The sequence below is a fragment of the Eschrichtius robustus genome, chromosome 8 (genome assembly GCF_028021215.1).
Source record: "Eschrichtius robustus isolate mEscRob2 chromosome 8, mEscRob2.pri, whole genome shotgun sequence".
Taxonomy (NCBI): domain Eukaryota; kingdom Metazoa; phylum Chordata; class Mammalia; order Artiodactyla; family Eschrichtiidae; genus Eschrichtius; species Eschrichtius robustus.
The window spans coordinates 6,442,954-6,587,132 of record NC_090831.1 but is presented as its reverse complement, the minus strand read 5'-3'; the positions used below and the strand labels follow the sequence as shown (position 1 = coordinate 6,587,132).

Below are 144,179 nucleotides of genomic sequence, written 5' to 3'. Positions count from 1 at the left end.
ATCCTCAAAATATTTGCAATAGACCTTGAAATCTACCTTATTTTACTTAAATACTGAAACCCAAGAGGCCTGAAGTTATCAGTAAACAAGAAAAGAAATTCCATCTTGTGACTGGAAGCAAGGTCCTGATTCACATTTGATGACTCACTCAAAGAATGTGCTGCATTCCCATCCACCCATCAGACGTATATAAAACGAACAGCATGCTTATGTTTGGATCTCTCTCAGAATTTATCATGTTGAGCCTCTATCTGCCCTGTTCGCTGAAGAAAGCCATGTGGTGTGGGGAATGTGGGTGAAGCAATGAACTCAGAATCGAAAAGGTCTGGTGCTTGGCCTGTAAAGAGGAAGCTGAAAGATCTTGGTGAATAACCTCACCTCACTGGCCCTCAATTATTTCACCCAGAAAACAAGCTAGTTATGCTAGATGGCCTCTAGGAGTGGGGCCATCCTTTAGGTTGACTAGCTTTTGTAAAGAATGACATTGATGAATCCACGATGTGGTCCCAACAGAAAAGCGGTCTTCTTACCATCAGCACCTCAGTCAGCTCTGTCAAAAGTGTACGCACTCTGCTCTGAAGTGAGCTGGGGGAAAGGGAGTGACAGGCTTGTAATGGAACTACTGCAAAAACAGCCTGGAGTACAGGTCCCAACAACACAGGATTAATAACTATGTCCTTATATAGAAAGGAAAGGGTTTGTTTGTTTGTCTGACACTGCCTTAATGGAATCTCTGTTTTCCTTTTGTATTAAAGATGGGCGAAACAAGCCTCAAAGATAAACCCAGAATAAATTTACTTCAAGAGTACATTTAAATACATTCAACTTGAAAGAAGAAAGAAGAAGGATTTGTCTCACTAGATATTGACACAGCATTAAAACACAGCAGAACTGGCAAAAGAACAGACAAATAGACCAAGGCGATTTAACAGAGACCTGGGAGAAAGGCATTTGTATAAATGGGAACTTAATATACCATAAATCAAATGGGGAAGAATGGGCTGTTTCATAGATTCTATTGGGAAAACTGGCTCACTCTATGGAGAAAAACAAAACTGAATCATTCCTTGACACCAGGTGAATTAAAGACCCAAGTGCCAAAGGTAAAATTACAAAGTCAATAGAGAAAAATATAAAAGGATATTCTTTCAACTAGGGACAGGAAAATTCTCCTCGAACAAAATCTTAAAAGGCAGGCTCAAAGGCAAACATACTGCTGATGTTTTGACAGACAAATTAAAGATATTCATTCCATGAAATGTAACTATGGGTAATTGAAACATGACAGAATTAGAAAAGTATTTATGATATCTAAAAGTGACATGCAACTTCTGGTTTCTAGTCCAACATATAAAGACGTTGGAAGTCAGAACTCCCATTCTCAGAACAAGAAAAAGAACTTAAATAAAAATCAACTTTTCTCAGATCTATCAGAGAACTGACCTCAGGGCAAACTAGCATGCCCCAAACTAGAGAGACAGCTGGGCAGATACAGAGAATCACAGCTTACTGGGAGCAAGGCTGCTGTTGGAAAGAGCAGCTGGAAGATGGGAGCTTAAGTCTGGGCCAGCTTGCAAGATAAGAACTCCTGGAGACCCAGCTTTAATTTTACCTCCAGAAGCCCTACCAGGTTCTCAGGGTAAAGATAGGAGAAAAAACCCTCATGCTTCTCCGGGGGAGAGGAGACGTTACCATTTTGAAACACACCCAGGGCATTCCATTCTCCTTAACAAAGACCTGCCCTCAAGAAAAACTATTTTGACAGAGTCTAAGCAACTTGGGTTTTACCACAGCCTAACCAAGGGGGACTGCAGGGGAGGGAAATACCCAACTCCAGCCTTCTCCAGGCTTCCACATCAGGATGGAATATACCCAATTCTACCTCTTTCTAGCCTTCCTGGCTTACTTAAGGTCTTAAGGGTGGGGCGGTGGCAGGAAGCTGAGAGTCACTTGTGGAGGTCACAGCCCAGGAGCACAGACTCACAAAAAGACTGAGATGGGATAATAGAATTCTAGAATCCTCTCCCCCCTCCACACCACCACACCAGGCGGCCACATCAGTAGCTCTCCTCTGTAATAATGGGAGCTTACAACTGAACTAGCTGCGAGGCTCAGCCTCTAGAAGGAGTATCTAGGAAGACACAAAGAATACAGGTGAGCAGCTTTTTTGCTAAAAATTCTCAGAGAAGATTTAAGTTTCTGACCTCTACAAACATTAAACACAGCCTACCTCCTACCCAGATAAATATAAAACCTTATATTATATATAAATATAAAGTCCTGTTAACCTCAGTTCTTTTACCCAGCTATTTTCATGTCCAGCTTTCAACAAAAAATTACACAGCTTGATAAAAGGAAAAAATACAATCCAAAGAGGCAAAGAAAGAATTCCAGACTCAGATATGGCAGGGATAGGGATTTTGGAATAATCAGACTGAGAATTTAAAATAACTATGATTAACATGCTAAGAACGCTGATGGGAAAATGGTCCACATACAAGAATAGGTGAGCAATGTAATTAGAGAACATGTAAACTTTTAGAAAGAATTAAAAGGAAATATGAGAATTAGAAACTCTGAAGCAAAAATAAAGACTGCCTTTCATGGGCTCACCAGCAGCCAGACACATCTGAGGAAAGAATCAGTGCAATAGAAACTTCCCAGGGGACTTCCCTGGTGGCGCAGTGGTTAAGAATCTGCCTGCCAATGCAGGGGACATGGGTTCAAGCCCTGGTCTGGGAAGATCCAACATGCCGTGGAGCAACTAAGCCTGTGTGCCGTAACTACTGAGCCTGCGTGCCACAACTACTGAGCCTGTGCTCTAGAGCCTGCGAGCCACAACTACTGAGCCTGCGTGCCACAACTACTGAAGCCCGTGTGCCTAGAGCCTGTGCTCCACAACAAAGAGAAGCCATCTCAATGAGAAGCCCGTGCACCGCAACAAAGAGTAGCCCCCGCTCGCCACAACTAGAGAAAGCCCGTGCGCAGCAACGAAGATCTAACACAGCCAAAAAAATAAAAATAAATGAAGTAATTAATTAAGAAAAAAAAAAGAAACTTCCCAAATGGGAAAACAGAGAGAGAGAGAAAAAAAAAACCACACAACAGAATATCCAAGGACTGTGGGATAATTATAAAAGGTGTAAAGGTGATACACAATTGCTATCTAGAATGCAAAAGAAAATACTGCCAATCAGTAAAAACAGCAATAATAATAAAACATTAATCTCTATTTTCAAGAAACCAGTAAATTCTAGAAACTAGAAAGAGAAGAGGAAAACAAAGACAAGCTAGGATATGAAGAGATGCTTAAACTCATTCAAAATCATTAAAACAGAAGTTAAAAAAAAAAAAGAGGTATCACTTAATACTCCTAGATTGGCAAAAATTAGAATGCTGCATAATGCCAAGTGTTGGCAGAGATGTGAGGGTTTGGGGGCGTCCATGCACAAGTGAATGGAGGGTAGACTGGTACCCACCTCGGGGCCATCTGCTACGTCAGGTGAAGAATGTGTACGGTATGTATACTATGCCTCTACCTATACATTCTAAAGAAATTACTGCAAAGGATACAGGGGAGGGGTGTGCAGAGTTCATTGTGATAGTGAAACAAGAAGGAAGAGGGCAGGGCACAACCTTTAAAAGAACGACGTAGCCTTGGATATGACATAAACTGGCTAGAACCAACTAGGTCCAAGATGGCAGAAAATTCAACTTCTAGTGGACCTTGAGCCTTATTATACACTCATTGTAATGGATTAACATACGCTAAATAACACACCCACAGGCGCCCTGACAGTTACGAGGCTGACCATAACAGGCCAAAAAGTGTGCGGTGGCCCAATTCCTGGAAGTCCCTGCCTCTTCCCCGAAATAGTTGAAATAATCCTCCCACTCATTAGCCTATGAAATTACCAAGCCCATAAAAACTAACCACACCATATTTCGGGGCCTCTTGCCTTCTGAGATGGACCACATTCTGTCTCTGGAGTGTGTATCTCTCTAAATAAATCCACTTCTTACCTATCGCTTGTCTCTCACTGAATTCTTTCTGTGCATAAAGAGCCTGAACTTCAATAGGTCCTCAGACCAGGTGTGTGATTTTAATTAAAAGACAGTGGGTTCAGGTCCTAATCTGAGTTTTGGCTGGGTTCGAGTCCCGGCCCATGAATTGAAGTCCCAATCTGAGTTGTGGGGTTTCAATAGTAGGAAGTAGGAGTCAACCTGGATGACATCACCAAAAAATAGACGGGAAAATTGCTGTCTATACCATGCAGAGTCACGTGTGAAACACAGTGAAACATAGTACGGTACTGCTTACCTCAAAAATCACGAGCCCTCGAAAATACATGTCTTGAAAGAATATGAACAAATGAAAATGTATATGTTAAATAAATTAGAATGGTTGATCATGGGGAAAGTGGGAGCTGGCAAGTGGCAGTGGAGGATGGAGATAAAAGAAAATTCAAAAGACACAAGAGAAGAGGACATTCAAGGATCAATGATGGTAATGTGGACTAAGATGAACTCTCATCCCTCTGCATCTGTGTTAAGGAGAAAAAAAAGCTAACAAAAAGTTCATGATCGGGACTTCCCTGGTGGTGGTTAAGAATCTGCCTGCCAATGCAGGGGATACGGGTTCGAGCCCTGGTCCGGGAAAATCCCACATGCCGCAACTAAGCCCGTGCGCCACAACTACTGAGCCTGCGCTCTAGAGCCCACAATCCACAGCTACTGAGCCCGCGAGCCACAACTACTGAAGCCCACGTGCCTAGAGCCCGTGCTCAGCAACAAGAGAAGCCACTGCAATGAGAAGCCCGTGCACCACAAGGAAGAGTAGCCCCTGCTTGACACAACTAGAGAAAGCCTGTGCGCAGCAACGAAGACCCAATGCAGACAAAAATAAATAAATACAATTTATTAAAAAAAAAAGTTCATGATCAAGGCCATTGAGCATATGGAAAGACTGTGCAAGTGACGGGGTCCCCGTGGTCTGGAAGGGAGCTCGGCCGGCTATGTGTGGCAATTCATCCCCCACACCTACCTTTTTCTTAATGGGCCAAACTTACTCACAGTGGCTATTTAGGGAAAAGGAAAAGATTAACATTCTCTAAGATTCAGCTATTAAAGCGATTTACTTCAGTGCTATCCAAACTCCAAACATATATTTCCAAGAACCTACTGCCTGTTGTCACATGGATGTCCTGAAGGAACTTCTGATTCAAAAATCAAACACTTTCTCAGCTCTCCTGAAGCCGCTCTACCCCTGTGCATTGGGGGTGTGCCGCTACCATTGACCCACAACTCTTCCCACTGACCGCAATCTCCCGCTGCAGGTCACTGAAATCCACCCCTCCTGTACCCTCACTGTCCCTCACTGTCACTGAGTTAGTCGTCAGAGACTCCTCTCTGGATAATTACAACGCATCCCTGTAGGCTTCCTTCCCACACTGTATAAACCAGATCTGCTCATTTCTGCTCCCTGGTTAAAAGCCCTCACTGGGACTCCACTGCCTATGGGTTAGGAGACTCGATGACAGGATTCTATCCCACCTCCGTCAGTGCATCAGTCAGATACAGGCTGGGGTGCTAGGTTCTGCTGTGCTCACAAATCTTAACGGGTGATAGAAACGAAGGTTTATTTCTCACTCACGCTACGTGTCCCTCAAGAGACAGCTGCTGCTCTGATTCATGTCATCTTCATTCTGGAATGCAGGCTGATGGGGCCGCCTCTCGGGATCCTTTCTGGTCAGAGAAAATAGAGAGCAGGGCAAACACACCACGGCCAGCCAGGCTACTGAAGCCTCCCCCAGAAGTGCCCCGAGCTATTCCTGTTCACATTCCATGTGGTCAAGTCTGGCATTAGTGAGATAGGGAGGTACACCCAATGCTCCAGGGAGGGACTGCAGATATTTGAGATAAACAATAAGAGCCCATCACACATAGGTGATTTCCTTTGGATTGGAATCTCTGCCTGGTGCACACCTAGACATTCTTTAAGGCATATCTTAACTTTTACTTCCTCTGCATTTATATCTCTGACTTTGCAGGTAGAGTTTATTGTTCCTGTAGCATTTGGGACATGCCTCTACACTCACACTTTCATCTTCTGTGGTAATTGCATATTTCCATGTTTGTCTTCTCATTAGATTTTGAACTCTGTAAATGTAAGGATACAGTCTTTACCATTCTGGTGTTTGGAGCATGTGTACTTTTTTGTGTGCTGAGTGTGGCACTTGGTGCTTAGTTGCTTGATAATTGATTGCTGAATTCATATTTATTGACCATTGTGGTGGCCATGAGACTGTATCTGACAGACCAACTACAGAGCATGTAACTGACCCAAGGGCTTTAGCTGCCATGCTCTGAAATTTACTGCTGAGTTTATACAGATGCATACCTCCCATGCACTCCTCCCAGCCCATGACTCAGTGCAGGCCGGTTCCTGGGAGATGCTGGACCCCTCTACTGGCCAACGTTGTCTCTAGGACTCCCCCGCAGCCTGACAAAACATACAAGTACAGCACAGCATTCTGGGACGCTTCCACCCCTCCCCCCTTCTCCTTCACTTTGAGTAAGACTTGCCGTCATGTCTGCCCACACTCCCAGCCGCCCCGCCCCCTCCCCACGTTCTCTCACAGGTGTTTCCCCATCATAACATTCTTGCACGTTTCATCCCTTCTTGGCATCTGCTTCTTAGAGGACTTAGACTAACATAAGAAACTTTCATTGTTATAATCACTAGCGGCAGAATATGATCAAACTTCTTTGCGAGCTCTAAAGAGAGAATTGCAACAGTTAAGAAAATCAGGAAATTGCTTCCTGGCAGAGGTGGATGTGAATCAGGCTTTGTAAGTGGGTTTGCCTGTGGTGTTGGGGCGGGAGGTGCGTGGGAGGAGGAGGAAGAGGGGTGGGAAAGGGAGTCCTCCCCAGGGGCATCCCTTCTCATCCCTGCACAACGTGGTGAGTTTGCTTTTTAAATCTCCAGACTCAGGTTTCTTTTAAATATTGGGGAAAGATTCTTCCAGCACACATTAACTTCTTTTCTTTTCTCTATTTTCCTTTGAGTTATTTATTCTGTTTCTTTTGTGCGGCTTCCTCCTCTGGGGAGGCTGATTATTCACAATTTGGCTTTGTGACTCTCTCTAATACCTTGGTCAGCACTTTCATTCCTTCCCTCCACGTCCTGGGATCGCTTCTCAGATGCCTTCCCCATGTCAACAGTAGGACGGTCTGCAGTATCAGATTTGCTGTTCTCTCTCCAACAAACATTTCAGTTTGGCTCTCTTGTGATTTTAGTTTCCATGTAGTCTCTTCTTGCCTCAGCTCAAGTTTCTGTTTTTTTTCAAGAGTATGGAGCAAATATATTTTAAAATATTCTTCTGTTTCCTGCAGCAAATCTATTTCAGGGAAAGTTTTCCATTCAAGTCCTGAGGCATTGTTCCCCCTCTCTAATGTAGCAGATCTGTCCTTATTGGCTCGCTTTGTGTTGTCCTGCCTTCCTGAGAACGGGGTCTGTAGCTCTGGACCTTGGCTGGATGCAGACAGGAGTCTGTGAAAATCCCCAGGATGAAGTTCTCTTGTTCACAGACGGTAGTGCGGGAAGCCATCTGGGAAGAGACGTGTGAGAAGTCACGTGATGAAATGGGTCCAGCACCATGGGTTAGGAAGGAGGTGTATCCGGTTATGAGCCTCTGGGGCAGAAAGCAGATGGAGGAGCAACAGCAAGTGGGCAGCGGAGCCTGGAGAGTTCTCCGGAGCCAAAGAGTTTGTCAGCAGTGACTTTTCAAGGAGCGCTGGCAGCCCTGGCAGGGGCAGGAAGGAAGCTATTAGAAATACCAGTCTTGTCTAGACATGCATGTTGATTATTTAGGTTTATTTATCCGAGAATGAAGAGAAACTCTTCCAGACCTTTTTTTTTTTTTTTTTTTTAACAGTCGTCATACACTGAGTCTCCTTAGCGCCCTCAGAGAGTACTTGGATGTAGCTGAGACCCTGGCAAGTACTAACCGCGTGTCTAAGGGTCCCTTAAGGCATGCAATCAGGTGCACTCAGGTCTAAGGGAGGGAGGGCACTGCAGTTGGGCTGTGGTCCAGAGAGACACAGAGGCAGGGGAACGTTATCCAGGCCGTGTCCAGGCTTTGGAACTCCACCACGAGCCTAACCTCCGCCCTCCGCCCCCAGCTACACAAAGGCAAGGGCGAGCTTGGCAGAATTGCACGGCACCCTCTTCCCCACTGGCCTCCCGCCCCCTCCGCCTCCTCTGTTAGTTCAGCTCCAATAATGTCCACGTGGGTCTCTCTTTAGACCCACTGTCTAGTTCTCAGATTGCTTCAGCTCGGTTCTGCTCTTCAAGAATTTTCCTACATTTATACTGATGGCAGGGTTTTTATGACAGTAGTTTGCGGAGACAGGAAGAAGCCCCAAGGCGCGCGGACTGGGCTGTGGTTGCCTGCTTCCCAGGGCGGGAGCTGGGGTCGGAGGGACGGGCTTGGTCAGGGCTCCTCCTTCTTCCGAAGCGCGCTGCTTTGGCTCACGGAGCAGAGCATATGTTATCCATTAATTGTGTTTTTAAATCTGGTCCCAGTGATGATTTATTTAGTAAAATGGCCTCCGATTTTTGGTATATGTTGACTATTCTCCTTAATTTTCAATACTGATGCAGACCTTTTCCTATTTGTGTTCATGAATATTTTAATGGAAATTGAGTGACACCTTTTACTTCTGTTTCTTAGGTTTTGTTTTTTTTTTTAATGACAACTAAGAAACAAATCTACTGCTTTTGAATTTGGTTTCTCTGAATGTATTTTTTCAAAGAACTCTCAGTGCTTTGTACAATTATATTAGCAATTATTTGAAGGCAAGGGTTGAATCCTGGGCAGCTGACGACTAGCGGAAAGACTTCTCTTTATATTAGGCGACCTAATTATAATCTTTGTTATAAGACTCTTAACTCTTAGTTTTCTCAAGTAAAGGGTGAAAGGTATGGGATAAAGGGTTTAAATTTCATCTTTTAAGTTTCTCTATCAGACTGGCTGTCAAAGCAACCAAAAGTTAGATAATATATTTGAAAGAAAATTATGTACTATTCTATTTTTGTTATACCTCAAGAAGAAAAAGACCAGAGTCCTGTGTACTGATTCTCTTAGTGTGTTCCAGGGAAACTGGGAGAGTCAGGGAACCCTCTGAATCCCCTTCAGAGGGTCCACAAGGTGAGAATAACTTTCATAATAGCACTACGATGTTGCTGGTCTTTTTCTCTCTCATTTTCTCATGAGTGTGTGACGGAGGTTTTCAAAGTCTGCATGATGTGTGATATCACAACAGATTAGCGCAAAAGCATATGAAAGAATCCAGCTCTCTTCTATGAAGCAAGACATTAAAGAGACTTGCAAAATTGTGAAACACTACTCACTAAATTTTGTTGTTAAAAATATAGCTTTTAAAAATAAAAATGTTTTTTATTTTAATGTGTAGTTGATTTATTATTGATATTTTTAATGAATTAAGTTTATAAAGTTATGTTTTTATTTTAAATACCAAAAATACTGATAGATATGACCCACATTAAGTATAGGTTCCTTGGAGTCCTCAATAATTTTTAAGAGTGAGAAGGAGTCTTAAGACCAAAAAATTTGAGGACCACTGACCAAAGCGTCAGTCTTAGTATTAAATAGCAGATACTTATGCAGCCTCCACCCCTGAGGTTCTAAAAGACCAAAGGCCAATTCATTCCCATGTTTTAAAAATTAATGTTCATCAGACATCATTTTTCAAAACTAGTTGTTTATAATAACTAAGGGAGGGGGGATGCCTTGTCTTTCAGATAGTTCTCAGGCTCTCTGCATGTTTTTTAAAAATTGTGTTTGCTTCCACAAATAGTTGTTATTTATCGAGCAGTTATTTTATATTGAACACTTCACATGTGCGAACTCATTTAATCGTCATGACAACGATCATGAAGCAGGCACCACAGCTTTCACGATTTTATATGTGAGAGAACTGAGGATTAGATGCCAAAGTGCCTTGTCCAAGGTCACTGGGCTGGGAAATGGTGCAATAGGGCTTCTAACTAAGGCCTAGTGGACTTCAGAGCCAGGGCCCATTTCTACCATTGTATCTTAACCTCCTTTAAAGCCAAAAATGCTGATTCTGAATGCCAGTTCATTATCTATGATCATCATTCGCCTTTAGATCAATGCCTTGTGCAGATATTGATTAAATTGAATGTTCATGTTCAATCATAGAAGCGTGGTTTGGCTATTGGCATTAAAGCATTCATTCACCCACTTGTTCCTTCAATAAACATCTACTGAGTGCCTTGCTTAGAGCTGACATTCTAATCAGGTGATGTAGATGATAAACAGTGAACAAGAAATGATAAAATAGATAAATTATGTAGGATGTTGGAGGATCTAAATTCTATGGAAATAACGTGGCAGGCTGAAGGGGCTTTTACGTGTGAGGGCAGAGGTGGTGAGGTGGCGCTGGCATGTTTTAACGACAACGAGAAGCTAGTGGGTTGGATTGGAGTAAGCAAGGAGGAGGGTGGGAGGACATAAAGAAAGAGATGTCACAGGGAACCAGATGACCTGCAGTTAGTTCTCTGAGTGAGATAACAGTAGGGTTTTGAGAAAGGGAATTTACACTTTCTAAAGGGAATTACTTGTTCTAAGGCTCATTCTGGCTTCCAAGTTGAGAATAACACAGGGATAGAAATCTGGGAGACAGTCTGGGGGCTATTGCTGAAGTCCAGGTGGTGTGGGCCAAGATTCAGGTTCAGAGCCAGGGGTTTGATTTTTAGAAGTGGTGAGAAGTGGCTGCATACTGGATATGTATTAAAGGTAGAGCCATGGCACCAAGTTTCACCAAGGGATAATTGCAGGTATCACAGAGTAATTGATTATGACTAAATCATTCTTGCTTTATGTCACCCACCCTAAAATAAAAGAGAAATGTCTCCTTTCCACTTGCATTGTCTTACTTTCAGAAGTGCTCTACTTGGAATCATTTAAAAGTAGCTAGTCTGAAAGCAATAGGAACTGGTAAATAGCTTTCAATGAGTCATCACTACATTATTCATGGATTAAAATGAATGTGTGGCTTAGGACACAACTGAGCTAGATAGTAAATGACTACATACATGTGATTGCCAACTGATCTAGGAAACACTTCAGTCTGATAAAGCACTTTTCCTAGGACTTTAAATTGAGGTGTCAGCAATTCTTACATCTACTCAAATCCAAGTGAAATTGTTAGCCCTGTCTAGAGGAATGTCTATTGCTCAATGTCAAAGGCAGTAAATACATAATTTAATTGTTCATCTTTGCTCTGAATGTTTTTAAAGGAGAGCTCCATGTATATTTGAATTAATTAATGAGCATCTCACTTGAAGAGAGGACCTAGAGTATGAAAAGTAATATTGAGAATTCCAGGAATTAAACCACTAGGATTTGAATCCTTATACCATTACTAGTTGTGACCTTCAGCAAATTACTTAACCTCTGTCTCGATTTCTTCTTCTGAGAAAGGGAGGTGCCACTACTACTACTACTACTACTACTACTACTACTACTACTACCACTACTACTACTACTACTACTAACCATGCCCTCACTAAGGTCAAGCGAGTTTGTCCCTGTACAGTATTGGTGTAGAGCATGGTAACAGTAAATGCTCAATAAGTGCTATTGTTATTATAAGGTCACACTGGAAGTTTCAAGGAAAGCATGCTCGTTAATGCACAATGTAACATTAATGCAGTAATGAGTCAATTACTTCTTCCTTCAGTTACTATTAGTGCCCTAAGCTGAAAGGACTTATGGCCAAGCCACCCAGCCACATTTTGGTAGTTACAATTCATTTATTAATATCTGAAAAATTTCCCTATCACCGAGACTATTTTACACATATATTACAGAAAAAGTACTATTGCAGTCGTAACTCTAGTGAGTGTCAAAGCAAGTATTTCTTCCATAGGGGGAAAAACCCTTTAGGGAACCTAGTTAATAGAAAAAAAATACAAGAAATTTGCAGAGGCCCATAATTTCCTACGTCATTCTTTTCTACCTAGTTCCACATTTGCCTTCCCTTTGAAAATACTCTTTCCTCAAACCTTGTCAGGTCAAAGTAATATTTCTAAAGAAAACAAATCTTTACAAAGCAAATACTGACCCTTCTTCATATTAGAATTAGTTGTAAATTTTTAAAAGTTTTTTTTCTGGTTGCATAAATATTGTTCACCCCAAACCGCAGAGAAAACTCTTAATGAGACCACACGTTTACATATGGTTGAAAATTTTAAATTCCCTGGAAATTCCGGAGTATATATATATAAAACTGTGTTTCTGCTGTAAATATCTAGATATAACATAACAGACATTGACATGTTTATATATAAGATGTCATTATATATCCAGCAATATTATTGAAATTATTCTTGAATAATAAAAAAAGGAAAATAGCTAAACAAAAACAAAAATGATGCTTATGAATGATTAATACGCTTATATGGGGCCAAAGAAAATTGCAGCACAGTAAAATCGTGATCAGGAAAGAAAACACACCCGTCCTAGGAGACCCGCTGTAACGCAGAACATCACGGTGGAGATCTTCTTTTAATTACTGGTGGTGCCGTGAGCCAAAAGATTCCAAGTTTGTTTGAACAAAGCCACAGAGGAACTGCTGTTGGGAATTAATTTCAGGCCCTTCAAAAGCCAGGAATTCTGTCTCACGCAGGGTGTGGGATTCTGAAGGCATATTTTGTAGTGTGGGAATGGCTGTACACCGAGAAAGGAAATGGGAGTAAGTAAAGTGCTGTTGCCTGTCCCGTGCACGGACGACAACTCAGCACCCTCTGCTCTTACACGTCAGTCACACACAGCATCCTGTTCTTTATCTACCTGGCTCTCTTAGATGATTAGCCCGCCTCACCAAATGGATTTGAGTTTTAAAATGCAGGAAGTCTTAAGTCAACTCGGTGGCAGCAACCAGACTTTTATGTCATCCCAGCCTTGCAGGCAGCCTGGGTTCCTCATTCATCTTGTTGCAGCCAAGCTCCTCTCATTGTGAAAGACCAGCAATTTGAGAGAGGGACGCGCAAACAGTATTGCTTTTGCTAGATGGTTATCCTTTGAAAAAGTCAGTCTCATTTCCAAGAATAGCCATTTCCCTCTTCCTGCAGGGAAGCCTGAGACCCTCCTGGCGCCCTTTAAGTTTTGGCAGACATCCTGGTTTGCTTTGAGTCCCCAGTACACTTAGGAAATGGAGAAAAGAGAGTTGAAAGTGTTTCTGTTAAGGCTTCAGCAGACAAAAGCCAAAGACTCCCAAGACCTTGCCCTGCAGCCCTCCGGTGGGTGTGACGTGCAAATCTCAGTGTGAATGATTGATTTGCAACAGTTATAATTTGAAATCCTGAAAACGCATAGCATGTGTATGACAGATAAAAAACTATTTTAAAATGGAGTGAAAACTAATTGAGATATTCTAAATGATCATGCATTAGTATATTAGTGACTTTATTTTTTTCCTCTATAGAAATTCTTAGACATTGCAAGTATCTAGAAGAGAATTCATGGTGTTTCCCCCAAACCAACGTCCTTTTCATGTGGAGTATCATGAAGGATTAATGCCCAAGGAATATTCTTTGGGAAACACTGTTATCAGAATGCATAACCTTAAACACAAATGAATACCAATGCAGAAACGCGCCTCTAAGTTAATCTTTCAAGAAATTAGATATCTCCAGGAGAAACAGTCAAAGCAAGACATATAACAAAGCATTGGGTTAACTGTGTAAAAAAACTCACTTAAAATATCTCTTTCCCTTATGATTCTTTAGAGAACTTAATCCACATGTCTGCCAATTTTATGTTAAATCCTTCCTCTAAAATCACAAACTTTGTATCTTTTTATCCTGAGCTAAGGTGAAAAGTAAAATATTATTGGATGATGGAAGATTGCGCTTCTCAAGGTGTCTCCACCACACTAAATCCATTAAAATGCTAAGTAAAACATTTGAAGGCACATCTTCAATGATAACATAAAGGCACAAAATAGAAATATCAACATGAAGAAGCAAAATCAAGAATACAGAAAACGCCATCGTGGACCAGGCTCCTCTTCCCGTCACCTCGCGTCTATACAGATGTTCTTAAATTTATTCTTGTTATCTCTTGGAGTATGAATTTATAAACTTGAAGTACTAATGATTTTTATTTTGTTTTCCCCACTTTTGTTTTATTTCAGTTGTTTCAATGAACATGCATTTTGTGTAATTGTATGTAGATTGTATTTCTAAGCATCATCATATAAAATGTATATCGTGACAAGTTTATATATCTCAGTTAGATACCATATAATATACCAAAAGGTAAATAGTAGCTCTCTGTGTGGTGGGGATATGATTGCATTTAAAAAAATATTTTTGTCATTTTTTTCATATTTTATACATTTGTTTATATTAAATTTTTAACAGGAAAACATATTTTAACTTTTAAATATATCACAATCATTGTGTGGATGGGCTGTGAAGCCCAGATCACTGGGGTTTGAATCTTGGCTTCTCCACTTCCTTCCTGTGTGATCCTGGGTAAGTTACTTAACCCTTCTGTATCTCAGTTTTAACATCTGTAAAATGAGGGAAAATAATAGAATCTACTTCTATAGGCTGGTGTTTGCGATAGATGAATCAATGTGTTGAAAGTATCCAGAACATGGTCTGTAGTATGAAAATGTTAACTATGACAGAATTATTATTATTATTATTTAAAAAATTTTATTGAAGTATAGTTGATATACAATATTATATGTTATAGTGATTCACAATTTTTAAAGGTTACACTCCATTTATAGTTATTATAAAATATTGGCTATATTCCCTGTGTTGTACAATACATCCTTGTAGCTTATTTTATACATAATAGTTTGTACTATATTGCCCCTCCCCGCTTCTTCTCCCCAGTGGTAACCACTAGTTTGTTCTCTGTGTCTGTGAGTCTGCTTCTTTTTTGTCATATTCACTAGTTCGTTGTTTTTTTTTGTTGTTGTTGTATTTTTTAGATTCCACATATAAGTGATATCATACACTATTTGTCTTTCTCTGTCTGACTTATTTCACTTAGCATAATACCCTCCAAGGTTATCCATGCTGTTGCAAATGGCAACATTTTATTCTTTTTTATGGCTGAGTAGTATTCCATTGTATATATATACCACATCTTCTTTATCCATTCATCTGTTGAGGGACAGTCAGGTGGCTTCCATATCTTAGCAATTATGAATAATGCTGATATGAACATTGGGGCGCATGTATCTTTTTGAGTTAGTGCCTTTGTTTCTTTTGGATATATACACAGGAGTGGAATTGCTGGGTCATATGGTAGTGCTATTTTTATTTTTTTGAGAAACCACCACACTTTTTTCCACAGTGGCTGCACCAATTTACATTCCCACCAATAATGTACAAGTGTTCCCTTTTCTCCACATTCTTGCCAACATTTGTTATTTGTTGTCTTTTTGCTGATAGCCATTCTGACAGGGTGAGGGGATATCTCATTATGGTTTCGATTTCCATTTCCCTGATGATTAGCAATGTTGAGCATCTTTTCATGTGCCAGTTGGTCATATGCATGTCCTCTTTGGAAAAATGTCTACTCAGGTCTTCTACCCATTTTTTGATCAGGTTGTTTGTTTCTTTAATGTTGAGTTGTATGAGATGTTTATATATGTTGGATATTAACCCTTTATCAGAGATGTCATTTGCAAATATTTTCTCCCATTCTGTAGGTTGTCTTTTCATTTTGTTGATGGTTTCCTTTGCTGTGCAAAAGTTTTTAGGTTTTATTAGGTCCCATCTGGTTTTTTTTTTGTTTGTTTTTATCTCCTTTACTTTAAGAGACAGATCCAAAAAATTATTGCTACAAATATTGCTATTTGTCAGAAAGTGTGCAGCCTATGTTTTTCTCTAGGAGCTTTATGGTTTCTGGTCTTACATTTAGGTCTTTAATCCATTTTGAGTTTGAGGATTAGAGAATGTTCTAGTTTCACTCTTTTACTAGAATGTAGCTGTCCAGTTTTCCCAGCATCACTTATTGAAGAGACTGCCTTTTCTCCATTTTATATTCTTGCCTCCTGTGTTGTAGATTAATTGACCGTAAGTGTGTGGGTTTGTTTCTGGGATCTCTCTTCTGTTCTACTGATCTATGTGTCTGTCTTTGTGCCATACTATACTGTCTTGATTACTGTAGCTTTGTAATATAGTCTGAAGCCAGGCAGCATGATTCCTCCATCTCTGTTCTTCTTTCTCAAGATTGTTTTGGCTATTCAGGATCTTTTGTGTTTCCAAACAAATTTTAAAATTATTTGCTCTAGTTCTGAGAAAAATGCTATTGGTATTTTGATAGGGATTGCATTGAATCTGTAGTTATAAGTTATAAGGAATCTGCAGTTACATATAATATCAAATTTTAGAGTTACCACAATTTCAAGCTCATGAAGCACTTGGAAAATTCCTTGCTTCACCTCTTAATTTAGAAATTACTTCCTGCAGAAAACTGTCCAGACTCCCTGAGTTTGGATCAGGTATCCCCTCTTCCCTGTGGTCCTACAGCTTCCTGATGGGGCACAAATCAGTTCATTGCAGTTGCCTACTCGATGGCCTGTGACACCCTGTGACTGTAAGGTCCAAGAGCCCTGGTCATGATTCTTGGTCCCCACTTGGTTGCACCTGGCATTGTGTACATAATAAACATTTGTTAAATAAAGGGATGCCTTTAACTTCACCTTTAGAAATGAGTTTTCTGTCTCTGCCCTAGTAGTTCTTAAACACTCCCTCACTGCAGCACCTTTCTGTTAACTGGTGGGTCTAGAGCTGTGGTTTCCCAATGGGGTCCCTGCCTGCAGTCTCAGCAGCACCTGTGAACATGTTAGGAACACAGATGCACAGACTGCACCACACACGGACTGAATCAAAGCCTCCGTGGGTGGGACCTGACAAGCTGCATTCTAAGAAGCTCCTCAGGTGACTGTGACCCACCTGAGGCCCCAAGGAGTCTGATTCAGCAGGTCTGCTTGGGTCCTGACTGAGCCCAGCTAACAGGGGTGGACCACTGTGCCACCAGAGGGAAGCAAAGGGCAGCAGAGCAGAGGCGGACCGAGTGGGAAAGGGGAACACCCAGCAGGCTCTGGCCAAGGATGTCCCCGGCCAAGTGCAGATCAGATTCCAGAGGGAGGTGATCCCCAGGGTGGAGCCTGGATTACTCAGATGCCAGGTCAAGCTGGGGACACAGAGTGTGGGTGGATCAGTGGAGGCAGAGGGGGAGGAGTTGAAGAGGAGACCAAATTATACATAGATGTCAGCTAATCAGGCAAAGCACAGTCATGAGTGAAGGATGCATTTGGGACCCAAGCCAGACCTGCTACAGCTTTCTCTTCAGGGATCACCTTATGAGGCTCCTAAGACCAGCTGTAGGACCTGTATTTCTTTCTATCTTTTTTTTTTTCTTAAGTTTGAATCATTTCCAACATTTTATTCTTAGAACTTTCTTTTTTAAAAAAATTAAGTTATTTTTCCTTATTAGTCATCCATTTTACACACATCAGTGTATACATGTCAATCCCAATCTCCCAATTCACCACACTACAACCCCCACCCCTTGCCACTTTCCCCTCTTGGTGTCCATACGTTTTTTCTCTACTTCTGTGTCTCAATTTCTGCTCTGCAAACTGGTTCATCTGTACCATTTTCTAGGTTCCACATATATGCGTTAATATACGATATTCGGTTTTCTCTTTCTGACTTACTTCACTCTGTATGACAGTCTCTAGATGCATCCACGTCTCTACAAATGACCCAATTTCATTCCTTTCTATGGCTGAGTAATATTCCATTGTATATATGTACCACATCTTCTTTATCCATTCATCTGTTGATGGACATTTAGGTTGCTTCCATGACCTGGCTATTGTAAATAGTGCTGCAATGAACATTGGGGTGCATGTGTCTTTTTGAATTATGGTTTTCTCAGGGTATATGCTCAGTAGTGGGATTGCTGGGTCATATGGTAATTCTATTTTTAGTTCTTTAAGGAACCTCCATACTGTTCTCCATAGTGGCTGTATCAATTTACATTCCCACCAACAGTGCAAGAGGGTTCCCTTTTCTCCACACCCTCTCCAGCATTTGTTGTTTATAGATTTTCTGATGATGCCCATTCTAACTGGTGTGAGGTGATACCTCATTGTAGTTTTTTTTTTTTTAAACATCTTTATTGAAGTATAATTGCTTTACAATGGTGTGTTAGTTTCTGCTTTATAACAAAGTGAATCAGTTATACATATACATATGTTCCCATATCTCATTGTAGTTTTGATTTGCATTTCTCTAATAATTAGTGATGATGAGCAGCTTTTCATGTGCTTCTTGGCCATCTGTATGTCTTCTTTGGAGAAATGTCTATTTAGGTCTTCTGCCCATTTTTGGATTGGGTTGTTTGTTTCTTTAATATTGAACTGAATGAGCTGTTTATATATTTTGGAGATTAATCCTTTGTCCATTGATTCATTTGCAAATATTTTCTCCCATTCTGCGGGTTGTCTTTTCGTCTTGTTTATGGTTTCCTTTGCTGTGCAAAAGCTTTTAAGTTTAATTAGGCCCCATTTGTTTATTTTTGTTTTTATTTCCATTACTCTAGGAGGTGGATCAAAAAAGACCTTGCTGTGATTTATGTCAAAGAGTGTCCTGCCTATGTTTTCCTCTAAGAGTTTTATAGTGTCCGGTCTTACATTTAGGTCTCTAATCCATTTTGAGTTTATTTCTGTGTATGGTGTTAGGGAGTGTTCTAATTTCATTCTTTTACATGTAGCTGTCCAGTCTTCCCAGCACCGCTTATTGAAGAGACTGTCTTTTCTCCATTGTATATCCTTGCCTCCTTTCTCATAGATTAGTTGACCATTGTTGTGTGGGTTTATCTCTGGGCTTTCTATCCTGTTCCATTGATCTATATTTCTGGTTTTGTGCCAGTACCATATTGTCTTGATGACTGTAGCTTTGTAGTATAGTCTGAAGTCAGGGAGTCTGATTCCTCCAGCTCCGTTTTTTTCCCTCAAGACTGCTTTGGCTATTCGGGGTCTTTTGCGTCTCCATACAAATTTTAAGTTTTTTGTTCTAATTCTGTAAAAAATGCCATTGGTAATTTGATAGGGATTGCATTGAACCTGTAGATTGCTTTGGCTAGTATAGTCATTTTCACAATGTTGATTCTTCCAATCCAAGAACATGGTATATCTCTCCATCTGTTTGTATCATCTTTAATTAATTTCATCAGTGTCTTATAGGTTTCTGCATACAGGTCTTTTGTCCCCCTAGGTAGGTTTACTCCTAGGTATTTTATTCTTTTTGTTGCAGTGGTAAATGGGAGTATTTCCTTAATTTCTCTTTCAGATTTTTCATCATTAGTGTATAGGGATGCAAAAGATTTCTGTGCATTAATTTTGTATCCTGCAACTTTACCAAATTCATTGATTAGCTCTAGTAGTTTTCTGGTGGCATCTTTAGGATTTTCTATGTATAGTATCATGTCATCTGTAAACAGTGACAGTTTTACTTCTTCTTTTCCAATTTGTATTCCTTTTATTTCTTTTTCTTCTCTGATTGCCATGGCCAGGACTTCCAAAACTATGTTGAATAATAGTGGTGAGAGTGGACATCCTTGTCTTGTTCCTGATCTTAGAGGAAATACTTTCAGTTTTTCACTGTTGAGAAAGATGTTTGCTGTGGGTTTGTCATATACGGCCTTTATTATGTTGAGGTAGGTTCCCTCTATGCCCACTTTCTGGAGAGTTTTTAACATAAATGGGTGTTGAATTTTGTCAAAAGCTTTTTCTGCATCTATTGAGATGATCATATGGTTTTTCTCCCTGAATTTGTTAATATGGTGTATCACATTGATTGATTTGCGTTTATTGAAGAATCCTTGCATTCCTGGGATAAATCCCACTTGATCATGGTGTATGATCCTTTTAATATGTTGTTGGATTCTGTTTGCTAGTATTTTGTTGAGGAGTTTTGCATCTATATTCATCAGTGATATTGGTCTGTAATTTTGTTTTTTTGTAGTATCTTTCTCTGGTTTCGGTATCAGGGTGATGGTGGCCTCATAGAATGAGTTTGGGAGTTTTCCTTCCTCTGCAATTTTTTGGAAGAGTTTAAGAAGGATGGGTGTTAGCTCTTCTCTAAATGTTTGATAGAATTCATCTGTGAAGCCATCTGGTCCTGGACTTTTGTTTGTTGGAAGATTTTTAATCACAGTTTCGATTTCATTACTTGTGATTGGTCTATTCATATTTTCTATTTCTTCCTGGTTCAGTCTTGGAAGATTATACCTTTCTAAGAATTTGTCCATTTCTTCCAGGTTGTCCATTTTATTGGCATAGAGTTACTTGTAGTAGTCTCTTAGGATGCTTTGTATTTCTGCCATGTCTGTTGTAACTTCTCCATTTTCATTTCTAATTTTATTGATTTGAGTTCTCTGCCTCTTTTTCTTGAAGAGTCTGGCTAATGGTTTATCAATTTTGTTTATTTTCTCAAAGAACCCGCTTTTAGTTTTATTGATCTTTGCTATTGTTTTCTTTGTTTCTATTTCATTTATTTCTGCTCTGATCTTTATGATTTCTTTCCTTCTACTAACATTGGGTTTTGTTTGTTCTTCTTTCTCTAGTTTCTTTAGCTGTAACGTTAGATTGTTTATTTGAGATTTTTCTTGTTTCTTGAGGTAGGCTTGTATAGCTATAAACTTCCCTCTTAGAACTGCTTTTGCTGCATCCCATAGGTTTTGGATCGTCGTGTTTTCATTGTCATTTGTCTCTAGGTATTTTTTGAATTCCTCTTTGATTTCTTCAGTGATAACGTATTGTTTAGCGTCCGTGTGTTTGTGTTTTTTACGTTTTTTTCCCTGTAATTGATTTCTAATCTCATAGCGTTGTGGCCAGAAAAGATGCTTGATATGATTTCAATTTTCTTAAATTTACTGAGGCTTGATTTGTGACCCAAGATGTGATCTATCCTGGAGAATGTTCCGTGTGCACTTGAGAAGAAAGTGTAATCTGCTGTTTTTCGATAGAATGTCCTACAAATATCAATTCAATCTACCTGGTCTATTGTGCCATTTAAAGCTTGTGTTTCCTTACTAATTTTCTGTTTGGATGATCTGTCCTTTGGTGTAAGTGAGGTGTTAAAGTCCCCCACTATTATTGTGTTACTGTCGATTTCCTCTTTTAGAGCTGTTAACAGTTGCCTTATGTATTGAGGTGCTCCTCTTTTGGGTGGATATATATTTATAATTGTTATATATTCTTCTTGGATTGATCCCTTGATCATTGCAAAGTGTCCTTCCTTGTCTCTTGTAACATTCTTTATTTTAAAGTCTATTTTATCTGATATGAGTACTGCTACTCCAGCTTTCTTTTGATTTCCATTTGCATGGAATATCTTTTTCCATCCCCTTACTTTCAGTCTGTATGTGTCCCTAGGTCTGAAGTGGGTCTCTTGTAGACAGCATATATATGGGTCTTGTTTTTGTATCCATTCAGCAGGCCTGTGTCTTTTGGCTGGAGAATTTTATCCATTCACATTTCAGGTAATTATCGATATGTATGTTCCTATTACAATTTTCTTAATTGTTTTGGGTTTGTTTTTGTAGGTCCTTTTCTTCTCTTGTGTTTCCCACTTAGAGAAATTCCTTAAGCATTTGTTGTAGAGCTGGTTTGGTGGTGCTGAATTCTCTTAGCTTTTGCTTGTCTGTAAAGCTTTTGATTTCTCCATCGAATCTGAATGAGATCCTTGTTGGGTAGAGTAATCTTTGTTGTAGGTTCTTCCTTTTCATCACTTTAAGTATATCATGCCACTCCCTTCTGGCTTGTAGAGTTTCTGCTGAGTAATCAGCTGTTAACCTTACGGGAGTTCCCTTGTATATTATTTGTCGTTTTTCCCTTGCTGTTTTCAATAATTTTTCTTTGTCTTTAATTTTTGCCAGTTTGATTACTATGTGTCTCAGCGTGTTTTTCCCTGGGTTTATCCTGTATGGGACTCTCTGTGCTTCCTGGACTTGGGTGGCTATTTCCTTTCCCATGTTAGAGAAGTTTTCGACTATAATCTCCGCAAATATTTTCTTGGATCATTTCTCTCTCTCTTCTCCTTCTGGGACCCCTATAATGTGAATGTTGCTGCATTTGGTGTTGTCCCAGAGGTCTCTTAGGCTGTCTTCATTTCTTTTCATTCTTTTTTCTTTATTCTGTTCTGCAGCAGTGAATTCCACCATTCTGTCTTTCAGGTCACTTATCCATTCTTCTGCCTCAGTTATTCTGCTATTGATTCCTTCTAGTGTGGTTTTCATTTCAGTTATTGTATTGTTCATCTCTGTTTGTTTGTTCTTTAATTCTTCTGGGTCTTTGTTAAGCATTTCTTGCATCTCCTCTATCTTTGCCTCGATTCTTTTTCTGAGGCCCTGGATCATCTTCACTATCATTATTCTGAAATCTTTTTCTGGAAGATTGCCTATCTCCATTTCCTTTAGTTGTTTTTCTGCGGTTTTATCTTGTTCCTTCATCTGGTACATAGCCCTCTGCCTTTTCATCTTGTGTATCTTTCTGTGAATGTGGTTTTTGTTCCACAGGCTGCAGGATTGTAGTTCTTCTTGCTTCTGCTGTCTGCCTTTCAGTGGATGAGGCTCAGGACCTGTATTTCTAATTCTTAAGTTTACAGGTAATATTGGGACAGAGTTTTGCCATAATGTTCTGCCCCTGATCTCTGTCACTGGGTCCTTTATTTGTCCCTTAGTTTTTCAGCACTAAGAATTGTAAAGCTTGTGGAGAATAAAGAGTACTGGTAATTTGAAATTCTGCATTCTGTACTTTAACAAGTCACCTCTCAAAGTTAAGGTACTACTGCTTTTATTACTGCTGTGCTTTTAAAAAAAAATCAATTTATTTATTTATTTATTTATTTATTTATTTATTTATTTATTTATTTATTTATGGCTGTGTTGGGTCTTCGTTGCTGTGCGCAGGCTTTCTCTAGTTACGGTGAGCAGGGGCTACTCTTCGTTGCAGTGCACGGGCTTCTCATCGTGGTGGCTTCTCTTGTTGTGGAGCACGGGCTCTAGGTGTGTGGGCTTCAGTAGTTGTGGTGCACAGGCTTAGTTGCTCCGCGGCATGTGGGATCTACCCGGATCAGGGATCAAACCCATGTTTCCTGCATTGGCAGGTGGATTCTTAATCACTGCACCACCAGAGAAGTCCTGCTGTGCTTATAATATGATATCATGGATGTGAAAATCCTTTGCAAACTGCACACTATCCAGATGTAGTCTACTATTGTTTACTAGGGCTTCAGTGACTAGATATTGTGTACCTATGCCCCCACGATCAGATGATCAGTCTTCTAAAAGATTCATTTGTTTTGTGAAAGGCAGTGTGGTTATTAGATTGGGCCTGGCCTTTGGACTATGATAGGCTGGTTTAAGCCTAGGCCAGTTAATTACTTTCTACGTGACCCTGGGATGGTCATTTACTCTTGTTGGACTCTAGAATAAAACTGAGATAATAAAATCCATCACTAGGATTAAATGGTATCATGTACATGGTAGGTCTGGCACATGACAGGCACACAACTACATCACTTTTTCTTTTAAAGACAAGACAACTTAGGCCAAAAAGGGTTCAAAACAGTGGACAAGGTGATAAAGTTAAAATATTGCCATTCCTCTGTTCAGAATCCTCTGGTGACTTCCCATCTTAGAGTAAAAGCCAAATCCTTGAAAAGGCCCTTTAAACTATGTCCTTACAGAATCCGGCCCCTGTTACCCCTGCCCTCCTGCTTCTTTCTCCTCACTTAGATGCTGCAGCTACGCTGGCCTCTCAACCTTCCTCAAATGGCACATCAGGGGAAGGCCTTCCCTGTCACCTCACTGAAAATTCCAACCCTCCCCCTGCTGTCTACCCCTCCTTCTTGTTTTAATTTTCTCTTTGAACTTCTAATTATCTAATATGAAATTTATTTTTCTTATTCATTTTCCTTATTTTCCTGCTCCCTCATTAGAAGGTCCAGGAGGTTAGGAATTTTGTCTCTTTTGCTCACTGTTCTATATCAGGGGCCCACAGTGCTGCTTGGCATGTGGTAGGCACTTATTTTGTTGAATGAAAGAATGAAATACAGTTCTTATGACTCAAGACTAGAACTCTGCTGATTGTAATAATAACTAAGATGTATGTAGCTCTTTGCATTGACAAGTGTTTTACATGCATTATCTTGCTTTATCCAAGGGCAGATGTTCAATGGTTTTTGTACAATTTTGGACTAATTTGGCCTGCAAGTTTTTCCAAGATACTTTCTGGTGATGCATGACATTACAGTGGTCTTTTTGATGGGAGAAACATGTTTGAATTTCAGGGATAATTTGCAATGGCTGCTGTGTCTCACTTTGTACTGTAGAGCAGGGTGGGATGCTGACCGAGGACAGGCCCCCAGAACTGATTTGGGAATTGGCATTCACTTGGGGGCGGGTTCAGTTAGCCCTATTTCAAATCCTTAACTCTGTCGTAACTTCCACGTAACACCCAGGACACACTGAAGAGTGCGGTAGCTCAGAAGCACCCTCACCTAAGATCCTTCTTATAAGTCATGAAACTCTACTCCATACCAAACGTTGAATTGGTGGTTGGAAACTTCAACTCCAGCTTGGCCTGGATGCCTAATCCATTTGGTCAGGATCTGTGACACCCACCACATGCATGGAAGGGAAGGCAGTGCAGGGCAGTTCTGCAGAGAAGCACCGTCTTTGGGAAACAAGGGTGGACGAGCTTCCTTCAAGTGGTAAAAAATAAGTATATATTGTTTTTACTTTGAAGCATAGAGATTTATTTCAGTGGAAAATCCCCAAATATTTGGCTGGCTTTAATCTTTAGCATTATACAAAGGCAAAGAAACAACTAAAGCGAGACAGACCTCATCACTCTGAACCTGCTGGCACGTAGATTATTAGAAACTCAAAATTCATCATGTGCTTGAAAGAACTTCCCAACCCAAGGCAGGTTGGGAAGTCAGCTGCCCCCAGTGAACAGGTGTGAGTCTGGGCGTGTCAACCCTGTGAGCCACTGGGGTTTCATCAGTGAACAAAAGAGGTGAAGATCCTTACCCTCACAGAAGCTGGGTTCGAGCTCTAGAAATTCTGTGACTTTTAAAAAATATTTTTAGGCAAAGAGTCCTGCTTAGTGCTTTGTGCAAGTTTCATTCAACACCTATTTTTGAGGACTTACTTTGTGCCAGACAAGGTGTTAGATGCTGGGTACTGGAGCTTGCCTCTTGGAGCTTCTAGTCTAGTAGAGAGGCAACCAAAGAGATCTCACCAGTGCGATGTAAACGTCTGTAACTTCCATCTGTGCTAAACGTTATGAAGAATTGCCGCGTGGCATTATGAGACTGTATGATGAAAGGATTTGACTTAGAGAGGGGAGGAGGTGGGAATTGAAATAGGATGTGAAGGAGGAGGAGGTGATACGCAGGAGCAGAGATGAGGGCAGATGCAGAGGTGTGGATGCAGAGCCTCTGTGTCTGAGGGCAGCATGGCGAGCCTGCGGACGGAGAGAAAGTCCCCTGAGTGGAGCACACAGAGGAGGCAGGAGCCGGGGCAGACGTGGGGCTGAGGGGAGGAGCTCTGAATTTCATCCAAACCTCGGCGTGGGAGCAGGCTGGGTGAAGTGGATAACTAGATTTGGGTTCTGAAATGACTAAAGGGCGTATAGGTAAATCAGTTATGAGACTCTGCCTGCTATTAAAACATTGTCTTTTGCCTCCAAGCCCACCTGTCTACACCTTGCTTTTGTGACTTTTGGGGACATGTGCAAACTTTCTCCTTTGCCAGTTGGTCCTCCTAGGTTCTGCCACTGGGGGTCCTAGAAGGGGACTTGGGAAGCAGGAGGGGGCAGAAGGGACCCACTGCTGTGGCTCACAGGTGACACCCTGGTGATGACATGGCACCCAGGAAGCAGTGGTTGGTGTCGAGTTTCATCTTCTTCCAGCCTTCCCTGAAGCAGCCTCACTTGTGTCCCCCAGAAATCCCAGCCCCGCAGGGAGCCAGCCGTGTTAAAGTGGCCTCAACCACAAGGGGCCACACTGGCGAGGCTGACAGGCCATGAGTCTGACCTGGGGTCTCAGCTTTAGCTGCTGCCTGAGTCCTGGGGAGCTTTGGAAAATCCCAGTGCCCGGACCACCTGGGGCCCAGAACTGGACTCGGGTGTGAGAACCCCTGCAGCCCCAGGATCCCTCTGCAGCCCAGGCTGAGACCCTCCCTGGGGGTTGCTGGGTCAGGATCCAGGTCAGCCGCCCCTCGGGCCATGGTGAAAGGCACTGCCGGGAGTTTCCCTGGCCGTGTTCTCACACCTGTCAGAATGGCCATCATCAAAAATCTACAAACAACAAATGCTGGAGAGGGTGTGGAGAAAAGGGAACCTTCTTGCACTGTTGGTGGGAATATAAATTGATACAGCCACTGTGGAGAACAGTATAGAGGTTCCTCAAAAAACTAAAAATAGAACTAACATACGACCCAGCAATCCCACTACTGGGCATATACCCTGAGAAAACCATAATTCAAAAAGAGTCATGTACCACAATGTTCATTGCAGCTCTATTTACAATAGCCAGGACATGGAAGCAACCTAAGTGTCCATCGACAGATGAATGGATAAAGAAGATGTGGCACATATATACAATGGAATATTACTCAACCATAAAAGGAAACGAAACTGAGTTATTTGTAGTGAGGTGGATGGACCTAGAGACTGTCATACAGAGTGAAGCAAGTCAGAAAGAGAAAACCAAATACCGTATGCTAACACATATATATGGAATCTAAAAAAAAAAAAAAAGGTCTGAAGAACCTAGGGGCAGGACAGGAATAAAGACGCAGTCATAGATAATTGACTTGAGGACATGGGGAGAGGGAAGGGTAAGCTGAGATGAAGTGAGAGAGTGGCATGGACATATATACACTACCAAATGTAAAATAGATAGCTAGTGGGAAGCAGCCGCATAGCACAGGGAGATCAGCTCGGTGCTTTGTGACCACCTAGAGGGGTGGGATAGGGAGGGTGGGAGGGAGGGAGGCTCAAGAGGGAAGAGATATGGGAACATATGTATATGTATAACTGATTCACTTTGTTATATAGCAGAAACTAACACACCCTTGTAAAGCAAGTGTACTCCAACAAAGACGTTAAAAAAGAAAAAAAAAAAAGAATGATACAACAGGATCATTATATTTGAAAAAATGGTCCTGGCTGTCTTGTGGATTATCATTTGTGTGAAGATTCACGGTTTGCCAAGCATTTTCACATCCATTTTCTACGTGGTCCTTACTCCTGGTCCTCGTCCTTCCCTCCGAGGCATTGGGAAACGGAGTGAGAGTGTGGCTGATGCAGCAAAGCTCGCGGGGGTGCACCTGAACCCCGTCTTTTGATCAGAGCGCTACACCTCCGGATGCTCTTGTGTTGATCATTACTTTCTTGCACACACTTAAGTTTTTTCTTTGCATTGAAATTTTAGTTATTTAAGTGAATGGACAGAAAATGCAGATCAAATGTCTGCTGCCTCCGTGTTAAATACTAGATCGATACTTGGGTGTAAGATGTATTCTTCCTACTCAATGTCCCTGTTGTCTAGCTGAGGGAGCAGATGTATTCCCAAACGTAATTAACAATGTGAGGCTAAAACAAAGAGCATTAAGGAAGTTACTAAAGGTTTTTGAGAGTAACTGTAAGAAGTGAGGGCTTGAGGTCAGCTCTGTAAGATGGGCAGACACAGACAGGCGATGACTTGGAACACATCTGGGGAGATACAAATTCAGTAGCCACACCGTGGGATGGAGTGGAAGGGACTCTGGCCTCCCCATCCCCGTACTGCATAATCATAACAACCGTAAGTTACCCTCTACCATGCCTCGAAGCCCCAACAAGTGAAGCTACAACCTAAATAAAACCAATGTGCTATCTTTTCAACTGTTGCTTCAGAATAACTCCTCTGAGAGCAGCCCTCAGCCCTTACAATCGGATGGCTGTCCCAGAGTTCCCCCTTTTAGGAAATTTGGAACTGCTATTGAACAGGCGGGAATACTCAAAAACAGAGGCACCGAGGCTGGAATTTGAAACATGCATTTGGAAGATGGTGAGGCTGATGATGCTAGTAAACTCGGTCAAGAGACTTAAACTTTCAGAGGAACGTGGGCAGGGCTGTGCTTTAGAAGGATTAGGGTTACAGCAGGGAAAGTTTGGGGTGTGAGAGAGACTGAAATCCCTTGAAGGTGTAAAAGTTTTCTAGAAGAATCTGGGTAGTTACAATATGAGCAAGGGTGGGAAAGAAAGTACAGATCAGAGAGGCCTGTTATGGTCATGTAGGGAAGGCCCACCAGTTACCTGTGCTACCACGGCACTCAGTTTTTCTTTAAGAAACAGTCACGTTAACCGCGTTCTACAGTGGCAACAGCACGAACAGACCCATTTTTATAAGGATTTTCTTTTAGACTTTAAAGGATCATTTTGCCCGGTAATGGGATCCTTTAGAACATCTCTTAAGCAGGATGATGGTAGAAACAATTCAGTTTGCTTCAGGAGAACTGTGAATTCATTGTTCAGATTATAACTGTTTCTAAGTTTTGAGCTTCTTGCCAAGATTTAAGACCAAATCCTGCCTTTGAATTCAATGATAGACTGCTACTTGTTTTTCAAGGACCAAGACTGACAGAACCCTCAACCAAACACTATTAGTTTTTTTTTTTTTTTTAATAAACATACAGTGTGCTTTTCTTTTATTTTAAAACTGTGCATCTTCATGCACATCCTGACCTTCATCCTGATATGAAGAGAAATGTGTAGTTTCGGGGGGTGTGATGTGAGGGGAGGGGATGTAGCAGTGGAGACTGTTGGGGGGATATACCCTAGAGAGAAGCTTGAACATGCTGGCTTTTTGGCAACTAGCTGTGCTACCATCACCCAGAGAGTTTAAAAATAGAAATTCAGAGACCCTGGCTTGGTAGGTCCTGGATGGATTCTCGGAATCTGTACTCATAAAAGCTTTGTGGGCAGTTCTGGTGGGCAGACCTTCTAGAGGGGGGCTACCCAGCCACCCAGAGTCCCATGGTGACAATACCTTGCCAAAGAAGCCATCCCAAAGGCTTTTTGAGTTTGTTGGTCAAGAAACTCTCCTTTCCTATGTTTCTTTAGGTTTGTTGAAACCATTTATTAGTCTAGAATCAAACCTGGCTTTCTGCCTAGGCAAAATTCTGCTTTTTATTCATGTATTTATTCATTCAGCAAATGTTTATTTAGCGAGGTAGTTTTTTAAAGATACAATGGCAAGTCAGACACACTGATCATGTCTTTCATGGAGTTTGTATTCTAGTGGGAGAAGATAATCAGAAAGATAGAGAGAGATGAGAGAGAAAACAAATGGCCCTAAAGGAGATATATGGCTCAAGGAGAATTTATTTTCAAAGGAAACGTTCACAGAAGCATGTGTTAGTGCAGTATCCCAGCTGGGGGCAGCCCCGCTCTCACCATATGAGCCTATAGGGATGTAGGGAGAGCATGATTACTTGAATCCAGAAAGAAACAGGGTTCTGTACAGTTGGCCATTTTCAAAAGAACAGGGCCCTTAGGTAGAGGGACACAGCCAGATACAAACTGGGAGGCATATTCTCGGTGCATACATCTGACAAAGGATATGTATCTAGAATATATGAAGAATTCATACAAATAAATAAGAGGAAGACAAATAACCTAATAAAAATGGGCAAAATGTGTAGCTAATAAATACATGAAAAGATGCTCAACATCATTACTCACCATATAAATGCAAATTAAAATCACTATTTGCCAACTAGAATGGCTAAAATTAAAAGAAAAATCTGACAATGACAACTGATAGTGAGGATGGGGAGCAAAGGGAACCTCCCACTGGGCTGCTGGGAACGCAAAAATGGCACAACTACTTTGGAAAGTAGTTTGTCAGCTTCTTATAAAGTTAAACATATATTTACCAAAAGACTCAGCAAAAGTATTTACCACCCACACCCCCAAAACGAAAACTATGCCCACATAAAGACTTAACTTGAATGTTCATGGTAACTTTATTTATAATAGCCCCAAACTGAACACAACCCAAATGTCCACCAATAGGTGGGTAAATAAATAAATACCAGCAATAAAAATGAAAAAAAAACCCTATCAATACATGCAATTCCACGGATGAATTTCAAAAATAGTTTGCTGAGTAAAAGAAGTCAGACATAAGAAAAGCCTTTGGTCCACAGGACAGGATCAAGCCTTGAAGGGAGATTACGTGGACAGAGAAGAGAGTGAGCCCGATATTAGGTCCAGAGTCTAGAGTCCCCCAGTGCTTTCAAACCAAGGAGAAAAGGATCCAAAAAAGGAGGCTGAGAGGGAGCAGCCAGAGGGCTAGGAGGAGACCAGGAGGGAGGGCGTTGTGAGGAGGAGGCAATGTCATCTGTCTGCACTGCTGCTGAGCCAGCAGGGAAACGGGACAGTACCAAGTGGGGTGCACTGGTGACCTGGCAAGAGCTGCTGCCCTGGGGACCAGGGCAGAGGAGGAAGTGGAAAACGCCATTTCTCTCGGATGCGAGCAAGGCATTTGCTTTGAAGTACTGCAGAAAATGGAGCAGACGGTGATACGGAATCAAGGGCGGTGAACTTCTTTGTTATTTGCTATGTTTTGTTTGTTTGTTCATTCTAGGATTGGAGGATACCATTCTGTAGATTGGGATGAGGTGGTAAAGAGAGAGAGAAAAAGAAGGAGAGAGAACAATTGCAGAAGAAAATGGAATGAATTGCAACAATTTGAGGTTATTGAAAAATACTTATTTTTCCCTTTGATTTATTGATTGCCAACCATTTACTTGTAAATAAAAGTTATCGCACCAGGAATCCCTTCATCGCTCATCTACCAGGAAACTGGAATCCCAGGTCCTCCTGGGGTATTCATTCTATAAACACCACTTTGATTTTACTTGTTGGGACAGTCATAGTTTATATTCTGGCATACTCATTCTGGTATATATGGTATATACATATATTACATATATGACTATTATATGAGGATCAGACACCAAATAACACATCCTCACAAAATTAAAATTAAAATGTCCTCAACTGGAAAGACCATGACATTCTAGGTCACTACAATGTCTTATTATTCTATAAGAGACTGAATATTGCATGAGGAAACATCAAACTGTCATCAAACTATTTACTTGAGAACAGGTAAGAGAGCAAGAGAGTCAGAAAATTAATTAAATGTGAGGGCTCTTATAGAAGTAACAAGGAACAGAGAAGAATATTACCAGAGAAGTAAGCAGAGAATGCCTTTCTCAAGGCAATGGGGAGATAACCACACAAAGATAAGATGTATTAGAACTAGGAGACAGTCATACTCATGTGTACAACAATATTAGCAATTACCACTTGTATAATATTTTATGCAATGATCAAAATGCAACAAAATTGGAAATTAATAATTAAACATTTAAAATAGGAAAAGCAAGCAAAAACAAATTTAAATGACAAACTAGAAAAAACATATGGTCCACAACGGGATAATAAACTTATAAAAGCTATAATAAATAAACAAAAAGAAATGGAACCAACAGTTTTTAACGAATAAAAAAGTGAAGTTATTCATTAAAAAAGAAATACAAATAGGCATCAAAGTACAAAAAAAAATGGTAGTAGAAACATTATAAAATGAAAAATAAAATGGACAGCTGTTTAAATAATCTTCATTGAGGACATGAATAGAGGGAAAAAGCATTCTTGTCTCTCACTAATGAGACTATAATTTTGTGTGACTTTTTTGTAGGACTAGTTGCTAACATGAATCAAAAGCTTTAGAATAAAGGGAAAAAGCATTCTTGTCTCTCACTAAGGAGAGTATAATTTTGTGTGACTTTTTTGTAGGACTAGTTGCTAATATGAATCAAAAGCTTTAGAATGCCCTTAAAAATTGACCCAATAATTCAACTTACAGAATTTTCCTGGACAAATAATCAGAGAAATCCATAATGATTTTATGTACAGGGTATCTGCTACAGGAAAAAAGGGAGTAAATACTCCAAACATTCAATAAAATGGTGTCAGTTACATAAATTATCTTGTATTAATACAGTGCAACTCTACAGGTCACTGTGGTAAAATATTCATGTTTATTATGAAGTGGAAGAAGGTATTTCATAAAGCATTATTTACAATATTACCTTAGTTTAATGTATTCTGCCTATGCTTAGAATAAAAATAAAAAGGATATACAACTAAAGGTTAATAATTGTTATCTCTGAATCGTGGAATAAAGTTATTTTTAGTTAATTGTGCTTTTCATATTTTTCTCTAATGTGTGGCAATCACATAAAATGCTATTTTAAAAATAAATCAATTTGTATATCTATTTTTAAAATCAATCTCTCAAATAACTATTGAGTTAAGGAGGAAAAAGAAACACACAAGAATATACATTTAGAAAATAACAAGAAAATCACATACTTTAGCCTAAATTGTACCATAATCATAATTCCAAATAAAGAGGAGAAAATAAATAAAACAATCAAGAAAAGAGTGGCAACGAAGAAGTTCTCTTAAGAGAACAGGCATAATGAACCTAAACTAGAAATAATTAAAAATATATAATTAAGAAAAAGCTATGTTATTTTATTTTTTAAATTTATTTTTATACATTTTTAAAGGTTACGTTCCATTTACTGTCATTACAAAATATTGGCTCTATTCTCCATGTTGCACAACACATCCTTGAGCCTGTCTTACACCCAAAAGTTTGTACCTCCCACTCCCCCACCCATATAGTGTCCCTCCTCCCCCTGCTGGTAACCACTAGTTTGTCCTCTGTACCTGTGAGTTTGCTTCTTTTTTTATTATATTCACTAGTTTGTTGTATTTTTTAGGTTCCACATATAAGTGATATCATATAGTATTTGTCTTTCTCTGTCTGACTTATTTCACTACGCATAATGCCCTCCAAATCCATCCATGTTGCTGCAAATGGCAAAATTTTTTTTATGGCTGAATAATATTCCATTGTGTGTGTGTGTGTGTGTGTGTGTGTGTATATGTATACACACACACACATATTTATACCACATCTTCTTTACCTGTTCATCTGTTGATGGACACTTAGGTTGTTTCCATGTCTTGGCTCTTGTAAATAACACTGTTATGAACACTGAGGTGCATGTATCTTTCTGAATTAGCGTTTTTGCTTTTTCCAGATGTATACCCAGGAGTGCAATTGCAGGGTCATATGGTAGTTTTATTTTTAGTTTTTTGAGAAACCTCCAATACTGGTTTCCACAGAGGACGCACCAAGAAAAAAATATTTTAGAAGATAACTGAAATAGATAAATTCGAGACAAATTTATTCAGTGAAAAAGAAAAAAGTATATAAATAAGAATTTTTAAATTTATAAATTATAAAACAATATACATAAAATTGAAATTTTCCTGTGTATGTTTGTGTATACACACGAAGATTTGAAAGGAAAAAACACCAAAATGTTAAAAGTTGTGTGATGGTTTTTATTGTATTATTTATATTTTAGTATGTTTCCCAAATCCTTTACAATGAGCAAGTATTAAAATAATAAAAAGAATAACATTATAAAATATTTAAAAATAAAATTATAAGTAAATACTACACAATTATAATGAATTTAAATGTTTAAAAGAAATGGAAAATAAAGTTGATTAAAATGTAAAGTATTATATATTAAGAATTATAGATAAACAGACACCAATTTCTTCACAGTATTTTTTCTCTGAGTAGTGAAATTACGGATAATTTAAGATGTCTTCCCTTTGCTTGACTTGAATTTTTTTAATCGTATACAAACGCATACATCACTTTTTAACAAAGGGAAATGTACCTTAAGATACTGACACAGCAAGAGGGAAGAGTAAATAATTTCATTTCTTCAAAAAACAACCACTGTCAATAATGTCAAAATTTTGTCCATTTCCACAAAAGCTACATTTGTATGTGTACAGCTAGGATTGATGGTGGAGGCTCTCAAACTTGCAAGAAATAAATGAACCCAAGCCCATATAAAAAGTCCCCCAGCACAGAAAAAGTTACAATTGCATGCAGTTCAGTTTTAGCAAGTAAATGTTGCAGATATATCAGTTTACAACCTCAGCCATTGCAGAAATGTAAATTTTCTTTGTTTTTGTTTTCCTTTTCCAATTCAGGAGGGCAGAATTTTAACCTAAAATTTCACCAGGATTGTGTCTAAATTCTAGGGAGTTTACCAACTGCCACAGTGTCACTCATTCATTCATTCATCTGTGCACATTCTGCTGCATTCCAGGCATCTGCTGGCGTGTCCATCCCCCCATCTGACCCGTGATACAGGCAGCTGATTGCGTGTGGGGTCGTTTGTCTTCCCCATCTTCATGAACTCTTGGGTTCGGTGGCTGTCTGCCACTCCACGCTGCTCCTACGTGCTTGGGAATTATTCCTTTCTTCTGCGGGTCTCACTGTCTCCCCAGGAACCCCTGAGTGTCTCAGCTCCACAAATCAGGCGGGGCTTCTGTCACCCGCCTGCAGCATGGTCTGGGGAGCAGCATGCCGCCTCACTCTTGCTGAGATCTAATGGTATGTTCATTCTCACAGTTTCCCTTCTAACGTTATACCCTTCCCCAAGTCAGGGAATAATCTTGGTAGAGAAGGCTTGGGTTAATAATTTCCTTACCATCTCATAAGAACACTCCTTCTAAAATAATCCCGTTTTTCTCTTCTTAGCTATCACATGCCTTTCCTTAGAGTACAGATGTCCTGGATGCACAAATGTGGGAGATGGCCCAGGGAAATGCTGAGAGAACATTTCATATTTCAATAGTTTTGATACAAAAGATGTAACCAAGATAGCCCGCATAGAACACTGGAGTGGACACCACTTAGAGAGGCTGACCCGCTCCAAGTCTGCCTGCTCTGAACACTGTCCAACAGTCATGTCTGTGTTAAGTGACCCTACCCCCATGCCACAGTCAAACAGGGCCATCGGATTTCGTGCCAGGAATGTGTAATTTGGGGCTGAGAATCTGGAGACTTACACAGCAGATGTTGCTGTCCCCATGCTGCCTTGGACCCCTGCTGCCAGGACCTCAGTGCTTCCTTGTTCCCTTTCCTCAAGCCTTGGTTATTGAGCTCTTTCCTTGCTTCTGCGAGATATTCCAGTATCTTTCCAATAAATTCTCCTTTTCTCAGGCCAGTATCATTTTCTATTACTTGCCATGTAAACAGTATTAATAAAAAATCATAGAACCACCTCGCATCTGAATACAGAATAAAACATCTTAAATGAAATATTTAAGGACATAACTCAACCAGGTATTAATTGAATTGGGAATTTGGAGTTAACTTGTCAATTTATTGAGAGGATTTATTCTCTACTAAAGTCCCATGGGGAGATGTATGGCCATGAACACACACAAGAGAAAAATCAGCAACATTACTTAGAAAATGGAGATTATCATACGCCAAAGTTAGAAGAATTTTAATAACTGCATCATCAATGAGGATATATAGAAAAATACATTTTGGAGTTATATACTGGACTCTGTGAACCGATATAATGCAGAGGGTGGCAAAGCTGGTAGGGAAAAATGTTAGTATTTCGCTGCAGGCCCAAATATCCAGGATTCACTGAACAGAAAACTAAGCAGGCACCCCCTACTGCTCAGAGCAGCCCCCAGAGTTGGCCATAATCATGACTTCTTCCACCCACGCCGGCCCCATTGGCTTAGATCTGCCGAAGGCAATACGACTGCCATATGCAAGAAGACGGGTTGGCACAGAATGGGGTGTGGTATATTCCCGCCCAAGGATGCCCTTAGGGCCAGCCTTCCGCTTCCAACCCCTGTCAAAGAACTACAGGCTGCCTTGAAATCAGTAGCAGGGTTAGGGACCCTGGCAAAGTGGGGACTGGCCAAGACCCCACTGCACTGCAGCCTACCCAGCCGGGGAGACACACAGCCAGGGGGAGGCACACCGACCTCCTCCTCCCGGTCCCCTTCAGAGGGAAAGAGGCTAAAGCAGCAGTGCAAACGCTATGCCCACACTGTCTGAGACTCGGGACTGAGACTCCTTTACAACTTATTTCTAAACCGGGTCACCTTGCAAGTGAAAGGGGGCACTCGTATTAATTACGGGAACAAGCGGTGTAGCCCGGCACACCGGGATAGGTGGTCCGCTACTGAGACTGCGCCTGATGGATCCCCTCAGTTCGAAGTCCGTAACAGAAATAAGCCAGTCTGGACCCATTGAAAAGAAGCCGGGAACCAAAGGAAAGGGAAGGGTTACCAACGATGATCCCATCTAGGAGAATGCATCTCCGAGGAGGAGGGACATTCTGGGACATACCCGCCTGGAGTCCCCCAAAAAGATGCAGGGAAACGTGCACACAGAGCACCCCCGCCCCGCTGAAGGCAGACAGGAGAGCGGAGCTGGACGTTTGGGCCCCTCTGGCAGGAAGAGCTGCCTCCTGCTCGACATCAGAGCCGAAAGTGGATACTGTGTTGTCAGCACCATTTACTGGCTATGAACACTGCTACGCATTCCCTGGCAACGGAGTTTCAGGGTGCGAGCTTTCCAATTTCATATCCATTATTCTGTGGTTTACACACGCGCTGGAATCGGTAACGTTTAGGGCCGTGGACACATGTACAGAAACCAGAGCCAGGCTGCAAGAAAGCTCTATTCAGCTGCCCCCTGAAGGCTCCGTGCTTAGCAGGGGTCACAGACCGACTTCTGCCTGCCACACAGGAAGAAACAAATCTTCTCCCTACACGAAGTTCTCTGATAAAAATGATCCATAAACAAAACAGAAAGAGTATGTTCTTAAGATAATTAAGGTGACGATGACATTTCAAAAATGACTGAATCAAGATATCGCTTAAGAAAGGAATACTGGCTTTGCTATTTTTCTGTAAGTCATTCTCATTCAAGGAGCTCTGCTTTAGAATCCCACAATAGATATTCAAGATGGCATATAGTTGGTCATAACCATAATAGAAATAATTACAATTTTATATAGATATATAAAGTAGACACATAGCACTTATTCTGTGACAAATACTGAATTAAGTACTCTACTTTCGGAGCCTCACACTCAACAATGGCTGTGATTAAGAGTATCTCCATCTTAAAAATGAGTGGACACAAAGCTACCTTCCCGAGTTCACATGGTTAGAGAACGAGAGCTGGCTGGAATCCATGGCCGGCCAATTTGAAGGCCATGGTGTTAATCATCATGGCCAAGTGCCAGAAGAGTTCTCAGCTCAGACAAGCATCTAAACAGAAGCTCTAGCCCGCAATCTGAAGAATGCCCACACCCCCCACACACATTGAACACGCAAGTCTGCTGGGAGAAATCTTGTGGTCTGTGCGGTAGGCACCGCAGGGCACTGTGAAGACGACCACTCATTGGGACAGAACTCCAAAAGCAGTGTGCGGTGTAAGTTAATGAATTAGAACTCCATTGACAATCATTGACCCAGCACGTGTCCATTGCTACAACAAACTAGTGAATATAATAAAAAAAGAAGCAGACTCACACGTGACCCAGCACGTGTCCATTGCTAACTCCATTTACAATAACTGACCCAGCACGTGTCCATTGTATACCGAGAAAGATCATTTCATAGTTTTATCTTTTCATAAATACGTGCTTTTTCTAAGAGCCTACGTCTCATGTTAAAATATTTTGAAGCAGCTGCCAAGCAGTAGGTTCAATACATCTCTAATTTAAAGGGAGGGTAGGACTTTCTCTGTATCCAGTGTAAGTAAACAAAGTACAATTTTCCAATTCTGCACAGAAAATGACTTTTCCCTGCTTCCATGGACCAAGTAGACAATTGATAAACACACCACTTACAGCCACTTTGTGTCTTAGCAGGAGCCGAGATTTAAACTCCAGTGCAGGGAATGCACACGTGCTCTCATTCCGGCCCTGGAAGACAGGAAAGGTACACCAGTCTGAGTGCACTGTTCATCCCCAGCAACGTGTTTACGCAGAGAACTGTACGGAATGACAGAGGTCACTCAGCCGTTTGGCCTCTTCCTTTCTTTGGTAATGGGAGGCAGCAGGGGCCCAGGTTCTCACGAGCAGCAGCGGCGGGGCAATCCTCACTGGGGTTGGACAGACTAGAAGCAGATGTGGCACCAGCCCCCCCACGCAGTCCTGCGCGCTGCTCTCAGCGCATGTGCAGTGGGGGTTTCCTGAGCTAAGACGGCAGTGAGTCAAACAGGCATCTTTATTTCAACACGTTAAACAAAAGTGCAGGACTTGACGGGGTAGCTGAGAGTCAAGGTCACTCACTTTCGAAAATGCGTCTTTTTGAAGGTGAATTCAAACATCTGGAAATACTTTTAAAAAATAAATCACTTCTGAACTGAAGCACTAAACGGCGATTTTTTTTGGCAAGGGGTGTATCAGGGTTACTGAGAAATGAACTCCTGGCAAACGACGAGCTTAATGCTCCCCTCATGAGATCAGCACATAATTCACTATATTCTTAGAATGATTTTGCTTGAACTGTTTCAAGAGTTCTGCCTGGCAGGAAATGAGTTTAGGTTGAAGTGGAGACACAGGCCCTGCAGCTTCTCAGAGCAGACATGTCAATCGGTACTCATATGTGTATCTGCGTGGAGTCACGAAGCTTTACAGGAAATTGTTTTCACATACGTGGTTACGAGTCTTATTCCCACAGACCCACAGAGTCCAAATCTGTGAAAAACCATGTTTGACGAGAGTAGAGAAACTCTACAAAGAGAAACAGGAAAACACTAAAATGGAATTAAACGCAAACTTTTTTTATCTGAAAGAAAATAGAATAATTGTGTCAAGACCTCACAGGATGGAAACCTCTTTGCAGCAAAAAAAAAAAAAAAAAAAAAAAAAGCTTCCTGTTTCGAACCTTCATTATGTTTCTTGTACTTCATTACGTTTCTGTATATATAGTCAATTCTGCAGTCATAATAGAAGGCACGATTTCTGCATGTGTGTACAAAGAGGAAAAAACAATGAGAAATCATAAACATAATTATAATTACACTAACAGTGATAAAAATGAAATATATTAACCTCAGTACACCAGTGAAAAGGTACGAATGAACAAATGAACCAGGGCCCTGTAAGAGGTACTGAAACACATTTTATTAGGTTTATTTGTTTGTCTTTCGTTTTGTGTATATATATTATTTTATTAATAGCTCTTTAGAAGACCTGAGGGAACCCTTTAGACTAACGTGTATTCTGGGACTTCCTCTGATCAACAAGAATTATAGGCGTTTTCCTGTCTGTGTAGGAGCATTTCTCCAGGGATTCATGCTGTTGTTTTGGTAGCCTCACTTTGAATTGGTAAGAGAATATTTAAGATGGATAAGAACTCATTTTTTTAGGAAGAAGGAAACATTTCCCCAAACTTGGAAATCGCCATTGGGCATGTGTAAAGAAGTGAAATAATCTTTTACCACATGTGTATACCTGTAAGAGACAAAAATCACAGTCTGTTCTTAGCAAAAGGCAGCAGGTGGGACCCCTCCATCACCTCTGAAGAAACACCTCACGCTCCAAATCATGTGTCCTCCATGGTACCATATTCAACAGTAAGAACATTAATTGGTATCAACCATAGACACGGTAATCTAACTTTACAGAACACTGTATACTAATTTGTGTCCTTAAGAACATCTTTATTCTAAAATTCAGATATTATAGCAAGGATGTGAATGGGTTTGCTCCTCAGAATGGCTGGAATTTGAGATTTCACCCATAAGTTCAGAGAATGTTTGTCAAGCGGTGATTTAACTCCATGAAGTTTCCTCATCTACCCCTGGCCTTTCAGCAAAGACCACTAAAACTGAGTCAAAAATCTATTTTAAGACATAAGAGAAAATATGAGTTTGATATAGTCTTTTTCATTAAAATCTGAGTGTGTTATCTAATTTTATAGCTCTCAAACTTCAGTGTGCATCAGAATTACCTGGAAGGTTTGGTAAAACACAGGTTGCTGGGCCCCCTCTTAGAAGTTCTGATTCAGTGGCTATGGAGCGGAGCCCGAAAATCTGCATTTCTAACAAATTCCCAGGGCATCCTGAAGGGGCTTATCTGGGGACCAGGCTGTGAGAACCTGAGCTAACTTAATCCTTTTTTTTTAGCCTCTCTGAAAGGTAATGGAATAGTAAGTACATATCAGTGATCACAATGTTATCTGTTTCATTTGGGTTGACTGAGTTCTTCTCTGTCGAGTTAACAGCTAATTCCTTGAAAATCTTCATCCATAGAAATATTAGCTAGCACTTATCGAATGCTGAGACAAAGGATATCAAAGTTACTCGAATTGAGTATTAAATTTAGCCAAGGCAAAAGAGATACCACAATACATTTATAATGCTCATTGCAAGGTTAAAAACGTCTTGAAGGGAAAAAGCATTTTCCTGGCCATATTCTTTAGAAAACCACTGCCATGTAAGTTTCGTGTTCAACAAATATTTGAGTGCCTATTTTTTCTTTTCTTTTTTTTTTTTTTGAGTGCCTATTTGTACCAAGTGCCATTGTGGGTGAAGAAGGCCCAGGTCAATGTACAAAACAGGTGAAACTCCAGTCCCCTTGGATTTTTGTAAAGGGCAAGAGATGACAAACAAACAATAAAATATAAAGAATGTCAGATGAGGATTAGTGCCATGGAGAAAAGTCACAAGAGAAGTGAAGGCACAGGTGAGGGTATTAGTTTCCAGGATGGTCGACACGTTGTTAGCAAGGAGGTGACATGTGAACAAGATCGTGAGGATGTGAGGGAGCGAAACAAGTCACATCTAGAGGAACAACGTTTAGGACAGAGGAAGCAGCAACGGCAGACGCCTGAGGTAAGTACTGCAACATGAGGTATTTTCACTTGATGACCCTTCATGACTAGGTACATGGCAAATCCTTACAGGCAGTGAAGAGTAAAACTCCCTGTAAGGATTTGAATGGTACCGAGGTCACAGGAGTGAGGCGGCTGGAAAAGCCAGGCAGAGAAGGGAGACAAGTGAGCATGGCGAGTGATACCGAGCTAGTCCCTGGGGCTCCGTCCCGCTGGCGACCCATCCGCTCAGAGCCTGTCTCCCTAGACCAGCGCTGGGCCTTCGCCCCCTGACCCCTGTCCCCGGGGGTTGGGGACCCTCCACGTCTGGGTTCTGTGAATAGACCTCCTCAGCTTCAGAGAGACACTGGTGTCAACAGGAGGTGGGACCGTGATGCAGGTGTCCACCTCCAAAGGGAAGAGACATTTGGAATTTCTGGTCCTTGAGATTTTCAGCTAACAAACAAACAAACAGACAAACAAACGACAGACAACGTGAATGCAGAGTTGACAGTGTATTAGGACAATTCAGGAACATGGACAATCAGCCCATTACAGCTAAGTCAAAGGGTCATAAGGACACTCACAGGCAAGGCCATTTTATTTTTACGCAAAGAAATTTGGAGTTTGTTTAAAAACCAAGAATGCTTTGTTGAAGTCAAGCTTCTATGTTGCTGAACGTAGAAGAAGCAATTTCACTTGAGAAGTTTTCCAAGAATCTCAGTAGGCTGTTAGTGTTGGATAGCATTATATTTTCTCCAACATCTCAGTACAAGACCCTTAAAAATATATACCTAAAGTACTGGTCTGTGCCGCCGTGTTGGACGAGTTAGCTGCTGTTTTAGGTTAGAAGACCCGACCCCGGGGCTCTGTCCTCACCCCTCTTCTGGTCTCTGTCTATAGTCACACGGTTGGTGACGTCTCTCCTGTGGGGCCACATGACAAAGCCTGCCATGACCTTGAGATCTGTGTGCTGACTGCCTATTTGACAGCTCCATGTGGACGTCTAATGATCAGTATCCCCAAAACTGAGACTCTGAACACCCCTCCCCAAGCCCACCCCACCCACAGCCTTCCCAGTCTCGGATGCTGGCAAGCCCATCCGTTGCATGGTCCGGGGACCCCTCTCGTTCTATCACAGCCCACATCCAACCCACCAGCAAGGCCTGCTGGCCCTGCTTCCAATACACCCATAATCTGCTCCCTTCTCAACACCCCTACAACTGCCAGGCCTACCCACAACCTTCAAAGAGAGGCTCACAAACATATTTCTCAATAATTTAAAGGTATAAAGCAAGCCATTAAACTTAAGAAGTCTTCTTTCTTGAGAAATACATCTTCCAAAGGATGTGGAGGCCCAGAGTTTATAGAAGTCCGAGACTCCTTGGATCTCTGTGATAGAATGCCATCAGCTGAGGGTGGCAGGGGCAGCCCCAGTCCTGACCAGCTCCCCTTCCCACCCTGGCCCCGCGTGTACACGCGTGCACACACGCGGACACAGGTGGACATACACAGGCTCCACCCACACGCGGTCCCAACAGCTGCCCTGGCCACTAGCAGGCTCCTGGCATGCACGCCGCCTGCGTGCCCTTCCTGTGTTATGGTTGCTATGGAAAAGTTTGTTTCTTTCATCTTATTTCACGTGTTCGGTTTGCTATACTTTATTTCTCTTTTCCTCCTCTTTTCAATCTTCTTTGAATAGATCAAAAGTTCTCTGCTATCCCTGAAAGTTACACATTCTTATCTTATTCTTCTTACATTTACATCTGAATTTTTCAGAGTTTTGCTTATGCTTTTATTACCCTATCACTGTTTCAAGGTTATGATTATGTCTTTTCTCGGGATAGCTGAAGAACCTCAGCATTCTCTCATGTGGTGGGTAAGAATCCAGGGATTTGGGTTTGGGGTGATAGATTTGTGTTTCTAGTCTTTGGAATGTGTGCGTGTGTGTGTACCAAGTATTCTACGCTGTGGGGTGTGAGCACCCCAAGTTCCATGCCAGCCTATAAGCCCACGGAAGATTTTGTCAGTGCATAGGATGGGGTGCTGTCCAGCTTTGCCTGGGCCCCAGCTCTCTGTACCCAGGGAGCAGCTCCTGCAAGAGGCCTGCTGCAGGTGGAGTGAGGGTCTGCAGGGGACACAGGAAAAGCTCAAGTCCACTCCCTGCAGGACCTCTGCCTCTTCTACTCAGGGACCCCTTCTCTTCCCAAATTGGGATCCAATCACTTCTATCTCCCACCTTATTTTATTGGCTTATTTTAGGAAAAGAGCAACGCTCTGAATTTATGAAGTGTTGTCTCTCTCTCCTGGGATCTCCAGAGTTGGGTTGTAGGGAAACAGGTGGCTATATTACTTTCATATCTCTCCCACACGAACACTTTATAAGACAAATGTATGTGACCCACAGGGTACTGGGGGTGAAACCATTAAGTAGCAATACCTTCAAACTACTCTGTCAGTGAGGGAGAATTTAAGGTCACTATCCAAGAAGTATTACTACAATCTTGTCTTGAGAAATCTATTTCAAAGTCAGACATACTCAAAAGACATTAAAACGTCCACCCGCACCCCATCAGTTTGATGGAGAAGATGCAGGAAGGGGCGCCCTTAGATGACAGACTGGACCTCAGCACAGCAAAACACAGATCCACTCGACCAGCAAATACATGGACTCATTTTGCAGGAATACAAAGCCTTCCTGGAGGTATTATTGATAAGGGTATTGATAAGGGCTACCCTAAATGGATCTCTGGGGAAGTATGTAGATATGCAAAGACTAAGGACTTTCTACAGATACTTCCCAAATGTTTCACTTTTCCTCACTAAGTCAAGAGTTAAAACAAGCAAACCTCCCAGGTCATACATCTGTCTGGACTGGCAAGATCCTCCCACCTCTTGGAATCCTAACCTGGGAGGTCCAAGCAGCCCATCTTCAAGAAGGTTGTCTTCACAAAGCCATTCAGCCCGGGTGTGTCATGCACCCTAACGCAGGGCCCAGCAGCGAGCATTTTGATTAAAGTGCAGAATTCCATGCAGCATCGAAACGAATGGTGTTGAGATGAACAAAGTAGCTCTTTATTGTGGACGCTGGAGGAAGGTGTGGGCTCGTCTCTGCCCATTATGAGAGTGCAGAAAAAGAATACAGGAAGCATAAAGTCTGCTGCATAAATGAGAAAGCCTGTTTCTGTTGTGATTTGCTGTGATATTCAAATCACAGAGAGGAGTCTGTCGGAAGCGCTCCCAGCTGAGACTGGTTTGTCTCAGGAGCGACCGTGTGTGTTGGGAGGCCCTCAGCTGGACACCGTGAGTGGGCATCTCGGGTGGGACACCACGCCCAGGGTCATGGAGTCCCCTCACACTGGCTCCCAAGCACCAACTGGTAAATACACAGGAATTCTGTGACTGGCTTGTTAAACCGTTTGTAGCTTGACATTGGCCATGATTGGAATATTTACACCACAGAAATCAGCAAATGCTATAAATCAGAGCTTCTTTTTTTTTTTTTTTACTTCCAAAAGCCCATGTTTTCACGTGAACCAGTATCTTAGCAATAACGCCACGACATTTCTCCCTTAGAAAGAAATGAGCTGCAATGAATTTAAGTGAACAGTAAGAAGAGCTTAGATATGGAAAGACAGCTTGCCTTTCGTCCTGCTGCTTCAAGAACTAAAAGTACACAGTTTGATATATTTTGTACTTACTGTACAAGATTAGATTCATTGACATATTGTAGTGAATGCTACTAATTGCACATTACTAAAGTCCACGATGTTTTATGATGAAACAGATCTACCCATTATCATATTTTCAATAGCATATTTTCATTCGATGATTCTCAACCACTTATTTAAAAAATGCTCATTTACACTACAGCAACAAACTCCAGGAGAAGAAATGTAAAAGTTAGAGAATTATTATGGGATAACCACATTTTTCAGGGAGGTAAAAGAAAGGGAATAAATACATCAAGCTCATCACCTTCAGTTTATCCAGCACACAGCAAAATGCCATGAGAATTTTGGAAAGGTGCCTGGTAATGTTTTCAAGTCTACAGATCTGAGGATTCAGATCTTATATTGAACTGAATTACGAAATTGGATTATAATTGGATTATGAAAGATCCTGCATATTTTTATAGATTATTTCAAAATTATGGTAATAATTTTCAGCATAAGTATTCACCAGCCAACGTTTGGTTCCCTATTACTTCAGAAAAACTTTCCATGAGTCCTGATGTGTTTTCAAAGTCCATGCAGTGGAGAAGGAGCTGAAAGGCAGCAGACCCGAAAGCTGCTGATCTGAGTTAGCAGAGAAAGTTAGAAAGGCCTCCAGCGGCCTTGCAGGAAGCGCTCGTCACCTTCCTAGCAGCTCAGACTGAGCGAGGGGCAGGAGGCACCAAGCCAATAGAGCAGAAGTACAGGCTAGTAATTAGGGAAAGAACAAGGGAGTAACTCCCCAGTTAGCAGTTTCCCAGCTGAGATGTGAGTCACTGAAAGACAGAAACCCGCTCCTCTGACTCAGCTACAGCATTTTAAGGCCACAGCACTCACGCTACTGAATGCAAGTTGGATTTAACACGGAGAGTAAATTTGGACACAAAAGCACATATAGGAGTTTTTCCCACTTATCATTTCACAAATTACCCTGGTCAGATAGACCTGGGCATCAAAAAGCCGACACTCAGAGAAAAGGTGCAGTCAAAATCATAAGGGAGTGAATAAAATAGATTTACTGACTTTGTAACATCAGGAATGGTCCTAGACCCAGATAAAGATGTAGAATAATTATCTGAGCAAGAAAGGTGCACACCTTAGACTGAGTGAAGGGCATCAGGACTCCAGTTACAATCCAATGGCAGCTGCAAGAATTAGGTTAAGTATTCAAGTAATTTTATTCCTGGCATAAATCTTTACATACCGAGTAATGTCTGAAAGAACGTTCCAAATTTATTCTAGAAAAAAAAAAGGAGTTTTGTTTAGGTGCAAGGAAAGTTGCAGTGGGGGACCGGAGAGAAAAGAGCAAGCACAAATGTAAAAGAGATGTTCAGAAACGCCTTCACGCTTCCACCGCGTCCTGCGTGGACTGTCTGCTGATGAGGAAACTTAGTTTGATCTCAGCAGTTTTCTAATTCATATAAACTATTCCCAGTGTGCTAAGGCCACAGCACCCCATGACGGAGGCAAGTGATAGAGTTTATATTTAGTGCCAGACCTGCTGTGGGTTTTCTCTCTCTGCTTTGTACATTTTCTGGGATATTTTAAAGGTAAGTTAGAAAGAACAAATAACACGCTGTTTCCTGCTCCAGATTACTCCCATGAAGTCCACTACAAATTTTATTCCTTAAGAAATAATACCAAAATACAGTGTGTGTGTGTGTGTGTGTGTGTGTGTGTGTGTGAAAAAAACAATGTAAACAATGTTTGATAGGATAATGAGATTAGAGATGGTCTTTTAAATTTTTCATTGTTATGCTAATACAATACCTTTATAAAACCTAAAAATCTTGAAACAACATATTTTTAAAAAATTGTGGTAAAATACACAAAACAGAAAGTTTATCATTTCAACCATTTTAAAGTGGACAGTTCAGTGATATTATGTCAACAAATTTTTAAAACTTTCAGATGGCACCTGAATAAAATATGTGTTGTCCATTGGTGATTTTAATATATCTGGTATATAACTAAAGTCACCACAAAACTTTTTCTGGGAAATTGGCAGATCATAAACATAAAAAATTTATTTTGCTTTATATTAAACCTTATTGTTTTACTGTTTCAAAATTCAAATTTACTCACAAGAAGGAGTCAGTTTCATATTAGATTTGGTTTAACAAAAAAAAAAAAAAAAAAGAAATAATACCTGACTCAAAAGGGCTTGGAAGTGTATTTATCTTCTGCACACAGTGTGACAGAGCAAATAACACTGAAGTTGAGTCACAGTTTCAAGTGAGAAACTCTTAAGTCACACCACCCTAAGCTTCAAATGGTGTTAGGTTTACATACAGGAAGTTGAAGGGAGAATGGGGTTCTGCAGACGTTTTTTGATCATTTCTGTTCCAAGAGGAAACATATTTTTCTATGTCCTGATTGCAAACAACTGGGCTGAAAACTCAAAATGTACCATCCTCGTCTGTCATAGAGATAAGATATCACCTGAGATGACGAGAAAGTGTCAATATTTCATCAACTCAACAAACTACTGTGGAGCATCTGTTTTGTGACTGTCACCCTGCCAGGTGCTAGAGTTACATAAAGAAAAGAAACATATTTACTCCTCCCAGGGACTTAGAGACTGCTGAAGAGACACCTGAAAGAATTATTACAATATAGTCTGTGTTACTCCAGTACAGCCTGGAGAGTGCAGCGCTCAAGGTGTGCACATAATGATGAGGTGTGTGTGTACTTACATGACGTACCTTGTGTCCATATGCAGGAAGCCTATCTTGCTCAACTGCAGAGAAGTCTAGGAGCCAAGGAATGAGACAAGAATAAAATCAATGATTTGATTACTATTAACTGTGTCAATTCGGAGGGAAAATAATAGGAGAGGTTTTTAAAATTTCATAAGTCCATATACAAAAAGCATCCTGGGAATATAGAGGGAACCCCACATGGTCTACAGAAGTTCTGGGGAGAATGTTCTGGAGAAATGATATTTCCATTAAGACTTAAAGTGGGAGTTTGCCAGAGAACTGAGGGGGAAAATGGTCACAGGGGCAAGATAAAAAAAATGTAAAGTGGTTTGAAATGGTCTGGCAAGTTGGGGATGACAAGCAGTCCTGCTGCTAGATCACAAAATGCAAGGCCTTGCCCAACAGCAGATGGCAGCCTCTGAATGAGACAGGACCTGGAAGCCAACCAGGCCAGGGACCAATCCCACCTACGAGTCCATCCACAGTAGTCAGCCCAGCCACAACAGAAGGGCCAACCCAACCCACATAGCGTTGCCCCTGTAGAGCAAATAGCTCTGGTGACCAGAGGGGAATGTGCTGCTGGGCCCCAAAGGACATCTCCTATATAAGGCCACTTCTCCAAGGTCAGAAAACATAACTGACCTACACAATATAAACTAATAAACACAGAGAATTAAGCAAAATGAGGCTACAAAGGAATATGTTCCAAATGAAGGAATAAGATAAAACCCCAGAAGAGCTAAGTGAAATGGAGATAAACAATCTACCCCCCAAAAAGTTCAAGGTAATGACCATGAAGATGTTCAGTGAACTTGGGAGAAGAATGGATAAACACAGTGAGAAGTTTAACAATGAGTTAGAAAATATAAAGAAGAGCCAAACTGAGCGAAAGATACAATTACTGAAATAGAAAATATGCTAGAAGGAATTAACAGTACATTAGATGATACAGAGGAACAGATGAGCAAACTGGAAGACAGAGTGGTGGAAATCACACAAGCCAAACAGGAAAAAGAAAAAAAAGGATTAAAACAAAACTAAGGACAGTTTAAGAGACTTCTTGGACAACATCCAGCATACTAACATTCACATTATAGGGGTCCCAGAAGGAGAAGAGAGAGAAAAAAGGGCAGAGAGCATATTTTAACACCTAATAGCTGAAAATGTCCTGAACTGGGAAAGGAAACAGACATCCAGGTTCAGAAAGCACGGAGAGTCCCAAACAGGATCAATCCAAAGAGGACCACCCAAGACATATTGTAATTAAAATGACAAAAATTAAAGATAGAGAGAAAATATTAAAAGCAACAAGGGAAAAGTGACTAGTTACATGCAAGGGAACTCCCATAAGACTGTCAGCTGGCTATCCCTATCAAAACACCAATGGCATTTTTCACAGAACTAGAACAAATAATTTTAAAATTTGTATGAAAACACAGAAGACTTTGAATAGCCAAAACAATCTTGAGAAAGAAGAACAAAGCTGGAAGTGCCATGCTCCCTGATTTCAAACTATACTACAAAGCTATAGTAATCAAAACAGTATGATTCTGGCACAAAAAAACCAGACAAATAGATCAGTGGAACAGAATGGAGAGTATAGAAATGAACCCACACTTTTATGGCCAATTAATCTATGACAAAGGAGGCACGAATACACAACACAGAAAAGAAAGTCTCTTCGATAAATGATGTTGGAAAAACTGGACAGCTGCATGCAAAAGAATCAAACTGGACTGCTTACTCACACTGCACACAAAAATAAACTCAAAATATATTAAAGACTTAAATGGAAGGCCTGAAACCATAAAACTCCTAGAAGAAAGCATAGGCAGTATACTCTTTGACGTCAGCCTTAGCAATATGTTTTTGGAATATCTCCCCTCAGGCAAACAAAAACAAAAAGAAACAAGACTACATCAAACTAAAAAGCTTTTGCACAGAAGAGGAAACTATCAACAAAAGAAGGCCACTACTGAATGGGAGGATGACATATCTGTTAAGGGATTAACATCAAAACTATGCAAAGAACTCATACAACTCACCTTCAGAAAAAAAACAAAACAAAACAAAACCTGATTAATAAATGGGCAGAGGACCTGAAGGGACATTCTTCCAAACAAGATATACAGATGGCCAATAGACACAAAGAAAGATGTATAACATCACTAATCATTAGGGAAAAGAAAATCAAAACCACAATGAGGTATTACCTCATACCTCAGAATGGCTATTATCAAAAAGACAACAAATAAAAAGTGTTGGCAAGGATGGGGAAAAAAGGGAACTCTCATGCACTGTTGGTGGGAATGTAAATTGGTGCCTCTACTCTGGAAAACAGTATGGAAGTTCCTCAAAAAATTAAAAATAAAACTACCATACAATCTATCAATTCCACTTCTGGGTATTTTTCCAAAGAAAAGGAAACACTAACTGGAAAATATATATGCACCCCTATGTTCATTGCAGCATTACTCACAAGGTACAGAAGTAACCTAAGTGCCCATCAATAGAGGAATGGATAAAGAAGATGTGAGATATATATATATATATATATATATATATATATACACACACACACACACATATATATATATGTATATATATAATGGACTATTATTCAGCCATAAAAAAGAATGAAATCTTGCCATTTACAACAACATGGATGAACCTACAGGGTATTATATTAAGTGAAATAATAAGTCAGAGAAAGACAAATACATATGGTTGCACTTATATGTGGAATCTAAAAAACAAAACATATGAACAAACATAAAACAGAAAGTCATCAAAATGAGAAAAAACAGGTGGTTTCTAGAGGGGAGGGAAGTAGCTAAGGGCAGAGCCTTTACTGTAGGGACTGTATTATCTGATCTTAAAGAAAATGTGAAAATATGCACAGATGTAGATACACAAAGTTAGGGGACAGACATTTGAAAGTAATCATGCCTCTTGTTCTCAACTTCCTTTAAGAGGTAGGATGGAAAGTAACCTGCTAAGGTTGATAAGCGCTGTTGAGAAGGAGACTTAAGGAGAATAAATGCAAAGGAAAAGTTCCTGAAGGAAATTAAGTGCTACTCCAGTGAACACGTGACTCATAAGAAAGCAAAACAGCCTTACTGCTGATGTGGAGAAAGTTTTAGTGGTCTGGATATAAGAAAAAAACCAGCCACAACATTCCCTTAATCCAAAGGCTAATCCAGAGTGAGGCCCCAACTCTCTCTTTGATTCTATGAAGGCTGAGAGAGGTGAGGAAGCTGCAGAAGAAAAGAAGAAAAGTTGGAAGCTAGCAGAGTTTGGTTCATGAAGTTTAAGGAGAGAAGCCAACTCCATAACATAAAAGTGCAAGATAAAGCAGCAAGTGCTGATGTAGAAGCTGCAGCAGGTAATCCAGAAGATCTAGCTAAGATAATTCATGAAGGTGGCTACACTAAACAACAAATTTCCACTGTAGACAAACAGCCTCATATTGAAAGAAGATGCCATCTAGGACGTTCATAGCTAGAGAGGAGAAGTCAATGTCTGGCTTCAAAGCTACAAAGGACAGGCCAACTGTCTTGTTAGGGGCTAATGCAGTTGGTGACTTTAAGTTGAAGCCAATGATCCTTTACCATTCCTAAAATCCTAGGACCCTTAAGGATTATGTACTCTGCCTGTGCTCCATAAATGGAACAACAAAGGCTGGATGACAGCACACCTGTTTACAACAAGGTTTACTGAATATTTTAAACCCACTGTTGAGACCTACTGCTCAGAAAAAAAGATTCTTTTCAAAATATTGCTGCATTGACAATGAACTTGGTCACCCAAGAGCTCTGATGGAGATGTATAATGAGATTAGTTTTGTTTTCATGCCTGCTAACACAACATCCATTCTGTAGCCTATGGATCAAGGATTAATTTCGACCTTCAAGTCTTATTAGTTAAGAAACGCACTTTGTTAGGCTATAGCTGCCATAGACAGTGAGTCTTCTGACGGACCTGGACAAAGTCAACTGAAAACCTCTGGAGAGGGTTTACCATTCTAGAGGCCATGAAGAACATTAGTGATTCATGAGAAGAGGTCAAAATATCAACATTAACAGGAGTTTGGAATAAGTTGATTCCAACCCTCATGGATGATTTTGAGGGGCTCAAGACCTCAGTGGAGGAAGTAACTGCAGATGTGGTGGAAACAGCAAGAGGAATAGAATTAGAAGTGGAGCCTGAAGGAATGGTGACTGAATTGCTGCCATCTCATGATAAAACATTAATGGATGAGGAGTTGCTTCTTACGTACGAACAAAGAGAGTGGTTTCTTGAGATGGAATCTACTCCTGGTGAAATGCTGTGAAGATTGTTGACATGATAACAAAGGATTTAGAATATTGCATAAACTCAGTTGATAAATCAGTGGCAGGGTTTGAGAGAATTGGCTCCAATTTTGAAAGAAGTTCTACTGTTAATAAAACGCTCTCAAACAGCATTGCATGCTACAGAGAAATTGTTCATGAAAGGAAGAGTCAATCGATGCAGCAAACTTCATTGTTGTCTTGTCTTAAGAAACGGCCACGGCCACCCCAGCCTTCAGCATCCACTACTCTGATCAGTCAGCAGCCACCAACACCAAGGCAAGACCCTCCACCAGCACAAAGATTATGATTCGCTGAAGGCTCAGATGATGGTCAGCATTTTTAAGCAATAAAGTACTTTTTAATTAAGATATGTTCATCGTTTTTTTAAGCATAATGTTATTTCACACTTAATAGACTACAGTATAGCATAAAAATAACTTTAATATACACTAGGACTTGCCTTATTGCAATACTCACTCTATTGCAGTGGTCTGGAACCGAACTCACAATATCTCTGAGGTATGTCTGTACTCAGTCACTCAGATTTGGAATAGAGAGGACAGATTAGAGCATGGATACATGACTAAATTCTACCAGGCAGGTGTTGAGTGAAGACAGGAGTGGGAACCAAGAGTGCTGTTGGATCTAGTGTGAATGAAGGAGGAGGGACCAGGCCAAGCCTATGAGCCTTGGAAAACAGAGATTTAAGGTATCTCTAGGAAGCTGAAGCCCTGGAAACTGAAGGAATAAAACCTAGTATTTCAGAGGTTGACTAGTTCATAGTGATAAGTTACAGTGTGTGGCCATGAAAGTAAAGAAAAAAGGGGATAATGGTTATTGGAGTTGAGAATTAGTCAAAAGAAAACGCTTATTTTCTTCATTCTTCTGCTCACATGAGAAGGGCGAGAACTCCTCCTTCACCCCCCCGGTAGGGAGCAGGAGTAGGTGAACATTTTGGTCCCTTTCCCTTTTCCTTACTCGCTGCTCTCTTTGGGAGGAGGAATCTTATTTGATCACTGAGCTCAGTGGAAGCTAGGTTCACTGGTCCATGTTTCCAGGGGCAGCCTTGCTGTCTTGTGATGTGGGTGACACTGGCCCATGTTCTCTGCTTCGTGCTCCCTCGTGCTAGGTGACAGCGCCTGCGCTTGGGTGAATGGTCAAGACTGTGCTCATGCCAGGGTCTGCACTTGTGGGGGAAGACAGAAGCCACAATTTAACCTCAGTTCCAAACTGCACTCTCCACCCGCCGCCCCACCCCAAGCCTTAGTCATAACAGAACAAACATATCTTGACTCCTTATTGTTTAGAAACTCCTGCTGGGAAGGGAATGAATGACTTATGTTCCCTAAGTTTTAGTAAGGAGGTCAAGGCATTTTGAGGCTAGGATCTGGATAGGTTATCCATCTGAGTGGTGGTGGGTACTGATAACCCGGAACGATGTCAGGACTTTGGGAGGAAAAAAAAGACTTGGAGCCAGATACCAAATTTGCTATAAATGCAGCAGAATTACTAGACATTTGATAAATGGTAGAAATGAGGTAGGGCAAATATGTTGGTTATGAGGGGCAAGACCCTCAAAGGAGCAAAAGTATCTATGAGAATGGGCAGTAAATGACCTTAAGGTGACACTGGGGATAAAAAGGAATGCTGACCTCACCTTTTGGCTCTGAGTATGGGAGAATGAGCAGTCTCCAATCGCGTTGGCTGCTAGGGACTCTTCATCCTCGGGAGAGAGGCAGGTTTCAGTGAAGGCCAGAGGGTGTCAGTTCTGCACAGAGTTTCATGATGCAGAAGAGTTTGTTTACCACATTTGTGGTTCCAGAGGGAAGAGTGAAAAATTCAGAATTATAAATTCTTTCCATTTTTATATTCTTGAGAGCAGAGGGTGTGAATTTTTACTGTATTCCCACTGCTGAATAGAGTACCAGACATATAGTAGGCACTAGTGAATATCTGCAGGATGAATGAGTGAATGAGTGAGCCTATGAACGAAGAGTTATAAGGTGATCAGACTACAAATAGAGGAGGTGACTACAGGTTTACACTAAGAAAGGAGACCAGAAATGTGAAGCATGGTCGGGATTAATTTGGCTCAATGTATTAAGCAGAACTGAATTAGAACTGCCTTGGTGGGAGTAAGGAGAGGCCCATGGAAAGTGACTTTCTCTGCAGGTGCTGAGCACAGGCTCAGCTCTGGGGTGTCTGAAGGTTCCAAGCTCCCTTGAAAGTAAGAGAAATCCCAGGGCTCCAGCCTCTGTTCTAGGAGTCACACTGGGGAAGGGCTGGCCAGTAAACAAAGGCCTAAAGCAAAGGGGAATCACAGACCACATCCCAGACAAAGGGAGGCTGTGTATGTAGCCATGTAGAGCATCAAGCCCAAAGAAGTTGAAACAGGAATTTTAAGTAAAGGAAGGCAAAAGTGGAATCAGTGGTTTGAGGAGCCAGGAGCGTTTCCCTTCACCAGCACCCCTTTTTTACAGGTCAAGAGGAAGTGGGACTGCTGGTCCCCAGATCACTGCTTTCCCAGGAGACTGAGTCCTGGTCAGGCATTTCATTGTTGGGGTCCACAACCCCCAGAATACAATACAATACTCCCCACTCCACTGACACTACGGTAAGGATGTGTTGCAGGAAAGGAGGAGGGTCACTAAAGTTAGACAAGCCCCCGGCTGTGAGAGTCTCCTACCTGGAAGAGCCCCCAGGAGTTGCCCTGCTGATGTGAGAGGTGGTATGTCAATTCCTGGAGAAGAGCCAGAAGGCACGTCTAGGTCCAGAGGCCGGTCAGCACGATGCCTGTGCTGTTCCTTTCCAGGTGGGTCGTACGAGGGAGGCCACACTCACTGGACTGGGATGGGTGGTGCTAGAGCTTGGGGCTTTTGTTTGAGCAGGAGAGCGGGAGCCAGAGCTGGAAGGGAGGGAGCGTTCCAGGTAGAGGGATTGGAGAGCTGTGTTTGAGTTATGATGTGGTAAGAGAGATGGAGAAACGGCAGAACAGGAGCCCTTTAGGTGACCGAGTGGTAAATCCCACTGGAGTTGGGGCAAGAGACACTAAGTGACCTTGAAGAGAAGGAAAACGAATGTGCGGTTAGGAAATAGGTATCCAGGGGCAGAAGGTCTTGCTGGCACATGGTTCAGAAAAGACTGAAGAAGTGGATAAGAAGTAGGTGAAACAGCTCAGTAGGCCAAGCACTCGCCTTGGGAAAGGATTCCACCACTGCTGCTTTCAGGAAGAGGCGTGGTTATACAAGGTGAGTGGACTGAAGATAAAACGCGAGTAGCTATTTCACAGGAAATTGTAGAAAATCCAGGGCAAAAGCTGGTCCCTTGAAATTAATCAAGGGGTTCTAAATTAAAATTCTGCCTTGGAATAATGGAAAACAACATATGGAAGCAACGTTGTTTGAAAAAAAAATGGGTGTAAAAACAGAAAATAAGACTGAACGTTATGATCCGTCTTCAACCCCTTGAATCTTTTTGGTCAACGGTGTTTATGTATGAGGTGGAACCGGGCAGAGGCATGATAGAATGTGTTAGGATTAGAAGAACCCTCTTGCCTCCATAGCGGTATACTTTTTAATGGGCTGAGTTCATTGAAAATATTTCCTTCCTTCTTATTTGAATTCCACCCCTCCAACTTAGGCAGTTTTTCCACAGTTGATTCATAGCTAAAAACTTTTTTTTTTTTTTTTCATTTTCACCAAGAACTTTGTTGAACAACTTATTTTACCCTTTTGTTCCACTACCTTCTGCCATTTTTCAGGCAACTTCATAATTCCATCTTCCCAAAACTTTTTACCTTTTTTGAGCAAAGAACTGGTCCAGGTCATAGCTAAAAACTTTTATCTATGATTGCTTTTTCTTTTACTTGGGGTTATCTCCCAAGCACTAAGTTGCCTGATACACAAACAACAATTCCATTCTATTTGCCCACCAAAAATGTTCTGAAAAAGTGGTGAATGTGAGCAACCAGACAGAACCTAATTAAGAATATAAAATGTCTTCTAGCCACTTATCCTATAATATTGTGATGTAATTCAAGCCATTTCTTGTTTTATGAGCTATGGTTATACAACATGTAACAGTCTACCCCTCCTACGACAGAAATTCAAGATCATTTCTTTGAGGTCAGCGACTCCTCTTGCTTTTTGGTTCTTAAATCGAAGGCTGAGTAAAGTTCAGAGCTGCCGTCATAAGGGAAGAAAGTAAACCAAGTTCAGAGTTCAGTGACTGAGGAAATAGTCCAGATTCTACCGAGTTCAGATTCCTTTCCACAGCCTTCCAACCTAAGGTGCTGACTTCTGCCCTTGTACGTGAGAAAAAGGCCTGGGCTTGGGATAACTTCTCCTCTGGAAACATCCCCCCAACACCTTGTGCTAATTCAGGAATTCATCGAAGGGTGGACATTTCGTAAATGCGAATGCCTGGCCAGTAAGTCTAAACCTGCAGTTACCACCTCAACGTGAACAAATCGATTAGAAATATGAGCGCTCTTTCTTCCTAACAACTGTTTGAGATCCATGGGCTCAGGGAGAGGAGACCCGGGCAGGGCAGTAACCGTCCTGCGTGGCTGAGAGGAGGCTTCCGTCGTGGAGGGCAGCGCCCACGCCGGGGGCGGGGGGCGAAGAGGAAGTGATGGGGAAGCAGGACAGGAGCGCAGGGTGCTGGGGAGGAGGTGCCGTCCGAATGCTTTCCTGTAATTTGCAATCCTGCTCTGAGGGCCCCGTTGGCCACATGGCATAGTACAGGTGTGACTTAATATGGGAATTTGTCATTTTTCTATTGGTGTAGTCCTACAATCCATTGTTTTTAAAGAAGTGATTTTGCACCGATGTGAGAACAAAGCTGAATTATCGGGAGCTAAAATCGCATTGAACACTTTAGTGTGCAGTGGCCTCAGAGGCCTGCCTGCCTGCCTTGCGAAGTGTTCTCGAGCTCCCCCCCCCATGAACCCCTGACTTTACGTGGGACGAGGCACGCTGCACATCAGCCTTCTTCCCGCTGGCAAGAGGACCCTGGGCAAAAATTCAAACTACTGGAATATTTTCTCAGTACTTCTATACTCCTTGTGCTTCCCTCCCTTGCCACTCGGGCAAGCTAGGCAGCTTTTGGCTTGGTAGCTTCTTGTGTCTTGACCCGATTTCAGTGGTTAGTATCTACCTGGGTCAGGGGCAGAAACATGCCTTGCCTTGGTACCGTGATGTCCACCGACCCAGGGCTCCGTTCCTTCCATTAGTGGCTTTCTAATTGGCTATTCCCTGAAGCCTGGTGCTTGCCGTTGCCCCTCGTGGTGAGGACATGTGGACTCGGTGAGGTAAGCTATCCACTGTAGGTAAAGTACGTTTGCCAGAGCCTTTTCTGACAGATATCTCCCTCATTCTTTCATTCACTCATTTTGAAAACTTTAACTGAACACCAGCTTTGTGTCAAGCCTGGGGGATAGAAAGATACACAGACAGTGGTCTCTGCCTTGGAAGGTATCGCAGTCTTTTAGGGGCAAAGGTTGTAGTGACAATACTCCGCATTTGTGTCTGTGAGTGCAGTCTGATGATTCTGGAAGAGGCAGCTGGTATCTCTCCTGATGCTCCAGCGCAGATGTTTGGTGGGGACGGGCGCTGGTGCACTGACTGGGGCAAGGAAGTTAGTAGATATTCCGACAGGGTCTTAAACCCCACTTCCAGGCAGAAACGGTAAGAGGCAGGCATCTGCCTCTGTTGAGGAATGGGGAGTAAACTTGCAGCTTTTAAAAATAATCAGTGACAGAAAATGGAAAAATAGAGGCACTGGAATGCCATTCTGGCTTGCATAATTTTGGAAAAAGAAAATGAAAAGTTTCTAGAACTGTGTTCCAGCATGTTTCCTTGATAACACAGTCTTGCTTATGAAGAATATGTGAGGTAGAACCTAGACCTTAAAGCAAGTAAAAGGAGTGAATAGCCATAATTACCTGCATGTCTACTAAAACTAGTTTGTGTGATGCCATTGGCCAAATACGTATCCTAATATTACACCACTGTGTCTATGGGAAAATCTAAGTGTACCTCTACCAATTCAAATGCAGGACTTTTTACAGACCTACAGACGTAAGGTGATATACTCAAGCCCAGCGTAGCCTCACTGAGACAGAACTCTGCAAAGGACACGGCTTCCTAGGTTCCAGCCCCTGCAGACACTGAGAGCCTCACCCCGATGCCACTGACAGTGAAAAAACTTAAAGTGGGTGCTCAGCACAGGTCTCCTATTGGTGTCCCTGAAATGGGTGTTGTCTTTGTCCAGCACTTTTCTAGAGGAGAAGGCTAAGTGCGGCTTGGGAAGGAACAGAGAAGAGTGGGGGCCCAGACCTACCTCCCCAGAGGCCGATGGGAGGCCAGTGTTGTTAGCTGAGCCCCCCTTGTGTCTCACCCCATGGCCTATCAAAGGATCTCTTCCAACGACATAAGACTGTCCTGAAAGGCTTTTTGCCAGCTTTCCAGCGATGCATTATTGCTCACTAATGATTTAATGACCCAAAGGAAGGGCACCACAAGCTACTACTTAATCCAACACTGATGTGAAAAGTAATTTTCTGTTTGGAGACAAAGCTGAAAGCAGACCCTCTGCTTTCTCAGTGCCTTGGTGAGTCTCAGGTTACACCACTAGACAACATTCTCTCTCTAGTAAAGAGGCACAGAAGTAGCTCTGGGAATTATTCTTTAGTCATGTCATATCCAGATTATCTAAACATTGATCTAAACAGTGAATTTTATGGTGCACTTAACATTTTTCAATATTTTCTCATTTCAAGAAAAAGATGCCTTTCACAGAGCAGAATCTCCAAGCACATTTGTGGGTTGATTATTGAATCAAACTCTTCATTCCCATTTTGAAAAGAAACTTCCAAGCATTAGGTTTGCTACTGCTTTAAAAGATGTAAATCAACGTTTCCATGACTATGGAAAATGATAATAAAGGTACTAGAAAATACACTCTCACCTTTGTGAGATGTACGAGGAAATGCACTTTACACTCAAAATCTCAGAGATCTCCGTGCAAGGTGGGGATGGCCTGAGTAAACAGAGCTAAGGAAGGAAAGGCACGGGGGCTAGAGTCAGCCGCACGGGGACGTGCTCTTGGAGATGCGATGCGCCCGCGTGGCAGAGTGTCGGCACAGTCATCGCTGCTGCTGTTACGCTGGTCTTTATGCACCAAGCGCACATCAGAGTCTGCTGACAAACGAATAAACGAGTTTTTCAGGGAAGTCCTAGTCAGCATTTTAAAGCGCTTACAGAGAACTGAGGAAGAACAAGTGGCTTCAAATACAAGAGAAAAGATTTCATTCAATAAAAGTGATTTGAGAAAAATGCTGGAGCGTGGCCTTCCGGGTTTAGGGTACGTTTGAGAAGAAAATGCACATCCATCTGTGATGGTTTGAAAAAACTGTCTGCTTGAGGAGAAAAGAGGCTGAAGGAGCCCATCTCCTCAGGTTCCTCTGGTATTAAGGTGAGCTTAATCCTTGTTAACTGGCGTTTTATTACCGCAGCTTTCGGTGGTAACAAACAGCTTCCCGAGCTGTGAACAGCACTGACGTGGAAAATATTCTAACCTGCGAAGCGCCAGCCCTGGTTCCCCGCGAGCAGGGACAGTGCATCAGCAGGTGCCCAAGGGGTGGCCTGTGGATACAAACTTAGAGGCTTAGGATGTGGGCTTTTCAAAGACCTTGAAACCTGGAAATTGTTTACAGAACACAGTGCCTTCTATCCCACTTTCAGGGGAGAGGATCAGTCTCAAAGATAACTCTGTAGCCACTGCCTTGGGGAATTTTGGCACAAACACCGTGTTCTAACTATCTGATGGCTCCTAGGACATCACAGCCTCTTAAACCTCTAGGTCTTTGCTGAGGTTGGGCGGGTCTCCCAGGGCCCCCGGTGCGACATTCCCAGGACGTGCGCCCCAGCCTGCCGAGCAAACGAGGGGCCGTCTCCTCCCCTCATTCAGTATCAAGGCACTTAGCCATGCTGCAGGGGGAGCCGTGGGTGCCCAGCCTCCTGCTCTCCCTGCGTCCCAGCAGTGGGGGCATAGTTTCTGGAATCGCGGTCAAACAATACATATCAGGTTGAGTTGGTCCCTCACCGCTTCCACACACAAAGCACCCACTTCTGACTTGACAGTCCCATTCAGGACAAACTCTGGAATCCCCTCTGTCAGGCTCCCTAGTCTACCACTCTGGGGAATTTCAAAAAAGACGCAGGCACGGTGTGGGGTTAAGTGGTCACTACTCTCAGAGTCACACCGAGGCCAGCCTTGTGTCTTCTGTCTGCTTCTCTCTCTGGATTATTTTGGCACAACTGACTGAACAAATAAAGGGTTTGGGGGGGCTGTGAAATGATGCAATAAAGTTCTAACATGAAGCTAGAGGGTAACACTGTGATGCATTCACGTTGGCGGGCGTAAGTCAGAAAATGGTGACGCTGCCAATGTTTGCTATTTTATTAGAATGTAGAAACCCATTAAACTGATTGCACTTAAGCATGGCTTGCTGCGTCTACGTACTTTACTCTGACAGAGAGGGTGGAAATACAAAGTCTGATCTTAAATGGAGGCTTGTAACGACAGTTACTTTCCTGACCTGCACGGCCAAGTTAAAGCTTATGTAGTCCTCCCTTAAAGCCCAGAGAAATATAGGTTTGGGTCAAAATGGCCTTTACGACTCTCATATGAGGAGCTCTGGCTGAGTTCATAAAGTCGAGGCATGTCCCGGGGGCACTGTTCTTAAATATGGAAAACCATTTCCTAACCCAGAGCCAGGCTTCAGCCACAGTGAGATTACACCGGCATCAGAAAAAGAACGGGGCTCAGATCTTCAGACCAGAACATCCATCCATAAGAACATCATGGAAGAACTGCAGTTTTCTCAGTGCCTGATGTCTGCTTCTATAAAAATAATAGAGAAGCAGAGAGGGGGCAATAAGCTAAATCGAGTTTAAGAATATCGGGAAGAAGAGCAGAACATTTGGGTCTTGGAAAATGAAGTGAGATTCAGGCATGGAACTAAGGCCCTGAGCAACTTAGTTTCAGAGAAGAACCAGGAATGTTTCTCAGGAGTTGTAAGCACCGGGCCGTGGCTGGGAGTGAACTGACGAAGAGGTTCACTGGACGCAAGGGACCTCGGCATCAGGCAGCGTGCGCACGGCAGGTGCCTCCGGGCTGCAACGGAAAGAGCCGCACACAGGTCCGCAGAGCACTTAGTGAAAAGCACCGGGGGCCGCTTGAAGGCTTTGCTTCAGATGAAAACTGCAGGAGGAATTCTGAACTGAAGTTAGGAGGACACAGGTAATACTCTGGATACCAAAACATGTGGGCCCAGAGAGAAGCAAGGTCCGCCTTCTCACAGGTGAGACCATACTCCCCAGTCTAGTGAATGTTCTCTTTTACAGGTTTTAAGAATCAACTTGAAAAATCAGCTTCAATCAGCTTCAAGGGTATCTCGTGACATTTGAGATACAGGTAAATACATGGGTTATTGGCCTCAATTTCAATACTGTTTGAGAATGTTTCTATTCAGAAGATTTCTTGACAAATTTTGGAATAAAGTTTATGTGGGGTGTATTTAGGGATTCATCGGGAATGGGATATTTTGAGACTAGATTGTCAGATGGCTACTGACGCCTGCTCCTTGATGAGAGACGGGGAAATACCTACAACAGCATGGGTGGGGATCCCTGCACCCTCTCAAAACCTGAATCCATCATACTTTTACACATGCTCCTAGTCTGCTTCTCATGGTCCCACAGAACAAGGTACACCCCGCTTCCCTATGATGTCTTGGCAGTGTTGAAGATGCTTGGCAGGGTCTCTGAGTTCTCCTTCTTCAGTCAAAATAGCCTTAGTACCTTCAGAATTTCCTCAAAGGATCTTTTAATTGCCTTGGCTGCTTTTATCCTGAATGTGTTAGCTTACGAAGAAATATTAGGCTCAGAATTTAAGGTGCATTTATTCCTCGATACATAATCATGAAAAGCGTCAAAGCGCTAGTCTGAGCTCTGCCGAGAAGAGCAGAACCACCGTGTGCAGATGTCTCTAGTACTAGCTGTGATGGGCGAGCAGTTAGAGAGCTGTATTGGCAGAGTCACATGCTTTCCACTAACTTAAAACCTAATTCATAACTGCCCCAAACTGGAAGCAACCAAAATGTCCTTCAATAGGTGAATGGATAAACAAACTATGATACATCCATACCATGGAGTATTATTTAGCGATAAAAGAAAGAGCCATCAAGCCACAGAAAGACATGGAGAAATCTCAAGTGCCGGTTACTAAGTAAAAGAAGCCAATCTGGGTGGTTTCCGGAGGCAGTGGGTAGAGGTGGGCAAATGGTAGTCACTTCTAGTTATAAAATAAATAAGTCCTGGAGACGTCACATACAGCACGTTGACTGTAGGAAACAATACTGTATTGTATATTTGAAAGTTGCTAAGAGTTTATCTTAAAAGTTCTCACTACACAAACACACAGAATTTGTAACTATGTGCAGTGATGAATGCTAACTTAATTTACTGAGGTAATCATTTTACAATATACACCTACATCAAATCATTATGTTGTACATGTATAACTAATTCAATGTTATGCATCAATGAAATCTCAAAAAAATTAAAAAGAGGAGCAGCTAAGCCAATGTGAAAAGACTCCATACTATATGATTCCAAAGATACGACATTCTGGAAAAGGCAAAACTACAGAAACAGTAAAAAGACCAATGGCTGCCAGTGTTTGGGAGCTGGGGGAAGAGGAGCGAATAGGTGAAGCACAGGGAATTTTTAGGGCAGTGCAACTATTGTGTATGATACTATGGTGGTGGATAAATGACATTATGCATCTGTCAAAACTATAGGGGGAGCTGAGTCAAGATGGCAGAGTAGGAGGACGTGGAGTTCACCTCTTCCCACAGGGGCATGAAGAATATGTTGACAGATGGAAATTCTCACAGAGCACCTGCTGAGCACTAGCAGAGGACCTCGGAAACCTAAAAGGACAAGAAAAGATCCACGTGTAACCGGGTAGGACGAAAGAGAGAAAAGGAAACAAAGAGAAAAGAGGAAGTAGGACGGGACCTGCGCCCCTGTCGGGGAGCTGAAGCGGCGGGGAGGTTCCCGCACCCGGGGAAGCCCCCTCACTGCGGAGGAGGTCAGCTGAGACAGAAGGGAGCTTTGGGGGCCCTGAGGAGAGCATAGCACCCCGTCTGTGGCAGGCAGGACAGAGTGAGACCTCCACAGACGGTCATGCCACAGCGCTGCATGACCCAGCCTAAGAGGTACGGACAGGGGCTGGGCGCTGGAACGTGGGGTTTGGAGAGCAACCCTGGGGAGAGGACTGCTGCTGGCTGTGCAGAGACAGCCCGAGGGGAAAGGGGAGAGGAGCTCTGCAGCCGGGAAAGCCCCCGGAGGAAGCCTGGTCTGCCGCACAAGCAAAGGGCCGCTGTTGAGTGACGCGCGAAGGGCGGGGTCGCCATTGCGGCCTCTCTCCCCACGTGCCGGCCCCTGCCTCTGCAGGCACTAGGAGGGGCTCCCACCAGAGCAGGTTCGTGTGCCTCATTCGGTCGCCACCTCCTCTCCCTCCCACCTGAGTGAGCACATGAGCCCCAGTCGCTCGCCGCCTCCACCCCCTCGCCTGCGCGGGGAGCAGACACCTGAGGGTAGCCCACACGCAGAGGTGTGGCTGAAACCAAAGCTGAGCCCCAGGGGCTGTGTGACTAAGGAAGAAGAGCTGAAATCTCCCCTTGCAGCCATGAACCTTGGATTAAACGCCCCCACGACTGGCTTGGTAAACTCAGTGCCTGCAGAACATCTGAACGGACAACCAGTGCTCCTGCAACTGAGACGGGTCTTGCTTTCACAGCTATGGACTTTGTGGGCACGTACATGCCGGGGTTGGGCCAGGCCGGATTCTGAGCTGCATCATAACTCCCACAGCGGGTCCAGATCCATGATTACTGCAATTCCGGAACCTGACTTCAGTGGATCTATGCTGGTGGCCTGGTGTAAACAATGCCCGAGAGACACCAGGGCCAATTGCCGGCACACCCACAGTTAAGGTGAAGCCAAGTGCAGTGCCAACAACAGTGTAATCTGAGAGCTCGCACCACGGGCGAAAGGCGACACAACAGAGCACACCCACAGGTGAACAGCTCCAGCGGAGGAATACTCAGTGACTTCTCTCCCAGTGGGTGTGCTCCAATCACACATACCTCACACCGCAGATCAGAAACACAGCTCAGAAACAGATCTGGGGGCCTCTACTGCAACAACTAGGGAGCAGACTACACCTCTGACAGGGCAGTGACAACCACAGAGCAAACGGGAGGCCCTGCTCAATATCCAGTGCAGGCTCCGGTCACCACAACACCAATCAAAACCCCTGTCAAGGGGATAAAGGCCAGCATACACTGAAGAAAGTGGTGGCAGACATCCATACTAAAAACAGCCCTTGCACCAAAAAAAGAAAAAAAAAAAAGAAAAAGAAAAAAATTAAACCCACGCAAGCTACACAGCGTCGTTCCCACTTACAAATAGTCCTCCAAGAGAGTCTGAGGCTCTGGCATCAGGAAGAAGAATGCCCAGAGCATTAAGCCTTGAAGGCCAGCGGGTCTTGAGTGCAGGAGCTCCTCAGGGCTGGGAGAGGCAGAGACTCCACTCTGGGAGGTGCACACAAGGTCTCACATGCACTGGGACCCAGCACAAGGCAGTGCCTCCACAGGAACCTGGGCTAGACCTAGCTTCGGGCCTTGCAGGGCCTCCTGGGGAAGTGGGGGTGGGCTGCAGCTCACGGTGGGGGCAAGGACACTGGGAGCAGAGGCCCCAGGGAATAGTAATTGACATGAGCACTCCTGGAGGACCCCGTTTCAGCACCAAGACCTGACCCCACCCAACAGCTTCAGGCTGCAGTGCTGGAATTCCTCAGGCCCAACAACCAGCAAGACAGGAACACAGCGCCACCCACCAGCAGATAGGCTGCCTAAAGTATTAAGCTCACAGCCACCCCAAAGCACATACCCTGAGAGGGAACTCCCCACCAGAGGGACAAGACCCAGCTCCACCCACCAGAGGGCAGGCACCAGTTCCTCCCACTAGGAAGCCTGCACAAGCCCCTGGACTAAGCTCACCCACCAGGGGGCAGACACCAGAAGCAAGAGGAACTACGATCCTGCAGCCTGCAGAAAGGAGACCATAAACACAGTAAGTGAGACAAAATGAGATGATAAGGAAATATGTTGCAGATAAAGGAGAAAGATAAAAACCTACAAGAACAACTAAATGAAGAGGAGGTAGGCAATCTACCTGAAAAAGAATTCAGAATGATGATAGTAAAGATGATCCTAAATCTTGAAAAAAGAATGGAGGCACAGACTGAGAAGATAAAAGAAATGTTTAACAAAGAGATAGAAGATTTAAAGAACAAACAGAGATGAACAACACAACAACTGAAAAGAAGAATACACTAGAAGGAATCAATAGCAGAATAACTGAGGCAGAAGAACGAATAAGTGAGCTGGAAGACAGAATGGTGGAAATCACTGACACAAAACAAAGAAAAAAGAATGAAAAGAAACGAGGACGTTCTCAGAGACGTCTGGGACAACATTAAGTGGACCAACATTCGTATTATTGGGGTCCCAGAAGAAGAAGAGCAAGAGAAAGGGCATGAGAAAATATTTGAAGAGATTATAGCCAAAAACTTCCCTAACGTGGGAAAGAAATTGTCACCCAAGTCGAGGAAGCTCAGAGAGTCACATACAGGGTAAATTCAAGGAGGAACATGCCAAGACACATATTAATCAAACTGACAAAAATTAAAGACAAAGAAAACATATTAAAAGCAACAAGGGAAAAACAACAAATAACATACAAGGGATGCCCCAAAGGTTATCAGCTGATTTTTCAGCAGAAACTCTGTAGGCCAGAAGGGAATGGCATGATATATTTAAAGTGACGAAAGGGAAAAACCTGCAACAAAGAATACTCTAGCCAACAAGGCTCTCATTCAGATTTGAGGAAGAAATAAAAAGCTTTACAGACAAGTAAAAGCTAAGCAAATGCAGCATCACCAAAACAGCTTTACAACAAATGCTAACGGATCTTCCCTAGGCAGGGAAAAAAAAAGAGGCCAAAACTAGAAACAAGAAAATCACAAATGGGAAAGCGCAACGGTAAAAGCAAACATACAGTAAAAGGAGGAAATTATCCACACACAAATATGATATCAAAGCCAGCTACTGTGAGAAGAGGGGAATATAAATGCAGGAAATGGGAACTGCATTTGAAATTGAGACCAGCAACTTAAAACAACCTTGATATATATATAGACTGTTATATCAAAACCTCATGGGAAATGCAAACCAAAAAACTACAGTAGATACACACACGAAAAAGGAAAAGCAACCCAAACACAACACCAAAGATGGTCATCAAACCATCAGAGAAGACAGCAAAAGAGGAAGGGAAGAAAAAAGACCTACAAAAACAAATCCAAAACATTTAAGAAAATGGCAATAGGAACATACATATAAATAATTACCTTAAATGTAAATGGATTAAATGCTCTAGCCAAAAGACACAGACTGGCTGAATGGATACAAAAACAAGACCCGTATATAAGCCGTCTACAAGAGAACCACTTCAGACCTAGGGACACATACAGACTGAAAGTGAGGGGATGGAAGAAGACATTCCATGCAAATGGAAATCAAAAGAAAGCTGGAGTAGCAATACATATCAGAAAAAATAGACTTTAAAATAAAGACTGTTACAAGAGAGAAGGAAGGACACTACATAATGATCAAGGGATCAGTCCAAGAAGAAGATATAACAATTGTAAATATATATGCACCCACCATAGGAGCACCTCAATATAAAAGGCAAACACTAACAGCCGTAAAAGAGGAAATCAACAGTAACACAATAATAGTGGGGGACTTCAACACCCCACTTACACCAATGGATAGATCATCCAGACAGAAAATTAATAAGGAAACACAAGGCTTAAATGACATATTAGAACAGATAGACTTAATTGATATTTATAGGACATTCCATCCGAAAGCAGCAGAATACACTTTATTCTCGAGTGCATAAGGAACGTTTTCCAGGGTAGATCACATCTTGGGCCACAAATCAAGCCTCGGTAAATTTAAGAAAACTAAAATCAGATCAAGCATCTTTTCCGACCACAATGCTATGAGATTAGAAATCAATTACAGGAAAAAAATTGTAAAAAACACACACACATGGAGGCTAAACAATATGTTCCTAAACAGACAATGGATCACTGAAGAAATCAAAGAGGAGATCAAAAAATACCTAGAGACAAATGACAACAAAAACACAGTGATCCAAAACCTATGGGATGCAGCAAAAGCACTTCTAAGAGGAGAAGGTTATAGCAATACAATCTTACCTCAGGAAACAAGAAACAACTCAAATGAACGACCCAAACTTACACCTAAAGCAACTCAAGAAAGAGGAACAAACAAAACCCAAAGTTAGTAGAAGGAAAGAAATCATGAAGATCGGAGCAGAAATAAATGAAATAGAAATGAAGAAAACAATAGCAAAGATCAATGAAACTACAAGCTGGTTCTTTTAGAAGATAAACAAATTGATAAATCTTTAGCCAGACTCATCAAGAAGAAAAGGGAGAGGACTCAAATCCATAAGATTAGAAATGAAAAAGGAGAAGTTACAACTGACACCACAGAAATACAAAGGATCATAAGAGACTACTACAAGCAACTATACACCAATAAAAGGGAAAACCTAGAAGAATTGCACAAATTCTTAGAAAGGTACAACCTTCCAAGACCGAACCAGGAAGAAATAGAAAATATGAGCAGACCAGTCACAAGTACTGAAATTGAAACTGTGATCAAGGAACTTCCAACAAACAGAAGTCCAGGACCAGATGGCTTCAAGGTGAATTCTATCAAACATTTAGAGATGAGTTAACACCTATCCTTCTGAAACTCTTCCTAACAAATGCAGAGGAAGGCACACTCCCAAGTTCATTCTACGAGGCCACCATCACCCTGATACCAAAAACCAGATGAAGATATCACAGAAAAAGAAAGTTACAGGTCGGTATCACTGATGAACATAGATGAAAAATCCTTAACAAAAAACTAGTAAACCAAATCCAACAGTACATTAAAAGGATCGTACACCATGACCAAATGGGATTTATCTCAGGGTTGTAAGGTTTCTTCAATATACACAAATCAATCAGTGTGATACACCACATTAACAAACTGAAGAATAAAAACCACATGATCACCTCAACAGATGCAGAAAAATCTTTTGACAAAATTCAACACCCATTTATGATAAAAACTCTCCAGAAAGTGGGCAAAGAGGGAACCTACCTCAACATAATAAAGGCCATATATGACAAACCCACAGCAAACATCATTCTGAATGGTGAAAAACTGAAAGCATTTCCTCTAAGATTAGAAACAAGACAAGGATGTTCGTTCTCGCCACTTTTATTCAACATAGATTTGGAAGTCCTAGCCACAGCAATCAGAGAAGAAAAAGAAATAAAAGGAATCCAAATTGGAAAAGAAGGAGTAAAACTGTCACTGTCTGCAGATGACATGATATTATACATAGAAAATCCTAAAGATGCTACCAGAAAACTACAAGAGCTCAGCAATGAATTTGGTAAAGTTGCAGGACACCAAATTAATACACAGAAATCCTTGCTTTCCTATACACTAAAGATGAAAGATCAGAAAGAGGAATTAAGGGAACAATCCCATTTACCATCACATCAAAAAGAATAAAATCCCTAGGAATAAACCTACCCAAGGAGGCAAAAGACCTGTACTCAGAAAACTATAAGATAATGATGAAAGAAATCACAGATGGCACAGATGGAGAGATATACCATGTTCTTGGATTGAAAGACTCAATATTGTGAAAATGACTATACTACACAAAGCAGTCTACAGATTCAATGTAATCCCTATCAAATTACCAACATTTTTCACAGAATTAGCACAAAAAGTTTTACAATGTGTATGGAAATACAAAAGACCCCTAATAGCCAAAACAATCTTCAGAAAGAAAAATGGAGTTGGAGGAATCAGGCTCCCTGACTTCAGACTATACTAAAGAGCTACAGTAATCAAGACAGTATGGTACTGGCACAAAAACAGAAATATAGATGAATGGAACAGGATAGAAAGTCTAGAGATAAATCCAAGCACCTACGGTCAATTAATCTATGACAAAGGGGGCAAGAATATACAATGGAGAAAAGACAGTCTCTTCAATAAGGGGTGCTGAGAAAACTGGATAGCTACATGTAAAAGAATGAAATTAGAACACTCCCTAACAGCCTACAGAAAAATAAACTCAAAATGGATTAAAGATTGAAATGTAAGGCTGGATACTATAAAACTCTTAGAGGAAAACATAGGCAGAATACTCTCTGACATAAATCGCAGCAAGATCTATTTTGATCCACCTCCTAGAATAATGAAAATAAAAACAAAAATAAACAAATGGGGCCAAATTAAACTTAAAAGCTTTTGCATGGCAAAGGACACCATAAAGGAAATGAAAAGACAACCCACAGAATGGGAGAAAGGTTTTGCAAATGAAGTGACTGATGAGGGATTAATCTCCAAAATACACAAACAGCTCTTGTAGCTCAATCTCAAAAAAACAAAAAACCCAATCAGAAAATGGGCAGAAGATTTAAATAGACTTTTCTCCAAAGAAGACATACAGATGGCCAAAAAGCACATGAAAAGATGCTCAATATTGCTAATTATTAGAGAAATGCAAATCAAAGCTACAATGAGATATCACCTCACACCAGTCAGAATGGCTATCATCAAAAAATCTACAAACAATAAATGCTGGAGAGGGTGTAGAGAAAAGGGAACCCTCCTACACCTTTGGCAGGAATGTAAATTGGTACAGCCACTATGGAGAACAGTATGGAGGCTCCTTAAAAAACTAAAAATAGGCCTACCATATGATCCAGCAATCCCACTCTTGGCCACATATACAGAGAAAAACATAATTCTAAAAGATACGTGCATCCCAATTTTCACTGCAGCACTATTTACAATAGCCAGGACATGGAAGCAGCCTAAATGTCCATCAACAGAGGAATGGATAAAGAAGACGTGGTACATATATACAATGGAATATTACTCAGCCATACTAAAGAATGAAATAATGTCATTTGTAGCAACACGGATGGACCTAGAGATTGTCATACTGAGTGAAGTAAGTCAGACAGAGAAAAACAAATATCGTATGATATCGCTCATATGTGGAATCTAAAATAATGGTACAAATGAACTGATTTACAAAACAGAAATAGAGTTACAGATGTAGAAACAAACTTATGGTTACTGGGGGCAGGGAATGGTAGGGACAGGGATAAATCGGGAGATTGGGATTGACCTATACACACTACTATATAAAAAGTAGATAGCTAATAAGGACCTACTGTATAGCACAGGGAACTCTTCTCAATACTCTGTATTTGGGAAAAGAATCTAAAAAAGAGTGGATATATGTGTATGTATAACGAATTCGCTTTGTTGTACAGCAGAAACTAACACAACAACTATACTCCAATTATACTCAACTATAATCCAATAAAAATTTGAAAAAAAAACTATAAAGCTACACAACACAAAGAGGAACCCTAACGTAAACTATAGACGTTAGTTAATAACAATATATCAATATTGGTTCATTGATTATAACAAATGTACCACACCAATGCTAGATGTTAATAGAAAAAAAAAAAAAGAAAAAAAACCCAACTCTTAAATAAAACCTAAAGTAGTTTTCATAATCCCTCTACCATGTCATTTCACCCCATTTTCCTATTTTTCTATTACCTTCTGGACCCAAAGACAGGCTTTTTATTCAGTCCCTATTAAACAGCACTGTGCGTTTATTAGTCTGATAGCGTTGGACCATGACTCTACCACCCAGCACGTGCCCTATTCCCTGGTAGGTACATGTACTACCCAGTAGCTTGGTGCGTATGTTCTTTGTTCATGTATATGTCATAAATTAAAGTGAATGAACCAATTTCTTCAACAGCTATCTGTTAAGTAACTGGTGTGTACCCGGCATTGCTCTGGTATCAGTGAACAAAGTATAAGTGCTGGTGGAACTTACATTCTTGAGCAGGAAGACAGACGATAACCAGTAACATCACAAATGAGTTCTCAAATAGGTTAGAAAAAGCTAAGCATCATGGGAAAAACAGAATGGGGTGGAGGGGATCATTCATTATTCAAATGCCCTGGATCTGAGCGTGGAAGGAACATGGCGGGCTTGAGGCAGTGTAGAAAGGCCAGTCTGTGATGGCCACACGGAGAGCAGGAGGCAGTGGTCCAGATGAGGCCACAGGGCGCTGTGAGGCCAGAGCACGCTGGGCTGCGTGGGCTGAGGGGAGGGCTTGGAACTCTATGCCCTCCTTCTCCCCGCAACAGAAAGCCATTCCACGGTTTTAAACAACAACAGGGATGAAACGAGCCTCTCGAAGAGAGAACTGACAGGAGGGAGGCGAGAGGCGCCGTGGGGAGGCGAGCACCAGCAGTCCAGAGGGGCTGCGGGGCTTGGAGCAGGACAGCGGGGAGACGGGAAAGCGGGGGCCGCTGCGAGGAAGGGCTGACTCCCCGGCCTCCGCCGTGAACAGTCAGGCGGGAAGGGGCAGCGGTCACTGAGACGGGAAGTCCTGCACCAGGAAGAGCAGTCCGGGCAGCCTGATGGGGTGTGAGGTGCCTGTGACGTCCACAGGCAGGAGAAGCGGCCGGCAGTGCATCTACGGGCCTGGAGATCAGACCCATGCGTTCGTTCAACAAGATATAACCTTCCCTAGCTAGGGTAGTATCATAGTCACTGTTTCTACATCTTGCAGAGGTGTCACAAAGGCATGTTAGAGGAGATGAGAACGGGGTTTCACGCCACGTGGACATGAGTGAAGTTTCCTTGAGTTTACTGAGCTCCTCTGAGTCTCAGCTCCCTCTTTTGCAAGTTGTGGTCATCACTTCAGTGAAGGATTTTTGTCAGGCTTGAAAAAGATAACGTATTAAAGAACTCTAGCAGATCTTTTCTACTTGAGATGAGAGTCCTCAAGTCCCCCTGTCTCTGTCCCGCTCTTTATCACCCCTCCTCTATTTTTTCTTCTAGAGTTTCCTATTTTACTTTCAAAAAAGGAATTTTGTTCTCACATGTCTTGTCCCCAGTGTATCTACACAGTCTCCTCCTCAGTGACTGACATGCCTCTAATAATCTGCTCTAGGATTTTTTAACACTGACCGTAAGAAAGTTGTGGACTTAAGAATGCATCTTACTTTCTTTTTCAAGGCTTTACCTACATCTGAGACCCCCGTCTCTTACCAGCCTTGCACAAATCCTAAATGCTCACGAACAGCATTTGCCATAGCGTCAATCCGCCATCACTTGATTTCAATCCGGCTGCACTAGGCAGTGAAGGAGAAACTTGAGAACGTGGACGGATGGGTTCCTTTGGAGTTGGGATTTGACGACACAGCTTTGGTGGAAAGATAAGAAAGCAAGAAAAGCGCAATACTGATGTACTGTTGTAAAATGGTCAATCATTCCGCTCAGCCTGGCTGATAGAGTGAACTGGGAAACTAGGATGATGTCTACATCCCAGTGATACAAAGAGCAGTGTTACTCAGAACAAAAGAAAAGGCAAAGAGGAAGAACGGCAGGCTCGGTGAGATCTGAGTTCATTATTTCAGAGGTGGGATAACCACAGGGTGACCAAGAGAAGAAATTGCTTAAGTGAAATAGAAGTGAAGATTGTCAGGGCTCAGGAGAAGAATACTTTGAGAAAAATTATAACACGAGGTAAGAGTCTCTACCAGATATAGAAACATACTATAACATATCATGTTTAAAGCAAAGAAATATGGAGGAAAAACAGAAAAACATATGAGTGGTAAAGTACAGAGAGCCCAGAAATTGACCTAGATCAGTGTGGGATTATTGAAATACTGCTGGACAATGAGTGGGAAACAGCAGAAACTTAATAAATTATATTGGGTTAAAATTAGACAGCAATTTGGAAAAAGTAAATATATAGCCATATTCAAAAATCTCTGAATATATCAAAGAACTAAATATTAGGGAAATCACAGACGAGCTTGCATAAAGGCAGAATTTGTTATAACTTTAAACTGTTGATATCATTTGAAGAATTGAAGCAATATAAAAGTATGAGAGAAAAACAACAGATTCTATTACATGGAAGTGTAAAATTTTTGTAAGCAAAGAAGGGTTAAAATAAAAATGCGACACAAGACTGGGTAACACATACAAATAGAATGCATACATATAATAAAACAAGTGGTATAAATTGCTACAACCCTAACGGAAGGTTAATTGGCTATGGAAGTATTCATATAATTTGGACCAGTACTCTAACCTCTAAAAATTTATCCTAAGGAAATAGTAAAAAGGAGAAAAAGTTAGGTCCATGAAAGTATTAATTGCAGGATTATCAGTAACTGTAAAATAATAAAAACAAACCAAATACCTAACAATAAGGGAATGGTTAAGGAAATTAGGACATCATAGCTCAATGACATATTTAGCTATTAAAATGGTAATTTGGAAAACAATGTAATAACACAAAAAATATTTGAGATAATATTTAAAGGGTATGGTAACATTTATATGGTTATGGAAAAACACTAAAATAGCACACTGGAAAGTTAACACAATTCTTTTCGTGTGTTAGCATTATGGGTGATTTTATTTTTTAAGTTTCATTTAAGAGTTTAAAATATTACATGGAAAATTCAAACAGAAGACACGCACAAGGTAGGAAGGACTACAGGTGTTGCTGAAAACCAGACAGGTAAGTCACCCAGGCTAATGACACAGGCTACAGGAGTTCTGGGTTGTGTCTGAAGCCCCCAGAGGGTTTCCTTATCACCCCGATTCCCTCGCCAACACTAGAATTAATCTGTGTTACTCACAGGAAGTGGTTTGCTTCGATGGCTGACTTAATGTCCTCAGATGAGTCTCCGCCCGGAGGCACTGCCCCTCCTGGTGACTACGCGCCACCATCATTTCCTAGGCAACAAAAACGTAGGACGGTCAACCCTAAGCTTCTGAAATGCATAAAAACTGACATTTTTCAAAGTTTGGGCTTTTTCAAAACTTCCTGAATCTTCTCAAAGCAAAACGGACCCATAAGAACCAATTCTATTGGTCTGTCACTTCCTCTGTGCCCAGACAGAGTAAGATTTCTTCATTTTCCTCTACGTCCTCTGCCAGATAATTTGTGGATCTTTTGCATTATGATCATCAAAACATGGAGAAAAGAGGAGAAACGAGACCTGAGAGGAAGGAGGAACAGAGGAGGGCCAGGAGAGGCTATCAGTCTACAAAGTAAGGCAAGGGGATGTGAGAGGAGAGGGTTTGCCTCCAGAGGGCGGATCCAGGGTGCAAAGGAAGGGGCTTTGGAGAAGGGCTGCTCTGGGTTCCAAGTCTCTCTCGACGTCCCTGCGAGATGCCAGCGATGCCTTTTTAATTAGTGTGTGGCTGAACCGTACTTTTATATGTGAGCCATTGATTTCAGGAAAGGAGCCCCACTGGGCCCGAGAATTTATAAGTGCCTCCCTCCCCTCCCTATGGATACATCCTGGGACATTCTGGTGCTACTTCAGACAAGAGGCCGGGTGGTTCGTGCCTCTCCTCCTCCCTAAGGAGCAGGCCCTGTCGAATGGCTCAGGGGAGCCAGAGCTGGAAGTTCTCTCTGCTGGATGTTTCTGCCAAGGAAGGAAAGTGAAAGCAGAATCTTCAGCATCAGAGTTAAATGATAAAAGATGCCAACTAGAACAGTATTTCTACATATTTCCATTTTCCATGAGAGACTGTACCTCATGGAAATTCCCCTCTGGAGTAAAATAATTAAAGGTAGATACAAGTGTGTCCTTTTGCCACATTTTCAGTATTAGTTCTCTTAAGGGGTAATATTTAAAATATTTATCCACTGCCTAGGACACAGGCACCAATCATTAAAATGAAACAGACATTAGCCTTGAGTGGCTGGAGTGACAGGGCACTGTGAAGGCTTGGAGCAGTGACCATTTACCAGCCAGCTGGAAATACTGCAGTATTTTAACAAAAGTATGGCCATGTTGGCATTTACTTATTCTCAGCCTTGGTTCTTCCTCTTCTCTTCTCCCCCTTGGTAGCTGCAGCCTCATTTTTGCCCCGCCCGACCCCCGCCAGCGCTGGGTGTGATTCCCTTTCTCTCTGATCATGAATTACTTCATATGCCTGGTGGTGACCAGGATCCTACAAGGTAGACTTACTCCTCAGATGCGAATGCGGGCAAGTGGGTAGTGGTGCGACAGCCAGGGTGATGACCCCAATTGTCATGGAAGCGGAGGAGGGTTTCCGTCTTGGGCAGGAAGGCAGAGAGTGCCCGCGGTGGCAGAATGGAGCCCGTGGGGACATTCCAGACAGGGAAACTTTTCCCAGTGGTGTAACACTGGGTGGCCCCTAACATCTCCAACCTTCTCAAAGCTGCAGACGTTGCTAGCTTTTGTGAGACCACCCAGACCCCTCACTGAGCCCAGCTGCAGCACTGTTTCGTAGCAACGAATCCCCTGGATGAATTCCCAAAGGAGGGGTGGGAGCGGGGACGGGCAAGAGCTTCCTGTGAGCTACACTGATTTCATTAATTTCATCCTCACTACTTGTATCGTCCACTAGAACAAGTAAATCGAGTTATAAGTATGGCTGTCTCGATTCAAGCTGTAAGGAAAAAAAGAAGCAAGTGTTCCACGTTACAAATAGAAACAAAGGGAGAAGAATGATGCTTTAGAAGAGGTTGATGATTTTAACACCTCCACGTCTATACTCATTTACTCAGTACAGCAAACCCTACTTAGTAAAGTAAGACAAAAGAATGTCCTGTTAAAGAAGCACACAAAACATTTGCATTTGAATGAGTAAAATCCCCAAACCTCAATGCTGTAAAGCAGCAGCTGGGGTGCAGTGGAAGGAACTTCTGGACCAGGAGCTGAGAGAACTGGGCTCCAGGCCGGCTCTGCCATTCAGTAGCTGCCTGACTGTGCCCAGCTCAGCCGGTCTGAGCTTGGGTTTCCTCTTTAGTAAATGAAATGCTGGACTAAATGATCTCTACAATCCCCAGTCAAGTGAAAATCTCTCTTATTGTCGTCTGCAGTAGACACAAATAAATGGCAACTCCTAATCACCTCGGCCCTCCCCACCCAGCTCACAGCCAGGTGAGTCTGGTGGTCCAGGGAGTGGCAATGTAGGATGGTTTCTTTATCTATATTTCCCCCAGTGCTTCTCTTAAATAACTGATAGTGGCTGGAAAATGCTTTCAAACCTAGAAGTCACTGGGCAGAGCTAAGGGGTTGACCCTTAGACTGATTTTATTTAAAGACCATCAAAATCTGCAAACCTTCTATACTTTTCTTGCTTCGTGTGGCAAAATCTTTTTTTCAGAAGCTGAAGTGTCAAACAACATTTTGTACGTGGTTCTGCCCTGTCTAAGGTAAGGGTGACCTGCCTATAATTTCTCTCCATTACAGACACTCCAGGCTCCTTTAAGAATGGCTATCAGCACTATTCCTTGACAGATAATGTGCATTTCTTTATGGCATTTTGATTATTATTTCCTTAAGCCATCATTTAAAGCTATTATTGATATTTTACTTTTCAAGTGCAGGAGTGCCGTGCCTGTAAGTATTAATAGTTATGATCTGATGAGAACCTACCACATGCAAGTTTCCAGGATGGAAACTTTATATACAGTATTATTTAACTGTCAAGATACCCCTTCGAGTGGAGATATTACTATCTCCAGTTAACAGATCAGGAAAAGCTAAAATCGCATAAGTATCTTGCCCAGTGTCAAACTGATGGTGGGGCAGAAATCTGAACCCAGGCCTCTCCAACCGTGGTTTCCCACTCATCCCCTCCTCCTTCTGGATGCCAGGCTCACAGCTTTCATTCCCATGGTTTTTATTCCCAAGTTCTTATAAACTCTTTATACTAAGAAATATCTGCTAGCATCATTTGAGTTCTTCCCAATATATTCCCTATAATTTTAGTATAATCAACTTAGAGCCTTATTAATAGTGACGAGGTCATGCTTCATACAAGAGGGCTTGAGTGGACCTGAGGCAAATCCTCAAGAGACCTAACGATTCAGCACTGCTGCCTCCCAGTGGCTGTGAACCTTGAGGGACTACTGAGCTTTAGAGAGGCCTGCGATTATAGTGATTTTGGGTAGAATGAAGATGTAGAGGAGGGAAAAGATAGGAAAGATTCTAAGGAAATATATACTACGAGGCTTGATGACTGGGTATGGAAAGTGGTGGTAAGTGAGAGAGGTTGGAAAGTAGATGATGTTTATCACAATAGTGAAATGAAATTACAAAGGGTTTGGTGGGGGACAGAGGGACTTGGAGGCCAGTGAGAAGACCAGTGGGTTGAACGTGGAGTTTCACTAACATTTAGGAGGTGCTCACAGCAAGAAAACAATCAGTAAATAGTCCAAGAAGGAACAGGAAGAGAGTAGAATAGAAACGGGGAAAGATGATGTTGAAGAGAATTTTAATGACTAAAGCAGCCAAGGGTGTAAAATTTCAGAGTTTATGATTGTATTAAGCTAATTGTTAGTTTAAGAAAATTGCTTTAAAATTACTGCAGCAGATTACTTGACTTGTAGAAATACACAGCAAAATAACTTGTGTAATTTCTCCATTATGTGTCATTCTTTAGTCCCTAAGAGCCCTGAAAACAGATATTACACTGGTAGAGGAAAATGACCCCAGAAATGGGTCACGGTAGAGCCTGCAAAAGATTTGTTTTGCCTACTTTATAGTTTTTTATCAACATTATGAAAGTAAATCTTATTAATTTTATGAGTCAGTAATATCTATCCCAAGGATTGATATTTATGAAAGAAGTAAAACTAGAATGCTGACTTAAACCCCAGGGAGCTTTGTTATAATGAGAAATCCTCAAGACCTGAATTTAATCAAGAACTTGATGAGGATTTTACATTGTGCTATTAGTCATACTCCTCAGGATTTACCTCATCGCATACTCTTCCTTCATTTAATAATTTTTTTCTAACTTTGCTAAGTTAGAAGCATTCCAAAAACTGATCACGACGCAATAAGCATTACCAACAATGACCCTATCGTAGTGGAAATGACCTCATTACCACTCTTGTTGCCAAAAGCAATCCAGGGCAGATGTGGTCTTGGTTTGAGATGAAGAAAACAGTCTTAGGATGAAACGGAGACACTGGGAAGATGTCTCCCCCCCAAATCCCGATCTGTTCCTCTTACAAAAATGATCATGAAACTTTGGTTCCAATACCAATGAATGCACCGCTGATTTAAGAGACAGTGCACGTCAAGCTGACGATTAGAATTCTATAAATGAGGTATGGACGGCATGACGTGAGCTTGGCCGCGTGTTTAAGAGCAATAGCTGGAGTCACAGCAGTGACTGCCCTGCACCTGTGGCCTCTGCTCCCAGTTACAGCACTGCCGTAAATTCAGACAACATCTCCCCAGCAGGCCTCTGTCACTACCGAGACATAACTTCAAGTAAAGATGGCCTTTGCTTCTAACTTTCGGTTCCTTTTTCAGTCATTTACTTCATCATTACTCACGCTATTATTCTTTCACTCATTCAACAAATAATTTTTGGTTTACCTTTCTGTGTGCCTCTCCATGTACTGTTCTAGTGGCAAACAAGACAGACAGCATCCCTGGCTCTATGAGGAGGCAGAGCCGACGGGCCCCGCTGCTCAGGTCCTCCGCACTTCTGGTGGCTGAGCAGAGAGCTTGGGAAGGAGACCTGAGCCAGCTTAACAGAAGGACGGGCTAATTACTAGTTTCCATGACCTGAAGCATCCTCCTTTCCATCAAAGCCACTTCCCCGGCCAGGGAACTTACGTGATCTCAGGGATGTTCTCTGACCCTGTCCCTCATCCGCAAATGTGTGGAACATTGCGGGGGACTGTCCTTCTTCCTTGGTACCTTGGCCGTGGGTCATATCTACACCCGGCCCAAGCTCTGACAAGTAACAAGAGTCAAGGAGATTCTATCTGCTTCTACGACTTCTCTGAAGGTTTTTCTCAGTAAACTCTATATCTGAACTGGATGGTGCTGCAACAAATAGATAGATAGAGATACAATTTCCGATCGTGATAAGTGCTGTGAAGGAAACAGAACAGTGCAATTGGATCGAGAGGGACTGAGGCTGGGTCAGGACCAACCTAGGCAGGACAGTCAGGAAGGGCTTCTTGGAAGAGATGGTAACAGAATCACAGCAGGAGTGATAAAGGGCAGGCAGCCCAGCAGAGAAAGAACATTCAAGCACAGGGAACAGCAAGGACAGTGGCTTGGGTGAAAGGATGAGACTGAAATGTCTGTGGGACAGAAAGAAATCGAGCACCACAGGGAATGAGGGAAAGAGTATTAGGGGTGACTTCAGAGAAGTAATCAGGGGACTGGTAAGGAGATTAGGTTTTGTTCTAACTGGAATAAGAAGTTATGGGAAAAAAGAAAGAAGCCATGGGAGAAGTTAAAGTGAAGGATTAATAAAAATTGATAAGCCTATGTAATAGTTTAACTCTTGGATCTGGAGGAGAATGGCGTGCAGGTGGCATGGAGGGAAGCAGGGAACCAGTTAGGAGGCTACTACCGTGGTCCAGGGGAGCGGGGAAAGGCAGAGGGGCAAAGACTGCTTCGTCTAATTACGGGACCTGCAGCGAGTGTTGGTGGGATGGGAGAGGTGGGAACAAGGAGAATCACAGATGATTCCAGCGTAGAGAGGGGCTGTAGCCCTTTCAAAAACTGGTGCACACGGTCACTCAAAATTCTGTAAAATTAACCACCGAGCAGAAAGTAGGAGGCCACGGGAAATAAAGATGAACAAAGACTGGAGGGTGCAGGGTGACAGGAAGTTGGAGACAGGCAGTGGTTCTCAAATGCTCTCGGGAAGTGCTAACTCCTGCAGTTCCTTACAGGCAGCTGTCATCTGAGGGCTTCTTTTAGGGGCTCCCGCAAGCTAGCACTCACTGCAAAAATGTGGCAGATTATTCTTCAAACCTGCATTTTAGAAGGGGGATGAGAAGATAGGCTAAGCTTGTGAGAAGCTTTTTTCCTTTCTCACGGCCCTCTATAAAAAAAAGTTCAGGACCAGAGTCTCAAGCTGACTGGGAGGTTGGCCACCAGACTTTACCTCAGAAATTGAGAATTAGTCACAAGATTCCACGTAAGCCACAAAAGAGAAGTGGGAAGCAGACAGCACTCACCGAACTGCGATGTGCCAGGCCCCGTACACATTATCTGTTAATCCTCCAAAAGAACCCGTGAGAAAGACGTGCTTTCCTTCAGGATCTGCAAGAACAAACTGAAGCTCAGAGAGGTTTATGAACAGCTAGCTCAAGGTGTCCCCGACGGTGGCAGGGATGAGCCCCGGGCTCCGCCTCCCGGGCCAGGTGTGGGGCTGCTACAGGTGACGGCACCTCCCCTCACACCATCACCGTGCCTGCCTTGAACTCTGGCCTCTGCTTCTTTCAGCCACTATCACGAGGCTCACCCCTGGGACTGGGGTCTGCCCTCAGGGGAAGAGTCATAAAAATGGGAAATTTACCAAGTGACTTCTCTCCTTCCACTGCCCACCCCCCTCCAGAATCTGCCTGCTTTTCCTCTCTCTCCTACGTCTTCATGTAGTGTTTAAAAATATATCATGTCGAGATTATAGTTATCTTCAGGAGAGTTCCTCGATACTCTATTACTGAGAAATAATGTTTTAAACAACAAAAAAATTCTGAATCAAATAAATGGTTTCCAGAAATGTATTCATTTTCTTTTCACCCTTTACTCTGATAGAATGAATGCTTTTTGGTGCTCACTCATCATCTCATTTTAGCCTCCTTTTGTAGAAGATCTAGTTGGTTCCTACACTAAACCCAGTGCCCATAGACTAATAACCACACAATTCCACGGGCGTTTTCCACATCGCATTCTGTTATCTTATTTATGTTTCTGTACTGCCCTCTAGTGGCTGATTCTCTGAAATACAAATCAAAGTAGAGTAGGCCCTTTGTATCCACGGGGTCTGCGTCCGGCGATTCGACCAACCACGATCCAAAATGTTCAAAAAGACAAATTCCAGAAAGTTCCAAAGAGCAAAACTTGAGTTTTCTGCAAGCTGGTAACTATTTACAAAGCATTTATATTATACTTATAAACAACTATCTACATAACGATAGCATTTACATGGTGTTAGGCACTATAGGTAATCCAGAGATGATTTAAAGTATAGGGGAGTTTGTGTGTAGGTTATATGCAAATACTCTGCCATTTTATATAAGGGACTTGAGCCTCCATAGATTATGGATTTTGGTATCCGCGGGGGTCCTGGACCCAATCCCCTCAGATACCGAGGGATGACTGTATTATTTTCGAAATGCAGGCACTTTTTCTAGAGGTAAGACAAATCTCAGACAGTTCAACTGGTTAGTAACAACTTGTAGTAGACATAAGTCTTCCTAACAACAATCTTACTGATTGTGAACTATTTCAATTTTGACTTTGACAACAATAGAAAAATTCTAAATGCTTAGAAGAGCTTTAAAAGTTCTGGGGATGTTTAAAGAATCTGTTGGCATAGTTGGAATGTAGACAATAATTAAGTGTATTGGAAAAGACTCCTGAAAGCCCCTGGAGAAGAAAGTGCTGGGCCTGGAACCTGATTTGAGAGGAGGCCGGGTGAGTGTATGCTTTCTTAGAGTAACATCGCCATCTTGCGTCTTTCTTAGATACTGCTGATAAAAATAAGCAAACCCTTATTTCTTTTAGCACGCCTAAATGTTCTCGAATTAGAGAAATTTGAACATTTGTTTCAAGGTTCAAACAGAAGTTTTATTTATTTATTTAAAGAAGAGTTTTTTAAAAGACTGTATTGAGGTATGATTTACACTCAATAAAATGCACCCTTTAAAGTGCACCAGTTTTCAATGAGTTTCAAAAACGTAAACACCCAGGCAGCCATCAGAACAATCAAGTTGCATAACATTTCCATCACCTCCCAGAGGTACCCTTGTGCCTATTTACAGATAACCCCATGCCCAGCTGTTGCCCCGGGCAACCACTGATCTGCTCTCTATCATTAGAGATCAGTTTTGACATTTAGAATTTCACATAAACGAAATCATACAGTATGTACTCTTTTGTGCCTGTATTTAAGTATGTGCTTTTTTTCTTCATCATAACATTGTTAAAATCTGTTCATGCTTTTGCATCTATCAGTAGCTCATTCATTTTTGCTCCTGAGTACTATTCCTTTGTGTGGCTACTCCTCTGTTTACCATTCTCCTGTTGATGGACACAGCTTGTTTCCAGTTTTTAATTATTTTGACTAAGACTGCTCCGAAAGTATGTGTATAATAAGTGTGTACAAATGTTCTCATTTCTCTTGGTAAACAGTTAGAAGTAGATGGCTGGGTTTCAGGGTAAATAGATGTTTAACTTTATATAAAACAGACAAAGTATTTCTAGAATGGCCTTACCATTTTATTTTCCCAGGGCAATCAATGAGAGTTCCAGCTGAGTCATCTCTTTCATATTTGGTGTTGTCATTCATGTTATCCATTATGATGGATATATAGTAGTAGCTCATGATGATTTTAATTTGCATTTTCCTGTTCACTAATACTGTTAAGCATCTTTTCATATGCTTATTGGTCATTCATATATATTCTTTTGTTAAATGTGTACTTAATTTGCTTCCCTCTTTTTATAAAGTTGGGTTGCCTTCTAATTATTGACTTATAAAGTTCTTTATATATGCTCTGTATGTCTTTTGCCAAATACATGCATTGTTAGTATATTTTCTGAGTCTGTGACTTGCCTTTTTGTATTCTTAAGTGTCCTTTGAAGAGCAAACATTTAAAATTTTGATGAAGTCTAATCATCAATAATTTTTTATAGGTATAGCTTTTTGTTACCTATCTAAAATTTTTGCCTACACTGAGATCACAAAAATCTTCCCCTATGTTTTTTTCTAGAAACCTTATAATTTTAATATTTATATTTTGGCCTATGATCCTTTTCATGTTAATTTTTGTACATGATAAGAGGGAAGTACTGAGGTTTCTTTTTTCCTAGATAGATACCTAAATGCACCAGCACCATTTCTTAAAAAGACCATCCGTTCCCCTTGGCCCCTTTCTTGAACATCAGTTGACAATATTTGTGTGGGCATATTTCTGGACCCCTTATTTTATTCCTTTTATCTTTTTATCAAAACTTAGACTTGTCCTGATTACTCTCATTCTATAAGTCTTCAGATCCTCCAAATGTGTCCTTGTTTTAAAATTATGTTGGCTACAGTATGTCCTCTGCATTTCCTTATATTGGGTTGGCTGAAATGTTTGTTTGGTTTTTTGCCCTTAGTTGTCTTTAACTTCATTTGAAACAATTTTGTTAGATTGTATTGTGACAGCTGTCATATAAGCGTGCATTTATAAAAAACTTATCAAAATTGGTGAATTTTTGTGTAGCCATTTTAATATCAAATATGGAAGAAAAAAAGCAACATTTTCGGCATGTTATGCTTTTTTTATTTCAAGAAAGATAAAAGCACAACTGAAAGGCAAAAAAAAAAAAAAAAAAAAAGATTTGTGCCGTGTATGGAGGATGTGCTGTGACTGACTGAACGTGTCAAAAGTGGTTTGCGAAGTTTTGTGCTGGAGATTTCTCGCTGGACTATGCTCCAGGGTCGGGTAGACCTGTTGAAGTTGATAGCGATCAAATAGAGACTTTAATTGAGAACAATTAACGTTATACCACGCAGGAGATAGCGGACATATTCAAAGTATCCAAATCAAGTATTGAAAATCATTTGCACCAGCTGGGTTATGTGAATCGCTTTGATGTTTGGGTTCCACATAAGTTAAGCGAAAAAAACCTTCTTGACCGTATTTCCGCATGTTATTCTCTACTTCAACGTAATGAAAACGTTCCATTTTTAAAACAAATTGTGACGGTCGATGAAAGGTGGATACTGTGCAATAACGTGGAACGGAAGAGACTGTGGGGCAAGTGAAATGAACCACCACCAACCACACCAAAGGCCGGTCTTCATCCAAAGAAGGTGATGCTGTGTATATGGTGGGACTGGAAGGGAGTCCTCTATGATGAGCTCCTTCCGGAAAACCAAATGATGAATTCCAGCAACTACTGCTCCCAGTTAGACCAAGTGAAAGCAGCACTCGACGAAAAGCGTCCGGAATTAGTCAACAGAAAACACATAATCTTCCATCAGGATAATGCAAGATCGCATGTTTCTTTGATGACCAGGCAAAAACTGTTACAGCTTGGCTGGGAAGTTCTGATTCATCCGTAGTATTCAGCAGACATTGCACCTTCAGATTTCCATTTATTTCGGTCCTTACAAAATTCTCTTAATGGAAAAACTTTCCATTCCCTGGAAGACTGTAAAAGGCACCTGGAACAGTTCTTTGCTCAAAAAGATAAAAAGTTTTGGAACGATGGAATTATGAAGTTGCCTGAAAAATGGCAGAAGGTAGTGGAACAAAATGGTGACTACGTGGTTCAATAAAGTTCTTGGTGAAAATGAAAAATGTGTCTTTTGTTTTTACTTAAAAACCAAAGGAACTTTTTGGCCAGCCCAATACATTTTAGGATCTGCGTGTAAAGTTCTACAAAACAGCTAGCCGGGATTTTGATTGGGATTGGCATTGCATCTATTAATTTGGGGAGAACTAACATCTTAACAATATTGAGTCTTTCAATCCATGAACACGATATTTTTCTTTACATCTTTAATTTCTCTCACCAATTTTTTATAGTTTTCAGTGAATAGGTTTTGCAAATATTTTGTTAAATTTATCCTTAAATATTTCATGATTTCGATGTCAGTATATAAATATAATGGTATTTACAAATTTTCATTTTCTAGTTTTTCAGTATGTAGGAATACAAGTGGTGTTGTATACTGACCCTGCTTCCTGTGGCCTTCTTAATTCACTCATTAGCTCTAAAGTAAATTCTGGAAATTCCTTAGGAATTTCTACACACAATCATGTCATCTGCAAATAAAACAAATGAACATTTTTGTTTCCAAGACAAAAAATGCCTTTTATAGCTGTCTTGCATTTTTTGTACTGGCTAGCCCTGCAAGGACTTCTTGTGCAAGGCCAAATGAAAGTGATGGGGATGGAACCTGGTCTTAGGGAATATGGATTCAATCTTTTCCGTTGACTGTGATGTTAGCTGTACGTATTTTGTAGAAAAATGTCTTTTATCAGTTGCCTTTTATTCCTATTTTGGTGCAAGTTTTTATAATAATTGCAGACTAAATTTTGTCAAATGCACCTTTTCTTTTCCTCCTGAAGCAGGAAAATTTATTTTCCCCTCCTTTATTCTGTTAAGGTTGAGTTACATTAATTTTTCATATGTTAAGTCAACCTGGCACTCCCAAGAAAAATTCCACTTGGTCATAATATATTATGCTTATTATACATAGTTCGATTCAGTTTGTTAATAGTTTATTAATGATTTTTGCATCTAGGCTCCTGAGAGATATTGGTGTGCAGGTTTTTTTTCTTTGACGTATTTGTCTGGTTTTGGTATCAGAGTGATGTTAGCTTCAAAAATTGAGTTGGAAAGGGTTCCTTCTTCTTTATTTTCTGAAAGAGTTTGTGAATATTATTATTATTATTTTCTTCTTAAAATGTTTGGTAGGGCTTCCCTGGTGGCGCAGTGGTTAAGAATCTTCCTGCCGATGCAGGGGGGTTCGGGGAGATCCCACATGCCGTGGAGCAACTAAGTCTGTGCGCCAGAACTACTGAGCCTGCGCTCTAGAGCCCATGAGCCACAACTGCTGAAGCCCGTGCACCTAGAGACCGTGCTCAGCAACAAGAGAAGCCACCGCAATGAGAAGCCTGCACACTGCAACGAAGAGTAGCCCCCGCTCACCGCAACTAGAGAAAGCCAGCGCGCAGCAACAAAGACCCAATGCAGCCAAAAATAAATGAATAAAATAAATAAAATTTTTTAAAAAGTTAAAAAAAATGTTTGGTAAAATCCACCAGTGAGGACACTTGGGCCGGGAGTTTTCCTTGTAGAAAGAGTTTTAATTATGAATTCAGTTTACTTATACATGGCTATTCAGATTTTCTATCAATTTTTATATTACAAAGAATTTGTCCATTGCTTCTAAGTTATCAAATTTAACAGCATTAATTTATTTGTACTATTCTCTTTCTATCCTTTTAATGTCTGTAGGATTGATAGTGACGTCTTCTCTTTCATTCTTGGTATTGGAAATTTGTATTTTTTTCTTTTTTTTATCACCTTAGGTATAGATTTACCAATTTTATTGATTTTCCAAAGAATCCTTTGGTTTCACTGATTTATCTCTATTGTCTACTTTAAAAGGTGGTAAATGTTTTCTGTTCGTGGCCAAATAATAAATATTTTAGGTTTTCAGGCCATATGATCTCTAAGGCAGCACTAGACAACAAGTAAATGAATGAGTGCAACTATGTTCAAATAAAGCTTTACTTACAAAAACAAGTGGTGAGCCAGATTTTGCCTGTAAGCTGTGGTTTGCTGACCCTTGGCTTATTAATTTCAACTCATCTTTATTTTTTCTTCCTTGTACTTTGGAGTTCATATTCTCTCATTTTCTAGCTTTGTAAGGTAGAAATCGTAATCCTTCAGTTCCGAAGAACATTTCCAATGAGTTTAGAATTCTAGGTTCACTCCCCCAACCAGCACCAGTGGTTTAAAGATGTGATCAGTTTTAGATGAAATGCTTGCTCTTGGTCTTTGTTTCTGTGTATATATGTGTACTGCTTCCTTTGGCTACTTTTAAGATGATCTTTTTAATCACAATTTTCAAAACTTTGATTATGATAATGATATACTTTGCTGTGTTTTCTGTTTCCTCAGCTTGGTTTTTTGTTTGTTTTTGTTTAGCTTATTGGATGTGTGTGTTAGTTTATAATTAATCAAATTTGGAAAATATTGTGTTCAGTGATGTCACATTGGTACCTTGAAATCAGCAATAGTGTGAGTATTTACATCATAAAAATTGGCCTATGCTATAAATGAAGTCTTTTTTCCCCCATGGAGCCAGTTGTTAAAATTTACTGCCCACAGGTCACTAAAATTTGGTTCTTTTCAATTTTTTTTCTTTTTGTTTTTCTACTATGGTAGTTTCTGTTGCTATGTGTTCACATTTACTGATATTCTTAAGTTTTCATTGGATGCTATCCTTATACTGTAAATTTATTATTTAAGATACTGTATTTTTCAGCTCTAAAGTTCTGTTTGGTTCTTGTTATACTACTTTCCATTGATCTTTTCATGATGTTTTGCTTTGAATCCTTGACCATATATATATATATATATATATATATATTTGCCGCGTTGTGCCTTTGTTGCTGCATGCGGGCTTTCTCTAGTTGCAGCGAGTGAGGGCTACTCTTCATTGCAGTGCACTGCCTTCTCATTGTGGTGGCTTCTCTTGTTGCAGAGCATAGGCTCTAGGTGCACGGGTTTCAGTAGTTGCAGCACGTGGGCTCAGTAGTCGCGGCTCGTGGGCTTCAGTAGTTGTGGCACGAGGGCTCAGTAGTTGTGGCGCACTGGCTTAGTTGCTCGTGGCATGTGGGATCTTCCCAGACCAGGGATGGAACCTGAGTTCCCTGCACCGGCAGGTGGAATTCTTAATCACTGCGCCACCAGGGAAGTCCCTTGACCATATTTTTAATAATTGTTTTAAAGTAACTCATTGTTAACTCCCTGTTATTGTTGACAGGAACATTGTCAACTCCTGTTTGGCCTTGATTGCTTCTTCCTTCCCTCCCTTCCTCTCTGTTTACTCTATGGCTAATTTAGTCCTATTACTAAGGTATCACCCTCCTGAGGTTTCTACTAAATGGTCCATATAGTTGACAAAGATTCCCCATTTGGCTGGTCAGAACTTGCGTGTTTCCTAGATCGTGTGTCCTCTGGGAATGATTCATCTGAGAGCACCTGGTCATTGTTAGCCCAGCCTGGTGGAGTTTTACCTTATGTTAGCATAGCTTAGTTTTTATCAACAGACTCACAGAGAACCCTGAAGATTTCTACAGCTCTTTCTCCATCTAGCTCCCTCCTCTATGCTAGTCTGCCCCAGAAATTCCAACATCTCAGACGTCTTGATCCCTAATAATTATCTCCTGAACTCAAGACCACTGCAAGGGATCCTCCCCTCAACCTTGCAGCTTTGCTTTAGACAGTGCCCTTCAGGCAGAAGGCTGGAGTGATTTTAAGACTCAGTGTTTGAAAGCGGTTATTTCATATATTTTGTCCAGTTTCCTCATTTTTTTTAAACATTGGGAGGACATGTCTTTTTCCAGTTTCTCCATCATGGCTGGAAGCTGAAGTTCTTATACATGCTTGACCAAACCAATAATCTTTCTTCATCTGGTATATTCAACCCCTTTGGCAGAGCTCTTAATAGCACTATCAGTCTTAGGTGGTACACATTATGAATAATAGAAAGGGAGGAGATATTATAATCCACTGAGTCAACACCAGCTATAACGGAGGGAGCTGGATGTTGTGGGTAGATGGTCCTCTTGTGCAGTGAATAAATTATGTCCTTCCTTGGTACTTAATTCTTAGGTTGGGATGAACTAACCTGAGGGCTAAGTATTAAATTTCTCATTTCTTAAAACAGTTAGAAAGTAACAATCTGAGGATTCACTATGGGGTAGCAGAGAAAGAGGTAAAATGAAAAAATAATTCTTTCCTGAGAGTTAGGAAGCTTGGCTCAAAGGCCAGGACTCTGCATTTATAATCCTCCACACTTCCTTCCGTTTCTATCTGTAAAAATGGGCAATTGAACTCTCTGTCCTTTAACAATCCTTCTGGCTTGGCGAGTTTTACTACTGTTTTGTTTTCTCACCGTTATTCCTAGTATTATCCCATGTTAAGTGGTGTAATATCATAGGCTAGAACAGTTATCTTCTTAAGGGTTAAATGATCCCTATTGCATCAATTAGTAGAGGGTAGGTGCTAAGAGCAGTGCTAGGAAAGTGAATAGAAGATAAAAACAGGCATATCAAATAGCCTCTTGTAATAGTGTAGAGATCTCTGTATTTCCAGTTAAAGAGAGCTTCCGAGTTAAAAAAAAATCACAAGATAGCAGGGCCTGATATTTTAATCTCCAATCTTCTTATTAAAATAGCAATGATTGTGAAGTAAAGCAGGAGCTCAGAATTCATCTCCTCCAACATCTAACGTAACTAACAATAATTATTAGCACAGTGAATATTTCAAGAGCAAGAACCAAACGAGGAAGAGCATACAACTTCATGCCATAAACCTCAGTAAGTAGTGAAAAAAGAAAAAAAAAATATTCTGGCATGGCTTGGCATAGCTTCCTAGCCTTAACCCTAAGCTCCAGAAAGAGAGGGAATGAAATATTGAGAATTTCCACAAATATTTCTTACTTTGGAGAAAAGTAGTCAGAGGGTTGAACAGGAAGCTCAGGTAAAATTCAGAAAGAAATTGTAATAGGGAAGAACAAATCTGACTCCATATTGGACGTATTTCTTTTACTTTAACCTTTGTTATACATAACAGCCCATCTCTGGGAACGCCACCTCCTATGCCTGAACATTAAGCTAAAATCCCTTTTTTTCAGCTCACAGGAAGCATCCTGACCAGGCCCACCTGTGAATGGCTGCAGGAAAGAAGAAATTGACACACCCCCTTGGAGTCTGGCGGGAACCAGGAAATATTTGCAACAACTTATCATCTTTTTTTATTTTACTTCCTCACCTCCCGCCTCTCTGTTCCATAAAAGAAACTAGCACCCAAACCTGGGCAAGATGGGTCTTTTGGACACTAGCCCACCATCTTCTCAGTCTGCTGGCCTTCTGAATAAAGTCATTATTTCTTATCCCAACAACTCAACTCTCAATTTATTGGCCTGTCATGTGGTGAGCAGTATGAGCTTGGGCTCGGTGACAAAATCTTCAGGAGTAAAAGCATCTACAGCAAGACACTGAGCAGGGGCAGAAGAGCTGTAAGACCTGTGTGGGTTGGAAGAACAGTCTGAGAGCAAGGGATCACCCACGCAATAACTGGGTGCACTTTGGGCCAAGCGAATATTAAGATAGGGCACTGGGTCAGAGGAGAAAACAGAATCCATATCCTTAAGCAAAGGAAACATAGCTGGAGCCAGGCCTATGCCATTTCCCTGCATCCTCAGGCTACAGAGAAGGCAACAGGAGCAATGCTCATCTTCCAAGCTGCAGTTCTAAGGAAACAATCAGGACTCTGAGTATGAAGGACACTGGGGAAAACTCGGCCACACTATGGAGAACAAAGGGCAAGTCAAGCAGAGTAGCCTATGTTCTGCATATGCAAGATGAAAAGAAAGGACATAATTATACCATTCCCTGTCTTTTTTGTGGCTTTAAACTTTTTATAATAAATATTTTTAAAGGATTGTTTAAATTTAAATTATACAAGCATACTACTGAAAGGTAAATACAAGGAGATATGAAGATAGCATAAGAAGACAAATCTCAAAGAAACAGAAGGAAACTCTCTACAACTTTCTGTGACAAAAGAACCTTAATAAGGACATGAACTCTAGAAAATGACTTCTCGTCAGTAAAATTTTAAAAACAGATAAAAAAGACAAAACTGTACTACTGAAGAAAAAAAATGAGAACCAAAATAATATCAAGGAATGAATTGGAAACAAGAGACAGAATAGAGTTAGAAACTGAAATAATAAAGTACAAAAAGGCTTGAGCTAATCGCAGTGAACAGAGGAACAAGCAAGGTAAAATGATTAAGAAAATATAATATATAAAGAAAAAAGAAAAGCTAACAAAAGGTCATTTCCTTAAACAGATACCCCAGCAGATCAAGCAGAAAACTTACTACAAAATTTCCCTGAAGTAAGAATCAAATAGCCTATGTAAAAAATTATACAGAATATCAGTTTTTATTGAGACAGATCTTGTTTGCCATTGAATTTCAGGAATAGAGAAATAATTCTTTAATCGCATAGAGGGGACAAAGTAAGATGGGAATATTTCAAGCTAGTGTCAAATTTCTCCTTAGTAACAGTTAGTGCTAGGATATCATGGAGTAATTAATTTCAGCCAAATTTTTAAAAATAATAAAGTGACAATTTTATACCCACGCATGTCACTAAAATATAAAGACAGATATATTCAAACATGTGTGAACTCAGGAAATGTAGCGTCTATAAGAACCTTTAAAAAAAATAAAACTACTTGACAAGGAAATTTAACTGATCAAGAAGTAATTTTAAAAACATAGTTTAAAATCTGCAATCCCTTTCGCAATATAAATTTTCACAAAGCTCTATAAACATCTTCCTAAAAGGTTAATTCTACAGTGCAACAATGGAAAACAACATTTCATGATTTTTATATTCTTGTGATGTTACTGTGTCCAAAAATTATACCTGCTTGAACTTTTATTTCTTTTAGAAAACAGGAAGAAAAAAAGGTAATAAAAACTTGCCCCAATTTGCTAGGGCTGCCATAACAAAGCACCACAGACTAGATGGCTTAAACAGAAACTTATTTTCTCACAATTCTGGAGGCCAGAATTCTGAGATCAAGATGTCAGCAGGGCAGGGTTCTTGTGAGACTGCTCTCTTTAACTTCAGATGGCTGTCTTCTCACTGTATCTTCATACCACCTTCCTTCTGCACCTGTGTCCAAACTTCCTTTTCTTATAAGAACATCAGGCACACTGGAATAGGGCCCACGATAATTACCTCCTTTTAACTTAATTACCTCTTTAAAGGCCCCACCCCCAAATACACTCACATTCTGAGGTCCTGGGGCTTAGGACTTCTACATGTAAGTTTTGCGGAGACACAATTCAGCCCCTAACACTCTCCATGGCTCGATGTAAAGAAAGTGCAATTGAATGTCATCATGCTCCATTATTTAAGCCCCAGGGAATGCAACGAAAAGGTCAGAACCCCTTGCCTTCTTGAAATAAGTCAACTGGTTATAGCTAGGTTTGGGATCAAAGTCATCTCATCCACTTTGTCTTGGGAGAGGTGCTGGACTTCGTATCATCTTGGGGGGAAAAAGGACTGACTAGTAGTAGAGGGAAAGAGCACAGGACACTCAGTGTTGTTTAACAGTGGTTTTGATAAAGCATAAAGGAAACAGCAGAATGACTAGTTTCTTCCCATTTCCTAGAGTCTTATTTTTTATTTTCACTCACTTTATTGTTTAGTTGTTTTAGGTTTACAGAAAAAATTGAACATAAAGTACAGAAAACGACTACACCCTCCTCCTCCCACTCCCTCCGCACAGTTTCCCCTATTATTCACAACATGTACTAGTGTACATCTGTTACTATTGATGAATACATTATTAACCAAAGTCCATAATTTACACTAGGTATCACTCTGTGTCGTACAGTTCTATGAGTCTTGATGAATGCATACCATCATGTAGCCACCATTGTGGTTCATACACAGTAGTTTCCAGGCACTCAAAAATCCCATGCTACACCTAGACATTCCTTCTTCCCTGTCCCCACACCCCAGGCAACCACTAACTTTTTCCTGTCTTTACAGTCTTGCCTTTTCCAGAATGTCATAGCTGGAAGCATACAGTGTGTAGTCTTTTCAGATTGTCTTCTTTCACTGAGAAATACGCATTTAAGGTTCCTTCACATCTTTTCACGGCTTGATAGCTCTTTTTTTTTTTTTAATTACTGGATAACATTCTATTCTATGGACGTATTACGGATTGTTTATCCATTCATCTACTGAAAGGCATCTTGGTTGCCTCCACATCTCACAATGATAAATAAAGCTGTTACAAAAATCCCTGTGTACGTTTTCAACTCGTTGGGTTAAACACCAGGGAGCGTGACTGCTGGATAGTGTAGTCAGATTATGTTTAGCTTTGTAAAAACTGCCGAAGAATCTTCCAAAGTGATTGCACCACTTTGCATACCGACCAGCAAGGAATGAGAGCTCCTGTGGCTCCACATCCTCATTAGCATTTGCTGTCGTCAGTGTTTTGGATTTCAGCGATTCTAATAGGCATATCTCATTGTTTTAATTTGTAATTCCCTGATGACCTGATATTGAGCACTTTTTCATATTTGCCATCTGTATATCTTTTTTGGTGAGGTATCTTGTGCAGATCTTTTGCCTCTTTTAGAATTTTTTTAGTTGCTGACTTTCAAGAGTTCTTCGTACATTCTGAATACAAGTCTTTTATCAGACATGTGTTTTGCACATATTTTCTCCCAGTCAGGGACTTGTCTTTTCAATCTCTCAACAGTGTCTTTATGTAGAGCAGAAGTTTTTGATCTTGATGAAGTCACACTTATTTTTTTCTTTCACGGATCATGCCTTTGGTGTTGTATCTAAATACATCACCAAACCTAAGGTCACCTCTGTTTCTCTTATGTTATCTTCTAGACATTTTAGAGTTTTGCATTTTACATTTAGGTCTATGATCCATTTTGAGTTAATTTTTGCAAAAGGTCTAAGTTCTGTGACTGGATGTCCAGTTATTTCAGTACCTTTTGCTGAAAAGATTATCTATGCTCTTTTGAATTGCCTTTGCTCATTTGTCAAAGATCAGTTGTCTCATTTGTGTGGGTCTATTTCTGGATTTTCTACTGTTCAATTGATCTATTTATCTCTTCTTTCACCAACACCATATTGTCTTGATTACTACAGATTACAGTAAGTCTTGAAGCCTAGTAGTGACAGTTCTCCAACTTTATTCTTCTTCAATATTGTGTTGGCTACTCTTTTGTCTTTCTATAAACTTTAGAAACAGTTTGTTGATACCCAAAATAATTTGCTGGGATTTTGATAGGAATTGTGTTGAATACCAAGTTGGGAAATACTGACATCTTTAAAATATTGAGTCTTCCAATCTGTGAACATGGAATAGCTCTCCATTTATTTACATTTGTATTTCTTTCATCAATTTTGTAGTTTTCTTAGTCCAGATCTTGCACATATTTTGTTAAATTTATACCTATGTCTGCCTGCCTCCTTCCTGCCTATCTCTCTCTCTCTCTCTTTTTTTTTTTTTTGGTGCTAATAAAAATGATGTATTTTTTATTTCAAATTCCAATTTGAAAGCAATTGACTTTTGTATATTAACTTGGTATCCTGTAATCCTGTAATCTAGCTGTAATTGTTTATTAGTTCCAGGAGATTTTTTGGTTGATTTTTGGGGATTTTCTAAGTAGACTAGAAAAAAGACAAGTTTTTTTTATTCTCCATCTATATGCCTTCCCCCCCCTCCCCTTTTCTATGCCATGAGTAAGGACATCTAGTATGATGGTTAATAGGAGTGTGAGGGTCTTACAATTTTTACTTTTCTTATAATTTTTACTTTATTGTTTTAAAAGAGTTAAAGTGGGCTTCATCAAGAGATTAATTCCTTATGTAGGGACTATTCCAATAAACAGAAATTGGAGGGGAGAGGAATAAGGAGGGAGGAAGTGTGTTAAATTTCTCATCATAGCACGGCACCAATTTTACTAAAATTAAAACATTTCAAGAATATATATCTTATAATAACTCCAACCTAATATTTTCTCTTAATCTAAGAGTTATAATTAAGGAGCAATATGGCATGTAGTAAAAAATGTTTATCATCTTACATTCAGAAATTTGGAAATTATTTCATTTTCATTTCAGTTCATTTTCCTTCTGTTAAACTCAGATAAAGTAAACTTAATATTTTAAATATAATTTTAATATGATCGTATTTTTATTATATACCTGTATACCTTTTCTAGTTATTTACCTAGATATCTTTCTACCTTTATGTTTGCAGAGAGAGAACTGGAGTGGGGTTCATCTGTTAATGAAGCATTTTACTGGATAAAGGATAGTGGTTGATTTTTAACATTTTCTTTGTACTTGTCTGTATTGTCTGAATTTTTAAAATAATTAGCATGTATTATTTTTGCTAAAAATGTTATTTCAAAAATATAATCACAAATGCTTAAAAAAGATGCACTCAACAACCAAAAAAATTAAGAGAACAGCTGTATGTCCAAATATGGATGGATTTTGCTCTAAATACATACTAGTGTTAGATTTTGACATCATGTTTACACAGGTTCTACCCTCTGAAGCAGTACCACATAACTTAGGGGGTTAGGTAGCAATCACTGTCTTAACCTTTCCTGTCTGCCTCTACATGAGGGATTAAAATGCTACATCAACCAAAAAACTGTACAACCACACTTAATTATTATGCAGAATCTACTTTATGAAACAACTAAATTGGTGGACTATCCTCTCCACTCCCCAATTAGCAAGTCTTATTTCACATACCTTAAAGCTTAGGACAATAACAGTATCACTCCTGAATTGTTAACAATAATTTTTAATATTATAATTAGTGTATGTATAAAATAGCTTGCTTATTGAATCAAGATAAATATAAGCTGTCATAAGTTAATATGCTTTTTAGATATATTTGACTCATAGATTCTTTTTCTCTTGCAATTTTTTTAGAAAACTAAGTCATCTGTGGAGTTTTACTATCTCTTGTTTTATCAAGTATCTTATTACCTTAAAAAAACAGGACTTAAAAATTTTTTAAAAATTTAAACTAGTAAAAATTGTCAATGGAAAAAAATTTAAACATTATCAAACCTAGAGTAGCAAACATCATCAAATCTATATCAAATCTATATCTTTAAAGGCTTTCCCTTAGACATATATACATAGATGTTGTGAAATTTACTATAATGTAACCTAATGTGGTACATATTTACTATTTTGTGGTATGATATTTACTATTTTTTAACCCAATATAGAACTAGCTCAATTACTGCAACGAGAATATAATTATTAGAGAATTACATGTTTTAAAGCAGGCATACCTCATTTTATTGCACTTCACTTCACTGTGCTTCGCAGATACCGCACTTCTACAAATTGAAGATTTGTGGCGACCATGCGTTGGGCAAGTCTACTGGCACCATTCTTCCAACAGCATTTGTTCACTTCCTGTCTCTGTAACACAGTTTGGTAATTCTCATGATATTTCAAACATTTTCATTATTTTTATATTTGTTATGAGGATCTGTGACCAGTGATCTTTGATGTTACTATTGTAATTGTTTTGGGGCACCACAAACCACACTCATGTAAGACAGAGAACTTTGTAAATGTTGTGTGTGTCCTGATGGCTCCACTGACCAGCTGTTGCCCCATCTCTCTCCTTCTCCTCAGGCCTCTCTATTCCCCGAGACACAACAATATTGAAATTGGGCTAATTAACAGCCTCTAAGTGTTCAAGTGAAAGGAAGAGTCAATTGATGTGCCAAACTTAATTGCTGTCTTTACGGAGAAATGGCCACGGCCACCCCAGCCTTCAGCATCCACCACCCTGATCGGTCAGCAGCCGCCAAAATCCAGGCAAGACCCTCCACCAGCACAGAGATGACCACTCACTGAAAGCTCCGATGATGGTTAGCGCTTTTTAGCAATAAAATATTTTTTAAGTAATGTACATTTTTTAGGCATAATGTTACTGCATACAACAGACTATACTATATTGTATGAACATAACTTTTATATGCACTGGGAAACCAAAAAATTCATGTGACTTGCTTTATTGTGATATTTGCTTTATAGCACTGGTCTGGAATTGAACCCACAATATCTCCGAGGTACACCTGTACCCATTTTGAAAACCTATAAAAAGAAGATATAGAGGTACAATTTTTAAGTCTCTTTCAGAGAAGCAGGGATCTTGCTTGTTAGTAAAATAAATGTAAAAAAAATCATATATCCCATTTTCAATTAAATATTATATTTTTCTACTTTAAGGAACAAAAGACTAGAACTCTGGGTAAAATATTACTTAAACTACTTGGAGGGTGTATTATTTAAGCTTGGTGTTTTTAAAAAAAATCCTGTATCTATACAAGGGTTTTTAAACTTTCTTACTTCAAGCAGAGATTCAGGAATCTAAACGGAGCATTAATTCAGCTTATCTCAAATAACACTATCAATATTTCACTGATATTTTTAAATTGAGGGGCAATTTAAAATTTCTACTATGTATACTTTCAACTTATATTCAACATTATTTATGTCAAAACAAAGTTTTAAAAACTTGATTTAGTGATGTGGGTATAGATCTTTTCCACATTATGAAAAAATTCAAACATACGGAAAAGTTGAATTGTTCAGTGAATACCCATACAACTACACCTAAGAATCTTTCAATGACTGTATACTTGTACCTGTACACTTCACTCCTGTCAGCGGTTATATCATTTAACTAGAGCGAGAGTTCAGTGTTTGTGTACGGTGTTTTATTTTTTTGAGGTAAACTTTACATGAAGTAGAATACAGACCCTAAGAGTACCATGTGATGAGGTGTGAGAAATGCACACACCTGCTGCCACGACTGAATGTCTGTACGCCCCACATTCATTTGCTGAAGTGCTAACGTGACGGTGCTTGGAGGTGGGGACTTTGGGAAGTAATCAGGTGATGAGGGTGGAGCCCCCGTGGTGGGACTAGCATCCATGTGCAGATGCCATGAAGACAGCCGTCTGTAAACCGGGACCACACTCTCTACTAAGAACCCAACCACGCTGGCACCCTGATCTGGAAGTTCTATCTTCCAGAACTGTGAGAAATAAGTGTTTACTGTTTAAGCCATCCAGCTGATGCTATTTTATTACAGCCGTCTGAACTAAGACTCCTGTGTAACCCTAATCCTTGTCAAGTTACATTATTTTCACCCGAGTTCCCTCATCCTCCTTAATCCCTGTGCCCAAACACTGTTTTCAACATACATTAATTTTGCCTTGTCTAGAACTTCTTACAAATATTTACAGTATGTGGTCTTTTGCATAGACTTCTTTCACTCACCACAATGTTTTTGATATTAATCAATGGTGTTACATAAATACATATATATATTTTTTCCTTAATTGTGGAATAGTATTTCATTGTAGAAATACATCTTTTTGTTCATCCATTCTTTGCTGATGGACCCGACTCACTTTTACTTTTTTGGCTATATTTTTGTACAAGTCTTTTGGTGAATATATTTTCGTATCTCTTCAGTAAATACCTAAAATTGAAATTGAGGGATTATAGAGTGGTGTACACCTAGTTTTATAAAACTGCTGGGTACCATTTTACACTCCTGTTGACAATGTTAACAGTTCTGATTGATCTAATATTTATACCCAGATTTGATGTTGTCAACCTTTTTAAGCATTCTCAGGGTGTGTAGTGATATATCGCAGTTTGATATACTACATTCTCATTATCATTCAGTTCAAATAATTTTCCAATTTCCCTCTTGATTTCTTCTTTAACCCTTTGGATTATTTATTTAGAAGCATGTTATTTCATTTCCAGATTTTTCTAGGTATCTGGTTGTTATAGATTTCTAATTTAATTCCACAATGGTCAGAAAAAACAATGTATGATTTGAACCTTTTTTTATATAAGACTTGTTTTATGACCCAGTATATGTTCTACCTTGGTAAAGTTACCATGTGCACTTGAAAACGATGTGTATTTGCAGTTTTGGGGGGTAGTGTTCCACTTGTAGACTAATCAGGTCAGGGTAGTTGACAATGTTGTTCAGATCTTCTATTTCTTTGTTGATTTTCTTTTTTGTCTAATGCTGTAAGTTGCGGAACAAAGACTGTTAAAATCCCCTACTTCTCTGTACAGGTGTCTTTTTGCTAATTTTTGTTTCCTGTATTTTGTACCTCAGTTACTAGGTGCACACAAATTTATGATTGATATACCTTCCTGATGAAGGTATTATGATTGATATACCTTTTGTCATTATGAAAATGCTCCCTTTTTATCTCCAGTAATTCCTATGTTAAAGTCTACACTATCTAGTATTATCTGATATCAACAAACCCCGGTACCAAATTCTGACGTCTTCTTATTGTTTGCATTTCCATCTATTTACTTGCAACTTATATGTCTTTATATTTAAAGTGTATTTATACAATCAGCATATACCTAAATCTTTGTGTTTTTTTCAATCACTTTGACATCTGCTTTTTAAGGGGAGTTTTTAAACATAAAAATTACATTTGGATGTAATGAAATTACAGATGTGGTTATATTTAGTTCTTCTGTTTTATTTGTTTGGTTTTTTGTGTTTTTTTGTTTTTTTTCTCCCTTCCTCCTTTCGGGTTTTGGGTTAATTGCGTATTTCTCTGAATGCCATTCTAATACGTGATTGTTTTTTTAGCTATATGGCTTTGCAGTTTTTAATTTTTCCTTTAGTGGTTGCATTCTTAACATAGTCTTAATACTACACCACTTCATGAGAAATATAAGAATGTTGCAATAGTATAGTTCCATGCACCCCTTCCATGGTAAAAGGCTGTACTGTGCTTGTATGACATTTGGCATTTCCATATCTATGTCCGTAAGTTCAGAATTCAAGGAGAAACTCTATAATTACTCAAGTGTGGATATACAAATATAGTCTTACCTAAATATCAAGGCATGATGGTTCAATGTGGTGTCCACAAAACTCAGTGGTCTGCTGTAATATATATATTGTCAGGGTGATGGGCATCACTTGTTTTCTAGGTAAGAACCTAGGTTTTCCAAATATGTGATGGTATGATTATGGGTTTTTATCCCATGTCAAGGCAAAATACTGGAGCCTGTTAATAGTAATTGCACAGAATATTTGACTACAGGATGTGTTGGGAATGAAGCAGAGTAAAAACTTTTCCAAAGCCCAGAGGTCTGTAAAACATACTTCTTCTCTCTGCCTAACAATGGAGCATGACAAAGGTACCAGAGGAATAAATGTAACTCAGGAGCAGCTGATAGAGCAGAGTTCAGAGAGAGGTTAGAACCCTCAGGGCTGTGATCTTCAGTACCTAAAAGCTCCTGGTAAGTTTTTTAAAAATGTAGGTTTCTAATCCCTAAATGTCCAAATATTCTGATTCAGTGGGTTAGAGATCAGAAATTTATGTTTTTAACAGTTTTCATACATTGTACTGCAGGTGGTCCGTACATACTGTAAAGTTCACATGGGTACCTGGCCTTAGTTTTAAGAATTTTAAAATTCTGGACAGATTGGCGTGTTTAAATAACTCTTCACCCCTAGGCCTTTAGCTCAGGTGACATGGCCTTAGAGTCCTACAGTAATCATCCAAAGGAATGCTGTCTTTATCCCACCGTCCTTTATTTTTTTCTCTCTTCACAACACGCTTTTTATTTGCCGTATAGTATTTTTATTAACGTATAATTATTTTGTTTTCTTGTCTGTTCCCTTCCCTACCCTGTAAATTCCCTTACTAGACCGTAATAAGAGGGTATGACGTATCTAGCTCATTCATAGCACCTAGTAAAGCGTTATACACCGTAGGTGCTCGATAAATAATCGAGGACAGACTGATTCATTCCAAAAACATAACATCGCAGCTTGAGAAGCTCACCATTTAGCACCAAATGTCGGGGTTCATAATAGTCTCAGCAAAACCCATAGTCGGATAACGCGTATACACTGTACCATGTCCCCACGGCAAACCCAGATCATGGCCTCAATTCCTGGGGAATTCCAAAGATGGACACAGAGGAAGGCCAGGTTTTGCGGGTGGGAAACCGTTTCGAGGGAGGTCGGTCACAAAACACTATGTTGCTTATAAGGTTCATTGTTGACGACTACAATTAAATACGTACAAAGGGACGGGCAGTAAAGAGGTCACCGCCCAAGGCGAAGCCTATCAGAGCCTGTCTTCCGGACCCGTCCAGCAGAGTTCACCCAGCTAGGGAGCGCGGGTGAGGAGCGCGGCGGGGAGCACGCCCCACCCACGCCGCGGAAGGGCCAACGCCACACCCCACGCCTCGCGCTCTCCACGGAGCTGCCCAAGCCGCGGCCGGCGCCGTATACGCGCACTCCGCGAGCCCGTTCCGGAAGCGGGGCCGAGACGCACGACGGACTGCGCCTGCGCGCCGACGTCTTCCCGAAGGACCAATGAACGGAGGGGTGGGCGGGTAGTAGGCGGACTCGGTTTCCGGTTCCGGTCGGCGCTTGTACGTCGGCCGTTGTGCTACGTGTCTTGGCCTTCGCGAGGGGACGGTGGGAAGGTAAGGCGGCGTCAGGCGGGGGCTCCGGGCTACCGTTTGGTCACTCGCGGAGGCGGCGGACGTGGGCGAGCCCTCCGACCGTCCGCCGCCTGCCCGCACGGCGTCGGGGGAAGCGGACCCGGGGCCGCGGCCCGCGTGCCCGAGGGAGAAGGGCTTCCAGGGCCTCGGTCGTTCGGGGCCGGCTTTCTGGGAACGCTTCCCCAGTCTCGGTGCTGTGGTCACGGAGGGTCCCTTCGGGGTTGGCTGTGGGGCCGTGTGTGTGGAGCGTGTCTCGGAGAGCTCCTCTCTGTGCTGTGAGAGTGAAAAGGTTGGTCTGGAGTCTGGATCAGGAGGCCATAGTGGGTTATTGGATTCCCTCCCCTGACATTCAGTGCAGTGTTTTGGGTGTTGCGCGGGTGTTTTTGTGTTTGTTTGTTTGTTTTTTCTTGAAAGGACCCTTCGCATGTATCACGACATCTGTAAAGTTTAGGCTCAGTGGATTTGCAGAACAGAGTTAAGTGCAAGACTAAGGAAACAGGCGTTACTTCCTGTGTGTTGCAGGGGCCCAGCGCACCTGGCCCGGGATGTTTATAGAATTGCGGACGTCCTTTCAGTGTTCCTGGGCGAGAAACCCGGGGCTTAGAGAGGCTGCATTTCATAGAAAGGGATTTGAACCACCACCTCTTGCGGGTGGCATTAACTCAACAAAAGCTTACCGAGTATCTGGGTGCCTGGCCACGGTTGTAAGCACCTGAAATCCAGTAAAGTCCAAGCAGCGAATCGGCTTCATTGGCTGTTGTACCAGTGACTGTCAGAGCCAAGGTTGGATGACATTTCTACTGTGTGATGGGTTCCCCAAGAGAGCCCATCGGTAACATACATATAGCCCTTTTCCTTAAAAGGTGTGTCCAGACCTAAAGATTCAGACTTCAGCGGACAGCCTCGGAGAGTCTGGGTCTTGGTTTAGCCAGTTTTTGTGGTTTTGAAAATTGTACAGATGATCTGCCCCATGTAGAGAAACTCTTTTCTTAAAACGTTGTGGGGCCATGGTTTGGAACAGTCAGATGGGAGTCCACGTTTACCTCTACTCTAGGCCCTTGAAGCGTCACAGTTGGCATTCACTGCACGAGACGCTGGGGTCTGGAGAGTTTAAAATAAAATACAGCAAATATTTGTTGGGTCCCAACCCTGTTGATTCCCCAGCAGGAACAGCGGGAGGACTGCAGGGTGGTTGAGGGGCGGATCTGTTGTCAAGTGCTCATTAGCCTTTTTGCAGTGAGAGCCCTTTTACACTAAGAGCTTGCGTCCTTTGTCAGTGATGAGAACACGGGCAAAACCTGCCCTGTTCTTATTGCCTTTGTTTTGATGATTGGCTGGAGATTGCAAAAAATAATGTCAATTTACTCTTGGAGTCTGTGGTTGTTTTTTTTTTTTTTTTTGGTGAGATGATACTGACCCACCCATATCAGGCTGGTCTCATTTACACTTTGATGTAACTCAACAAGTCCTTGTTCTATAATAAATAACATCAGTGAGTATCTTTTTTCCCTTTTTGTTTTTCAAACAGGCATCATGGATCAGGTAATGCAGTTCGTTGAGCCAAGTCGGCAGTTTGTGAAGGACTCAATTCGGCTGGTTAAAAGATGCACCAAACCGGATCGAAAAGGTAATAAAATTAAATCTTTGCGTTCTCTAAGCCCTTTATTTGATTAATGTTTTCCTGTTTAATAATTGTTGCAATTCTTTCATCAACATTTTTATTGATTTATTTCGCTTAATTGCTTTTTAACATTGTCATTTTTTCCTAAACTCTGTATACTTTTTGCATACCTTATAAATTTTTCTCTTATATGTATTTTCAAATCGTATAAGGTTATTTGTTACAGCCTTATTTTCCATGTTGCTTTTGCCTTAGTCATATTTAATGACTTTAGAGTTTTTAGTATCTTTCACATTTCTACTCTGGAAAATCTTTTGGAGCTCTTCCTGCGGTGCCACTCCCTCCCCAAGCCTCTCCCAAGCAAAAAAAGCCTTAACGTGAAATCAACAGCATAGTTGGTGCCAACCTAGGAAGTTTAATTTCTTACTTATCACAATTCATGTGTTAAGAGGTGTACCACAGTTTGTCTGCTTCTATTCATTTATTGACTGCTGCCTGAGTTAGGAGCTGGGAATATAATAGAGACTATAATGTGATGTATTATATTACATATATAGCATAATATATAAAAATATACAATAAGGAGCAGTCCTTACTTTTATGGACCTTAGATTCTTTGAGGGAAGATAGTCATAAGCAAATAATGACAATTACAATTTTTAATTACTGCTATGGTAAGTATTACGGAAGGTAAATAGAGGAATGTTTGACAGCATGTAATAGGAGGACTAACCAGGTCAGGAGGTCAGGGAGAGCTTCCCTGAGGAGATACCCTTAAATGGAAATATCACCAGGGTCTGGAGCCTTTACGTAAAATTGTGCGCAACCCAGTTCGGTTTTTCAAGCCTTATTTTTGGCTTCATTATAATATCAAAGACAGTTGACCTATTATTTATAAAAAGTGATGTTCTGTGCTTTTATAATTAATACTTTTAGCAATGTTACAAAATTTTTAAGACAGATACTGTGTATTCTGTCCGTGTTTCATTTCTTTTTGGTATTCTGGTCATTTGCTAGGAAGATAAATATGTCACTGCTGGTTGATGGAATCACTAGCCTGAACATGCACTTTGTTTTTATATATCATTAAATATCAATAAAATATGAAAGTTAAAAGATCCGTCAAACACCTTATTTACTATTGATACTGTCGTGTTTTGTTTTATTTAAAATTATATACTTATTATCAGGAGAAATGTACACCAGTAAGTTTATGTCGGTGCTAATTTTTTTCCACCTATACTTGCAGTGACAATGCAAAAAATAATGTAAATTTTGTATTTTTAAATCCAGAATTCCAGAAGATTGCCATGGCAACTGCAATAGGATTTGCCATAATGGGATTCATTGGCTTTTTTGTGAAATTGATCCATATTCCTATTAATAACATCATTGTGTAAGTAAACTTTATGAAATAGACAATATCTAGGATAGAATGAAAATGCAAGCCATTTGAGTTAACAGCCTGCTATTTCCTTAACACGCATATGTTTCTTGACTTTTTAATGTTCGTACAGTCTACTGCTGTTTACTGAGTACCAGATAATTCAAAGTGACTTTAAATCTTATATAATTTTCATAGCTACTCTGTGAGATAGGCACTAATTTTTTAATAAGTTAAAATTTTAAAGGATCAAGGAAATGAGTTAAAGGCACTCAGTATGAGACAAAACAAGTATTCAGTGACAGGACCAGTATTCAAATCCAGGTCCTCTTTGTGCAATATATTAACTTGTCAACAAGATTTTTAAGGTGCAGAGTTAATGCTCCCCATCTGAAAATCACTATAGTGATAGAGTTCAAACTCTGGACCAGGTTGCTTAGGTTTAGATTCTCTTTCTTGTTACTTAATAGTTGTCATGACCTTGGACAACTTGCTTAGCTCCTCTGTGCCCAGTTTATTCAGTAAGGATAATAGTTCTTAACTAGGGCTATGGAAAGATTAATGACTTAGGTCATGTAAAACCCTAAAAAACAATTTGGGTAAGAACCTAAACTGAAGTTGTGGTTACTGTAATGAGCCATTGGTACTAATATACCTTTAGGTATATTAGAGAGGAGAAGAAAAGACAGAGGGACACTGGGATTATTTTATTCTATTCCAAATGCTTTTGCGTTTTAGATTCATTACAAGATTCATTACAAGTTGTTGGGAACACCTTACGGCAGTGTGCAATTAGAGCAGTCAGTTTTAGGCCATTTTGTTCGGTGTAAAGTGTTAGTGTGAGTTGCAGTACTTATTTGCTCTATGATTTTGTATTCGCTTAATCTCTGAGCCCTACCTGCCAGAGAAATAATCATGAGAGAAGCCTTTTAGGCTTATTTTATGGGGTGGGGATGGTTTGTAAACTATAAGTCTCTTTAAGTACTAGGTATTTTATTATGGATGACGGTGGAAGTTGTCTTTTAAACGACGAGACTGGGTGAGTATTGTCAGGTGGCTTTCTTAAGTAGGTTTTCATAGCTATTAGGCAGACATGCCACAAAGGGGTATTTTAGGATCACAGAAAGTTAGACCTGGAAAGGACCAAGTCTCTCAAACTTCCTCCATCAGTTCAGAAATCTCTATTATATTCCTAGTGAGGAATGCCGTTTCTGGAATAGTGGAATCACGGAGCGAACGAATCCTGAAGTAGAATTGGGAAACCTGAGCTCAGTGACTCTGGGCTACAGCCCCTACCTAATCAGTAAACAGAGGAGGGAGGGTGGAGCCTGTGACGTAAGCTCAGTGCTTCTGCTTCCTGCTCCCCGGTCCACTGTCAGGCAGGTGTAACTGACCGAGTTACTGCTTTAAATTGTTAGGAATGTCCGTTAATTGATAAGGTAATAGTAATACGTCACTGTATATATATATATATATAGTCTGTAGTTTGTGTATATACACTACAGAACCTAGTCCAGTGCATTCTTGTACACATTGAAAACACTTGAGTCAAGTGTTGAATTAAGTGAACAACGTCAGGTTCTTAACCTTTTTCTAAGGATCATGATGGTAATAAAAATTGCTAACATTTATTGAGCACTTGCTGCGTGCCGAGGCCACATAGCTTAATGTGAGCTTTCTCTTTTAACCCTCATGACAGTTGTGTGAGGTAGCAGTATTATTATTTCCATTTTATAGATGAAGAAACTGAGGCATGGAGAGTAAGTAAATATGTCGCATGCCTATAAGTGGTAAAGCAGCATGTGAAACCCAGGCTCGGGAGCCTGTGTGCTTAACCATTGTATAGGCCATCTCTCATTCCAGCTCAGTTTGAGACCACTACTCATCCTGAGTCAGGCGCCTCACTTCAGGCTCCAGTTTGCATTTCATTAAGCCCTCTTAAAATCCAGTGTTTAGAATCCACTGCCTACTGTGGATGTTTCCTTGCTAAAGGCTAAAATCTTCAGTTTCTCACAGATAACGGCTACAATAAATTTCCTTTATCCTGGGTTTACACAGTTGGTGTGGTTTGTTTTTAGCCTAAGAATGGAACATTACCCTTGTTAAATTCCTTTTTGCTAGATTCCCTTATGGAAGACTTTTGCATTTTTAATCTGTTCATCATTGTTATTTATCCTAGTTTTGTGTTCAAACATCTTTTGTTTCATTATCTGAGTTGTGGCCTAAAGTACCTTTTAGGACAGTGAACTCTTAGCGCACCCTTTTGGGATTGAGATTCATTAGTCCAGTTGTTCCCAACAGGTCTTTGAAACAAGTGTTAAAAATTTGCTTTCTCTTAATTCTCATTTCTGCAGCAGGCACAATATATCTTTTGCCAGCCTTGCTAGTCAGAGATTGTTGAACGATGACCTTTTGGAAGCTAGTTGCTTAGAGAACTTTTCTTCTAGTAACACAATTGTTTTCAGTGTTTAAAGAGTTAAAAAAATATATCTCTAGATAGTTTTTACATTAAAATGAAGGCTAAATAAAACATTTTGTGAGAAAAGCTATCAGAAAACTTAACTCTTTTCATGATATGTCGTGACAGCTGTAAAACTAAAAGAATGATATAAGCACTTAAACCACTTCACGTAAAAGTATAGATGCAGGAGTGTTCCTTTTAGGAGTATAACTTTCATCTAGTACTGGAATTACTTTCTTTAACATCACAGTTTTAAAATCTATATCTCAGTATACAATTTTAATGTTTATGCTTTTGAAACTTGGAAGGTCTTCTGTAGAGAAGGTGATTTTTATTTTCATTATTAATCCAGGTTTTTGAGTGATTATGGGAAGATACAGTGGTTGAGAACCAGCGCACTACTTTGCACTCTTGATTTTCAAATGGCTGATTGTACATCAAATTGAAAAAGTTCTCAACTAACCGCCCTGTTATGTAATTCATATTTTTCATCTTGTTGAGAAAGATGTTATGCTAGACTGTTAAGCATGTTTTCCAAATGAGGATTCTGAGGTTTAACAGATTAAGCCTGTTCCAGCAGCCATGTCCTCTGTAAGGACCTTTTCAGTTCCAAGATTTTAAAATTCAGTTTCTTCCCTTCGGTGCTGTTTTGGAGTAATGTAGGCGTGGTTCTCAAATAACTGGTTTTGGTTCCGTAAAATTACAGCATATAGCATTTCAAATTTTTGTTATTATTAAAATCTTATGTACACTCACAATTGACCATCTTTTTTTCTTTTACAGTGGTGGCTGAATACCTTCTTAGAAAAGTGTTTTTCATCTTGGGGCTTGGTGAACAAGTGAGGATTTGAGACGCTCATGGAGTAAAAAAAAATTTGCCTATATGTTTTGTGTTTTTCTTTCATTTTTTTTCTTCCAAGATGTTTTCTATTTGTAAATTAAAATAATTTCAAAATAGACAAATTTCTCTTTTTTCCATCAGAGATATTGGTCAGATTTTAGTGGAAGAAAGTAATGGGTTCTTTTCCCTTCTTCCCTTCTTTCCTTCCTTCAATCCTTTATATTTTGGTTTACAGGAGAAATTAAAGGGCACAGTGGAATATTGCACTTTCTGAGTACTCCTCTATCAGATCAGTGTTTTCCCATCATGGAGGAAGAAACAGCAAGTAAAGGATGGTAGAGATGGTGAGAGAGAGCTTGAAGGTGGGGTAGGAGTTTTGTCCCTAAGCACTGAAAGTGTAAGTAGGTAGTCAGAGCTCCTATATACAAGTTTATGTGCTACTTGAAATAGCTTCCTGAAAATCATGGTTAAAAACTTTAAAGTGAGAGCTCCTCTTCAGGTAAACTGTAATTAGTTACACTGTCATAAACATTGGAGTTCTAAATATTTTAAAGAATTTTTTTGATAATTAAATGTGAGATGAAAAGGGGCCTTCTTTCCCCTTTAAAAAAATTACTGGTATAAAATTGAGACAGTCTATTCTCAGTTTTACTTATAAAACTATTAATCTGTTCATTCATTGTTTAGTTATTGAACTTTATTTCTCAAGTTCTAATATTTAAAAAAAAAATTTGTTTAGCAGCACACATTTGGTAAGTGTCCTCTGATTCTTAGTGAATAAGGTAGACAGGTGTCTAACTGGTATTGGTGGGCAGTATTCCTCAGTTTTGGGATCCATGGTTCAGAGAGCAAAGTCTGTTTTCATAGTGATGGTAACAGATTTTCTGCCTATTTTTGAAATACTGATAACTTTTCAGTCTTGAATGAATTGTTGTCTTCAAGGAAATAAAGCCTTGGCCATCTCTGCTCTTAAGGAGACCATATAGCTACGTTTGATAGTTATGTAGCTACTTAAAGGCCAGAAGTGTGTGTGTTTATGTGCATGTGTGCATATGTATGTTTGTCTATATGTTTACACAAGCATGCATATATAGTGTACCTATACATGTATATACACGTTTACATATATACACATATGTATTGAGTACTTACGGTAGAAACCTAAAATGTAGACTTGCTAAAATGTCAGACTTGCTTCTGGCAAATGTGTGTATTTTCTTGTAGGATAAAATGATCTGAACATTAATATTGACTTGATGTAAGATAATTATGAATCTCTATCTATAGCCTACATTTGTGCAGCTCATTTTTTATTTTGTTGACTTACTGGTTCCTGACACATGGGTAGGTGAGGCATTACATAAATATTTTGTATTTATAAATGTGAAGTGAGGGCTGACCAAGGATTGTGGTGATAAAACAGAATAACCTTCACACTCAACAATTGAATTCTTAAATAGGAAAGAATGAATAAATAGATTTTTCTTACTAACCATACCCCTAGTATATCTAAGATATACTAGTGAGTTTGTTTTGTAAAACAGTACTTCTTAAACTTCAGCAAGTTTAAGAATCACCTGAGGGAGTTTCTTCCCAACCTGCAGAGTGTTGAGTGAGCAGGTCTGGGTGGGCCTGAGAGTCTGCATTTCTGTCTCCCTGCTGATGCTTCTGGTACACAGAACACACTTTCAGTGGCAAGGTTTTAAAGCTCTTGATAATTTTCTGGTGTCTTAATAACCTGCACCAAAACATACTAATGCCCTTGTGGCAGTTCTGGCATTTCCACGAACCCCTACACCTTACAACCAAGTGCTTGGCCACCTAGACTAAAACCTGCTGTTAATAACAGAAAGACACGTCAAAGAGGGAGGCAGTTAACGGTCCAGACAGGATGGCAGAGTCTTGATAGGAGAGGGTAGGAAGTAAAGCCCTATTCCTATTGCAGTGTCTTTGTTACTGCTGGAAAGCAGTGCTTTGCTCCAGACTCTGTCCCTCTTGGGGCATTTGTCTCCCATTTGTCTGCCTGGAAGGAAGGGTACTTAGTTTCACCTGAGTGCGGGAGGCACCATGGTGTTTCGTGTTTAAAGGGTGCCCCTCACATTGGGAAGCTCCTGCTTAAGAGGAGCTGCAATCTACTGCAAGTTACGCCTGTCGTAGTGTCGTGCTCTAGAAGCAGTCTTGGGGCGGGTTTTCTAGATTCTGTGGATGCAGTTTTGTAAGGCTTATTTTACCTGTAGCATCTCTCACCCCCTAACCACTATTATAGTAGTGTGTATGCCTGTCTCATGATCTTGAGGTCCTAATAGAGCTTGCTGTTTTTTTAAATCAGCCTTGCTTGTAGCTTTTCTGTAGGCTTTTTAGACGACACCTGGAAAAGGCTCCTGAGATAGCTTGATTCCGTGATTTAGTAAAGTTCATTAAAATAGAACATCAGACACTTCACTAACTACAGTTTAATCAAAATGGATTTGCATTCTCTTCCCACCAAATACTTACTGAATTTCTAAATGAACAGTATCACAAATGTTGACTCAGTAGTAGAGATTGGAGCATATACTTTATCGGTTTAATGAAATTTATGTAAGATTTTATTGTTTTCAAACTAATGTTCCTTCTCACTTGATCCTCTCAGTAACCCTGTGTAATAAGTAATGTAGGGATTGTATTCTTCAAAATGTATCCACAATTTACTACTTACCCCTCCACCCTTCCCACTGCCACCACCACTACCGTCCCACCTGGATATTTCTTTTTTTTTCTTCCAGTTTTATTGAGATAACCATTGACATACAGCACTGGGTAAGTTTAAGGTGTACAGCACAGTGATTTGACTTACGTACATCATGGAATGATGATCACAGTAGTTCTGGTGAACATTCAACATCTCATGTAGATACAAACTTAAAGAAAGAGAATTTTTTAGTTTGTAATGAGAACTCAGCAATTTTTATACATAATGTACGGCAGTGTTAATTATGTTAACCATGTTGTACATTACATCCCCGGTATTATAACTGGAAGTAGGTATCTTTTGACTGCTTTTTTTTTACCCCTCCCCCTTGCCCCTGGTAACCACAAATCTGATCTCTTTTTCTATGAGTTTGTTTTTGACGTATAAATGACCTACGACAGTATTAGTTCCTGTTACACAACACAGTGATTTGGTATTTGTATACGTTTCAAAGCGATATTTTACTTCTTTATTGTCCACCCCACTGGAGTACAAGTGCAGGGAAAGGCAGATGTTTTTGTCTGTCTTATTTGCTGCTGTATCCCAAGAGCCTAGGGCAGTGTTTGCACGTATTCGCCACTCTGTTACGTTGAATGAGACTGAAGTGCCCATTGCTGGTTTGTAAGTACAACACAGAACATGATAACTTGAAACACTGGCTTAGTAGAGTACACGAAGGAAATTCTCAACTTTTTTGGTGCTAGTAAGCTAGTATCAGAAAACTAATATTTTGTGTGTGTGTGTGTATTAGTTTTCTGGAATCAGAATACACATAAACCTATGTGTGTGTGTGTCTTGGCTTTTACTTGCATACTTGGGACAGTGGCAGTTCTGGACTTCTAACTTGCCATGCCTTCTTACCGCCTCCCTCGCCTCCATAGAAAAGTATTTCCTCCTTCAGTGGTGTTCTAGGGTCCCCTCTTGTGTCTCTGTAGGGCAAAGTAATTTTAAGCCTTTTCATCAATATAATTTACAAGGCTCTTTCCCTGCTTTAAGGGCTGCACATGATGTTCCAAGGGCCACCAGTTAAGGTGGCTCAGGACTAACTAACCTTGAAAGAAAGCGTTTACACTTGGAAAAGATGATTCTGAAACTAGCTAGGGTAGCACTGCCTTTTCTTGAATGTCTTCGAGGCCTTGTGAAAAAACAGAAGACAAAAGAAATAACACCCCTCCCCCACCCCCCACAACCTAGATTGGAGGAGCAGAAAAACCGGCAACTCTTCTGGCAGCATTCTCTCAGCTGTAATGGGGGTAAAAGGCCCTGCCCTCCCTGTAGGAGAGAGTGTTACCCTCATGGATGTAAGATGGCTTTGGAAGCTAAACTTGTGTAGACATGAAACAGACTTTTGTTTCTACCATGTATTTTGGGAAGGTCAAGAGGACAGAGCCAAGTGGAAGTATGTCAGGACGTTTGTCACAGCAAACCGAGGCAGTAACAAAGCCAGTTGATGTGGCTGTCACGGAAGAGCAGCAGCAGTTGCACAAACGGGGGTAGCGTGTTGTGTGACGTGTGGCTGTGGATGGAGAAGACGCACGACGCGACAGCTGTGAGTTACGTTTCATTCGGGCCTCACTGAGCACTAGCCCAGGAGGCCGCCTCTCAGGTAGCTCTGAGGAACGGCTCTGAAGAGGTCGGGGAGAAGCCAGCATATATTTCAGTGTTTTTGGCTGGGAAACACATGTAGTCAAGCATAAAAAAGATCACTGCTAGTCACAGAGAACAGACATCTCAAGTGAGTGATTTTAGTGCTTTTTTTTCCCCTATGTATGTATAGGAAGTTGCAGGAATCTGCAGTTATTGAAATTCTTCCTTACACATGCATCTTCACTATCTGGGGGCCATATAGCCAAAGCACCGAGAGCTTCCTGCTTTTTCCAACCTGAATTCCCCCCAGCGTGCACTGTCGGTGGGCAACTGCAGTGGATTGCAACTTAATCCTTCATCCCACCATTCCTACAGGTGGAATGGTGGGCCACATTCTTTGTTTACGTGGCCTTAGGTTCAGCTTCCGTAACCCATGTGAATTACGGTCTCCTCATCTTCAAAATAGAGACATTAATGCTCAGTTTTCAATGTTGCTGAATTACCTTCGGTCAGAAAGTATGTGTGAATGAAGCTGGCCCAGTGCCTGGAACATAGGTATTTTAGTGTTAGATCTTGTTTTTCCCTGGCCCTTTCACCTCAGCGGCAGGGTTCCCTGGCACAGGTGGAGCTCTGATTATCTTCATATGGCACTGTCCCTTGTCCCTGCAGCTTGTCCACAGTCCTGTTAAAATTTCTCACATCATCAGTTTCCAAACCCAAAGATGGCTTTCGGGGAAGGGCTTTCAAAGGCAGCATTAGGGGTGAGAGTTGCAGGGTGTGTGATCAGCTTGTGGGCTTTCTTCTGATGGGTTTGTGGTGAGGTGACGGGAATCTGAATCATCCGCCTTCTGATTCCAGCCTGCCTGGGGTCTCCGTGCTTGTGCTCAGCACGTGGTCACCACCCTCCACCCGGGCGGGGGTCTTCTTAGTTTCTGCAGAGCACCTCAAAGGTAGGCATCAGATTGTTACGTTTCTCCCGTGAGGAAGAACTAGGACTCTGTCTTATTGATGAACTAGTGTTTAAGCTACCATTACTCTTCTTGCTGGACCGCTTTTCCTCTGTTTCTACATTCCCTCACTTCCCTGATTGGTAACTGCTAGAGTCTCCTCTTTGGAACTTAGGGAAGGCCTAGAAGACTAAAACCTTTTTTCCACAAACAAGAAGCAGGAGACACAGCAGGGGGGGCTTTTGTACCTGGGAAGGCCTCACAGAGTCCTGCTCTGTTTCGGTGGTAGCAGGAAGGTAACTAAGGTATGCCTTCTTAAGAAGCGAGAAGAAAGTGTGTAACCTCCCAAGTGTGGCTGTTTACAGAGGGTGCAGAAAGTCCTATTGGTAGCACCACTTCCCTAATCAGCCTGGGGTAGAAAGAATTACATCCACGGTAGGCAATAGAAGACGCATGATTAGTCGTTTTAGGAAGCTGCAAAATAGTTACCTCAAGACATCTAAAAATTGTGCACGACTCACTACCTGTTTAGTCTCTGTGACGAAATTAGAGGTGATTTCTCAGGTGTCTTTTAGTGTTGCTTTTCTGTGATCTGGCGTATTCAGAGGGGACTCTAGGTTATCTGAAAGTGTCCCCACCCCACCAAAGCTGGCCTTCAGTTCAGGGGCACTCCCTGGATCTGTAACGGTTTTCTTTTAACACCAAGTATGTGTCGTTTTTCCACCCCAGTTCTCCAGTTCTCCGACCAACTGAGTGTCCAGCAGTTGAACTCAATCCTGACACTGTGTCGAGTAGCCTCAGATCCCACCTGGTAAAGGCCTCAGTCCCACGTGACTGCCCCACTTCAGACGCCGACTGCAAGTGGGGTCCCCAGATGACCCCCACTTCTGACAGTTGGCTACAAATCGGGGGGCTTCTGCAACCGTCCTTAGGTTCAATAACTCACTAGAATGAATTACAACCCAGGTCAGTCATCTACTTAACGATTACAGTTATATATGTGTGTGTGTGTGTGTGTATATATATACATAAATAATATGTGTGTATTTATATGCTGTATGTTTAAAGAAATACGTGTTGACTATTTTCAATATTTATTACATATTGGTCATTCCCCATTCCATTGTTGTTCAGTAATAACATGTTTCATTTAAAAGATTTTACAGATAACCTTAAAAGCACATAAAGTTAGAAGGAAAAATGGTAGAGGTTGAAAAGCACAGGAGATCCTCAAGTTTATAGAAGTGGACACTCCCCCACTCCTGGCCCTTAGAATTCTACTCTGAGCAAGAGCCCTGCCTTACTCGGTTTTCTGTTTACTTGCTTTACTTGGACTCATTGATTCATATTTTTCAATGGTTTATGATTCATTATTGTCTTTAAATTTGCCATTATTAAAAATTGTACTAAAAACAAAAGTAGTAAATCCTGAAAACTCATCTCTTGCTACATATTTCTTTTTTGGCCCTCTGCTCGTGTTGCCTTTACCTGACCTGGTTCGTCCTGATTAGTTTCGGCACAGTTAGGGTACCTAGGAGGCTTGGGTTCTTTCTCTCATCTATGTTTTATCTGTCGATACTATAGGTCTTAATGTTGATGTGCCCTGAACTAGATTAAGCCTTTGTTGGAACCAGCAGTCGCAAAACTACACTCGTAAACTAGGCTATTATCTGAATGCTCTGTAACGAGACAAGATATTTAGAAAAAGATGTCAGTAAGGAGTATTGTTTAGGGTCAATAAAAAATACACACACAGGAGTCCATGAACATACGCGTCAAAGGAAAGTTTTAGATAACGATACCCTTTCACAGTGCACTGTGCATTCTTATATTTTCTATTAAATGTATTCTATTTCATTTTTTAAAAAACAAAGGCTTGCACTCTATGAGGTAGAAGTGCAGAGGGTTACTGCTTTCTGCCTCTAGAGGGCTGAGGGGTTAGATGATGAACTTGCTGACAGCCAGCTGGATGGACCTAACGCCGGGGAAGACTGTGACTGCTGAAGACTTCGTGTGCCCTTAGGGCCTGCGCAACATCGGGCCTGGGGGGAGGGTCTTTGCAAACCACTGAGGTTGAATTCCTGGCCACCTGTAGGATGGGATCTTGGAACAGATTAACTTTTATTAGAGGAGAAAATGTGAATTTCTTGCATCCTAGTCTATGGTGTAAAATTCATACCTGAGTGTTCTGTAACTTAAACCTTTGCAACTCTCACACGTACATTTTATCAAACTAATAAGGAGCAAGACTTTCAAGTGTTGCAGAGGCTTGTAAATAACGTCAGCCTTTTCTGTTCCTTCAACTTGGCAGTCCCACTCCCTAGAAGCATACTGTTTTATTTTAGCTGTTTCTTCTGATAATTATCTTAACCTCAAAATCGTAGAAATTATTTCTAGATTCATCTATTTAGATATACTCTTGATATTCTGTTATGATAGGTGATACTTTAGCTCACATACCTGCCACTTTTTCTTTTCCATCTTCCTAACATAGCTAAACCACTATTTTTAATTGCTCTGACTACCTTTGTATCTTTAAATAATATATTCACACCTCTATTTCTTGTTCTAACAAGTGTAGAAGGTATCTTTTCAACTCCCCGCTGTGAGGATGAGGATTTTGTGGACTTGCTTTTCTCTTCAGTTGGCCCCTCTCCATCACCTCTCATCTCTTGTCATCTCAGCTTTTAATTTTACGTTTTCAGACTTGATGCTATGTCCTTTTTGTCATTTTTTGCTTTGTATACAGGTAGATTCTAAAAGTTAAAAATTAGTAGCTGGTGTTTACATTACTATAACAAGTAAATATTACTAATTTTCCAGCCAAGTAATGTACCACGATTACATTCCTTTTTTGACCAGTTGTATGTATTTTGTGTGTTGATGTTTTTATTTCTGTTTTCCTTAACATTGCCTGCCTTGTCACCATCTCTCAAGGAATATCAAATGTATGGCATTTTCCCTTTTCTGCATCCCTCCCACCTCCCTCTAAAGCCTGTCCTCCCATTCCAATTCAGACTGATCATTTTCTTGTCCTGATACACAGCTGTCACCCTGGGACCTTTCTTCTCTTGATTCTCTTTCACTTTCTTGGCTTTGTTCTCTTATTTTACTGTAGTATATCACCAAAGAACTTCCTAAATAAAATGTATGAGGTCAAAATATCTTTAGTCTTATATCATATTTGATTGATAGTTTAACTGCATATAAAAAACTAGGTTCTAAATAACTTAAATATTTTCCCCTCAGAACTTTGAAGATATTGATAATTGCCTCTGATAATACACTGCTTATGATGCATTTTCAGTGTGATTCTCATTTTTTGTTGGTTACTTTTGTTATTATAGTTGTAATTATTACTATAATTGTTGATATTATGAAAGCTTTTAGGGGCTTTACTTTACCTTGATAAATTTCACAAAGAATTGCCTAGGTGTGATTTATCTCTTGTGCTGGGCACTTACTAGACCTTTTAAATCTGAAGACCTGTGTCTTTCAGTTCTAGGAAATTATTTCTGAAAATGTTCTTTCCTCTGTTTTCCCTGTTTTCTTTCTTTTTCTTTTCTAGAACTCTAGTTAGTCAAATTCCTTGTCCTGGAGTTCTATTTCCTGGGAGAGTTTAATCTTCCAAATTTAAATTTTTAAATTTCAGCAATGATTAAAAATTTTTAAGCTTTCTTTTCTGTTTTGATTTTTTAATAGCATCATATCATTGTTCCATGGATGCGATAACATCTCAAATCTTTTTGAGAAGAGAATTGTTTTCTGTTTCTCATTTTAAAAACATTTGTTTTCCCATTCTTTGCATTATCTTTCCTGCTGTGTCTTTTTTTTTTTTTTTTAGCTCATATTTAAGGATAAGGCATAAAAATATCATTGAGAGTTCTTTGGGCTAATCATTTACCTGTTTGCTCTAAGATTCATCCTAGTGGCTGACTCTGCAAACTAGATTTCCAGACTCTCTTAGTGACTGGTTTCAGCCATTGGGAGGCACTGGCTGCAGGAGGGAAGAACCTAGATTGTTTCTGCTTTTCTCTTTCAGCTCCAGGTAAAGTTTGCCACAGTGCTGCGTTTTCCTTCTGGTTTAGGCTCCCGGACATTGCTCCGACTGGTGGCCTTGGCTCCAAGCCTCAGGGAACACCCCTTCTCCCATTATTCCTTCAGACCTACACATGGTAGTGGCTTCCTGAGTTTACTAATTTGGGTGTTTTCTCACCATTCCCGCTTTCCTTTTTAACTTTTACAACTTTGAAACTAGCTCCTTGTATTAAATTTTCTGTCTGTGCTACATGGAGTGCATTCTCTTTTCTTGACTGGATTCTTACTGACAAATCTTAGGAGCTTGTAGACCAACAAAATTTACCTATGGTGGCAGGTAGCTGGCCATTATGTTTGGAGACTCCTAATCACCAGGATGGGAAGTATTCTTCTGGGACCAATCCATCTTTGGAATAAAGTTATTTTAATTATTTTGTCTGGGGAAAAACACTTGTCTGCGATTTTTCCTGCCTATAGTGGGAAGGGGGAACAGAACTCTTTATTTTCAACATCATTCTTCAATCCGTGGTGCACATTAAATTTGTTTTTCTCATATATTATCCAGTATTTCTTTGCATTTATAGTGTGAGGTGTCTGCATTAGGTCAATCCGTCTTGTTGCTGGGACTAGCTAGAATTTCATTTTAGAAAGACCATAGTAGGAGCAGTGCAGAGGATATACTGATTGGGGTAATAACAGTGAGTAAAACTGAAAGCAGAAGGTACTTTGCAGTCTAAGGTTCTAAGAGGTGATGAGATTATCCTGAGTGAAGAGCACTAGTCAGAAGGAAAGGAGAGGATGGGAAATGGATTACAGAGAGATTGAGGAGGTTAGAGTTGGAAGGCAATAGAGTGTAAAGGGAGGCAACTTCAGTACTTGCCAGTTGTGTCATCTTGGATAAATCATATTGTCTCTGTGTGCCTGATGCCCTCATCTTCAAAACCGGATGCTTGTGAAGGTTGCATGTAAAGTGCTTGGAAGTGTTCCCAGCACAGTAATAACTAACCTTATGAGAAAGGGGATATCAGAAGACTTCAGGGTCAGACTGGTTCAAATCCTGCCCTGGGCTTTCAGTAACCATAAGGACAAGTTTGTGTTGTTCACTGATCTGTAAAACAGGGAGGAGATACCTGCCATGCAAGGTTGTGGTAAATATTCAATCTATTATGTCTAGGAGTTTATTTCACAGTGGGTGGAAGAAAGTAGGTGTTCAATAAATGGTCGTTATTATTTAAACGTTGATGTTAATCTTATATTCAGACATAATATACCAAGTGACTCAACAGTTTAAAGAATAATAACACACATACCCATGTGTTCTCTACCCAGTTTAAGAAATCAAATCCAAGCAGAAGCATCCTATATGCTCCCCAGTTGTATTTCTCTACTTCCACCTACACAGAGGTTATAACTATCCTCAGTTTTCTTTAGGCTGTACACGACATGCATGAGTGCATAAACAATATATTGTTTAGTTTGCCTGTTTTTGAGCTTCATGTAAATGGAAAGATGCTGTTTGTATTCTTCTATGACTTGCCTTCTTCACCCAAAATAGTGTTTTTGATATTCATGTATATCGATACTTAGCTGTAGTAGCTGTAGTCCATTTATACCTAGGGCTGTGTAACAAACAGTCCCTTGTAAAATTATTCCACAACTTATTTACTCATTTTACTGTTGATGGACATTTGGATTGTTTCTTTTCTTTCTTTCTTTCTTTTTTTTTTGGTGCTATTAAGAAGAATGCTGCTAAGAGTGTGCTTATATATGTACCTGTACAAGCGTTTCTTTTGGGTCATACTTAAGAATAAAATTACACGCTCAAAAGTATGTCCACACTCCACCTTGGTACTGGCCATCATCTTCTGAAGTGACTGCTAATTCCTCCTCACACCACTCACAAGAGACTCTCCTGCTCCACATCCTCTGGTGTTAAATGTTGTCCCTATCTTCTGTTTGTGGCAGGCATTTACAGTAATTTTATCATATCTTTGGTGGAAAGAATTCTTAATGGTGATATCTTTGAATATATCGATAAATTCATTTAACGTTTGTACCTCCTGTGTCTGTTTACTGTTACTATTAATTTGTTGGATTCTTACAAGATTACCCAGTCTTATCTTCACACACCAATGCTTTCCGAACTTTCCTAAATACTAAGACTCACCTGGGTATCTGTCAAAAATATGGATCCTGGGGCCCCACTTTACGTCTTCCAAATCAGAATCGGTAGATGTTGGTTTGGACTTGGGATTCCCTCCTTTTAAACAATGTCCTTCGATGGTACCAACATCAGTCAAGATTGAGAAATGCTGCCCAGCCTGTACAGCTCATCTTTCCAGCTGAAACCAAGAGCTCCCAGCTGGAAGTCACCACCTTGTTGTATTACAACTTCTGTAGTAGAACAAAGTGTGTGAATGGGTGGGTGTGACTTTCACGTAAGAGCTCAGTAGTACGGACGGCCATATCTAAATAGGGACACCTCTAAAGTAATTAGAACTGCACAATTATCACACTGAGTTTATTGAATGCTTAGTTCAGGTAACCATGCAGAGGGCAGTGGAGGCCAGTAAAATAAAAATTTTTGAAATTTAGATTCTTTTTTAAGGCAACAGCCAATGCATTATCTACCTCAAACTTTTCCTGTCTCCAATGAGGAATTAATTCCAATTGAAAATCATGCCCTGCCAACTTAAATATTTTATATTTCAATCCCAAAGGACCTGAAGACCACATAGACATCAAAATAGTTCTCCTTTTTGAACAATTATATACAAATCCTGGAGAATCACTCCCATACAAATATAGGCCTGATGAGGCTGCAGTTAATAAAATGGGAATGATTAGGATAGGAGTGGATTTGGAGGATGATTGGGAGTTTGGTTTCGGGCATGGTACTTCAAGATGCCTATTGGACAGTCAAATGGAGACGTTGAGTAGGCATTTGGATATACTAGTCTGGTGTTTCCAGGAGATGTTCTGCTAGAGATATAAATTTGGGAATCATCAGGGTAGAAATGTTTTTTAAACCTTAAGATGGAATAAGATCATCAAAGGAATGAAGGTAGCAAGAGAAGAAAAGAAGTCCTGGGGTAGCGTCCTGGGAACTGCAATGTTGAGGACTCAGAGGGAAAAGGAGCAGCCAGTGAGGTAGGAAACAACCCTGGGGGTCATGGTGCTATGGAAACCAAGTGAAGATAAGAGCTTCAGAAAGCAAGTGACCACTGAGTCAGTGCTGCTGAGAGGTTGGTTATGTAAGACGAGGGTTGAGATATGACAAATTTGGCAATGTACAGAGTATTTGTGACCTTGATAAGAGCAGTTTTAGGAGAGTGTTGGGACAAAGGCCTGACTGGAGTGGGTTAGGGGCTAGGGATACAAGAAATGAATTATGGATGAGTCTTTTGAGATTTCTGTAAAGGGTGGCCATTGAAAGGAGTAGTGGGGTCAAGAGAAGGTTTATTTTTAAGATGAGAGAAATGGTAATGTGTTTTTATAGTGGTAGGAATGGTCCAGGAGAGAAGGGAAAAATTTTAATGCTGAGGTGAGAAGAGAGGGGATCTACTGCCCAAGCAGTGGGACTGCCTCATCCTTGCTAACAGGAAGAAAGAGCATATGCATATAGAATTGATTTTTTTCCAAGTGAGGAAATAAATAGGTGGATTGAGGGTACATGTCAGAGAGTGACATAATGATGTGCCATGGGATTTAAGCCAGGTAAGAAATAGAGGACAAGAGGTGGATGAGGGACAATGGATTATGGGTCCCAGTGAGTTGAAGCTTTGTTGAAATTGAAGTCTTGGAGGGAGTGAACTAGAAAGATAGGAGTTTGTGATTGAAAAGTAGAATGCTTGAATTTAAATTATGGAGGGGTTGTAGTTATTGATAATGACCAGTCATAACACTGGAAGGACCATGGGAAACAGCAACTAAGGTAGGGTGAAAATCCGGATCCTTGGAAGTGAGGAAGGAAACAAAAAGCAAAAGTATTGGAAAGATTATTTTCGTGGATATTAAGGTCACCAAGAATTACATTAGAAGTAAGGGGGTGGAGAGAGCAAGCCAGGAATAAAGTCTTCCAGGAATAAGGTGGGAGGGAGGAATGACTCAAGAGTATACCAACAGTGTATGCAAGGTTCCCTTTTCACTGCATCCTCACAAACACCTGTTGTCTCTTGTCTTCTTGATGATAGTCATCCTAACAGGTATGAGGTGGTATCTCATTGTGGTTTTGATGATTAGCGATGTGAGCATCTTTTCATGTGTATGTTGGCCATTTTGATGTTCTCTTTGCAAAAATGTCTGTTAGTTCTTCTGCCCATATTTTAATCAGATTGTTTCTTTTTTTGTTATTAAGTTAACTGAGTTCTTTATATATTTTGGATATTACCTCATTATTTGATATATGGTTTACAAAATTTTTCTCCCATTCTGTAGGTTGTCTTTTCATTTGATTTTTTTTTTCTCGTGTGCAAAAGCTTTTCAGTTTGATGTAGTCCCATTTGTTAATTTTTGCTTTTGTTGTTTGGGCTTTTGGTGTCATGTTAAAAAAAACTCATTGCCAAGATTAATATAGATGAGCTTCTTCCCTATCTTTCCTTTTAGAAGTTTTACGGTATTAGGTCTTATGTTTCAGTCTTTCATCCATTTCAAATTAATTTTTGTGAGTGGTGTAAGATAGAAGTCTGGTTTTATTTTTCTTCAAGCATTTCTCTAGTTTTCCCAGCACCATTTGTTGAAGAGACTGTCCTGTCTCCATTGGATATTCTTGGTTCACTTGTGAAATATTAGTTGATCATATATACTGGGATTTAATCCTGGGCTTTCTATTCTGTTCCATTGGTCAGTATGTCTATTTTTGTGCCAGTACTAAACTTTTTATTACTATGACTTTGTAGTATAGTTTGAAATCCAGAGGCATGATATGTTCAGCTTTATTCTTTTTTCTCAGGATTGTTTTGACTATTTAGAGTCTTCTGTGGTTCCACACAAATTTTAGGGTTGTTTCTTCTATTTATGTAAAGAATGTTTTTGGTATTTTCATGGGAATGGTGTTGAGTCTGTAGATGGCTTTGAGTAGTATAGCCATTTTAACAATGTTAATTCTTTCGATCCATGAACATGAATGTCTTTCCATTTGTTTGTGTCTTCAATCTCTTTCAGCAAAGTCTTGTAGTTTTCATTGTATAGCTCTTTCACTTCCTTGGTTAGGTTTACTCCTAAGTATTTTATTTTTTTGATGCTATTGTGAATGGGAAGGTTTCTTTATTTCTTTTTCAGATGCTTCATCATTAGTATAAAGGAATGCAACTGATTTCTGTATGACGATTTTGTATCCTGCCACTTTTTTTAAATTGATGATTAATTCCAACAGTTTTTTTGACTGACTTTTTGGGTAAATTAAAAAAATGTATATATAAGATCACATCAGCAAATATTGATGATTTTACTTCTTTCTTTCTAATCTGGATGCCTTTTATTTCTTTGTCTTGCCTAATTGCTCTAGCTAGGACTTTCAGTATTATGCTGAATAGGGGTGGTGAGAATGGGCTTCCTTGCCACGTTCCTGACTTTAGAGGAAACACTTTCAATTTTTCTCCATTGAGTATAATGTTATTGTTGAGTTCATTATACATGACCTTTATTATGTTGGGGTATGTTCCTTATATACACAATATGTTAAGGGTTTTTATCATGAAAGATGTTGTATTTTGTCACATGCTTTTTCTGCATCTGTTGAGATGATCATGTGATTTTTAACTTTCATTTTATTGACGTGATGTATTACATTTACTGATTTACATATGTTGAACCATTCTGGCATCCCAGGGATAAATCCTACTTGGTCACGTGTAGAATCCTTTTTACGTGTTCTTGAATTCGATTTGCTAATATTTTATTGAGAATTTTTACATCTATATTTATCAGGGATATTGGTCTACAGTTTTCTTTTTTCTGGTATTTTGATATGGTATTGGTATCAATGTAATGCTGGCTTCATAGAATGAGTTTAGAAGTGTTCCCTCCTCCTTGATATTTTGGAAGAGTTTGAGGAGGATTAGTGTTAATTTTTCTTTAAACGTTTGGTAGATTTCACCAGTAAAGCCATCTGGTCCTGGAGTTTTCTGTGTTGAGAGTTTTAAAATTACTGATTCAGTCTCTTTATTCATTACTCGTCTCTTCAGATTTTCTATTTCTTTCTAATTCAGTCTTGGTAGGTTGTGCATTTCTAGGTATGTATCCATTTCCTCTAAGTTATGTAATTTGTTGTCATAAAATTGTTTACAGTAGTCTCTTACAATTCTATGTATTTTTGTAGTATCAACTGTGTCTCCTCTCTCATTTCTAATTTTATTTATTTGACTCTTATCTCTTTTTTTTTCTTAGTTAGTCTAACTAAAGGTTTGTCAATTTTGTTTATCTTTTCAAAGAACCAGCTCTTAGTTTTGTTGATTCTTTCAATTGTTTTTCAGGTCTATATTTTATTTTCACTATGATCTTTCTTATTTTCTTCCTTCTGCTAACTTTGAATTTAATTTGTTCTACTTTTTCTATTTCCTTGATGTGTAAAGTTAGGTTGTTTATTTGAGATCTAACTTCGTAATATATGCATTTATTGCTATAAACTTTCTTCTCAGAACTGCTTTTGCTGCATCCCACTATATTTAGTATGTTATATTTCCATTTTCATTTGTTTCAAGGTAATTTTTTATTCCCTTTGGATTTCTTTTTTGACCCAAATGCTGTTTACAAGCGTGTTGTTTAGTTTCCACATATTTGCTGATCTTCTTACTTTCTTCTTGTAATTGATTCCAGTTTCATACCATTGTGGTCAGAGAAGAGATTTGGTATAATTTCAATCTTTGTAAATTTGCTAAGATTTGTTTTGTGGCCTATCATATGATCTATCCTGGATGAATGTTCCCTGTGCACTTGGGAAGAATGTATTCTGCTGCTGTTGGATGGAATATTCTGTATATGTCTATTAAGACAATTTGTTATAAAGTGTGGTTCAATCCCAATGTTTCCTTGCTGACTTTCTGTCTGGACAATCTCTCCATTGCCGAGAGTGGGATATTGAAGTCCCCTATAATTACCGTTTTGTTATCTAGTTCTCCCTTAAGATTTGTTATTATTTGCTTAATATATTTTGGTGCTCGGGTGTTGTGAGCATATATAAATATAAATATATATTATATATATGATTGTTATATCTTCTTGATGTACTGACCCCTTTATCATTATATAATGACCTCTTTATCTCTTGTTACCCTTTTTTGGCTTGAAGTCTATTTGTCTGATATAAATATGGCTACACCTGCCTTCTTTTGGATTCCATTTGCTTGTAATATCATCTTATATCCTTTCACTTTGAGCCTATGTGTGTCTTTAGAGCTGAAGTGAGTCTCTTGTAGGCAGCATATAGTTGGGTCTTGTTTTTTTAATCCATCCAGCCACTCTGTCCTTTTGATTGGTGAGTTCAGTCCATTTACAGTTGAGTGATTATTAATATGTAGGGACTTACTACTGCTATTTTATCTTTTGCCTTCTGGTTATTTTGTCTTTCCATTGTTTCTTTTTCCTTTTGTTTCTCTCTACCTTTAAATTGGTGGTTTCCCGTGGTGATTTGGTCAGTCTCCCCTTTTTAATGTTTTGTGTCTCTTCTCTATCTTTATGCTTTGTAATTACCATCAGGTTTACATAAAACATTTCATAGATAAAATAGTCCTTTTTCTGCTGATAGTAATTTATCTTCATTTGCCTATAAAAGTTTTATCCTTTTACTCTTTCCCTTTTGTATTTTTGATGTCACAAATTATCTCTTTTTATGTTATGATTTTGTTATTGAATTGTAGTAGCTATACATGTTTTAATGCTCTTTTCCTTTAACCTTTGTGTTGTAGTTAAGAGTTTAATAATATACTATTCTAAAAAAGAGTTACAGTTTTCTAATTCTGACTATCTACATATCACCTTGATCAGAGTTTTGTGTACCTTTTGTTTCAGATTGAAGAGCTCCTTTCAACATTTCTTGTTAGGCAGGTCTCATAGTGGTGAATTCTCTCACTTTTGTTTGATGGGAAAGCCTTTATTTCTTCTTCATATCTGAATAATAACTCTGCTGGATTGAGTATTCTTGGCTGATGGTTTTTATCTTTCAATACTTTGAATATGTCCTTCCACTCTCTCCTAGCCTGTAGAGTTTCTGCTGGAAATCTGCTGATAGCCTAATGGGGGTCACTTGTAGGTTACTGTCTTTTCCCCCAGGCTGCCTTTAAAATTCTTTATCATTGACTTTTGGTAGTTTTAATATAATATCTTAGAGAAGTTCTTTTGCATTGAGATAGAAGGTTTTCTAATAGTATCATGGACTTGTATATTCAGTTCCTTCCCCAGGTTTGGGAAGCTCTCAGCTATTATTTCTTTAAATACACTCTCTGCTGCTTTCTCCCTCTTTCCCTCTTCTGGAATACCCATTATTCTTATTTTGGCTTTTCTAATGGAATCAGATAGTTCTTGTAGAATTTCTTCACTTTTTAAAAATCTTAGTTCACTCTCCTCTTCCATCTGAATAATTTCTAGAGTCTATCTTCCAGCTCGCTAACTCTCTCTTCCATCTGATCTGATTATTTCCAATGTGTTCTAATACATTGCATTCTTCATCTCATCTGTTGAGTCCTTCAGCTCCAGAATTTCTGTCTGGTTCTTTTTTAGAGTTTCCATCTCTTTGGTAAAGTACTCCTTTTCTTCAGTAATTTTATTCCTGAGATCATTGTATTAGCTTTATGAGTTTTCCCGTAGCTCACTGAATTTTGTCATGACGGCTCTTTTGAGTTCTTTATCAGTTATATCGTGATATTCTGTCTTTGGGTTTAGTTGCTGGAAAATTGTCATTTTTTGTGTGTGGAACCAATTACTATGCTGCTTGATGAGTTTTTCCTTTGCTGCTGCATTTGAAGTAGTGAAAGCCTTTCTTATTCAGGTAAAGCTTTGTTTATTTTGATTCTAACAGTTCAACAGGCTGCTGGCAGTTAGGAGCCTTCCTTTTGTTTTCCAGAAGGGGGCGCTGTCCACAAGTTTTTGGTTTCTCTTAGAGGAGCTGATGAAGCTAAGGTCAGAACATGGTAAAAAGAAAGTCTGGGGACAGAGTGAGGGGAGGTGTGTACTTAGCATCTGGAGCTTTGGGGGGGGTGGGGGGTCCATGGCTGGTAAAGGATCCTCAGGTGGGGGGGGTCCCAGAGGTCTGGGCCAGAATCCAGGGAGACAGCAGGAGAGCTTCCCTTCAGATCTCTTTGCCTACTTTCCTTTCCTTTCCCTCCCCCATCACCAAGTCTCTCCTCAGAGAGAACAGGTCACTCCAGCTGCAGGACACACAGCAGGACAGACCCCCACTCACTGCCTTTACCCTCGACTCCTCTGCCAGCAAGGTCGTGCTGTCCCACTCCGTGCCTGACCCAGCACCGCCTCTGCTGCCACTCCCCTTACTTTGCAGCCTCTGAGGTCCAGTCTGCCCACTTTTGGGGGCACAGATGGATGGATCTCTCAGGTGACCTGGTATTGACAACAGATTTTTGGGTCTTAATTTTAAAATCCTGAGCTAATTTTAATCCCTCTGCAGCTTTGAATACCAAGCTTAAACCTACTTTTATCTTATAATGGGTCAGAATCTTAAATGAAGCCCTCAAAATCAGTGGAAAGAGCTCCCTCCCTACTGCATATCAAGTAAATTTGGATTAGCTTGTTGATTTATTCAATACATATTGAAAGCCAGGCTGCCCCTAAGAGTAGGAGGGAAACCTGTTCAGAGCAGCTGCTTGAGGGCCTGGGTGTTTCCGTAGGGCCTTTGGCTGTTGGCAGCATTGAGGTAAGGGTCCTGTCAGGTGGGAGAACCTTAATTGTATAAGGTGCCACACACATTTGTATAATTGGGGCATGTGTAATTATATATGATGGAGCTCACTAGTTTGAGGGCTAAATAGAAAATACTTACAGACATCTAGATGTGTTTGGTTCTTTCTTAAAAATTTTATTTATTTATTTATTTATTTTTGGCTGCGTGGGGTCTTTGTTGCTGCGCGCGGGCTTTTCTCTAGTTGCAGCGAGCGGGGGCTACTCTTCGTTGCGGTGCGCGTGGCCCTCATTGCGGTGGTTCTCTTGTTGTGGAGCACAGGCTCTAGGCGCGCGGGCTTCAGTAGTTGTGGCATGCGGGCTCGAGAGTACAGGCTCAGCAGTTGTGGTGCACAGGCTTTGTTGCTCCATGGCATGTGGGATCTTCCCGGACCAGGGCTCGAACCTGTGTCCCCTGCGTTGGCAGGCGGATTCTTAACCACTGCACCACCAGGGAAGTCCCAATGTGTTTGGTTCTTGAGTCAGATTCATTAAGACCACATTGTCACTTGAGGAAGAAGTGGTTTCAACACTGAGGTGTTCCAGCCCTGACTCCCTGGTGTCCTGTAAAGTCAGTCTCTCAACATTAGCACTGCAAATTTAACATAGTCTTTCCATGGAAGTCCTGCTTCTCCTGTCATTTGTAGTACAAACTGGTCTTCAGTCTTTCAACCTTCTCATTCTGGCAAAATAGAAACCCATGATTCCTCTTCTAATCTAATCTGTTTGTCCACAAACACATGTTAATCAGTCTCTTTCCTTACTGCATTGTTTCATCTTGATCCTGTCTTGTAGCATTCCCAATGTCACTTTATTGTGTAAAATATATGCTGAGGTTCTAAGATTTGCATACATGATGAGACACTTGTGAATGTTTAGTGAAAAGTACCATTATCTTGATGCCGCCATCCCTGTATCAGGAAATTCGAATAATCACCTTTGATTTAAGTCCTTGAAAACTTGCTTAAAGGGCTGTTTTGATGCTTGAAACTTACGCTAGTTCAAAATTTAGGTTCACTTCTATTTACTGAATATAGTTTTGTTTTAAAAGGAAGATATTTTGCTTCTTTTCATGAGTTGGTAGAAAGTGTAACTATCGATATTGTATTTAATTGACTTTGAGCTTCAAGAATTACTGTGTGTGTGTGTGTGTGTGTGTGTGTGTGTGTGTGCATTATATAGCTGACAGATTCTTGGTTAATAATTAAGTCCAGATAAAATTCCTAATGTGTACTATGGATAAAGGAAAGAAAATTTGTATAATCCTTCATTATTCTTCTAGTTATTTAGTATTATATAGATACAGCTTACATATCTGCTTTTCAAACCAGGAGAAACGTGTGAGTGTCCTACTGGGCTAGCAGTAAAGTTTTCTATAGTAATGAAAAATTGTCCACACTTTGAAATCCATTGCTTATGGGCTGTCTGACTTTCATTTATGCAGTATTTTCTCAAGATACTACAATATTTTATATTTCTCTTAAACTCATTTAAAATCTATATTTACAGTATTTTTCTTCCTCTCTGTAGTGTATACAGATGAAGACATTTATTACAGCCATCAATTTATTTGCTGTTTACTTAATAGCCAGGTTTGCTTAATGTGACCTTTATTAGATAAAAAGGAAATAGAGTATCAGTAGATTTCTTTCATCAATAGGATGCAATTACCTGAGTGATTGTTTAATGAAAGGATAATGTCAGAAGATCTGTATTGGAGGAGCTATTTTAAGAGCAAAGGACAGTTTTATGCAAAAAGTTCACACAGAAGGTAGGGTTATCATTAACATGGGCTTAACATTGAGTAGCAGCCAATTTTCTTCTCTTTTCTCTTATTTCATGCTTTAGCAATCATCAACACAAATGATATGGATGATAAATGTACTTTATCACACAAGGAATGTTAAGTTTAGAGAATGCTTCAGTTTGTTATTGTTTAGGAACTTTGCAGAAATATAGCAGTCACCCAGAGTAAAGCTGAGACATACTTTCCGTTCAGTATGAGCCCTGCCCAAGGTGAGCACATCCACACGCCTGACACATCTTTTGCACAGTTCTATTGAGATGCATGGAAATGGTTTTATTTCCTTGATCTAGACATTCATAAAATAAAAACTATTGTGCTATAATATAAAACGTGTTTTATATTTGTAATAAAGTAGGTTAATTTAGAATTTTTTCCATTTTCTCTAAAACTTCGAGTGAGAATTTATGAACTGCCAAGAGCATGAACAATTACAATCTTCATGGTGATTACTGCTGAAGCCTTTGTTTGGCATTGGTTCTGGAGGGGTGTTATTTCTTTTATTTTAAAATGCCAGATTTAAGACACATCAGTAAAGAACTGTATTCACTTGAATGTGAAAAGAAAGCCCTTGGTGGGTTTCCTCAGCTGGAAATCTGTAGGTTATATTCTTCTTCTTCTTAAGAAATTCTGAGAAGTGATGCACATATAATAAAACCAACCTCAAATTCAGCAAATCTTTTCAGAAACCAGTTGGCAAAGTCAAAATGATTAACTGCTTACCTTTCAACCCAAGAAAAGACCAATGCCTCTGAGTTTTAGAAGTTTTTAAAACTTCCAAATTGCTTAATTAAATTCAAATTTTTTCTTTGAGTCATGTTACCTTAAAGACAGTCATTCTACTTTCTAGAAATTTTCCCTTAAGAATTAAAAAATGTAATTTTTAAGTAAGTGTCCAATTCTTCTCCGCTGTCTCCTTCAGTGGCACATCCAATCACTGTTTGTTAGCCAAGTGTCTCAGTTATTTATTGTTAGGTAATAAACCATTTCCAAATTTGGTGGCCTAAACAACACAATTTATTATTTCTCACAGTTTCATGGGCCAGGGCTCAGTTGGGTGGTTCTCTGCATAAGGTCTATTATACATATGCATTTAGCTGAAAGCTTGGTCTGGGGGTGGATATCCAAGGTGCCCTCTCCTTCTACAGGGCCAAGCTCCATTTAAGGCTCTGGTCTGGGCTTCCTTACATCCAAATGGCTGAGCTCTAGGAGAAGAGTGTGGAAGTTGAAATCCCCTTCAGGCCTGGGCTTGGAAGCCCCAGAACATCACTTCCACTGTTTTCTATTGGACAAGTCAAGTCACAGGACCACTCCAGATTCAAGGGAGGGAAGACAGATTTCCTTTGTTGATGAGATGAGAGGCATACATGTACGTGGACAGAAGGAATTAATGGCTGCTTTCATTAACACTATCTATTACCCTAGAGTGGTAATATTTGTTTATTTCTCAGATAGCAAACATTTATTGAACCCTGGGAAACAAAATGGAGATGGAGTCCATAAATTGACATGGTTCCTATCTCTGTGATAATTATAGTGTTGTAGAAAAGATCGACAATTAAACAAGTACACAGCACCTGTGTTTTTGGCAACGTGGCAGATTAAATAACACAGACAAAATATAAAAATGCAGAATAAACTTTGACAAATTTTTGAATGCATAGCCAGGAAATTTCCAGTGACACAAATAAAGAGGATAAAATTTAAAGCACGTTAAGTGTGCAAAGTGATGCTACAGTGGTTTATAAAGACATCCAACAGGATGTAAGCTTTAAAGGCTAGAGGCCAGGGTTTGAAGGTGTCCAGGGAGAGGAAGGGTGGAGAATGGAAACAGACTGCTGCATCTTTCATGTAAAGGGTCTAAAATTTCTACCTGAACAACCTAGTGAAATATTGAAACACTAAACCTGAGCAACCAATGGGCATGGAGCCAATAATTTGTGAGAAAACCAAAGCTGAAAAATTAACACAAAACTGTTATATCTGTAAAATCCTTGGGCTATCAGGCAGAAATTAACACAAATCTTCTCCATACGGGCACCTCACATTTATAGGGCACAGAGTGCCCACAGAAAAAAAGTAACCCCAAATGTTGAGCTAACAATAAAACATTAGTCACCATAGATGGTAGTTTCCTAAGGCTGCTCACCAACATTTCTGTGTTTTTCCCATTTAGGTATTCAGTATTAATGCATTTCCCCGTTCCCTTGAATGCCATGTGAATGGCACGACTGGCTAACGAATTGTGAGTGGAGATTACATGTGTCATTCCTTGCGGGGAGCATTTAAGACTGTGTGTGCTATTATTTGTAATACTCTCATTCTACCTTGGTGATTGTGAAAGCATATATGTTGATAATGAAGATGCAAATCTGAGCCCTCATACTGAGGACACTGTCTTAGAGAGTAACTTGAACCTGAGGCCTGATAGATATGCATCTTAAAAATATTTAAATTTGGAGATTATATGCTTCCATGGCATAACTGAGCATATCATAATTAATAAAATATACAAGGAAATTAATAATTCAAAATATAGTACTTAAAGAACTTTAAATAAAGGATAATCTGAAAGTCAAATAAGTGTAATGTTGATTATTTTATTTAAAAACTCTATTTTTAAATAATTATAAATGTAAAAGAAGGAAAAGGCATTATAACCAAAGAAAAAGACAATGCAAAAAACAGAGATCTGAAAAGTAGCCAGTGGGATTTCTAGAAACACAAAAATGTAGTTATTTAAATTGAAAATTCAGGCATTCAAGAAAAAATCACCAGGCATGTTGGGAAACAAGATCAAGTGAGTGATAAGTAAAAGTAATGTCAGACAGTAAAAATAAAACCATAAGTGGTTGAGACATTGAACTTATTAGGTAAAGATTTTACAATAACCATGGTTAATTTCCTGTCACTGTGGAGGGATGGCCATTTCTCAAGACAGCTGCAAGTTCTCCAGACAGGAGCAGAGATAGCCCTACCACAAGAAGCAGAAATGTGACTTGGAGTGACCATCAACCAGCACAAAGACCAGCCTGCACGGCATACTGACAGTGTGGAAGCAGGCGGCAAGAAGTGGCATCGTCTAAGGCATGTACTCACCAACTTAGAGTCACCAGTGTGGTCTGTAGGGGTGCCAGTAGTGAGCGACATTAAGATCCTGGGGAAGAGTGCTGTGCTCAGATGGTACTGCAACACCCACCAAAGGGTCTTCTTCTTAAGCTCAGTTAAACGTTCAGACTCACAGAATTACCAAAGGCTACTCTTAGAACATAATTACTTAGAAAAATATAGGACAAGAAGCACAGCCTGCCTGGGAAGGCAATCTGCTTTACTCAGACTGCTGATTCAAGTGTTAACCTCGCCTGGAAACACCTTCACAAATACCCCCCTAAACAATGTTTAACTGGGCACCCCATGGCCCAGTCGAGTTGACACATAAAATTAACCATCACATCATCCTTGAACAGAGAGAGAGTAAGTGATCAAATTTGGGAGCTGACCATATAACGAACCCTATGTCTAGTTCTATCCAGGGGCACCTCTTAAGCTAATTATATAGCAGAGTGGGGTGAGAATGGGGCATGCACACCCGAATGTCAGACCACAGACAACGCTGTCGAGGAATTAATGAAGGCAAGTCATGTGAGAAGGTTGGGGGAAATCTGGTTGGGAGCTACTGGAGGATGTACTTTTTCCGGCTATAACCCAAGCCCCTTAGATATACTAAAAAAATCAGATTTTGAATAGAGGGACAAACCACATGGTATAATTTTGGCCATGTTGTTAAAACAATGCCAGAAGCATAGAAATGAAATGACTGAATCATGATTTTGGAAACAGAATACTGTATGATCAACCTAAAGTTGGAAAGATTTTTCTAAAATGAATATCGTGTATCCCTTGTTTAAGTCATAGTACCTTAGATTCCTTATACTTTTTGTGGGCCACGTTGTATTATTAGAACTCCATATTTATAGTTACTTCACAGAATCTCTCTTATAAATTTTTCTTACTTTGAATGCAGCTGCACACATCTTTAAACAAAAAGCTCATATTTATATATTTTTTCATCTTAACTGAATTGCTTCAGCATTGTTGTAGAAAAATATTGATTTTCAGGTCCTATTAAATGTCTATTATTATTTATTAGGAAATGCTCCCTCATCCTTGCCTTGGTTGATGAGTATCTGCTCTCTTGCTTGTTCCTTGTGATTTACTTCTCTCTCAGTGCAGCTGGAGGTACATAATTAACACTTCATATGATAAAGAACTTTGCTCCCCCAGAGTTCAAGAGAATCTTACTTGGTGCCAGTGAAGCTGACTTATTTTCTGCTACTATTTTCTGAGGGAACGGGGAACTTGAAGAGATTGTAAATCTTAAATCCAGTGTCCTTTGAATGACCTTGCAGGTCTCTCCTGTTCCCAAGCCCACTGGTGGTACAGTGTGTACAGCACAAAGGTGCCAGCTGGGGCGTCCACTGGTCAGAGCTGGGGGCCTTGGCACCGAGCAGGATCGTCCGGGAGGAAGGGGACACTTCTAATCCATCCACCCAGGAAGGCCACCCTGTGTGCTCTCAAGAGTCTTGTACATTCTGGCTCCACTGTTTAATATATATTTTTCAACCAGCTAGTTAAATGTCATAGTAATAAAACCATGGACTTTAGAGGGAAAACCATGCATGTTCGAATTTTGGTTTTACCATTAATCACCAATTTGATTTTTGTTAAGTGAGGGTAGCTGCATGAGCCCCTGTTTTCACATCATTTTTTTCTTTTTAAATTATGAAAGTTATTCATACTCATAGAAAATGAATAAACACACCATAAAAAAGGGGTGATGTCTCAGAATTCCACTACAGAGGGGACTTGATGTGACTACCTTCAAAGCTTTTTCGTTGCCTACACATGAAAATTAAAATTAGAATCAGAGTTTATACGTATTTACTTGCTTAAATTACAAATATCTTAATTCAACTTTATTTTCTTGACTGCATCTTAGGAATGTGCCGGAATTTATTTCACTAATCAGCTATTGCTTTACATAGATGCATATTTATGCACATTCATGACTTTTTCCTGCTAAAGATAGTTTTCCAAATGCCTTTTTCAAATTTATGTCTACAACTGTCATATATGAATAGTATATAAGAAATGTCTATTGCTATATATTATCATCCTTTCAAGAACGTATGCCTTTTTTTTTTTTAATTAATTTATTTATTTTTGGCTGTGTTGGGTCCTCGTTTCTGCGCGAGGGCTTTCTCTAGTTGTGGCAAGCGGGGGCCACCCCTCATCGCGGTGCGCGGGCCTCTCACTGTCGCGGCCTCTCCCGCTGCGGAGCACAGGCTCCAGACGCGCAGGCTCAGTAGTTGTGGCTCACGGGCCCAGCTGCTCCGCGGCATGTGGGATCCTCCCAGACCAGGGCTCGAACCCGTGTCCCCTGCATTGGCAGGCAGACTCCCAACCACTGCGCCACCAGGGAAGCCCAAGAATGTATGCCTTTTTGATAGATAAAAATTATATAGTTTTTGGTTGCTATAATTTGCTTTTCATTGAATAACGTAGGATTGAGCTTGTTTTTTATTTGTTTACTTGCATTTGTATTTATTTGTGAATTTCATGATTCTGACTTTCCCCTACGTTTCTACTCTTTATTTATTTATTTATGGCTGTGTTGGGTCTTCGTTTCTGTGCGAGGGCGCTCTCTAGTTGTGGCAAGCGGGGGCCACTCTTCATCGCGGTGCGCGGGCCTCTCACTATCGCGGCCTCTCTTGCTGCGGAGCACAGGCTCCAGACGCGCAGGCTCAGTAGTTGTGGCTCACGGGCCCAGTTGCTCCGCGGCATGTGGGATCTTCCCAGACCAGGGCCCGAACCCGTGTCCCCTGCACTGGCAGGCAGATTCTCAACCTCTGCACCACCAGGGAAGCCCCTACGTTTCTATTCTTACAAAATAGTTTTCTTCTTGGTTTGTAAGAGCTCTTTATATATTTTTTACAAAGTTAACCTTTTCTATGTCCTGTCTGTGTTTCAGGGGATTCCACACCAAAGATTAGAGGAGACTGCCTTCTCTTAGTTTATTCATTGAGTCTCTGTAACAGCCAGAGAGAATTCAAGAGGGTGACATTAGTCAGAAGAGGTTTTTTTTGTTTTTTTATTTTTAAGTCCCCTTTACTTTCTGGACAAATAGTAGTTATGATTGAATTCAATCTGCAGTGGATCTACAGCTTTCTGTGGGCAAGGTATATTTCTTTGATCTGTTCCCTAGATCCATTGTATCTTACGAGATGAGGACAAAGATGAGGCTGGTCAGTCGTTAAACCTTTGTGGACACAATCTAGTCACTACATTTTCCCTGGGTGAGGGACGCACCTCCCTCTTTAGTTTGTGGGATGATTGCCAGCGATGGTATCCAATTACAGCTTTTTCGTTCTCTACTGGGTACAAAGTTGCACTTCCTTTACACTCCAGCAGAAACACAGCAGAGCCAGCATGAGAACATTTTCTGATACAGAGCAAGCTATAATTACTTTTACCTCATACTTCTGTTTTTTCTGTTGGTTATAACTTCTATATGAGTCTGGTGGTATAGCAGTCCTCTGATGTCAGTTTCCAAGTTTTTTCCTGGAGGAAGGAAGGACAAATTTTTCTTATGGTAAATGGCCAAGACTTTTCATGCTAAGGCAAGATTTCTTTTGGTTCTCTGGCACAGTAAGTTGCAAATAAAATTTTTCAGTGTATAATTTGCCTTTTAATTTTGTTTACAGTGTATTTTTCCAAAACTCTACTGTTAATATTTTCAAACATCCAGAAGCACTGAACTAACACAATGAATACTTGTATAGTCTCTACCTGTCTTCACAACTTTGAACAATTTTCCCTATTTATTTGGTGTGTTCTCTATATATTTCCCTAAACCATTGGCAAATGAATTGCAGAAATCATAATACATCACCCCTAAATACTTCCAAATGTATCTGTAAAAATATTGAATTATATAAATAAAATGTATATATGTATAACCATATACCATTTGCTACACTTAATAAAATTAACAATTTTATATCACCCAATATCCAGTTCAAATATGATGTATTTTTGACATTCAAATTTTTAAATTGTCAAAACTATCAATCTTTTCCTTTGAACTTTTTTCTTTGATAATATGCTTTAAAATAAGTTCTCTATTTCAAAAATTAAAAATATTTTATTATACTTATCTGTATTCTTGCCCTTGTATGTTTTTTTTCCATTTGAATTTCTGATCTATTTAGGATTCATTTGGATGAATTTGGTTCTAAGGGGAAAAATCAAATTTAATTTTTCCATACTGTTAGATGATTATCTCAGCACGATTGATCAATCATATTTCCCCCACTAATTAAAAATGACACCTTTATACTCTACAGGAATCCACTGTGTACTTGGTCATTTCACTGCTCTGTTTATCCCTGTGCCAGTGGTGCCTACTTACAATTACTATAGCTTTTCCTGAGTTTTAATATTAGATATCCATATGCTCATTCCAGAAATCCTCAGTTACTTCTATCTACACCCCCTCATGGCCTCCAATCTGGTTTTGTCATCCTTGTACTTAGTGACTAGACTTCCTTGAATACAAAATGTCAGTAAGAAACCACACTGCACAAAATGTTAGAGGCACCCCATTTATTGTGACAACTACAATTACCCACGCGGATTTCAAAAATGCCACCTAGGGGTCCATTTGAGATAAGTTAGTTTAAGCATCATTGCATTAAGAAATGTCTTGAGATTAGGTAAGCACTCCTGTTATACATGCCAGAGCACATCTGAACTCTCTTCAAAAAATATTTGTCTTGTTCATCAGCACCTATTACATACAGTGCCTGTCACTTGGTCCATGATCAATAAACATTTGTTAAACGGCTAATGAATAGAATGGCCAGATATAAAGTGTACTGGAAAAATAACAATGGCAGCACAAGCCTATACTCTCCAAGAATAAGAAATGTGTGAGTAAAAATTATTACTGAAAAGAATAAGACAAATTGAAAGAAATAGTTTATGGCTGAAAAAATCAAATATTATAAATTAGACACCACTATCATTGGATCTAAATGATTTGTTGGTTTAATGCAATTTGAATCTAATTTTAACCCTGATTCAATATTTCTAAAGGTCTCTGGAAAATAAACAGATGAGACTAGCTAAGGCAATATTAAAAATTAAAACAATAAGATGGTAGTACAAGAACCAGCAGACAAGCTACTGTAAGGAAACAGACCTAAAAGAATCCTGGTTTATATAAGTACTGTGCATAAAACAAAAGATGAAGAGAGAGGCTATTCAGTACAGGGATTTGGAAAAACTGACCAAGTATTTGAACTAAAAAAAGATAGATACTCACTTCTACCATACACTGAAATAATTTTGATATGGAATAGAGAACTAAGAGTAAAAAGAATAAATAAATATTTTATTTACAATCTACCTCTTGCCTTCTGATGAAGTGGATGCAAAAGAGAGATAGTTGGGTGATGGCTGAATTTGCTGGTGAAATTAGAGCATTCAACAGGAAATAAAATCGCCATATGTATGAAGAGAAGCAACGAGAGTGTGTGTATGTGAGAGAGAGACAGAGAGACAGAGAGAGCGACAGAGAGAGAGAGAGAGACAGAGGGAGCAAAGGAGATACCAGGGCAAATAGAACTATGAAGCTGAGGATGAGAAATCACTAAGTCACTGAAATATTAAAGAGAATTTATTTTCAGGGAAGTTTTTTTGTTTATCTGCCTTCAGACCCAAACTGAAACTTAGGCTGTTCTGAGTCTCAAGCCTGCCAGCCTTCAGACTGGACTAAACTTTACATCGACTCTCCTGAGTCTCCTTGCCAGCCTCTATAATTATAGGAACCGATTCCTTGTAATAAGTCCCTTTATGCATACACATCCTGTTGGTTCTGTTTCTCTGGAGGACTCTGACTGCTGCACCATGTGAGGATGGAGCCAGAGATTGCAGGAAAAAAGCCAACGTCCCAATTCCAGGCAATCAGGCAGGAAAAATTCCCCCCTACTCGGTGAGGGACAGCCTTTTTGTTCTAGTCAGGGCCTCAACTGATTGAGTGAGGCTCACCTGCATTGGGGAGGGCAATACGTTACTCAGCCTACCTACCTAAATGTTAATCTCATCCAAAACACCCTCACAGACACCCTAGAATAATGTTTGATCAAATACCTGAGCGCCCTGTGGCCCAGTCAACTTGACACCTAAAATCAACCATCACCCATGACGTTCTGTGTGTGTGTGTCCAAATCTCTGCATGAGTGATGGATGTTCACAAAACTTGTGATCATCATTTCATGATGTATGCAGGTCAAATCATTATGCTGTACACCTTCAACTTATACAGTGCTGTATGTAAACTATATCTCAATAAAACTGGAAGAAAAAAATTAAAAATAAAATAAATAGAATCACAGCACTCGAGTGGTCGGGGGGCTGCTTGGGAAGCATGGGGTCCCTTGGGCAAGTGACAAAGTGTGACAGGAGCCATCAGCTGGTTGCCGGGAGGGGGCTTCTCAGCCTCGGGAAGAGGACGCTCAGCTGTCTTTAAACTGGGGGGTTGGCACGAAGAAAGAAGGCGTCACATGTGGTGTCGGAGGGCCAGAAGAAAGGTGAGGCGGGGACACAGATAATGTACTAATGACAAAAATTTTTTTAAATTTATTAGAGCTGCTGAAAAAGGTGGAACACAGATTGTCTCGGGTAGCGGTGAGGTCCCTGCCCTTGGCAGGGTTCACGGACTTCAGGCCCCGGGCAGCCCTCCCAGACCTGAGGTTTGGTAACTGAAGTAAAGCACTTGTCATTTGCCCCTTTTAAAATTAATGCTGTTGTCAACACTCCTTCATTCTAGCTTCTTGAGGACACCTGGGATCCGATCCTGCCACCCGGCACATACAGTTCCGAATCCCAGTGTTTGGAAATAAATTGTTTGTAGCTGTAGTCAAGTTAGGATGAGGTCATAATGAATTGGGGTGGGCCCTAATCCACTGACTGGTGCCCTTATAAGAAGGAGAGATTTGTATCATATAGATACAATACTAAATAAGTAGAAAAATATTTTTCCGTGTGATGAGAACTCAGGATTTATTCTTTTGACAACTTTTACATATAGCATACGGCAGTGTTAATTATATTTATTATGTTGTACTTATTTATCTTATAACTGGAAGTTTGTACCTTGTGACTGCTTTCATCCAATTCCCCCTCCCCCCAACCTCTGCCTCTGGTGATCACAAGTCTGATCTCTTTCTCTATGAGGTTGTTTGTTTGTTTGTTTTTGAAGTATAATTGACCTATAACACTATGTTAGTTTCTGTTACAAAGCATAGTGATTCGATATTTCTATACATTTCACAATGACCACACGGTAAGTCTAGTTACCATCTGCCACCATACAAGGATATTATATAGTTATTGACTATATTCTCCATATTGCACATTTCATACCTGTGACTCATTTATTTTTCAGCTGCAAGTTTGCACCTCTTAATCTCCCTCACCTATTTCTCTTCTCCTTTCCCTCCTCTCTGGAAACCACTTGTTAGTTCTCTGTATCCATGACTCTGTTTATGTTTTGTTATGTTTGTGCATTTGTTTTGTTTCTTACATTCTACATATAAGTGAGATCATACTGTATTTGTCTTTCTCTGTCTGAATTATGTCACTTAGCATAATACCCTCTAGGTCCATCCATGTTGTCACAAATGGCATTATTTCATTCTTTTTTATGGCTGAGTAATATTCCATTGTATATATGTACCACATCATCTTTATCGATTCATCTATTAATGGACACTTAGGTTGCTTCCATACCTTGGTTATTATAAATAATGCAGCAATGAACACAGGGGCGCACATATCTTTTCTAATTAGTGTTTTCATTTCCTTTGGGTAAATACCTAGGAGTGGAATTGCAGAATCATATGGTAGTTCTATTTTTAATTTTTTGAGGTATCTCCATACGATTTTCCAAAGTGGCTGAACCAATTTATAATCCCACCAACAGTGCACAAAGGTTCCCTTTTCTCCCCATCCTCACTAACACTTGTTATTTGTTGTTTTTTGATAATAGCCATTCTGACAGGTGTGAGGTGGTATCTCATTGTGGTTTTGATTTGCCTTTTCCTGATAACAAGTGACGTAGAGCATCTTTTCATGTGCCTGTGGGCCATCTGTATGTCTTCTTTGGAAAAACGTCTGTTCATTTTTCAGTCGGGTTGTTTCTTTTTTTGATGTTGAGTTGTATGAATTCTTTGTATGAGATTTTGGATATTAACCCTTCATTGGATATACTGTTGGCTGTGATTCTATTTGATACACACCTGCAGCTCCTTCCAGCCCCGCAGGTGGCCCTCAAGGGTGTCTGGTAGCCTTGCCAGCAGCCTGGCCCCGTCAACCTGCCATCCCGGTAGCGCTTACACTCTGCACAGTCAGGCCCAGAGGTCCTAAATGGATATGGGTCCCACTCTTGATTTTGGAGGCAGTACTGGAAAGATAGCTAACCCAGAGGAGAACGACAGTAGAACATGGATCACTAAGGGAAAAGCAGGCACAAAGGAGACAGATAAAAGCAAAACGAGGAGCTCTGCTGCAGTGCCCTGACGATCTTGCCGTCTCCACACGGTCACACGGGAAGGGAGGCTTAGCCACGGCCAGACTCACGACTTGCGGGCCGCCGGGTAACAGCTCTGGAGCACAGGGAGACAAGCAGCCCTAAGCCGCTGTCAAAGGCAGTTGTCCATCTCCCTCCCTACCTCGCGGGAGGTGCCTGTCATCTGCACCCCGGTGTCACTAAAGCGCTGGACTTCCTCCGCATGCCCCTTGGCTACAGCTGCAGCTATAAACCACGTGCCTGCAGTTAGAATTGGCTCTTCGGCGGCCAGTGACCCGCATGCTGCTTGTCATCTGGACCCTCTGGTTCAGTGTCATCCGTGGAACTAAGGACGTGGGGAACTGACGCCAGGCTGTTTGGTTTCTGCTGTAAGTGATAAACCGTGCGAATCCGCGGAGGCAGGCGGACCTAACAGATACAAGGAGTGATGCTTGCAGCTCCGTCCATCCCTCGTGACTGCCTGCGGTCTGCTGACTGCGTGTTATCAGTGGAAGAAACATCATCTCCCGAAGCAGAAATAAAGTTCTGATAAGTGCATTGGACGACTTACTCCACTGCTCTGAGCCGTAACTTTCTCTTTTGCCAAATGGGGATTGTAATACCTATTTTTCAGAGTGGCTGTGAGAAGATCATGAGAGACTAAATTCACTGGGTTTAGAATAAATTCATAAAATCAAAGTCCTCTACCTGGAAGTAGAGAATCAAATGATGTGAGACTGTTTTGTGCTAAAACATTTTCTTAAAACACTGTAAAATTTGAAGTGAGCCATGATAATCTAGTTTCAATATAATTATATCCGTTGGGTGTTTATATCATTTTTATACTATATTTTTTGCTATTAAGTAAGTGAAAGATTCTCAGCTATTGCTCTAATTAACATTTTTGGTTATTATTTAGGATCATATTCTCTCATGTTTTGTTTATTATTTGTAAACCTCTATACAGTATTGTGTGAAATATTTTAATCTTTTCCCAGATATCTAATGGGATGTTAATATAAAGATCAATTAAAAATATAAAATTGGGCTTCCCTGGTGGCGCAGTGGTTGAGAATCTGCCTGCCAATGCAGGGGACACGGGTTCGAGCCCTGGTCTGGGAAGATCCCACATGCCGCGGAGCAGCTGGGCCCGTGAGCCACAACTACTGAGCCTGCGCGTCTGGAGCCTGTGCTCCGCAACAAGGGAGGCCGCGATAATGAGAGGCCCGCGCACCGTGATGAAGAGTGGCCCCCACTCGCCACAACTAGAGAAAACCCTCGCACAGAAACGAAGACCCACCACAGCCATAAATAAATAAATAAATAAAATTAAAAAAATATATATAAAATTACATTTAAAAAATATGATTCTTTCCCAATTGTAATATTAAAAATGTTCTCTAATCTGTTGCTTTTTAGGTTGTTTTTTTTTCTTCCTTCTGTAGCTTGTAAATATTTTATGTTCAAATACATTAGTTTATCCCACTGTGATTTCTTCTACTGCTTCAAAGCAGAGATTGCTCTCATGATACAGATCTGGTAAATATTCTATTACTTGTAGATTTTCTTTTTAGATTTTTAAAGTTTTATTTTGGCTTGATTTGGAAGTTACCTTGTTTGGATGTACCTTAAATATTTTTACACAGTTGATAGGCATTAAAAATATTATATCAATGATATTTCAATATATACTTGTTCTTGACCTTCCTGATCAAGTCATGTGTTTTAATGTACAGTTACACTATTCATGTCCTCTCCACTTGTTTTTCTTTGTTGCTAGTATCTGAGACCAAACATTTTCCTATTGTTTGTTCACTGTATTTATTTGACCTGTTTAAAAAATAAAGGGCATTGCTTTTTATCCCAGTTACAAAAAACAATAGATTCTCATTTATAGATGTGCAAAAAATACAGAAAAGTAAAAATAAGAAAAACTCATAATCTAAAGCATAATCCTTTTTTAACATTTGTTATATTTCAATTTTTATTATATGTATTTTTAGTTTATGAAGTTCCAAAACCTATAAGATTGGGGCAATACTTTGCCTACTCATAGAGTTGTGAGGATTGAACAAAATTAAATGTATGAAGCATTGAGCAGTGTTCAACATACAGTATTTAATGAATATTAACTATTATTTTTTTTATTTACATGGTTGTAAAATTTTGTGCTTTGTTTAACTTTATATAAAACTGTATACTTTTCCCCATTCAGATATAAATATTTTTAATCAAAAATTTTAAACACAGTTTTAACTGGGTGTATAGTATTTCTGTCATATGTGAATATGTCTGTGTATGTTTGTGTGTGTGTGTGTGTGTGTGATTCAACCTGCCATTTTCCTGTTATATATTTTTGGTTTTTCCTGTTAGTATATTTTGGTTTGCATTGTGAGAAAGCATTATCTGTTTTGGAATTGGGTGCTTAGTGTAGAAATCTAGAGCTGAAGTTGTTCCATCAATGACTAGGAATGATGGGTGTGTATATATATGTATATGTGTGTGCTTATGCATGCAAACGCATACACGCACATACACAAACAATGCATATATATACTTTCAAAAGGCCTCATTCCAATTTTTACTCCAAAGATTTTTAAGTTACTGTTTCATTTCAATTTGTCCATATATTGTCTTATTCTTTATGTTACTAATTTTACACTGCTTTTCTTTTTTGCTCCTATCTGAGATTGGGCATTTTCCCATGTGCTTGTTTACTATATCATATTCTTATAAAATATGAATCACTAGATTATGTCTTTTGCCTATTTATCTAATTTCTTTCATCATTTCATGGTCTCTGAATATAGCAAGTTCTGTCTCCAAGGGTCTAATAATGTCCTACTCAATTTCCTTTTGTAATATTTCTATGTTATCCTTATACTTTCTTCATTATGAAAGTGCTAGTGGAGAAATTTGGAAATCACTGATATGTGAAAAGATGCAAAAATTTAAAAAACCCATATATTCCAATAATAATAATAAATATGTTGATATTTTTTCCAAAAAATTCTATTCATTTTTCTTTGCATATTTGAGTTTTATACATTATTTTTATGCATTGCTAATATTATACTATAAATGAGTCTAATTTCATAAAAACTATCTGCAAATCTCATTATCACATAGGTGTATTATAATTATTTTAACACTTAATTTAAATATTCATCTTCTCACAATTTTTGCTTTTGCAAATAATAATATGAGTATCTTATTATGTAGATATTGTTCATGTTTCTAATAATTTCCATTGTGAAATGTGTTTAAATGTATAATTATTTGGTAAAATTTTTGAGTAAAATTGAGTAAAATTTTCAAGGCTCTTAAAACATAAGGCAAGTTGCTTTTAAGGACTTGGTCTATGTCAGCATCCATTTATTGTGTTTGATCTTTTGTGGGCCACTTTCAACCTGGAGTCTCATATTTTTTAATTTTGGAAAAGGTGGTACCAATTTATTTATTTAAATTTATTTAAAATTATTCATAATTCTAGATGGAGAAAAGTGAGGAAACACAGACTTCTTGTAATAGAGCTCAATGAATTATACTTTAACTCATTAATGTGCTAGTATATTTTAACAACTGGCTTTCTGAATAAGAAAGAAGTATGCATTATCTACGTACAAAAGTTTATTATAGATTCTATTGATATAAAGGATGTGTAGCATTAATTTACAAATAATAATAGAGTGTCCAATATTCTTTATTGTAAATTCCAGATAGTCAATTGACTCTCACAGAAGGCTTTCACTGATAATTTGCCGAACTATTGTGTCAGCAGCCAGTTTACGTTTGCAATTGACAAGTGAGCATAGTTGTGACGTGAATGTTGGTTGATCAGTTTTCATTTGTGTTAACAAGTAAAAGTCAAGAGTGAAACAGTGAAGTTGTGTGCTGGAACTGCCCTCATGGGAGTTTCTTTGAAGAATTAAATAGTAGTTTTCAAATACTGGATGAATATTTCTTAAGACATTTTGTGCTGTTCACAATATAGCAGCTACAGACAGGGCAAAATTTAAATTTTCATTCTTAACATGTTATTCATCAATTTATGATGTTTAGACAATAAAAATGCCATAAATCAAGCTCTGAAATGAAGCGTCTGCTAATTTCCATGCTGTGAATACTTCCACCAGGGCCAGTTTAGACCGTCAGCGTGACATCAGGAGTGAGGAGTTGGGCAGAGATACTCTGTAGCAGAGTTTCCGTCATCAAGTCAGACAGACATAAATAACCCCGAAGTGTACCAGTAGTAAAGCATACCAA

At 40.2% G+C, this 144,179-nt stretch overlaps 1 protein-coding gene and 1 long non-coding RNA gene across 2 annotated transcripts; one reads left to right on the top strand and one right to left on the bottom strand.

The window, feature by feature from the left end:
• Positions 1-37,780: 37,780 nt before the first annotated feature.
• On the bottom strand, positions 37,781-80,164 carry LOC137768883 (uncharacterized). The gene is made up of 4 exons (XR_011074839.1): positions 80,080-80,164; positions 73,736-73,832; positions 47,381-47,436; positions 37,781-38,075 (listed from the first exon to the last, which is right to left on the bottom strand). It is a non-coding gene; the product is annotated as an uncharacterized lncRNA (long non-coding RNA).
• Positions 80,165-100,863: 20,699 nt separating this feature from the next.
• Positions 100,864-107,408, top strand: SEC61G (SEC61 translocon subunit gamma). The gene is made up of 4 exons (XM_068550232.1): positions 100,864-100,961; positions 102,508-102,606; positions 103,894-103,996; positions 107,229-107,408. The coding sequence occupies exons 2-4, from the start codon at positions 102,513-102,515 to the stop codon at positions 107,236-107,238; spliced, it is 207 nt and encodes a 68-aa protein (XP_068406333.1). The 5' UTR covers positions 100,864-100,961; positions 102,508-102,512; the 3' UTR covers positions 107,239-107,408.
• The last annotated feature ends 36,771 nt before the right edge of the window (positions 107,409-144,179 follow it).

Coding starts and splice junctions, on each gene's coding strand:
- SEC61G (XM_068550232.1), top strand. CDS start 102,513: ATGGATCAGGTAATGCAGTTCGTTGAGCCAAGTCGGCAGTTTGTGAAG. Junction 102,607..103,893: donor CACCAAACCGGATCGAAAAG/GTAATAAAATTA, acceptor TTTTAAATCCAG/AATTCCAGAAGATTGCCATG.